The sequence below is a fragment of the Heterocephalus glaber genome, unplaced genomic scaffold, assembly GCF_053883595.1.
Source record: "Heterocephalus glaber isolate CG9 unplaced genomic scaffold, H.glaber_assembly_v1.0 deba00001707, whole genome shotgun sequence".
In the NCBI taxonomy this organism is placed as follows: Eukaryota; Metazoa; Chordata; class Mammalia; order Rodentia; family Bathyergidae; genus Heterocephalus; species Heterocephalus glaber.
This window is the reverse complement of record NW_028258427.1, coordinates 130,837-275,015: the sequence shown is the minus strand read 5'-3', so window position 1 is coordinate 275,015 and position 144,179 is coordinate 130,837. Positions and strand designations below refer to the sequence as shown.

General features: G+C 46.1%; 1 protein-coding gene and 1 long non-coding RNA gene across 6 annotated transcripts in view; both read right to left on the bottom strand.

Moving 5' to 3' along the window:
* Window positions 1–40,727: 40,727 nt before the first annotated feature.
* N4bp1 (NEDD4 binding protein 1) lies at window positions 40,728–90,018 on the bottom strand. Of its 3 annotated transcripts, none has more exons than XM_004873903.3 (8): window positions 89,638–90,018; window positions 65,320–67,007; window positions 53,559–53,689; window positions 51,980–52,076; window positions 48,933–49,040; window positions 46,719–46,826; window positions 46,542–46,608; window positions 40,728–44,712 (listed from the first exon to the last, which is right to left on the bottom strand). In XM_004873903.3, exons 1-7 carry the CDS (start codon window positions 89,833–89,835, stop codon window positions 46,554–46,556), a joined length of 2,385 nt encoding a protein of 794 aa, XP_004873960.1. In that variant the 5' UTR covers window positions 89,836–90,018; the 3' UTR covers window positions 40,728–44,712; window positions 46,542–46,553. The 3 variants fall into 3 exon arrangements, with proteins under 3 accessions (XP_004873960.1, XP_004873959.1, XP_021107130.1); XM_021251471.2 differs by having other exon boundaries at window positions 44,520–46,346; XM_004873902.3 differs by lacking the exon at window positions 46,542–46,608 and having other exon boundaries at window positions 89,638–90,017.
* A 42,192-nt stretch (window positions 90,019–132,210) lies between these two features.
* The window catches only part of LOC101703860 (uncharacterized), a 12,348-nt gene continuing 379 nt past the window's right edge, over window positions 132,211–144,179 (bottom strand). Inside the window, exons 1-4 of one of the 3 annotated variants that reach the window (XR_015446583.1) lie at window positions 144,167–144,179; window positions 137,529–137,607; window positions 133,352–133,445; window positions 132,211–132,717 (exon numbers count right to left, since the gene is read on the bottom strand). The exon at window positions 144,167–144,179 is cut by the window's right edge and continues 111 nt beyond it. This is a non-coding gene — a long non-coding RNA (uncharacterized LOC101703860). Of the gene's footprint in view, window positions 132,718–133,351; window positions 133,446–137,528; window positions 137,608–144,025 lie in introns of all 3 variants that reach the window. The other 2 variants (XR_015446585.1, XR_015446584.1) reach the window with 2 other exon arrangements.

The window sequence follows — 144,179 nt, the reverse complement described above, 5'->3', positions numbered from 1 at the left end:
GAAGCGTTTCTCTCGGGCCTGTCTTTTAACTCCACATGTACTTTAAAACACCAAGAAACATCATTATCATTGCATCCAGTCCACTTTCATTATGTTTAATCACACTCTCCCTTCCTGCTTCCCATCATCCCTTCTGGCATTATTGTACCTCCGTCTTCAATAAATTTTCTTCTCTTGAAGAGTCTCTTTTTACTTCTCTTACTCTTATGTTCTAGAAAAGAATTTTCTCTGTTTTTATTTGACTGAAAATATTTTCATTTTGGAAAAACATTTTCATGGAGAACAGAATTCTTAGCCAGGCATGTGTCAAGAGGATTATGAGTTCGAGGGCAGCCTGGGCAACATGGTGAGACCTGAATATATTCTGAGCTTGGGTTGGTTAAAAACCAAGTTTCAGTCTTTAGAAAAATCAGATTATTTCCATTTCACCTTTACTCCTAGTATGTATTCGCCTAGGATTCTAACTGGAGACCTGGGGTCTTTTGTACACCTTAGTGAACCTTAACCTCCAACTTTTGCCTCCTAGCAGCGGGGTCCTGACTCACCAGGCCCTGTGACTCACCCGCGCCCCTTGGCACCTAGCACACATGAACCAGCTGCTGGCTCAGGGCAGCCAGGCACATTTCATCACATCTTTCTTTTCCCAGGGATTTTGACCTTCAGTCCCTATTCCCTTCAAGAGGTGCAAGTGATCTGTTTGATTTTGGAATCCTATTTTAATCTGAAAAGTTGCAAAATAGAATAGAGTTCTTAAATGTTCTCCACCCAGCTCTGCTTTTCAGACCTTTCCTAACCCTTGCTACATTTGTCAGAACCAGTAAGTTAGCACAGGCATGGTGCTATTAACTTGACTACAGGCTTACTCTTTTTGGATTTCACCAAGTCTTTAATGATGCCCTTTTTCTGTTCCAGCCACTACCTTGTTTACTTGCCGGGTCTGATTCGGACCTTATTGTCTGCAGCAATTCTACCAGTTTTGTTTTTGGTTTGTTTTTTGTTTTTCAAGATAAAGACTCACTATGTAGTTCAGGCTGGGCTTGAACTTACTATGCAACCCAGGCTGGCCTCGAATTCATGCTGATCCTCCTGCTTTGGCCTCCCAAGTACTGGGATCACAGGTGTGTGCCACCAGGCCCAGCTAATTCTACCCGTTTTGAAGAGTATTGGTGTGACATTTTGTAGAGTGTCCCTCAGTCTAGGTTTGTCTGATATGTTCGCATGATGGGAAAGGATCGTGGACTTCGGAAGAAATTCATAGATACAAAGCATCCTGCCCATCACTCCAGAGCAGTACAGGATGTAAACGTGACTGACTAGACTACTAGTAGCTTTTTGGTTATTTTTCTTGCAATGCTGGGGATCAAATGCAGGCCCTTGTGAATATTATTTGGGATTTTGGGATTTCAATCCCTTCCAGTAGTATTTGTGAGTTTTTCCTCTGGAAGTTAATATCTTCTCCTCTCTATGCTGTACTCTTTGACGTTCGTCTTTAAGAGCAGCTCACAATCAAAAAGTATTACACTCCACCTACTGGAGATGTAAGTATTTGCTTATCCAGTCTGGAATTTTGTTGGGAAGATTTGTCCTTCAGAGAATTGTTGTTTTATTTTGTTTCTTAGTTTTGAGACAGCATCTTGCAGGTAGCCCAGTCTGGCCTCCACTGCAGGCCCAGCTCCTCTGGTTTTATCTTGTTATTGGTGGTGGGACCCAGGGCCTCACACCTGCTAGGACCCATACCTCATAACTGCACCACACCCTCGGCCCAACTTTTGGTGTTTTAAACCAGTGTTTCCAGTTGCTCAGTGCAAGCTTACTCTATGTAAGCTAAGGTATTATGCTGGTAACTGAAGTCTGCTACATTAATTTTTAAGAAATATTTGAATGTTGAATAAAAATGATAGGTGGCTATTGTTTTGGAGTAAGCTGTCATACAAGGCCCCAACAGAGTAGGACAAAATCAAAATAGAGTTGATCATATTAAAGTTCTAGTCACCAAACGGAAAGGAAACTGAACTTCCAAGAAATCAGGAGAGATACGAGCTGCATGTCTGAGCAGGTCAGTCTCAGTGGGTATGATAATGAGTTTCCCTCTGCTTAATCCCTCCAGAAAAGCCACCCAGACCAAGCTGAGGCCAACCAGTCATTTTTCCACAGTCCTGTGTCCCTGTCTTCACCTAACAAAGAAAGTCACTTCGAAAAGACCAATCTGCTTTTTGTTCTCCATTTCTCCTTTCTTCAGCTCTTCTTGTTTATTGAACCAAGCTCATCCACTCAGCCCATCCAAACACTCAATCCATTTTATGGGATGAAGTTTTACCCAATTCTAGAATAGCAGATAAAGATAATTAAGATCCTTAAACTACATGGATGTAATTTTGTCTTTGGCATGTGTTTAGAGAAAATTATTAATAGTGATTATCTCTGGCACCACGAGACAAGTGGAATTATGCATATTTATGGGTATGAGAGGTTCGCTTTCTACAGTTCTATACATTTGCATATTTTATAGTAAACGTGTATATTAAAAACAATCAGCAAAAAGACACCCTATTCATTGTGCAAGAGTAAAGAACAAAAGAGGCATCTTCTTGGGCACTCTCTAGGGGATGAAGAAAGCCTTTTTCTTCGGCATCTTAGGCCCTGCAGCTGGGCCCTGAAAATGAGGACAGAGGGCAGGTGAACAGGGAAACCAGCAGAAGCATATTAATATGTCACCACACATGCTCACGGGAGTCCAGTGGCTGGGAACACCAATGCTGATGAGAACCTGGGTTTACACAGCATCTTAACAAAACACAATACATTTTTAGAAAAATGACTAGACAAAAGGAAAGAACTTGGAACTCCTAGATTATCATGGGCAGGTGAACGTATGGAGAAACTAATGGAAGACAAATGCCGGTTGTTAAGATTTGTCTTGTGGATTCCTGGGAGGTATCTCAGACTAATAAGGGTCTAGGCTGTTTCTGGTGATTCAATTTTATTCTTCCTGGTAGAGGGAGGGAAAACTTTTATAAACTTATATCCTGCTTTTAGACAAACAGGGGAAGGACAGAGAGCTGGTCTTGTATCTGCTTCTTCCCAGTTGCTTTCAGCTCAAAATAATCAATATGCAAAGGTGGCACATTTGTGGTAACTATTCTGCAGCCCTTGAGCTCCAGTGATCTATGTGTACCTCAGTGAAGGAAAAATAATTGAGGTCACCATCTAGGTTATTTAGTGCCAAATCTCATCTTTCCCGATAAACTGCATTATTTGGATGTTTCAGTCACAAGGCTCAGTAGAAATAAAACCAGAAAACCTTTGGTCTGGAGTTCAAACTGCAGACCCACCACTTCTTACGGGCTGAGTGATCTTGACCTTAGCCTCGCTATGCCTGTTTCCTTGTGAGGCAATGGAAGTGATTATTCTATTTACCTCTGGGGCGATGTGAGCAATGAATGAGATGATGAATACACAGCATCTGCACAGGGTCTCTCCCACATGAACTATGATTCTCATTAGGGAGTCAACCCTGAACTTCATTCTACACCCTTCACTTTACCATATATTTCTCCAGAGAACTGCTTCTATCATGGGTCATTCACACACAGTTTTCTCAATAAATCTGCTTGCAAAGCGATAGTGTGATTTGCGTATTGATGAAGCCTTTGAAAATATGAAAGTAAAATCATGAATACAGGAACAAGTCCAGGCCTAGGAGTGGTTGTCTCTCTCTCTCTTTCTCTCTCTCTCTCTCACTCTCTTTCTTTCTTTCTTTCTTGCTAAATCAAGCCAGCCAGGCAACACTCTTCAGCCTCACAGTGATCTGTCTTATTCTGAAATCAGGTCTGATCTCCCAAGGGCCAGGCACTGGGCCCAGTGCCTGGAGGGCATCAGGCTGTGAGGACCAAGGATGCTGACGCATCTGAGATCAGCAGGTGCTGGCACAGATGACGCCCACATGCGCATTAGCCCAGGCATCAGGGGATCCAGCTCACACTGCATTTGTTATGGAAAAGCACAGAGTGCCCTTTCTCTGCAAAGCGATGAGCTGATTAGCTCACGGGGAGCTTGTTTGGTTTCCATTAGGGACACTAATCATGTGCTGTTTGGATGTGAGATGTCCCAGCTCCAATAAAGACATCAGTGACCAGGAATACATGAATTGTGTTTGCATATCCAAGCAGTGGGTTGGAGTTTTACAATTTTCTTCTTCTCCTGTAGCGTTCCTTTGTCATGAAGCATCTCCCACCCTGTTTGCTGGCTTCTGTGCACCATGTTTCATTCAAATGCATGGGTCTTCAGACTGCAAGGTGAAAACTGAGTGTTCATGCTGTCACACACCCTGGGCTCACATCCCTTGAGCCCATGATCCTGTGGGTGTCATCCCCAGCTCTGGGCTAGAAGCTTTAGATGCCTGTGACCCCATTTCCTTGGCCCCAACTCTTCTCTACATGTCCTTGATGTGGCAGTATGGTGATTGGATCCAGCCTGAACAGTTGCCCGATTCTTTTTCCTCTTATGAGTTTCTAGAAAGTAAAAATAGTAATCATCAATATGTGCTCTTTAAATATGGCATTTACGGTTTCTAAGCTTGCTGGCCAATGGGCTCCTCCCCTCCAGTCCTCAGGGGTTGGTGAGCTCTTTCTTTTCTCTTTCTTTCTTTCTAACTTCCTTCCTTCCTTCCTTCCTTCCGAACTGAGGATTGAACTCAGGGCCTTTGTGCTGAGCTACACCCCTGGCGCCTGATTTTTTGGTTTGTTTTTCCAGACCTGAGGCTTGAGTCCAGAGCCTCCTCACAGGCCAGGCAATCCCTTTCCCACAGGTCACACCCCAGCCCACGTGACTTGTTCTTAGTCTCTGACACCAAAAGCATGGTGTCTCCTCCAGCAATGCTTGCCCAGTCCTCTGCCACAGGTTGGGTTTGGAACAGTTCACTTCTTCCTAATGCTACCTACCTGCCTGGAATTAGTGCCAGATCCCCCAGCTAAACCTCAGCCCCACAGACTGCTCCCTCTTCAGATACCACTCAATATCCTAGGCCATCACACCTCTGAGCAGAGACTGTAATGGGAGGGGGTCCCATGACCACTCTTGGGATTGATGATTCCCTGGAACAACTCAGAACTTGGGAAGACACTTTTCTTGCAATCACTTGTTTATCAGAAAAGATGGAACTGAGGAACACCACAATAGAAGAGAGGAGGTGGGCAGGGATGCCATCCTGAAGCTATCTGCAGCTCCCAGCTGCCAGTCACCTCGTTAGCATGCAGAAGCACTCGTCACCCCGAGATTCCACAGGCTTTAGGAACTGTGTGCCAGGAACCTGAGACAAAGATCCAATATTTATTTTTTATTGTAGCACAGTTGAATCCTCTCCATGAGCTGGAAAAAGGAGCAAGAAGGGACCCTGAAGAAGGTGCAGCCTTGCTGCTTCATACTTCTTTATTTGTGTCACATTTCTAGTTTCTCCAGAAATGTTACCATCTGCTTATTGGTCAGCCCAAATGTGAGGAGATTTTTCTTCAGTTGCAGCAAACACCAAGCGATGATGGCAAAGCCCATTTTGGTGGGAGGCAGTGGCCGAAAGGATCCAAGACTAGACCTTGCTTCTGCAACTTGCACTGGAAACTGGAAGTTCCAATTAACATTTCTAACAAGCTCAAGAGGGCCAGGGGAACCCTGTCCCCATTCTTCACTTTTTGGTAAAGATGAAGATGGTAAATCCCATCTTTTGGTATTTCACGTTCATTTGTTTGTTTGGTGCTGGAGATTGGACCCAGGGAGGGCTGTGCCACATTCCCAGCTCTTTTTACTTTTTGAGACTAAATTTCTCAAGTGGCCTCAAACTTGGTCAAACATGTACAAATTAAAATTAAAATGAAAGCATATATGGTGGTGCAGGCCTGTAAACTCATGAGGCTCAGACAGGAGGATAGTCTCAAGATCAAGGTCAGCCTGGGCTACATAGTGAGAATTTGTCACAAAAAAACCAGGCCTCCCGCCAAAATTGAAAGGTGAATGGAGAGAAGAAGAGCTCAGTGTGAATGAGGAGGAGGCTAATAACTTCATCTCAGAAAGAAAGGACTAACAGATGCTGTAGTTAAGAGAATTGAAAATAAAGGTATTAGCATATAAGAGAATTTGAAATAAGAGTATCCACATATGATAGAAATCACTGGAACATGCACGATACCTCACCAATATGCACCCCTCCCCTCCTGTGACAGACCTTTCTTGTTCAGGGCATTGATGTGCCTGGTTACCTGTCCTGGGGTGCTTGCTGAACTGGTGATTCTTGACACAGCCTGCACAGGGCCACCTATGGGAGATTATTATTTAACCAGCTTGTGGTGAGATTTCTCAATTTTGCCATTATTGACAGTGTGTTTAGGGCTGTTCTGTACATTGTAGGATGTTTGGCAGCACCCCACCCACTTGATGCTGGCAACATCCCACGCCAATTATGGCCACCAGAAATGTATCACCAGGTGTGGTGGTACACACCTCTAATCTCAGCACTCCGGGAGGTTGTTGAAGAAGGATTGTGAGTTCAATCCTAGCCTGGCCAACTTAGTGACTTAGTGTAGGGGACTGCTGTGAGATGTGTCAAAGCCCGGGTGTCTGAGGGTGTTTGAGGGCACTGGAGGACACAATCCCATCATCTAGTGCTGGCACAGGGTGGGGCTTCATTATATAATAATGAATCAGCATAGACAACCACATATGTGCCACATAGTCTGCAAAGTTGCCCAGAATGTTTTGTCTTACTATGTCTCAGTAAGCCAATAAAAAAACTACTATAAGTGTTGTGCTGGAAAATAAAGTTTGATTCCTGTTTTTTTGAGATGTCTGCCCCATGCGTGTTCTTTTCTTTGGGAACCTTGCCTGACTGGGCCTCCCTTCAGCCTCTGACCCCAACAATTGGCACAGTCGACTATAGGATGGTCAGGTGAGTGTCCCCACCATGGTGTCTGTGGAAGCAGCACTGGACAGTGGGGAGGAACCTTGGGGAGTTACTGCAATGCATCCCCGGTCTCATTCTGGCTGCTGGTAGCAACTTTCTTGGCAGCTTGAAAATCTCCCCAAAACTGGGATGTGGTCCACCTGATACCCAGAGATGTTTTCCGGGTCTTGAAAACACTGGAGACATGAATCCCTCTCCCCCACTGTGAATCAGCAGGGAAGATGGCTTGGTTGTTTTTTAGTCTCTTCTGCTCTGTGAGACAGGAGGCAGAAGACCTTGTCTGGTAGGTGAACCAATTGCAGTGACTGGAAGAGAGCTTGGAGCAACATGTGGCAGCTGCAGAAGCCATGCTGAAGGAAGTAAGGAGTGCTACCTCCTCTCAGAGTGTAAGTCCCATGTACCAGGGGAGCCTGTTGGTGTTCCAGGCATGACCCACTATCCAGGAAAGGGTGGAAGACCCAAGAGATGGGGACCAGGGTGTCCACCTAATTCTACCTGGCACAAAATGTACATGATCTACACAGCTATGGAGCTGTGGGATTTGGCAAAATGAAGCAAAGAGTGGGTAAGACAGTGCCTACATGGCTGTTACAACTCTGGGATGAAGAAGCTGACGACACAGAGGTAAACCCACGGAAAATAGTCCAATTAGCCAGTAGAGCTGGTACCCCCTCCTTGCGCTGGATTTTGCAGGATGCACAGATGCTGGCCCATGGAGTGGGAGACCATACTATGATAAATTGGCTCATGGCAGCAGCCCGCATACTTTAGCCAAACCCTGGTGTCTTGCCAGAGCAAGTCATGAAATGGATAACCTATCTGGACTTGGTAGGTGTGCTTCGTGAAATGAGCATGCAAGAGATGATATTTGGTGCTTGCTATAGTAGCCCTGATGGAGAATTGGTCACAGCACACATGAAAGATCCGGCATTGGCCAGCAGCCCAGCCAGTACATTTGGCACAGTGGCAGCCTAATCACATCTTTTGTAGATTGCCCAATTCATGATGCAGTGGACAACTTGGTGCACCTGGGCGACATAGAGGTGAAGCGCCAAGGCAAGGCAAGGCATGACCAATAAAAACCCAGCTGCCAAAGGAGAAAAAATGAGCAGCCTCAAAAAAACAACAACGAGCAGCCTCAGGATGAGCAAGACCTCAGGGGCAGATGCTTGGTCCCTTGAAGGTAAACCAATGCCAAATCTGGGCAGATCTGATAGCAGCTGGCATAGATGCAGGGAAGCTGGATGGGCAGCCCTTAGATGTGTTGCTGCCTTTGTGGAAGCAGTTGCACCCTGACCAGCAATACCAGCTTATGGGGCCCAAGGTAAAGGCAGCCCCTGTGAAGCAGGATCAGCTGACGCTGGCAGTCTTTTACCCAGCCTAGGAGACAGGCTGAGGTAACTGTTTGCTGGGGATCCTGGAAGACCAGAAACCACAGTGGAATTAACCATTTATTGGTTCCCAAAACATGTACAGCGTGTACTGGCATTGGTGAATGCTGGAGCCATGTCAATGCTGATCCATGGCAAGCCAGACCATTTCACAGGACCCACTGCATGCATAGAAGGGTGTGGAGGTCACTACATTACGATCTGGAAGGCCAAGGTGACTTTGGACATGATGTTTATGTTTATGTTTCCCCAGATGATGAATACATACTGGGGGTGGACATACTGACTGGTGTCAGGTTAGACACCACACAGGGAGAACTCCATTTGCAGATTCATGTGATAAAAACTATTGTCTGAAGGTATCCCCATCATGCACCTTAGACTCTTCCACAGGCAATTCGGGGTGTGCGTGTGAAGCATTACCAGCTAAACAGGACTGACTATTTTGAGGTTGGAAGAAGCAGGGGTGATATGCTCTGCACAAATTCCTTTCAATTCCCATGTTTGGCCTGTGTGAAAGTCCAAGGGGACTTGGAGAATGACTGTGAACTACCAGGAACTGAATAAAGTGACTCCTCCATTCCACATAAAAGTATTGGTTACTTGATGGACCAGCTCACCCTGACATTGGGTCAATATCACTACATAGTAGACCTGGCCAAAGTGTTCTCCATCACTGTCATGGCTGAGAGTCAGGACCAGTTTGCCTTCACCTGAGAGGACAGACAACAGATTTTTAAGTGTTGTCACGAGGGTATTTGCATAGCCCTACTTTGTGCCATGCCCTGGTGGCCCAGGATTTGGCCACAAGGACCAAGCTACACTCTGTGTCTTTGTTCCATTATATTGATGATGTCATGTTAACCTCTGGTGGCCTACAGATTTGGAAGCTGCCCCACAGAGTCTAAAAGAAGCTTTGCTGGCCTGGGGGTGGGCCATCAATGAAGACAAGGCCCAGGGCCCTGGGTTATCTGTCAAATTCTTGGGTGTTATCTGGTCAGGTAAGGCAAAAGTAATCTCCTATGCAATAATTGATAAGATCCAGCCATACCCCAGACTTACAACTGTATGCCGGTTACAAGCATATGTGGGCTTGCTAGGTTTCTGGCAGATGTTCTCCCATGCACGACATGGTCTGCAAGGTCACCCAGAATGTTTTGTCTTACTGTGTCTCAGTAAGCTGATAAAAAACTATATTGGATAGAGCCTGATCAATCTCCAACTACCTAGAAAGGGGGATGGTGAGGGTTAAAGAAAAAAAAAAGACAATAGAGATTTGCATAATTTCAAAGTATATGGGGGCCGGGAGGTCAGTGCCTCAGAGTGGGCAAAGACAAGGACTCTTTGAGCTAGCCATCATTTATTGGGTGCACACAATAATTGGAGGGAGCATCGGGTGACTTAGGGGGTGGTAGTGTGTAGGGAACAGGGGAAGGGGACGTTACCAGAACCTCTGCAGTGAGTCCTGGTCTCCTGCGAGCCACGGCAGCACACGGCGAATTACAGGAAAGGTAGGAAAATGAGACCGAGAAGAAGCTGAGCTTTGGGTCTGATCAGTGCCGCTCTGGGCAGCAAAGACAAAAGCCCCCAGCTCACCACACCTTTTATTCAGTAACAAATGACTTGCAGAGAATTCAGTAGTTCACATTGGGATGAACAAGGTGTAACAAAAGGCTTGCAGAGAGTTCAGTACATCTCGGGTAAACAAGATGTTAACAGTCCAAGAACAACGAGGAATTGAGCAGATGTTTGTTCTCCCAGGATGTTTCTTGTCCTGGAGAATCACAGCATCACTGGATCACTGAAGTCTCAGTTGTGACCGGAGGCCAAACTGGAGTTACTCTGTAGCTGGGCTGTAGGCAAGAGAACTAGGCCTACTCAAATGATTTTTCCCTAGAATTATGTAGCATTGCTCCCAACAGTAGTGATCCTATGTTGATGCAAATCTCATGCTGATGAGGGTCGAAAGGGAGCATTCCCACAACAGTAAGTGGGATGAGGTAAACTGATAAGGAGTGTGTCCCTTCCCAAGTGAAAGCTTTCTTTTTTTGCATTACTACTCAGTTCCCAAAGAGCCAGGATGTCTTCCAGGTGATGTAATCTTGCCCTTGAGCACCACAGCATCATAGACCATTGAGGCCTCAGCTGTGACTGGAGGCAAACAGAGTTATGTTTCCATATGCCATAGCCAGCTCTCGGGCAAGGCAACATTGGGCCTTAGACAGCTATAATCATACTTTAATTACAAAATGATTTTTCTCTAAAATTTATATAAAATGGCTCTCAACAAAACTACTATAAATGCTGTGCTATAACATAAAGTTTGGTTCCTGCTTTTTTGTGATGTCTGCTCCACACATGTTCTTTTCTTGGGGAACTTCGCCTGACCGGGCCTCCCTTCAGCCCACTGACCCTGACACTTAATGTGACCTTGTTTCAAAATAAAAAATAGAAATGATGGGGCCGGGGATTTAGCTCAGTGGTTTCGCGGCCTGCTGCACAAGCACAAGGACCTGAGTTCGATCTCCGGTACCAAAAAAAAAAAAAAAAAAAAAAAATAGAAATGAGGCTGATAGAAATGAGGCTGGTGATATCACTCAGGACAAGGGCCCTGGGTTCAATCCCCACTGTTGCCAAAAAAATAAAAATAAAAGTGCCCCGAAATTGCCAAGTCACCCTTGGTTGAAAACACTAGAGTAGGATAAGACCATATATAGGTCAATATGTTTAAAAATATCTCTACAGCTGAATGTGATGGCAAACATCTGTAATCCCAGATTTGGAAGGCTGAGGCAGGAGGATCATGTCCCCAGGCTACATATAGAGACCATGTCTCACAAAAGAAGAATAAATAAACAATATCTCGAGATGATTCTAATATGGAACCAGGGTTGAGAAACAGCTTAAACCAATTATGCCAATACTATTCTTATATTTTGCTAGCTTCCTGGCAGCTCTGTGTGTTCACGTGACTTTGTTCTGACCAATGAGCTTTAAGTGGAAGTTTGCTAAGGAGCTGGGGCTGATGGGAGGTCAAAGAAAGCTTATACTTTCCTGATAAAAGGCAGCAGCAGAGCTCCTACTTCTTTCCCATTCTTATTTTTTCCCCCTCTCATGTATAGATGTAACTTGTAGAGCTGCAGCAACCATTTTTGGAATCAAAAAAAGACTAGCATGAATACAAAAGCCAGTCTGATAAAAAAAAAAAACAGCAGAAAGAGGGCCAGGGATTTAGCTCAGTGTCCCACACCTGCCTCGAAAGCACAAAGTCCAGAGTTCGATCCCTGGTACCAAAAAAAAATAAAATAAAATAGCAGAAAGGAAAGATAGAGTATTGGCTGTCCTGGCAGTTATTGGCAGTAGAGATAATCATAAACTGGATTTATTAAGTGACAAACATATCCCCTTGTGCTTTTAAGCCTCTGTGGTCAAGTTTCTGTTATTTGAATGAAAATGAATCACAGCTACTGAAGTAACAAATGTAAGGAGAGGAAGTAAGACTAAACGCTGCACTGGCGAGAAGAGCCAGGGGAAGAGAGGGGTGCAAGCAAGCTAGATACTCACCTCTCACAGTGGAAGTCTGAGGGAATAAACTCAAGACAGCTCTGTATACCCAGGAGAACTGGAAGCCTGTGTGCATACCAACACACGTCCGTGACTGTTCACAGCAGTGTCACTCATGGCAGTCGGAGGGAGACACCTGCCACACCCATCACCTGACTTGGAGAAGCGCAATGTGGTCTGGCGCACAAGGGCACCTTGTGTGGCACAGATGGGAGGGAAGCCCTTGCATGGTTCCAGTGTGGGGAGCCTGGAAAGCACACTCAGGGCAAGAAGGCTACATGGGGGCCGGGGATTTAGTTCAGTGGTTCCTCCGCCTGCCTCGAAAGTGCAAGGTCCCAAGTTCGATCCCCGGTACCAAAACAAAAACAAAAACAAAAAAAGCCTACACAGAAGAACACTTACTGTGTGAGCCCATCCATGTGAAGCGTCCATAAAGAAAACCACAGGGACACAGAGCTGATCAGTGAGGGGCCGGGGAGAGTAAGGGGAACAGTGGCTAATGCCAGTGGGCTTTCCTTCTGGGGTGAATTAGAGGTTGTACTACTTTGTGAATATACAAAGGCCCTCTGAACTATACTCTTCGGATAGATGAGTTTTGTGGCATGTGGATTAAACCTGGCTAAACAACAACAGGAAGAGCACACAAGCTGAGCCTGGCGAACAGGAAGGAGCCACTGAAAGCCAAAGGTGACAGGGATTCCTTCTCACATGGAGGACCAGGCTTAGGCAGGGCACGAACTCACTTTTCATCATTACACCATCTGTGTCCCTTGGTTTTATAAAAAATCTGTTTGAGGGGCTGGGGATTTAGCTCAGTGGTTCTGCCGCCTGCCGCAAAAGCACAAAGACCCGAGCTCAAACCCCAGTTCGCAAAAAAAAAAAGAAAAAAATCTGTTTGCATTACTTTCAAAGAAAAAAAAACCTGTAAATGACACGAGGATATTTCTTTCCTCATCGCCTCAGATAAACTAGCAACCCTAATAAGGAAGAACTTCTCCCTCTTCTTCCAGGAAGGTTGCCAACTTCAATCCCCATCTTTTCCTGCCAGTTCTGCCAATGTGATGTCAGAGCCTGAAAACCAGCTTCTAAGTAAACAGGAAAAATGAAAAAGCACGTTTTAAACTGAAGTCACACATTTACAATTCAAGCGCATGCCTAGCACAATATTTTTCCTAACCTTGAAAAAGTGAGGAGCATTGTAACTCCAGAATAGCTTCTAAACCTCTTTAAGAGCTTTTCAAAAACAACAAAAGAGCAAGGAGCAGGTTAAGCAGAAAAAACCTGTCACATCAATACAGATCTAAATTCAAAGCAGTACCCAGGCGTGATGGTGCATACCTATAGTCCCAGAACTCAGGAGGCTGAGGCAGGAGGATTGCTGTGAGTTTGAGGCCAGCCTGGGCTACAGAGTGAGTTCAAGGCCAATCTGAACTACAGAATGAGAGCCTGTCTCAAAAAAAACAAAAAAAGATCCAAAGCAGAGGGACAGATGTACAAGGTCACAAAAGTTAGTGCCTGCAGTTATTGGAACATAAGTTTATGCTCCCAGAGGGGCAGTCAGTCTTCCTGGGAAAGCACTTCTGCCCTGTAAGCAACTACAGAACCCCAGTCCCAGACTGGCACTGACTGATCCTTTATATATCTTGAGGTGCTGAATGCCAAACCCAAGGCATCCCCAACCCAACCAACTGATCCTTCACAGATTCATAGTCTCCAATCTTACAAGATGTACATCCACAATTTCAAAAGAAAAATAAAATGTAGACATCTTTTCATTAGGTGTCCTATGATCTCAGCACCTGGTTAAACATTCAGTGCTGAAGATGAGCCTGGATTTCAGGTGGGAATCTGTGTGTCTCCCTCCCTGCAATTCCCACCAGATCCATACATAGCACATAGAACAAACAGGTTTGGAATACATTTGGCCTCCTATGGCTACTTTTGGTGCAAGTCCAGTCCAAAAATAAAGTTTTTAAACAATATCCTGTTATTTTGCACAAACTCTTTCTTGCCTAAAGAGCAAAACCTCTGACTTCTAAACCTGCTGAAGACCCTACCACCGAAATCAGCCCCATAAAGGTCTTATCTCATGCAATTTGTGTTTTCTTTCTACACTCGTAAAGTGTTCTTGTCCTCCTGCACCCTGGCTGCCTCCTGCCCACCCATGGGAGCTTCCTGACACACTCTGGAGTTACAGGGGACCACCAGGAGATGAACGCTGGCCAAAGCCATCAGCTCCTGCTCTCCTACCAAGAGCAAGAAGGCTGACCCTTGTGTACCAGGACTTCCTCCCGCCAATCCTCACTGGACTTTGGTTCCCACCTCTGTGTTGGGGCCAGATAGGAGCCCCCCTGGCATGCTTGCTAAGCAGTACAGTGCTTCCCGGCCACCAGGGACACTTTGCACCTGGAGGCCCGGGCGACATGAAGGGGCCATGGCGGTAAAACTGCAGACACTGTGGCTGTGCATCAGGAGAGTTTCAGCTCACTCTTCACACATCAACCTCCAGAATGAGGAACGGAGCATCCCTGCTGGAGCTGGGTGGTGGGTTGGCTTCCAACAGCGACAGGCTCATCTCCTGCCAGCTCTGTAACACCTGTGAAAGACACTTTCTCCTTCCCAACAGTTCCGAGAAGGTCGCAGAACTGAGTCCCACTGGCTTGGTTTTAGCCTTGGGCTCAAAAACGTACCAATTCCTGCAGCCAGGTGAGAGGGTTCTGCTGGGCCATGCCCAAGTCACATGCCCACCTCAGCCAAATACCTGGGCTGACTGTAGGCATGACCGAAAGAAGATGAAGATCAGAGGCAAGAATAGCTTCCTCTATATTTGTCTATTTTAAATCAAAACAAAACAAGCAATAAAAACAAAAGACAAGAAGGAAAGAGGAAGACAAACACTGAGAATGTAGAGTCTCTGGGATTGCTCCACACCATTTTGCAACTTGCCCTTTTAACCAATTTTGAGGGCATTTGGTGTATCCAGGCTCTAAGCTTTGCACAGAGGTTACATGGTAAGACTGGGTTAAACAGTAAGTGTGTTTGAAAAGCTCTGGGTAAAAATAACCAAGCCATTCCCAGATATCACCCATTATGCCACCACTCATTGCCGTAGGTGGAGATGCTATCCCTGGAGCCCAAAAACCCATGTAGGCCAAGAGTCTTCTGGCTGCCTGCTTTTGTGTCGGGGTGACAATCAGTTCAGTGTGGAACCTGAGAGGCTGGCAGGCAGGCAAGTGTGCAGGGGGCCAGGCTGAGTTGCTGGGGAGCGCTGGGCCCCACTTCCCTTCCCAGGATGGTTGGGAGGGACAAGAGGCTGGGTCATCAGGGCTGAGTCTCCAGCAACTCTATCACCGTGGAAAAGGGGCCCCTCCTATGGGGTGCTGGCTGACAGCCAGCCCTGGCTTTCGATGTTCCACACCTAAATTGGATCCAGATGTTGCCTAGGAATCTGGTATCAGAAATGTGATCTGGGGCCAGCTGGTCCTGGCTACTTGGGGAGAGCAAAGCCCAGGTAGAGGTTTTGAGGGGCCTGGGGCTGATGGGTCCTAGGTCATTTCCTCAGGGAAGTGGGGGTGTCCTCAGGTTAGTGTAATCCATGCCAGGATCACTGTGTTCAAGAAGCGTCAAGGGCCGGGGATTTGGCTCAGTGGTTTTGCCACCTGTTGTGCAAGCGCAAGGACCGGAGTTCGATCCCTGGTACCAAAAAAAAAAAAGAAGAAGTGTCGGGACCAGGTGATGGGCTGAGTCTCACAGGTCCTTGGATCCTGCCCTCCATCCCAAAAGGGCTGCCAACCAGCCTGGTTTCCCGTGTCCCTCAGTGGCTGCCCTTAAGTAAGCTGACACCACATGGAGAGAAAGGCAGAAGAGGTGTGCCAGAGCGAGGCCAGAGGTGATGCCACTGGAGCCCATGTGAGCCCAGGGCAAGGAGGTGTAGCTGCCGAGGAGACAGGTGGTGACCGAAGCTGGGACAGGCTCCTGCTGAAGGTAGACAGCCCTCGAGGGTGGCAGCTATCTGATGGAAGCAGGACTGGCAGCTCAGTGCAATCTATGATCGCAACCTGGCTCTGGCATCCACTGGGGGAAGAAAAGGTACAAAGGCAGGGTCCAAGGAAGTCCCCATGGCAGAGTTGGGGAGCTCGGCTCACCCCACCCGCCGGACAGGCTCACTGACTTCCATCACAGAAAACAAATTTTCAGGATAAGTCGGTAAGAGTCAGGAAGGGATTTATTAGGCAAAACTTTGAAAGCACACACTCAGAGAAAGAGAGCTGGGGACGTGCTCATGGCTGGGCATAGTTATGGGAGACTCTGGAGTGAAAATCAGCAGAACTTGTGAGTCTCTGGAAGGAAGATCAGATTTGCAGGTGAAAGGTGACCACTCTCGACAGGGGAAAGGAATGACTCATTCCTAGGTGACAGCCACACAGGTGATGGCACTGTGGCCCTTCCAGGTGGAAGGTGATGGCCCCTCACAGGTGTGAAAGGCCATTCACAGGTAAAGGCAAACAGCCAGGCCTTATTGTGTCTTTTAGGGACTTAGGGATTTTTGGACTGGATTTTTGTCCTGAACCTGCAGTTTTTTTCAAATTAAAGTACAATTTTAAAAGTATGGTTTTTCTTGTCTCCTTTCTACCTATCTTTATTTTTCGTGTCCTGCTTGGGGGGAACCCGGCAGAGAACAAGAGATAATGAAAGGTCCTCCAGTTCTGTGGAGCCCAGGGCATTGAACTAAAACCAAAAGAGGATGTCTGGGCTCATGAGAAAGAAACCTGTGTGCCAAGGGGTGGTGTCACTGCCCAGGGTCCCCAAATTGAGATAAGAAACCTCACTCAAATGGGCTTGGTAGCATACTCCTGTAATCCCAGTACTTGAGAGGCTGAGGCAGGAGGATTGCTGCAAGTTCAAGGCCAGCCTGAGCTACATAGTGAATTCAAGGTCAGCCTGGACTACATAGGGAGACCCTGTCTCAAAAAAGCAAACAAATGAAAACATATGGAACAGCCAGTTGCACTAACCAGTAAGTTTGTCCACCTTGGAATTAAAAGAAGTCATTTTACCCAGGTGTAGTGGTGCACACCTATAATCTCATCACTCAGGAGGCTGAGGCAGGAGGATCACTGTGAGTTTGAGGCCAACCTGACTCAATTCTCCCTCTGCCAAAAAAACCCACTACAAACAATTTTCTTTGTCTTCTTTCTACCTATCTTTTGTTTCTTCTCTCCTACTTGGGGGATGGGGAGCAGAAGGAAGCTGCTCTGGAGTCTGCAGTGAGGTCTCCTCCCTGGGAGAAGAGCGACATTGGTGGCTTCAGCCGCTCCTTTCACCTCGCCTGGGCACCTGCCCCAGGCAGAAGCCACCGTGGCCAGAAGTTCAGTCTGACAGTGTCCAGTGAAGAACATCCTGGTCCCGTCCTGCTGTTGGCCAGGCTGGGTACACTGGGCACACCGGGAAGGCCTGGGGAGCTGAGAAACCACCAGCCTATGGGAGCCCAGAGCTCGGCCAAGACTGTGCCACACCTCCTAGGAGGGTGCTCCCGGGTGGACCCCAACACGGAACTGTCCCCAGGCTGGCTCCACAGGTCAGGGCGCCTGGGCTTTGGTCTGGGTTCCATCAGTAACGAGGGGCTGGGCTGCTCATGGGGACCAAGGTGGCATTTCTCCTCCGAAGCCTCAGTTTCCTTCTCCACCCCTGTTGGCTGTGAATTAATGAGCAGCAGGCAGCAGTATAATAGAGAAAAGGTGGAATGAGCAGGAACAAGTCTGAGTTTGAATCTGCTTTCTCACTTCCTGGCAGTGTGACCAGGCAAGCCAGCCTCGATCAGCCTGCCTCTCATCTGTGAAATGGGAGTAACGCTGGCTCCTCCAGCAGTACTGACAGTAGTGCTCACCTCAACACTCAGCACTGGAGCCGCTCGGCCCTGTCTTGAACTCTGAAGAGCTGCACACGTGTGAATCGCTGTAATTAACAATCTGTCACAGTAGCCCATGACCTTGAATCACTCAGGAAAGAGCTGAGGGTGGACACTATCCCCAGGACCCCAGTCTGGCCAAGGGCCGAGAGACCCCTGCCTAAGAAAGCACCAGCTCTTCCTTTTCTCCATTGACGTGATTCTGCCTCTTCCAACCCCAGCCCTAAGTCCTGTCTAGTCATGAAACAAGCCGCAATTGACAGACATTGTACTATATTTATGACCTGTTCTCAAAAGGGGGAAGGTAGCACTGGCGTTGTGGCATTATCTGTAATCCAACCTCCTCAGGAGACTGAGGCAGGAGGATCAAAGATCTGAAGCCAGTTTGGGCAACTTAGTGAAATACTGGCTGAAAACAAAATAAAAAGGGCTGGAGATGTAGCTCCATGGTAGAGCACTTGCCTGACATGTATGAGGCCCTGGGGTCAATCCCCAGCACTGAAAGAAAAAAAGTCATCAAGAGCAAGACAGAACACTCTGGGAGGCTGAGGCAGAAGGATTGAAAACCTGAGCCAGCCTGAGCAACTTAGCAAGACCATGTCTCAAAACAGGCTGAGGATGTAGCTCAGTGTGATCATCAGGCCCTGATGTGGCCTGCCTCTCCCTTCTTCACTCTGCACTCCTCTACTGCCACCGCAGTGCCATGCCCCCTCCGCACTCTGCTGCTGCGGGTGCCCCTGAGCCCGGCTCCCATAGTCAGCACCTGAACCTCTCTCGGTGCACGGCAGAGAGTGGCTGGCTGCCTGCTTAACACACACCTGTGCGTGGTTTCTGCTAGGTGTGGCAGAGCTGGGCCACGCTGTTCCCAGTCTTCCAAAGTGGCGGTGACAATTTATACTCCAGCCATTGGCAGTGGCAGAGGGTTTCAGTTGCTCCATATCTTCCTCAAAATCGGATGTTGTCTGTCTTTTCTTTTAGCTTTCTGTCAGGGACATTGTGGTTGTAAACAGCGAAATGCATCTTGTTAACAATAATGACAGCAATCGTAGAGAAAATGCCTATCATTAAGATCCAGGCTCCAGGGCTGGGGATTTAGCTCAGTGGCACCACACCTGCCTCACAAGCCCAAGGTCCTAAGTTCGATCCCTGGTACCAAAAAGCAAACAAACAAAGAACCCCAAAAAACAAAAGATCCAGGCTCCATACCCAGCACTTCGCACAAATTATTGTCAATGTCACTGATTTACGTGTTTGCAGTGCTGAAGGTGGGCTAGGGCTTGATGCTGTCAGGCAAGCGCTCTACCCGTGCAGGTAAACACTCGCACACCCTCTGTGGCCTGGCCCCTGCTTTGCCTGGCACCTGTCCCCTTTGCAGTCCGTCGTCTCTTCCCACAGCTTCCGGAGCTTCTGACGGCCCCTCTGTCCCATTGTTCCTCCTGCTGCAGGGCAATCCCTTCCTCAGAAAGAGGCACCCTCCCCTCTCCATCTTTCCCTTCCTTCCAACCCCGATATTGTTCCCGAATCAGACATGTTTTGCCTGCCACACCAATGCCAATTACAAAAACAAGAAGTTTTGCAAAAGAGTAAGAGTTTACTTTCAAGGCAGCCCAAATGTGTTAGTGAACCAGCTTGGACACTCAAGTCTCTAATCCCCCAGGTTTGGAGACATTCATGGGATAAAAAAGCAGGGCAGTTTAAAGCATGGGGAAAGGTAATGGGTGACGGTGTGAGCACACAATCAAACTCAAAGGCGCCTAAAGGGACACACACTGAGAGACCCATGGAGGTGTGAATGCGATCTCAGGGTGGAATTTTGGGCCCTCTCTTCTCACGTTAAAAGGTCACCCATGCATGGGACACCTGTGGGGGCCCGAGTGAAAAGTCAGTGGTTTCAACAAAAGTGGCCTTCAAGCTCCCGAACAGTAGTCCTGCTAACCCTGGTCCTCAGGACGCACGCGGCAGAGGCCTCGTCTCCCACCAAGCCAGGGGAGATGAGTACGTGTCACTTGGCTTCGCGACCTCCACAATTAGTGATTTTCAAAGACAACTGAAAACAAGTAACTAAAAGCAAGCAAAACAACAGAGTTTATTCAGGTTTTCCCTTGGCTCAGGGTTCAAATTCCAGGTAAGCGTGTCTTCTCCAGGAACCTGCTGTGCCCAGATGAAGCCGAGTCCCGGTGTCATCTGCCCTCATGGCACAAGTCACACTTACGATCGTTCACGTCTCCCCAGGCATTTCTGATGGTCTCTTGCTGCTACTAGACGGGAGCTCGGATGGAAGGGCTGCCTGAATTTCTCTCCTTCTGATCCCCTGTGCGGAGCCAGAACCTGGCACAAAAGTGGCCCTGTGTCCACTAGCACTGGGATAGCAGTAAGAGACAGAAACTCGAGGGACTGGTAGCTTTAAAAAAGCACATTTATTTTTGGCTCCTGTAAATGAAGTCCAGAGGCCAGGAGTCCCATGGCTGACCTTGTATTTATGGGATGGGGACCCATGACTGTCGGGCACCCAGGCTGGCTCCACTGCCTCCCTGCCTTTCTGTAACCTTGGTGACCGTTCAAGCCATCACTCCCAGATCCCAGCCAGCAAGGAGGTGGAGCAAGGAGCCTGCTTCCCAGAGTGTGAGATGCTTTCTGGAGGCTGCCTGGGCCACCTCCACTTATAGCACCAAAGTGTCAGAACCCCCTATGCAAGGGAAACAGGGGACATGTGGCCTAGAGCAGCCACCCACAGCTGGCCTTTATGTTTCCGGAGGGGAGAGTGCCTGGCAGCTGCTCCCACAGCCCTCAATCAGTAAGTGTTGACCATTGAACCATCACTGAGTCCCCCAAACCACCCCTGAGCGAGGCGTTCTTATTCCCATTTTATAGATGTTATGGCTTGTATCTAGATGTCCCCCAGGGCCTCGTGTGCTCATAGGCAGGGCTTTGGGAAGGTGTTTGGATTGTGGGGATTTGGAGGTGACTCACTGTCGAGGTGGGGCCTGGTTGGAGGAGCCCGGTCACTGGGGACATGGCCTGAGACGTTCCTCTCCCTCTCCTCCCCTCCCTCACTCTCTCTGCTTCCTGCTGCTGTGAGGTGAGCCCCTTTCCTCCACCAGACCGTTCCACTATGCCTTTCTGCCTCGGAGCCAACTGAGTATACACTAAAACATGGGCCAAAATGAACCTTTAAGTGGCAGGTGTTGTGTGTTGTACTGCAGCGATGATAAAGTGATTAAGATCATAGACAAGCACCCTGTGGCTCCAGGAGGCTAGAGTAACAGGGGCAGCCCTGGCACCCCGGTGCATCCGGCCCAGATTCAGGTGAGCTATTGGCTTTCTGTGGCGCCCTGGATGTTGTCTTCCCGTCCAGCCAGTTTTCCCACCTACCATAGCCTATAAGTCCTTTCAGCAGTGATCCGGATTGGAAGAACCAGCACCTCCTAGCGCCCAGCCCAGGCTGCATCCCAGGAATGCTAAACTCCATGAGGCCCTGACTGTGTCCCGCCTCACTGAGGGCTCTGGGCACCGAGGGGCACCGACCTAGCACCTGATCCTCCCCTGAGAGCATCCATCCTCACCTCCAATGCAGGCCCCAGGTGGCAGGGGAGGCTACCCCTATGCAGGAGTCAGCAGCGGGGGGAACACTGCCTGGAGTCTGTGGGTCCAGCCCCACAACCCCTCCTCCCCATCGGGCCTCAGCCTAGCTTGCCCCAGCTGCCTTGGACACAAATTGCAGACTGGGGGTGGGGGCAGGGGGCCTTCTTTCCTGAACCTCACTGCACCCCACCAAAATCCCCAGGCCCTTGCATCATCCATAAGGAATGCGGCTGGCCATCTCCCTGGAGCACTTTGAGGTCCCCTCCTAGAGCAGAGCTTTCTGGCCACTGCCACCACTTATGTGGGGGACTCAGGAGAGGAGGGGGAGAGGAAGTGGTGGGAGAGAGCACTGCATGTGAGAGCCAGAAGGAGCAGGGAGCGCCTCAGCTTCCTAAAGGAGTTTGGACTCCATCCTCAGTAAATGGGGCCACTGAAGGGCCTAAGCAGAGGGGAGAGATGGCACATCCGGGAGCACGGTAACCATGGAGATAGCTGGACGGGGCCAGGATCCGGGCCAAGACCAGCTCCTTCCTGCATTTACTGCCTGTCTCCAAACCGAACTGAAAAGTCAGTCAAGTGTGAGGCCCTCAGTTCCTTGGCAGAAAGTAGAAATAAACATTTCTTGGCTGATGCCATTCGCTCTCAAGTCAATGATCCCCACCAGTGTCCCCGGGAAAGGAGGAAGGACATACAGATTGAGGATCTCTTTCCCTTGTCTTGGGACTGAAAGTGTTGCAATTTTATATCTGGAATATTTGCCCATCCGTAGTAAGAGATCTCGGGGATGGGAACCAGGTCTAAACACAAGAGATTCGCTTATGGTTCCCACACAGCCTAGGGTCACTTTACACACAAGTATAATTTTGTGCGTGGTACAGTTTCATGGTGCGGGTTTCTCCACTGGTGGAGTCTGGTCAGTGTTCAAACACTTGCAGACTGGTCCCCCACAGCCGTGCAGGCCGGCAGGCTTCTGCCAGACCTGGTGCTCCAGCCCTGGTTCCTGGCTCCCAGGTCCCAGGCAGTTCAGTGCACCTCCAGAAAATGGCTCAACCTGCAGGAATACCAGAGCAAGAAACTGATGTCTGACAATGGAGTGAGAGTTCAAAGATTCTTCGTAGCAAACACTGCAAATGAAGCTCTGGAGGGTGCTAAGAGACTAAATGTAAAAGAGATTGTTTTAAAAGCCCAGATCTTAGCTGGAGGAAGAGGAAAAGGTGTCTTCAATAGTGGTCTGAAAGGAGGTGTTCATTTAACAAAAGATCTCAAAGTTGTGGGACAGCTGGCTAAACAGATGATTGGGTGTAATCTAGCAACAAAACAAACACTTGCAGACTTTGGAGCATCCCAGGTTCCACACTGCAGAGTGAGGGTGCTCCAGCCATGCCGTGGAAGTTGGAGGAGGCCCTGGGCCTCCACTTTCCTCCTCACTGGGTCTGATCTCCAGAGATCCCACTCAGATGACACGGGAGGAATTAGAGTAAGGACAGTGGTAGGGGGAGGGCTGTGTCCTGCAGCCAACTTGCCAGACACCCGCTGGCTCTGCCTCAGAGCTGCAGGGTTCCTGGGGCCCTGGATGAGAGATTCCCCAGAGAGGGAGCCTATCTGGGGGATGGAAGTCACATGAGAGAGGTGCTGGGAGTGCCTGGGCCTACAGCGAGTAAGGCAGCGGCCCATTGCCCATCACTTCCTCACCCAGGCGGGAGGGCACAGCCTTCAGAGGGAAGCAGACCAGACCAAGGAAAGCACCTGGAGAAGCTGGGGTGGTTGGAGGCCAGGGAGCCTCTCCTACCCTGAAGGTGCACCGTTTCCCCGAAGGAGGCACCTAGAATAGCCAAGCTGGGGCAGGTAGGGGTATGAATCAGCTGAGGCTTAGGGAAAGGTTGCCAGGAAAGGGGCAGACAGGCCTGAGTCAAACCCTGACTGTTTCTGGGTAAAACCTTTACCTCCCTGGTGAGGTGAGGATGTACGTGGACATCACCTTGTGCGCCGCAGGCACACAGTGGACACTTGTTAAGTTGATCCCTGGCCAGAGGCTGAGGATGCTGGTGCGGCCCTGAAAACCCAACCTTTCCAGGGCCCCCAGCGGAAGGACCCTGGCACCAGGCAGCAGCACTAGGGAGAGATCATGACTCCGGGGGAAGCTGGAGTGGTGACATGCAGAGGTGCGGGCCGTCCACAAGACCGGGTAATGCAGATGGCTGAGTGGTTGAGGGGAGGGAGCCTTGGGCTCTAAACATGGAGGCCACTCAACCTGGGCAGCTGGGCGTGGTGGTGCACACCTCTAATGCCAGCACTGGTGAACCTGAGGCAGGGGGCTGCAGCAAGTTTTAGGTCAGCTTGGGCTGCATAGGGAGTTCAAGACCAGCCTGCTCTGCATAGCAAGAACCTTTCTCAAAAAAATAGAAGTACAGGACAAACGCAGAGCCCCACCAAGTCAGTCCCATTGACGAACGTGGCCAGAAGTCCAGGGTGGAATTCCAGCTGAAAACTCAGAGCACTAAAGACAGGCTCTGCCAGGGACAGTGAAGCCCAGGACCTCAGTTCTAAGCTGAGCCTCCTTGTCTCTGACCATGCAAGAGCCAGGTGGCCACAGTCACCAACTTCCTCCAGCTGACTCCAACCAGGTCAGGGCCTGGGAGTGAGTGAGGCAGCATCCCCTCGGGCTGGGGAGAGCTTGGTGATAGGGTGCTTGTCTAGATATGTGGAGCCCTGGGTTTGATCCCCAGTACTGCAAAAACCCAGCCCCTGCTTCCATGTTCCAGAACAGCCCTTGGTTCAGCCAGCAGGGTGCCCTAAGATCCCCAGGGAAGTTGCTCTCTCTTAGCATCCACACCGCCAACTTTCAAGGGCAGCCAGGGGGCTGTGAAGAGGCTGTTTGGTTTGGTTTTGGAAGTGTGAGCAGGAGGATGAGAAAAGCAGCCTTTATCAGGGCCAACCCAGAAGGCAAGGCTGTCTGTCCCTGGGCGCCCAGTAGGGCTGTATGTTAGGCACCCCGCAAGTCCAGGTAATTGCTCCCTGCCTGCTGAAATGGTCGCTGCCACACTGGGCTTGTGAGAGCAGGGCTGCAGGGGCCCCTGAGACAGAGAAGTGAGACCCACCCTTCCCTTCACTGTTGGGGAAACTGAGGCCTCACCACACTGTCACTTGGCTGTGGCGTGTGACGAGACGATTTATTCAAACACATAACTGCAGGAATGTGAATACCGCCCAGGATATGCAGGTCAAGCTGGTGGCCCTCCTTAAACCTTAGAGGAAATGAGGAGCTGTGTGCTGTCCACGCAGAAATCCTCTGTCTGATGAGAACAGAGGCCTTTGGCACTGCATAGGACACAAGTGTGGACTCAGGAAGCCAGCAGTTTTCCATGGCAGAGACCTGGGATCTGGGATGGCAGTAGTGTGGGGATGTCCCTTCTTTGGAAGCCTCAGCAACATGGACTGTGAGGCATTGCCCTCACATAGGCCTCTCCAGCCTGAGCAGAGCCCCGCAGTGGGACACCCAGTCGGGAATTGGGCCTTGCCCTGTGGGACCCAGGTGGCAAAGTGCTGGCAGCTGTGCACAATCTCAGGTGGAAGAAGCCAGTAAAGGTCTGTGTCCCTTGGACAAACAGGGGTTCCAAACAGATCTGACTTTGCAGGAAGTCAGAAATGGGATCTGGAGGTGCCAAGATACATGACAGTTCTCTTCCCATGAGTGGAGGTGGGCCTGGCAGAAGCTTTACCAGGCTCCTTGTGGCCAGACCTTTGCTCACCCATGACTTGGCCAACTCCAGCTCCGCAGCCCCAGCTCAGCCATATAGACGATTCCAACACTGAGCTTTGAGCCTCTGCCTGAGTCCCCAGATGAGACAGAAATGGGCCAGCCCCACTGTACCCTTTCTGACCCACAGAAGCTATAAGGTTTGTTGTTTAAGCCACTATGTTTAGGATTCTTTGTCATACTTCAGTAGATACAGGGACAGAAGCACCCACTCAGTCCCGTAGTATGTGCCCACACTGTGCTGCACATGCCTGTGCCCCATCATCAGTCACCCTGCCTTTCAGTGTGTTTATGGAGCGTGTCTTGGTCCCCCTTAGGACCTAAGGCCTGGGAGGGTAAGAGCCTCATCCATGGTGCCCGTGTTCCGTCCCTCGCCTGGCTCTGTGCTCATTGAGAAAGCCTCGAGTGGATGGAGCAGGGGAAGGCAGGGGTCTGGCTGGTGTCCTCATGGTGGGGAAACCTTTCCTGGAGCCTCCTGTTTGCTCCTGCAGGGTGAGGATGCCACCAGGTGCACAGCTCAGCACTGACAGGTGATGCAAGTGAGCCAGTGCCCTAGGACATCAGGGGGTCAAGTTAGGTGGCAGGGACTGCAGATCCTGATGGCCACAGGGACACAGTGAGCTTCAGATGCTGGTGCTCCACGTGCCTCTGGGGCTCTGGGGCTCTTTCCCCTGTCTTCCTCCTGGCTGGTGATGCTTCAGTCTCCTCCCATTGTCTCTATGCCCACCTGGACCCAACCCAGGGCTGGAGGGTAGAGGAGCCCTCTGTCCCTCTGCCCCACCTCTCTCTGTGGTCTTGCATCCTTGCAACCCCCATTTCCACCACATGTTCCTTCTCCAGGAAGCCTTGTCACCTGTCACATTAGGGTATGGACATCCACTGGTTACACCCTCATCAACAATGAGGGCCCAAGAATGTGGCATCCTCAAGTCACCCCAAGTGAATGTAAGTTGGTAGAAGCTTGTGCAGTAAACAATAAAACAAGAAAATCCCCCCCCCCAAGCCTTTCCTCTGAAACATTTCCGTGATCTCCCCCAGCCAGACCTCCCTTCACTCAGCACCTTAGCAAACACCATGTCTTCATGGGCAGAGGCATCTCATAAGACACAAGCAATGCCTTCACCACCATCTCAGGGCCCTGTCACCTTGCCTCCATGGTGCTGTCTAGGTCCAGGTGCCTCCTTCCCGTGTTCCATGTGGATTGTCTGGATTCCGTGGCACAGCACCTGCTAGGAGTGAAGGAAATCCCAGCCTCTCCTGCCACTTCATGTGCTAATTTTTTACTCTGATTTGCCAGCTTAATGAAAATGTTGGCACTGTTTATTGGCACATAGAACAAAATGAATTGAGATTCATCTTTTTATTAGTATATCTTTGCAGTTCATAATGATTCATGGTGGGGAACTGGTGCATGTACTTAACATGTCCTTTCTTTTTTGGGGGGGGGCGGGGATCGAACTCAGGTCCTTGTGCTTGTGCAGCAGGTGGCGAAACCACTGAGCTAAATCCCTAGCCCCTACTTAACATATCTTAATTCTTTTTATTCTCCTTTCCTTCCCATTCTCCCCCCCTCCCTCTGTCCCTGCATCCCTTTCCCATTTGCAGAAAATCCATCTCCCTGCTTCCTCTCATTTATCTTTTTGTTTTTGGTATTGGGGATTGAACTCAGGACCTTGAAGTTGTGAGGCAGGCGCTGTGCCACTGAGCTAAATCCCCGGCCCATCCTCTCATCTATCTTTTTTTTTTTTTTTTTTTTTTTTTTGGTACTGGGGATCGAACTCGGGACCTTGTGCTTGCTTGCGAGGCAAGCACCGGAACCACTGAGCTAAATCCCCAGTCCCCTCTCATCTATCTTTAAAAAAATTATTTATGCTTTGAGTTTCACGTATAAGTTATGTGATATTTAAACTTGTGTATCTGATTTTTTTCATTTAACATTATGGTCTCCAGGTGCATCCATTCTACAAATGACTCAAATTCACCCTTCTTCATGGCAGAGGGATACTCCATTATCTAGATCTCTGACACTGGGAATCACAGTCCTCCCCACAGGGAAAGTGTCAGGTCCTATCCTATGTGTGAGGATGATGAAGGCCATGCTTGCCTGATGTTACAAAGCCCTGCCCATCAAACTTAGGAAGAGGAAGGAAAGTGTTCTAAAAGCCAGGGAGCAGGCAGGTCCCCAACGGCTCTGCCCACAGGTGGAAAAATGCACATGGGGTTGTTAGAGAATTGTGTCAGGGACTGAACCGGGCATCAGCCTGACAATGCCTCCTACTTCGTCTGAGACCCCATACCTTCCACAGAAGGATCCTTTGCATCCTCCTCACAAGTGCTGCTTGGGGATAGCAGAGTAGTGAACAGCAGAGAAACAGCATCTCTGAGATGTGGTGTCCACACACTAGAATATAGCAATGAGATGAAGAGAAAAGGAGGCAAGTGGGTCTCCAGGAACTAGCAAGAATCTGAAATGAGAATTGAAGCCCATGGGGAGAGCAAAGAGAGAAACTTCAATGAAGAAGAAGGTGGCAAGTGGCACTTTCTCCCTGAGCCCTGACTCACTTTGTGGGAAGGGAACTTGAACCTGCAGATGCACAGTGACTACTGGCCACTCCAGAGGCCTCCACAAACACACCAGTGGAACGGAGCAGTGGTTGCAGTAGACTTCAGTGGGTGGGGAGTTATTTGGGTTCAGATGCCCCCCCAGGAGAGGGAAATTGGCCAGTAACCATCTTGGAGAGGAAACACCTGAGCTTGGAACTCAGTGCAGCTGCAGACCAGTTCCATCAGGGTAAGCCAGAACTGAATTCAACTTGGCAGCAGGTCAAAGAGCCAAGTTCAAGCCGGCAGTGGGCACATAGGGTGTTGCAGCCTAAACAAAACAGGTTCCAGCCTCACAGCCAGAAACCAGCCTGAGCTTCAAAACTAAAGGTGGAGGCTTGCTGGGATTATCCACTACCCCACTGTAAATCTATGGCTGGCTTGTTGGGATTAATTAACACAGATCTTGGCTCTGTCTGCCTACTCTGTCTACCAGTGACAGCAGAGACATGCCTTGAAATGGACTTTTCATTTCTCTTATTTTCTTCTCTTTTTTCCTTTCTCCTGATTGTTTGTTCCTGTTTTTATATAAGTATGAACATTGTTTCTAGTTATTTGTCATTGTTGTTGTTCTATTCTTATTTTTATTCCTTCCTTCTCTCTTTCCCACCTGTCTTCTTCACCAGTTTCCCAAAGTTTGCATAATTTTCCTTTGTTCTCCAGCCTTGCTTTTAATTTCTTCCTCTTCTTCTATTTCTCTATTTTCCCCCTCTACTCTCTTTTAAATTTTCTCCCCTGAGGGTAAAACTGCCATACTGAGGGCATATTTACTATATACAATTTTCTGGTTTGGTTTAGATTTTGTTATATAACCACAAATCTAGTTTATACAGTTAAAGGTGACACATTAATAGTTACCACAGTTTGTCCTTTCTAGGCTGTATTTCATGCTATCGTTGTTGCTGATTATACTACTTTAGCCAAAGTGGCAAAGTTGTTCTAATTGGTTTTTCTTCCTGGTGTTCTAAGACTGAGATTATCTAAGAGTCATAAACAATACTGTAGCCCAGTGCCAAAGAACCAAGGGCTAGGCCGAGTAGGCAGCAACTTCTCGTCCCCAATAAATTGAAGAGGTAGGATCTTGCAACAGACTCAAAACCCAAAAGCCAGCTATACCTGGAAGACATCTCTGAGAAGTAGTCATTTCCTAAGGGTTCTAACTACTAGAAATAAAGCTACTTACCATTAGCAATTTACAAGCATCAACCCAGGAATTAAATTTTAAAGAAAAGAAAGTGAGAAGACACTTAAATAAGATGCAACCCCAGACTTATAGCTCACTAAAGGCAAAACTAGGGGGCAATGAGGTAGAATAATTCAAAAATCCACTCACTGGGACTCTCTGAAATGGTAATAGTGGAAGTAACAAAAGAGATGAACAAGGCTCTAGGAAAAAATCAAAGCAGATGGGCCAGGGATTTAGCTCAGTGGTTCCACTGCCTGCCTTGCAAGCACAAGGACCCAAGTTCAATTCCTGGTACAAGCAGAAATAGTTTCTCAGATAACTACAGAGATGGTGACCATAATGAAAGACATGCTTAGTGACTTGAGAGGAGATACAGATTAAAAAAAATAGAGGAACTTAGGAAAATGGTGGAAATCATGAATTTCCAAAATAGGAAAGAAATGGAATCCATGAAATGGATTCAAACAGATATCCAGGAGATTAAAAATTCCATTGAAAGCATACACAGCAGAATGAGCCAATGTGAGGACAGATTATCAGATATAGAAGGTAAGATTGTGGTTAGCATCCCTGAAAAGAAAGATTTCTTAAAAATAGCAAGGGCCCACAAAAAATCAATCCAACAGCTACTAGATGATGCAAAAAAGAATAATATAAGATTGATTGGAGTGAATGAAAAAGCAGGAGATAGTGCAAATGACATTAAAAACCTGTTCACAGAAGTAATGGCAGAAAACTTCCCAAGCAGGGAAAGAGAATTTGATGTACAGATAAGTGATGCATAGAGAACTCCAATTATCCATGATAAAAAAAAATCTATACCAAGACACTCAATAGTCAAGATTCTAGAAATTCAATACAAGAACAGAATATTAAAAGCTGTTAAAGAAAAAAATCACCTATAAAGGTCAGCCCATCAGAATCATAGCAGAGTTCTCAACACAAATCCTGAAGTGAACGAGAGCTTGGAGTGAAGTATTTCAAGCCCTAAAAGAAAACAACCTCCAACCCAGATTGATGTACCCTGCAAAACTATCTTTCAAAATTGATGATGAAATAAGATACTTCTGTAATAAAGAACAGCTGAAGAAATTCATGATCACCAAACCAGCACTCAAAAATGTTCTGAAAGATATTCTAGCAAGAGATAATGAGGCCTACAACTCCATTAATCCCAACACAATGAATCCACCAGGCAAGACAAGCAATTAAACAGAGGCAGGGGAAAAAAAGGAACCAATAGGGAAATAATATGACAAAATAAGTCAATACACATCAGTTATAACCATCAACGTAAATGGTCTCAATTCACTAACCAAAAGAAACAGACAGCAAAGTGGATCACGAAGCAAGATCCAATGATATTCTGCACACAAGAAACACATTTAATTAAAAAAGAAATTCATAGACTAAAAGTCAGAGGATAGAAAACAATACTCCATGTGACAGGAAACCAGAAAAAACCAAGAGTAGCTATTCTATTTGCAGACAAAGTGGATTTCAAGCCAAGTGAGACAAAGAAGGTCACTACATTCTTGTAAAGGGGACAATCCAAGAGAAAGAGATAAAAATCATAAATATATATGCACCAAATACCAGCACACCTAACTATATAAAAAATACTAACAGACATGAAAAATCAAATAAGCACTAATACAATTGTAATGAGGGACCTCAATGCCCCACTGTCACAGACAGATCAACCAGACAAAAAATCAACAAAGAAATCTCAGAATCGAGGCAAACTTTTAAACAAATGGACTTAATAGATGTCTACAGAGTGTTCCTCCTCACAACATCAAAATACACATTCTTCTCAGGTGCATGTGGGATGCTCTTCAAGACAGATCACATACTAGCTCATAAAATATACTTAAGTAAATGCAAAGGAATTGAAATTATCCCATGCATATTATGAGACCATAGTGCAATGAAATTGGAAATCAATGGTAAAAGAAACCACAAGAACTTCATAAACACATGGAAATTAAACAAGTGCTGCTCAGGGCCCTGGGCCTACCATTCTAACTGCTTCCTGGAAAGTGCTACCTCCTGCTTCCTGCCCCTGTTTGGCAAACATGAGTGTTCGAGGATTTGCTCCACCTGGAGGCCGAAGGCCCAGGTTGTCAGCATGACTCAGCCTGAGCTGCCACTTTCCCTGGAGGCTCTTCTCGGAAAGGGCTGCGCCACTGGCAGCACAGTTAGAGTCACTTTCCAGTCTTCTCAGTCAGGGCGTCCTGGTGGCTGCAGCGTGCTGAGGCTTGTAGCCCAGCAGTCTGGCCAAAATTAACCTGGGGGCCAAGGATTCCCAGCTGGTGTCTCTGCATGGAACCTCCAAATGTGGGCATGAAAGTGACTCAGCCCCTTGCTGGGAAGCAGGGGCACACAGAGGAGTCCTTTCTGATGAATCTGTCACCAAACCTCTCTTGTCTAGTGCCCATTCCAGAGCCCTGATTAGGAGGCAGCTTTTGTTTTTCCACTTTTGAGGACTGATCCCAAGGCCCTGTGCATGCTAGGCAAGTATTCCACCACTGAGCCCTAGCCCCAGCCCAGGCAGCAACAACTTGACTGGCTGTGCAGAGGGTAGAAACTGACCAGGACTGGGCACTGATCCAGGAGAGGACTCTGACAAATAGGACAGAGCTAACTAAGCCAATTAATGTGGACCAGACTGGAGAATAGGGAATAGGAGACCAGAGGGGACTAGAGATGCCACCACAAGTCCTGAAGCCAGGGCTGCTGCCACCCCACCTCAAAGCACAGAACAATCTGGCTGGAGGGCCATAGGCCCCCACAGGGCTCTCCCTCCAGACCACCAGTACCAGACTCTAGTCAGCTGCCACCTGTCCAGCTCCATCTCTGTTCAGTGTCTTCGTCCTTGTCTTCTATAAGTTTTAGTTTTCCACATGGAGCTTTGATCCACTTTGAGTTAATTTTTGGATGTTATGAAATATGGGTGTTCTATTTTTGGCTTATAGATTGTATTAATTTGCATAATCAATGACCACAAATTTAGTGGCTTGAACGACATCCATTTATGTCTTCCAGTCCGTGTGTGCCCTGAGCTTCGCCCTCTTCATGGCCTCTCCCAGAATGAAATCACCATTACCAGACCTGCTCACATCTGGGGGCTTCACTGCAAAGAATCCGCTTCCAAGCTCACGTGGGTTGTTGGTGGATTGGTTTCCTCAAAGCTGTAGGACTGAAAGCCTGGCTTTTTGCTGGCCATCCTCAGCTCCTAGACGTTTCTTCTTCTTTTTTTTTGGTACCAGGGATCGAACTCGGAACCTTGCGTTTGCGAGGCAGGCAATGGAACCACTGAGCTAAATCCATGGTGATGAATGCACCTTGAGAACATACTCTTTTTTTTTTTGGTACTGGGGATCAAACTTGGGTCCTTGTGCTTGCGCAGCAGGCGGTGAAACCACTGAGCTAAATCCCTGGCCCCACATACTCTTTTGTTGTTGTTGTTGTTGGGTTTGTTTTTTTTTTCGGTACCGGGGATTGAACTCAGGACCTTGTGCTTGCAAGGCAGGCAGTCCTAGAAGTTTCTGACTGCTCCATACATGGGTTTTCCAAATGTGACAGCCTGCTCATCAAGCCTGCGGGGACAGTCTGGAGACAGGGTCTTGGTCATGTGATGCAATCATGGCAATGACCCTTCCAGTCCACATCCCACAGAGGAGAAACAAGCCCTGGGCCTGCTCACACTCAAGTGTGAACCCCAGAGGCAAAGGTCACAGGGCCATCCAGGTATGCACATGTGTCTTTCTAGACACCTCTTCTATCCTATTGATCTGTGCATTCATCCTTCTGTCTTAACTTGATACCCTGACTAAATTTATACCAAGTTTGGAAGCCAAGGCAAAGGAGTACTCCAACTTGACTGGTGTTTTCCAAAATTCTTTTTCTTTTCTTTTTTTTAAATTCTAGATTCTCTGCTGTCCCATATACATTTTAGAATCAATTTGAACATTTCTACCAAAAAATCTTGCTGAAACTGTTGGGGGGGTTGTTATTTTTTGTTTTGATTTGGTTTGGTTTATTTTCTTTGAGTCAGGGTCTCACTATATAGTTCAGGCTGGCCTTGAACTTACTATGTATCCTGGGCTGGCTTTGAAATCATGATGATCCTCCTGCCTCAGCCTCCCATATGCTGTGATTATAGGTGTGTGCCACTACATCTGGCATCGGAGTGCTTTGAATGTATAGAAGTGATTTTAAAAATTGAGTTGAGGCTGGGGAGTGTAGCTCTGTGGTAGAGCTTGTGCTCAGCGTGCTCGAGGTCCCAGCACCACACGTGTATACACAAATAATGATATATAGAAACTAATTTGAGTTTACACTTTTAAAACTCCAGATTTATAGGTTTTCTTGAATGCTGGAGAGATGGGGCAACACATCAGGCTCACAGGACAACAGTGAGTGGCCCTCTTCCTCTCAAGGCAGCCTCTTCCCCACACCCCAGTGGCCACCTGTCAGGCAGAGTGTGGTTCCCTCCGCTGTCACTCCCGCTTTTCACCTGGCTGCAATGTCTGAGGCCTGAGGGCTTCCCAGACTCTTTCAAGGAGAGGTCCCAGGACTGCGATCTCTGAGCTCCTGAGCTCCCCAAGCTCCTCCGCTCCCTCTGACCACCACCTCTCAGGGCTTGGTATGAGTCATTGTTCGATGTCTGTCTCTCCCAGTGAGCTCCATAAGGCCAGGTGTCTTTCAGTCCCTGCTCGGTCTCCAGTGCCTGCCACAGCCCCTGGCACATAGCAGACAAAATGTTTGAAGAATAACAGGCTGCAGCTGATGAACTTCTCCATTCAGCAGCTCCTCACGTCCTCTGCTGCTGGCCACTTGCACCCCTTTGGTGTCCTTGCTTAACAATGTGCCTGTGAAAACAGCTCAATAGTCTCTGGCCTGGCAACGGCTAATATCTGAGAAGTCAGATAAGCTTCCTAGAGCCTGGGGTAGGTCCACTTAGAAACCCAGGACATGCATAGCCTTCATGTGTGGCCTTGAGGGCTCTGGCTTTTCTTTTTATTTTTTTGGTACCAGGGATCGAACTCAGATCCTTGAGCTTGAGAAGCAGGCAGTGGAATCACTGAGCTAAATCCCTGGCCCCTTTTAGTTTTATTTTTATTTGTACACATTAAAATGCACAGATCCTCTCTGTTCAGTGTTTGGACAACTGTATACACCTACACAACCACTGCTCAGAACAAAATATGGAACGTGTCCATTGTTCCAGAAAGTTCTTCACGCCCTCCACTATGTTCTGATTGATGATCCCATAGAGTGGCATAGCCTGTTCTGCAACCGCATACTGATGGTCTCATATGGTATGTATGCACTGTCTGGTTTCTTCTGTGTTGTGTGTTTTGCAGTCCTGGGGATGGAACCCAGGACCTCATGCCCGCCCTTGGAGCACTCTCACTGAGCCACAATACCCTTAGGCCCGTGTCTAACACTTCTCACCCCACATAAAGTCTGGGTGACCCTGTTGTGCTTGCTGTATGGCTTGAGTCCCTGAAGCATAGGATGCCACTATACGATGACCCACAGTTAACTTAGCCTCAACAGCCTGTGGGACACTGACGTTGCTTCCAGCTTCGCTGTTAGGAAGAAGAATGGTGGAAATTCATACAAGTCTGCTGTGTGGACTTAGGTTTTCATTCTCCTAGGTAAATACCCAGTGGCTGGGTCAGAGGGCAGGTATGGGTTCACCTGGTTCTGAGGAAGACTTGGCTTCTTGTTCTGGCTCTTAGCCTCCTCTGCCCCAGTGAGAAGCGATTCTCTGAGTCAAGAAAGGAGGGAGCGATGTAAGTTTCCCGAGGTCAGCCCCATCCTGCATTCTGGGAAGGACCCAGGCCAGGACAGGGTCCATGCACATGAACTCGGGTGGGGCTGGCAGGGCAAGAGCTGTAGCTGGGTGCTATTTGCTGGCCCCACAGAGCCAGCAGCCAGGGCGAGAGGGTGTCTGTCCTTGCCGTGAGCATTCTCCACAGAGACACAGTTGACACACAGGGTATGGCCCGCTTCCTGCTCCACACTCTTCACGGTGGGTACCGGGAGATGGTGGCCAGGTACATAGGTGACCAAAGCCACCACTCTATGAGGTCGGGCCCAATGTGCTACTCACAGCTCTGTGCTCACTGTGTTTGTGTGGAGAACCTGCCCCCAAACGATGACCGAACCAAGGGACCTGTCAGCCACCAAGGCCATTGTTCCCACCCACAGGAGGCCTCCTGGAAGGGGGGCCGTGGAGCTGAGCTCTCTGCCGAATGTCACAGCACTCAGGTCCGTGGGCTCAGGGCCGTCGATCCAGCAGCCATGTTGGTGTAGGTATTCTCATGTGCACTTCATGTCCTGGAACACTGACGAGACAGCCCGGGGAATCCACACCAGTGCTGCGACCTTGCCTGTGTGTCCACGACCTGACAGGAGATGGCTTGTGGGCACGGGGGAGGGACTTCTATCCTTGGTGACCTACAACTGCCCTCTGGAGAGCAGTGGGAGTGCCAGGACCTGGAACCACGAGTTTCCACTCTGGACAGATGGATGCAATTACCTCACAGGGGCCAGCGTGGGGAGCACAGCTCAGGGAGGGCACCACAGGGGCCCAGGACTCCCGCTGCTGGGCTCCACGCTGCCAACGTTCAGCCTCTTTTTGCTGCCTTTCTCTGGTCGACCCACTGGACATCTGGTTCTAAACATGTCACACAAGTTTTAAAAACAAGAAAAAAAGTGCCCTTTTCCTTGCAGAACTGTGCCCATTTGGCTTTCTGTATATTGCTCTGGGGAGGTCCCCTAGGTCCCTGGGGTGGGGAGGTCAAAGCCAGGGGTGCTGGTGCCGTCCTAGCCATGCCCAGGGGTTCTGAGCACGGCAAAGGCTGTGGACAGGACTTCTCTCTCTTTGGCCAGGCCAGGGAACAGGCATCTGGCATGGGGGCTGCAGGCCTTGGCCTCTCTTCACATCCGTCTACCTTTAAAAATGCATCCTAGTCTGCCCTGCATGGAGCAAGGTGAAGGAAGCCTCTTGAGGCCTGTCCGATGTCATGGCTATGCTTTCCCTTGGTGAAGGTGAGGGCTGAGGATAGGAGGGAAACTCCACAATGCTGTGTGGGTGACAGAATGTTGGGCTTGTGAACACTCAGCACACTGTATTTGTGAACTTTTTTTTTTTCTTTTGCAGTACTAGGGATTGAGCCCAAGGGTCTTCACACTGAGCTACATCCTCAGCCCTTTTAAAACATCTATTTATTTTCGAGACAGAGTCCAGGCTGACTTCAAACTCAGCCTCCAGAGTGCTGGAATTATAGGTGTGCACCACCATACCTGGTTTTGTGTATTCTTCAATTACATTTCAAAAACTGACAGAAGAAAAAGGGAAATAACCCCACTTGATTATGTAGGATTTACCAGATATAAGCTCATCTTGCCAAGCAGGGTGACCAAGAGTACAGACGGGGAAACTGAAGCCGTTGTTAAGGGACACTCTAAAGTAGACATTGTATATTAAGTCATGATTAGGAACAAAAAAGCCTACAAAAAAGCTTACTTTTTTTCCCAGAGAGGAACCAGATGCATTTTCCTGCTGCCAGGCTGGGCTGTGACCACGGTGGAGAGCCAGGTGGAGCCCAGAGGTGCAGGCAGCCTGTAGTTTGTGTTTCAGAGGGCTTCGGTCACCACAGATTAGTGATAGGCACCTCAGAGGACTGGTACCTGTCTTGGCACCCCCTCAGTACAACACAGGCATAGAGCAGGGCTGGCTGGACACCAGGCTGCCCTCCTGAACTCTTGCACAGCTCTGCAAGTGCAGAAACACAGGCTCTGGGGAGGGCTCATACCCCACTGGCCTTGCCCCCATGCTGAGGAAGCAGGCAGACACATTTTTGCGGGAAAGCCAAGTTCTATCCCTACCCTGTCCAGCCTCAGGACTCGAGTTCCTCACAGGCTCCCCAGCGTGGCCTCTTTCCCCATCACCCTTCCTCTCTGACCTCCTTCCTGTCTCCCACGGGGCGCATCCCACGAGACACTTGGTCTGCAGAGAGATGGACAGAGACCTGCTGACTTGAGTGAATAAAGGGACGCTTGCTGGGGATTTCCTGAGCCAGGCAATGGAGGGGCAGAGCTGCTGATCAGGGTGAGGACTTGGATTCAGGCCTTGGATCTGCCTCAGCTTTCCTAAGGGGTTTAACCATTCCTGCCTGGCCCCCTGGGCTCCTATGGAGGCTAATTCAAATGAGAAAAACAGCAGCTCTGGCTGAGACGGGGCTCCACGTGGGGGCCACCCAGGTGGGGCCTGGATCTTCAGTCTGGAAAGCAGCCGTGGGAGAGAACAGGGTCCAGACTCATGTCCTCCAACCATTCATGTTGGGCTGGTCCCCAGGCCCATTGTGTAGACTCTCATGGTAGTCACTGGTAACAGAAGCATGGGGCTGCCAAGCCTCACAGGGTGGACCTGTGGGGATATTCATTTTGATAACCCTGAGGGCAGCAAATAGATCCAAGCCTGGGGACAGGGATGTGTGGGACAGCCAGTCACTTCTGGAGGCCATTTTGGTGGTCAAGGGTGTCTGCCTCTCCCAAGTCGAGATGCTCTGGCTGGTCCTGGCCTGGGGGATCAATCTGGTGGCAGTGGACACCTGGAAAACACCCCGAGGAGAAGGAATGGCCACGACTTCCGGGGAGGCAGAGGACAAAAGAGATGTGGGAATGAGATCAATGTGACTCCTCCCTCACCTACTGATGGTCACGAACTCCCAGGCCAGCAGGGCCTCTGTGCACGGGAAGCCACCCGTGTTCAACAGCCTCCACCACCCTTCTCGCCTGCCCCACCCCGAGCTCCCAGCCCTTGGTGCCTGTGGGTCAGTGCTTGAGTCTGTGGTGGGCATGGTGGGCAGTGCGAGGGTGCCAGTTTGGTGTGGAGAAGCTCTTATGCTCAGTGGGTACTAGCTGCTCCCCTCCCTCTTTAGAATTGTCCCTCGATGTCACTATGCCCACTTCCGCCAAGCAGTGAGGACAAACAGCTGGGCTAGGGGTTGGGGAGAAACAGAAGTGCCCAGCCCAGCCCAGACTGGTGCTGAGGAAAGGAGCAGCAGGGTTCTTCACTGTGTCCACCACAGGTCAGACGAGGCCTGGCGACCCCTGTGGAGCTCCGTGTCCAAGGAATGCCAGGCCTAGGCCCGTGGTGCCCTCCTGGTGATGGAATGCAGTGTGGGGAAACGTTCCTGGGGCCCGGCCTTTGCTGAGGGTTTAGTTCTAGCTGCTTAGTGGGATGGTGGGCCTCAACCTCAAGGACAAGAGGGGGTCAGTGGGAACTGATGGGAAACAGACATCAGAGGCTTGGGCTGGACCCCACGGGATGGCATGTGGCCAGGTTCTGATATTGGAAAAGCCCTCCTCTGGGTGACCACCTGACTGCCCCTGTGAGCTGCACAGTTCCCTCAGCAGATGACACTGCAGCCTCCAGAAGCCCCACAGCACCAGAGGTCAGAGCAGGACCCAGTTACCCAGGGGTCCCAAGAAAGAGGGCCGCTCTGGATGCCTCCTTTCCCAGCACGGCATTCAAGGATGGCTTCTGAACAGGTGGTGAAGGAAGCAGAAGCACCCAGGGAACTGGATGCTCAGTGCTCCCACCCTCCCTCCACTTATAGCCGGGCCTCAGTTTCCCCAGTCACACACAAGGAATAGGCACTGGTGCTCAGCCTTCTCAGGGGTGCACAGCCCTTGTGGGGCTGAAGGACCCGCTGGTACCGGGAAGTCCCTGAGCAAAGCAGGCCCGGCTCCTCAGGGCCAGCCCATTAGGCCTCTCCTTCCTGCTGCCTTTTTTGGTGGCTGAAACCTTAGACTGATCAGGAGCCAGACAGGCGGCAGACAGCACATTCTTTTCACAGGCGTCCTCCTCCGCTGCTGGGCATAGGAGGGGGAGGGCAGGGCCTGCCCAGGCCTGACCCCAGACTGGGTTTCAGGCTGTGTGGCCAAGCAGCATTCCCTGGGGACCTGGGGCAGGGCTGGGGTGGTAGGGAAAGCCCCACATCTGCAGTCTGCATTTTGCAGTCCTGTGACTCTTGGGGCTGCAGGAGGTGGGAGGAGCTGGCTCAGTGCCCCTCAGGCTTTCGCCAGCACTGGCTATGGGCCTTTTGTCCTGTCCCCAGGCAGAGTCCTGCCTGCCCAGCCTCTGCTTCCCCAGCCCCGGCATCATAGGGGTCAAGAGGACTGGACTCGGGCTGAGGGATAAAAGGCTGCTTTCAGCTTTCAGAGCCCAGCAGAGGCCACAGTAAGGGCCCCCTGAGCGCAGCAGAGGCAGCTGTGGTGCCTGCACAGGCTCCCTCCAGACAGGGGCTCTGCGGGAACCTGCCTCAAGAACAGGGACAGCCCAGGGCCCCTGTCCAGGAAGGTTGAGCCGGTTCTTCCCACTGCCTCCCTCTCCCAGCTGTCCATCCGTCTGCTTCTCCATTCTAGCAGGGTGGAGCAGGGGCGGTATCCTAAGGCACCATCCTGGCTGTCCAAGTCACCTACGGGGGTAGAGGGGCATGCTGGGAATTCAAGCCACGGGCATGGTGGCCTTGAGAACGCCAAGCTCCTGAGCCCCTCTGCACCTATTTCCTCCCTGACAGAAAGGAGATGACAGCCCCACTCCAGGGCCTAGTGGAGAGGACTGAACAAGCTGGAGCTATGCCAGCATCCTGCCACCGCACCCATGGCCCTTTGTTCTGGACTGAGAGGTCTCCGTGGCCTCTCAGGCACCACCCAGCCCTCCCGCTCCCCTGTGGAAGCTCTGACAAAGATGCAGATACTAATCCAGGTGCCCTGATCCCAGTGTCCTGGGGGCCAGCAAAGACAGAGGACAACACACTGACAGGCTCGATCGGGCTTGATTAGAGGTGTCTTGGGGGTACCAACACGCTTGGTCCTTACAGCACCTCAGAAGAATTTTATCATGCCCATTTTACAGGAAGGAAAACTGAAACACAAAGGAAGGTCAAACTCTAGCTGGGCTCGGCTGGTCTCTGCCCAGCTGGGAAAGTGAACGTACAACTTCACAGAAGAGAATTTAAGGCATAGTCTGAAGAGGAAGTGGATGCCCAGCCAGGGCACTTAGAAATGGCTGCCTCTCATGCCAGCTGCACAAGCTTTGAGACCTGTCTAAACATCAGCCCAACTTCAGCCTCAACCTGCAGGTCCTTGCTGAGGACAGTGACATGTGTTTTACTCAGAGGAAGTAGGTCCAGCTTGAACTAGCTTTAGCCAAAAGGGGAACATGCAGGGCTGGGAGCACAGGTACATGCCTGTAATCCTAGCACTCAGGAGACTGAGGCTGGGGGATTTCAATTCAGTCAGTTCTGAGATGTGGTGAGACCTTGTCTCCAAAATATAAACAGAGGATGCACACTAGAATACCGGACACAGTGACATCTGAGAAAGGGCATTCCTGACACTGGGACCCGGGAACTCACACGGCCAGGTTTGCTCTACCAAAGCCCAGCTTTCCTCATGGCAGAAAATGACCTCTAGCAAATTTGGCAGGTACCCCAAAGCTCCCCACCGAAGGGCAAACCCAAGGGATGACTGGCTGGAGTAGCTGGCCCAGCTGCCCAGGATGACCGGTCTGCCCAGGATGGTGCGTGCTGGAACCCAGAAGAGATGAGAGTGAACAGGAAGCCAGCCCTTGCCACACCAGGTCTGCCCCAGCAGGCAGTGGGCTCTGGGCCTTGGCAGACTAGGTTTCTGAAGGTTGTCCCAGTCCTGCTGATGCTACCGTCAAGAACGAATGGCGCTAAGGAGGCACCATGCTCCAGTTCACTTGAGCAAACATTTATTGAGCACCTGTCAAGTGCAAGGCACTGTGCTAGGTGCATGGGAAATAGAGTGACACAGACGGTCCCTGCCCGAGAGGAGCTCACAGTCTAGAGGGAGGTAAAACAACACAGATTAGCTGCAGTGACACTGCCACGCAGCAAGCGCAGGAAGCGAGACAAAGTGCCACGGGGCCACACAATACCACGAAGCTGCTTCTGGTCAGCACTAGGTAGGGGCACAGAGGGGACTGGGCTGGGGCTCTGAGAAGGGAAGAGGAGGTGACAGAGGAAAGCTGTGTGGCTCAGTGGGCATCTGGGGAGGGGGTACACAGTGGTACTCAAGGAGGTGGACAGCCAGGGACACAAGGCTAGAGTGTGAACAGGAGCCAGTGAAGATCATGGGAGAAGTGGGGTTTCTGGAAGACCCACCTGAGCGCTGTGGGAGAGTGCAGGGGTGGGCCGGTGCTCGAACACAGGGTGACAGGATGTGGGGTGCATGGAGTGGGGAGGGAGGGGTGCAGAGCTGGCCAAGGGACTGGGGAATTCATGGGTTCCACTGGGCTATGACTGGACAAGAGGACACTGCAAATAAAAGACAGCAGTTGGTCAGGGAAGAGTGGTGGCCACCATTTCTCAAAGTGTGGTCCAGGGCCACCAGGATGGGTATGTGCTAAAGGGCTTCCCCCCAAGCTTCTGAGTCCACACCTCTGTGGAGAACCCAATAATCTGCATCTTCAACAAGAGTTGCCATCTCCATCCTGATTTCCACAGGTGGCCCATAGTTTGAGAACCAACTACTGAGAAAGAGAGGGTGTTAAGGACTGGCCTTTAGGTAAAAAGAGGAAAAGGAGTGAAGAAATTCTAGAAGGGGAAAAAAATGGGGAAAATAAGGTCAATGGAGTCCAATGCTGTCATTGCCTACTGTGTACACTAATATTAAGGACTGAGAAAAGTTAGTAATCAAGTAATCCCTGGTGACTTTTCCTAGGCATATCTGTAATCCTAGCACTCTGGGAAGCTGAAGCAGTAGGAGCTCACATTTGAGCCTAGCTTGGGTAACTTGGCAACTTAGTGAGAATTTGTCTCAAAATTATTTTAAAAAATTTTTTTAAAGGGTTGGGGATGTAGCTCAGTGTGTAGGCCCTAGGTTCAACCCCCTGTACTGTTAAAAAAAAAATCAGAAATAAGTAGGGGGTAATGGAGAGGTAGATCATGCAGAAATGGAGGTGGGCAGTTACTGATAAATAAATAAATTACAATTAGGAGATGTAAGGAGAGGGGCTCAGGCACCCTGGAAGGAGGACCGGAAGCACTGATGAGAGGCGGAGTCGGGCAGCTGAGGTCTACAGGGAGCCACCGCCTGTGTGGCAGGAAGGGCCGAGGGCAGTGTGGAGAGTCTGGCTCTCCATGCACACAGCAAGCCCACGTATCTGACTCCATCCCGGGCAACACAGAAAGGCTGCCTGACCATGCCAACCATCGGCCAGGAGGGCAACAATGCCCGCTGCTCTGCTCTCCTGGCTGCTGGCCTACTGGGTCTCTAACAGGGACTCCAACAGACCAAATAGGTCCTTTTTACTCCTGGAGATGGCGGCCTGGGGCCTCAGGACAAAGAAACCTTCTGCCCCTAAAGCCCCTCACACAAATGTGTCAACACAGGAGGCAGAGCCACGTGGCACAGAGGAGGCAGGAGGCGGCAGGGGCTACATAGGCCAGGAGCATGGGGGATTGGAGGTAGGACCATCTCCAATGCTTACCAGCAGCAGCATGGCTGAGAACAGGTTGTGAGTCATCTTCAATGGTTTGATAACTGGGTTTTTAAATATTAAAGTAAACATGATGGATTTCAGAAAGAACTGTGAATTATGCTTCACACTGTAATTTATAAAGTAATTAATGCTTCTCTGTACTCTTCCCACTTACTCTTCCTCCCATGTCCAAAAAGGGGGAGCGACAGGCAGATCTCAGAACAATACTAAGAACACAAAGCTCACAGAACTCAGGTCAAGTTCAAACTGCTTCCAGAGCCTAGAAGACCTACGAGCCCTCTGCCTGGTGGCTCCAGCTGGCACTGGAGAAGGTACAACCTGGGCAATCTGGTGGGTCTGTCTCCTGGGCTGAGCCCTGAGCCAGGAAGTCAGACACATCCTAAGACAGCAGCTGTGACTCAAGTCACTTCCCTGGCCTCCAATCTCTGCCTTGACTTCCACAGCCAGCCATGCTGGTAGCCTAGCCAGAAGCAACAGCAGATAACTACTTCCACTTTAGGATGTACACCGAGGCACCTGAAGAAAACATGACTGAAACACAAGTCTGGCCACACGGAGGGCTCTGATTCATCTTCCTAGGGATGCAGGGGTCAAACAGAACCAACAGGACATGCCCTGGGAGCACTCTGGAATGCCACCCAGGCCCTACACCACGAAGGACATACCAGCACCAAGCTCTCATCTGCTACTCCTCAGGGCCAGGAGAGACATGATCCACAGGGCAGACACCAGATCACTGTGAGCAGCCCTGGGAGAGCATAGGTATAGAAGCAGAAAGCCCTTTGAAGGCCCAGGTGAGAGTATGGATGTCAGGAATCACCAGGAAAAAAACCTCACTGACACAACTGGAGTAACACCGCAAACAGATACCACTAACAGAATTAGTTGTGCAAAAAACTCGGGAAGAGCTGCTTATGACACTGACGGGACAAACACGAGAAAATAAAAAGAGGTCACTGGGGCCCCCATGGAAGCTGCTAATGCTATTTATTGGCTTGGGTCATCTTGGGAATAGAAAAGTTTTTTGGCAAAGCTGTACAAACTCTACCTTGAGGCATTTCCCCATGGTCGGGGATTTATGCTAAATTCCTCACACCATGCTTCAGTCTTCTGAGGCAAAGATGGGACTTTTAGGCAGGTGTGTGGAGGCCCCAACCTGTGAGAAGCACTGAGCAAGAAGTACAGCCCTGCCTGGCTGGCTGCTCGCGCTGCAGCCCTGGGCACACCTAGGCAGGGGCATACGGGGCCTCAGCTCCTCTCCCGTGGGGTGGAAAGGGAAGGAGAGGGACTACATGAGCTGGGAGACTTCTAGCCCTGATAATCTAACTTGGCCCTGGTCATTAACAATGGCTAGGCACAAAGTGCCACCTAGTGGCACTACTTGTCCACTCTCACAAATGGCTCCAACAAAAGATCCCACAGGAGCAAACCAACCCCAATCCAGGGGAACTAGGCAGGGGAGCACACTTCATGTTAGTGGACAGGATATATTCACCTCAAGAAAATATACTTTAAGAGCTACTGCTTTCCTTAAGAAAGCAACTCTTTTATTTAGAAAGGCTAACCATATCCATTTTTCAATATCCACTTCAAGGAAAATAGTTTTAAAAAACATAAAAATGTAAATACGCTAAAGAATAACTGCTATTAAACAGTTTTGAACAGGCAGAAAATGTATACTATTCTCTTACAGAAAATGTTAAATCTGTAATAGCAGCATAATTTATATATAGAAAAAAGCTGGTTTTGAAAATTCAGGGTTTTTTTTTATACATATCTTTCTTTTCTCTATACAAAGATGTCTACACGGGGAAATTCCTTCCTATCAGAACTTTCCATCGTGTACAACCCCTCAGCTCTGCGATAAGTCGGCCGGAGCTCAGCAGCCTCAATCCAACACCATGGCGGAGAGCGCGTTCAGGTCTTTCATGTATGGATGGGCCACCAAGATCTGATCAATTTTCAGCCTCTGCTCGGAGTCAGGGAAGATCTTCAGCAGGGCCTCCCTGAGCTCGCTGGTTTCTGAAGGAGACCTCTGTGCAGGCAGGGGCAGGAGCGGGAAGCGGGGCTGCTGAGGGAGCCAATGGCCTGGGGGCGCTCCTTGGGTCCGGGCTGGAGGCTGGTGGCTGGTGCTGGCTGGCTGGGTGGCAGGGACCCTGGAGCCGGGGTCAAACATGCCCACATTTGGCAGGGCACCAAGCAGGGGCTGCATGTCTCTGTGGATGAAGTAAGTCCTGGTGAGTTGTGTGTAAGATAAACAGAGACCCTTCTAAAGTATGTGCTGCTGGCTCTGAGGTTCCAGAGGCTGCTCCCTGGCTTCCAAAACCAAGAGGCCAGACTGCTGTGCGGCAGGGACACAGGCTCCTACAGAGGAGCCTGGGAGACCAGTGACAACACCTCTGGCCTGGCAGAGTAGGGACCAAGCTCCTCACAAGCTGACCTTACCCTCAGTCTGACCGCACCTCTCCACCTGTTTTGGTGCTAACCCAGGGATGCACGAGAGATTTTAGAATACACCAACCACGGTGTCCTACTGTCCTGGAGATTCTCATTTCAAGTAGGGCCTGGCTGAAGGGAATTAGGAAAGGGACCCACTCATCCTTTGGGCAGAGAGGCAGCCCTCACAGACCTCTGGATCCCCACAGCCCAGCAAGCATGGCTGAGACGCTGGTGCCCACAACTTGTTCGAACATGGGTGTGGGCAGATGTACGCACAGCAAAGGCATCTGAACTGTGTTCTTTTTAAATTCCCAATGACTCTGGCATTCAGCTGAGAAATGGAGCTAAGTGAGCCACTTTCCCAACTTCAAAAGCCTGGCTAACTCAAGTGTGGTCTCTCTGCGGAGGAAGTGAGTACCAGTTTCCTAATCAGCAAACACCTCTATAAAGAGCCATGGGGTGAGAGGAAGGGGCAGGTGGGGCAGGATCACCCCCGGGGCCAAGAGCCCAAAGAAAGATTTTCTAGGTAAGGAAAAACGGGATGGACTGACATTCTAAGAGTATTGCAGGAAATTAAGTACTGATCCTTGCACTAAAACTCAAAAGCTCCAAGAGAAATGATTCCCCAGATTAGAGACCTCAAATTATGTGGTCTCTGTAGAAGACACCTCTGTGTGGGGAAAAAAAAAAAAGAAAAGAAAAATCACCACCCAATCCAAACCGAAAGCCCCAAAGGCTTGTGATGCAAAGGGCAAAGAGCAATTGCAACGTTTCACTGACTTGAAAGCTGGGAAAGGGGTGGGCTGCAGCTCAGTGGTAAAGCACTCGCCTAGCATGTGTGAGGTCCTGGGTGTATTCTACAGGCAGCACACCAAAAAAACACCACCAAAACAGAACAAAATAAAATACAACCTGGCACAGCAACGTGCCTTTCTCTTCCTAGACCCTCAGAGCACCCCCATGCAAATACTGCTGGAGATACACAGAACTAGATTACAGCCATCACAACAGGTTATATGATCTGCCAGCAAGGCACATAAAAAAATGATTAATAATGTTTGTTACCAGAGAATTCTGAAAACAGAAGTAACTACTGGCACTCGACAATCACTGTTTTCCTTAAAAAACCAACAAACCTGCCAGGTGTGATGGCACATGCCTCTTAATTCCAGCATTCTGAGAGACTGAGGCAGGAGGATTTCAAGTTCAAGCCCAGGCTGGGCTAGTGAGACCCTGTATCAAAAAGGTCAAAAAACAGAAAACCCTCAAAATAACCTAAACTTCAACAAAGAAAACCTAAAGTTTAGATTTAGGTCCTAAACTATCAAATAGATTTCAGAAAAATAGGTAATACTGGCTTCTCCATTCAGTGATGGTAGAAAGTAGCTGTCAGATCTCCAGGCAGTGATTCCTGAATAGAAAATAAATTAATGTAAGCACAACGTACATACAACAAATGACACAGTGAATGAAGACATTCACCCACACAAACCAAACCTAAATAGCATTCACTAGGAAATGACCACCAGTTCAGAAAACCTTGGGCTCAAAGAAAGTTTAAGTCCCTACCTCTCCTAGGATTAAAACAAAAAGGATGAAAACTCACTATTTGGTCTTTTCAGTTCCTTGCTTGATTGGCTTCCATATATGCCATACTCTCACTAAATCTAAGGCTTTAAAAGAATTAAAATGCAATTTTTAATTTGCAGAGGTAACACTTGTACAAAGCACAAAGCATTAGACTGAAATAAACTTTTAGATACATGGTAATCTGAAGAAATACCTAAGAGAGACTTCCTTCTGAAGAAATTCTTCTAATCGAGGTCCACTTCTTCCCAGAGGGTCATCAGGAACCATAAATATGTCCCCCACAAAGGTGTACTGAAGCAATCTGCAACACAGAAAAATTACAAAGCTGAAGAAACCCAGCTCTTCATGGCTGCAGGAACCAAAATACAGCTCAAAGTAGTCACCCAATCTCAAAGCCATGGTCAGCCTATAAATTCTAAGACCGCTTAATTGCCTTAAGGGGAGAAAAGTCCACATTCATATTAAACCATTTTAATTTCTGTTTTGGACACAAAAGAATTAGTCCAAGAAACTTTTAGCAGCTGTCCCCACATTTTTTATCAGACCTTCAGATTTTTTTTCCCTTGGCCCGGGAAGCAGCTTTTTCTAATATGAATATGGCAAGCAAGATTTAAAGACTTTCTGCTTAGGATATAACAGGTGCTATATATGAAAGCTTAATTCTTTAATAAAACTGGAATGTGTCCACAGGCAAACCCACTGCAAATAACCTTTTTTTTTTAAATTTTTAAAATAACTATTATCAAACACACAAAAAATTAAAATCATTCAAAGAAGAACAATGCAAGGGGAAAAAAACTACAATAATATTCAAATACAGTAGAACTCAACCAAAACAAAACTGAAAAGCACTTAAACATTTGCAAATAACCTTTTCAAAAAGAAAAACAAGGGCATGGTGGTGGCATGCCTATAATCTCAGGAATGGGAGGCTGAGGCAGGAGGATTGAGCTGGAGGTCAGCCTGGACTACACAGTGAGGCCGTCTCAAAAAAAACACAAAAATTAAATATATAAAAGAAAACAATATGATATATGAAAGAGAGAAAGATCTCATCAGTAGAGCAGTAGTTATCAAATACGGGGCAGGGCTGGGGTGCAATAGCAGAGCTTGTGCCTAGCATAAGTGAAACCCTGGGTTCAATCCCCGGGTGGGGGGAGGGCGCTAGTGCTTGTGTTTGTTGTTTCATCTTGGTTTCTGCTTTACTTATGCAAATTCTGGATGAATGGATTAGTTTGCATCTCACTACATCTGAAGCCTCCACAGAAGCACAGATGAGGGCCTAATGAACACTGACTGGGAGCCCAGCAGGAACGTGTGGTGAAGACAAATTGTTCATCAACTGTGGCCATGGGTCAAAGACCAACCCTTGGTTCAGCCGCCACCCACAGCTTTTTTTTTTTTGGTGCCACAGCTTTATTTTTAACCCAAAGCTTTCTAACTGCATATGGGTCGAATGCCTGTACCAGTTAACCCTCATCTGGGCAGTTATAGCAAAGCTTTTTGAAAATCCTCTAATGATTTAGCAAAATTTAAATACCAGGGCCAGGGATTTAGCTCAGTGGTTTCGCCGCCTGCTGCACAAGCGCAAGGACCAGAGTTCGATCCCTGGTACCAAAAAAAAAAAAATAAAATTAAATAACAGACAAGGAGCAAGTGAAACCCCACGTCTCATCATGCTAGTTGACATCTAGCGGTATTTGGCTTGTGCGTTTTCATTTCATGTTTTAAGACTGTGGCATGAATGACATGCCTGGCACTAGAGCGGATCGTGCTTTCATTCTGCATAACTGGTCAGGCGACACTTGTTAACGGGAAGTCCTACAAGCTAGTGCTCACTGATGTAAAGGCAGTTTCCAGCAGTCGGACGTGTTCAGTGTCACCGTGCATGAAAAACTTAATGTAGCACAGCGACTCTTCACGTTTGCAATACAGGTGATTATGCTAGACTATCAAAAGCTCGTGACAAACATCAGACACTAAAGGCAGAAATGATCTCTCCTATCCTCTAAGAAGTGGAACCCCATGAGTACACTGCTTTCAGTCCTGTCCTCTTGCTGGAACCGTGTACGTCAGAAGTGAAATCTCAGCTGTCGTGTGGTCCAACCTTTCACTTCACAGCCGAGAAAGTAGGGAGGCACAAGGTCTGCCGACATCTTGCACAACACGGCAGGCCCGTTGGGGCTGCACTTGCCTGCCACTGGTCTCTTGGAAGACACGTGTGGCTCACACAGCAGGTCACACATGGACTCCCTGCGTGTGTCTCAGCTCCTGGCGGGGCCAGCCACAGGCAGGTTGGGGACAGCATTGTCCTTGGCAGGGCCCAGGGCCCAACAGACAGGCAAAGCACAAACAAAACCAACAGGAACAAAAGCTTTCTAACCAAAGACAAGGTAGAAAATATTACCTTTTTGTAATAATTTCTCGCCAAGAGACTGACTCAGTCACAAATTCTCTGAAGTTGTCATTTGTTACAATTATGCCACCAGTTTTGTCTGCTAAATGTAGCAGAAACCTATAGTAATACAAGAGAGTTTAAAATGAGCAAACACACATCCGTGGCTTTGAGAAGCTGTTATAAACAAATAAAAGGTCATCCTCTACTGAGGAAAATCATCAAAGAATTTAACCAAACCTGGAGAGTAGAAAAGTTAAAGTCTCTGTCAACTGAAGAACAACTGGAATGATGAATATTTATGAAATTAGGGTCTATAAACAACTTTTTTTATACAGCTTAATTTTTTAAATGACTTCGATTATAATGTTTACATGTTTCTAGAAAAGTTACATTACCAATAAGCAGTGATAAGAATGCATGAGGACTGGAGCAGCACATGAATCAGGAGGCCAGATAGTGAAATTGCCACTGAGTTTCCTGTTGCTAGGCTACAGGATTTTGGTTCTAGATTAGCTGCTTGGCACAGTCAGCCTTGCAATTTTTAAAGTTCATACACTCATTTTCTGCTTTCATTTAAGAAGAGATGACAAGAACTATCATTCTGTATTTTGTTCAGCCTGAATGGCAGATTTACGCAAAAGCAAGTTATGAAAGGGCACATGGAGATGAAAAAAAAATAAGGAAGCATTCTGTTTAACTGCCAGAGATTATTCCAGCTCACACTGTCCTAGTAAGAGATTTGTGAGGATAATACAGATTTTATATCTTAAATTAAGATGACTTCATACGTCTGAGGCAACGCAGACAAAGACAATGACACAAACTAAATCATGAAGGTGCAAACAACTGCCCATAGTAGCAATGAGTTCTTAAAGGACATTAAAAAATAAAATTCAGCACGTGTGGTGCTGTAAGCCTGTAATCCCAGCACTTGGGAGGCTGAGACAGGAGGACCACAGCAAGTTCAAGACCAGCCTGGGCTACACACTGAGTTCAAATCCAGCCTGGCCCACACAGCAAGATCCTGTTTCAAAAAACTAAGCAACAAACAAAACAACAAACCAAAACAAAAAACAAAAAAACAAAAAAACCCCATGTTTTACTTGCTTCAGAAGTCTTAGGAAACCTTGGAAAGTAGACATGGTTAGTTCTGAGAAGCATTTTATTTACAAATTATTTGTAATGGGCATGAGTGAAGTGGCAATGATTCTCAGGCAGTAAGGCTTCCAAGTCTGTCCATGTACTATGAACTAGTCCTCCAAACCCAGACAGCCAAGCAAAAACCGCCACTGTGTATCTGCACCTGCGTATGAATCCTGCAGTCTGAGGACGAGGCTGTAGTGTTAGAAGACTTGAAGGCTGTCTGAGCCCAGTGCCCAGCCTGCCTTTCTCTGTGAATACTCCAGGGCCCTGCCCTTGTCCCAGGTTAGCAAGAACACAGCCTTCTCACCATGTGCCCCACATGCTTGCTGTCCCCTGGCTCTTCACACGCCTCTCCTCCACATCACCTGGTCCTCCACAGGCAAAAGGCTGTGCCAAGGGTCAGATACAAAATGTCCCCCAAGGCCTCCAGTGTGGGGAAGGGGACTGGATCACGGGGCGAGATGCTCGTCGGCGGATGCATCTATTGATGAGTGTGGCATCCAAATGTGCTGTCAGCGAGGCCCAGCCAGGGGGGTCACGGCAGGACCTGGAAGGTGTGTTCCTGTCCCACTCGTCCCTCTCTGCTTCCTGGCTATGCACCTTTACTCCCACATGGCCTTACTCCCTCATACTGTTCCTGCCTTGCAGCCAGCCAGCCAGCCATGGATCAAAACTGAGCCAAAATGAACCTCTTCCTTGAAATCAGGGATTTTGTCCTGACGATTCGAAAGAGCCTAGACAGGCTATAGGTGAGAGGGCCCACATAGTAAGCAAATGTCTGCGGTTGTCCCAAGTCACCTTCTCCTGGCACAGCTCTTTTCATACCAATTGAGCACTCACTAGCTTGAGTCACAAGCTAATACTAACTTCAACAGGTCTGGGGAGAATGCAGGAGAGGAAAGTTATTCTGAGGCACCTGCCTCTTAAGCTTCCCAACACGTTCTCTATTTGCTATTACTTATTTCACATGAGAGGAGCATTTTAAGAACTATGTGCCACTGGTAAGTTGGAATGTTCTCACTGGGTGTGATGGCACATGCCTGTAATCCTAGCTACTTGGGAGGCTCAGGCAGGAGGATCATGAATTTGAGGCCAGTGTAGGGAATAGTAAGACACTGTCTCAAAATATATCAGGATGGGGAAGGAGCTAAGTGTTGAAGTGCACCACGGTGAACTGCATTACTTATCTGTTGTCCCTTCTCTCCTAGACACACCCTTGGAGAAGGAGGTATAGCAGAACTGTGTCCCCAGAACCTAAGAGTGTGGTTAATGCTCAGGAAAGTTTTTAGAGAAGAAATTTTAAAAATGTGTACTCAATTTTAATGTCTCAGATGCACTGGCACCTGCTGAGTGATCTACCAATGGAGGAACTGGCTTCCTTCTCTCAGAAGGTCAGTAGAGACGGCTTCCGCCGTGTGGAAAAAATCCCACAGCCCAGGCATCCTGGCACAATAGACCGAGGGCTGGGAGATGATACTGAAAGTCATTTTTCTTTCCCGCCCTTCCTTTCTTCTTCTTTGGCCTTGTGCTAAAAGACAGTCTTGCCCTGACTGTTGTCACATTCCAGGGCTCAGCCTCCCGAACAGCCGGGATGTCAGGTGTGTACCAGTGGACCCAGGTGAAAGCCACTCCAAGGTTCCAAGTGAAGGCAAGACAAGCACAACTTTCAACATGCACCAAAAAGGTTACAACTAAATACCTATCTCAGATAAACAAAAAACCTCTAAGTCAACAGCTTCTTTTGTGATGTTCCTAAACCCACAGAGCAAAGACTGTTAAGCACATAACCTTAATAACAGGGAATTGTGAAAATTCTCAAGCCCTGAGTTGGCGAGCCTTTTGACAGCCTGCACCTCCCAGGGGAAGGACCCCTTCCCACCTACCCCAACTTTAGAAAGGAAAACCTTTCATACCTGTCATCATGAGAAGCAATTCTTTCTCCAAAGACCATCCGGGCAGGAGTTAGAGATAATATTCCAAGCTCCTGGAGCTGGGTTAGGAAGTGCTGTTCTGTTCATGGAATAAGTTGAATACACACATTCAGAAAAAGGCTCTCTGCAAGTACACCTGAATATCTGCCTTGGGGAGTTGTAAACTTTTGTTCTACTGACTCAATTTTACTAACTCACTGGGAAGGGAAAAAAATCCAGTAAGACCGATACTAAGGCAAATGCAATGTACGAACTGACTTTTGTCTTGTTTTGTTTTGAGACAGGGTCTCCCTATGCAGTCCAGACTGGCCTAAAACTCACAGTGATAATCCTGCTTCAGCCTCTTGAGTGCAGTGATTACAGGCATGCGACACCACACCTGGCTTTACATTGGCAATCTTTTTAAACAAAAAAGGCTCAGCTCAATTGCTTCTTAAAACCTATGTTTAATGAATCCTGTCATCGAGAACTTTTCCAAAGCCATAGTACAAGCAGTAGTGGACAAAGAGAGGGTGACAGAGTTGTGGAGAGAGGGCAGGCGAGGGACAGGAGAGAGCACCCACAGATGCAGTGAAAGGAAAGCCACTCTGCCAGTCCCAAGAGAGGTCGAGTGCTCACAGCCCAGAAGCCCGTCACCGTCTCCCTCCAGCTGCCAGCCCGACTTTCCTACTCCTTCATACAAATCTTTACTATTTTTACAGGGTTGGTGGTGACACAGGGGCATGGAGGGTCACAGGCACATCTCAGAAACCCACTAACAAGCAAGAGCACTACAGCGGCACCGCTACTGGCCCAAACTGAAACGTCTGCAGAAGTTAAATCCCAGACCACACAGTATGCACCATAAGCAGACTCGTGCAGGGATCCAGCTGCAAAATCAGCTACAGAAATGAGCAGATCTGCTCCACTCCTGTGCTTTCTGTTAGGACAAATACGCTCTCCAAAATGAAGGCGCTGGCAAGACTTTGGGAACCTTGGTAGTGATTGAGTTTGCCCCCTACCATCTACCTTTTCTCTCTGGGCACTGAGGTGTGAGCTGCCCGCACAGTCTTCACCTGTCTTCCTGCATGACATGTAACACACTCAGCCCAGTGCGTCTGGACTATTTCAGGACTGACAGTAAGTTCACATCTTTTGTGCGTGGCCTGCAGGTCAGCCACAAAGCTCTCTATGACCAACAGAAACAGTTTATGCTATTAATTAGGCTGCTGAAAAGACAGTATATTTGAAGGGGCCAAACTTAACATGTGAACTTTCAAAAATACTACTTCAAAAGCAGAAGCCCAGCCTGAGGGAAGGCAACATTTTAATTTTTAGAAAGTCAGAAAAAATTTTGTGATGTCTAATAAATTCTAACACAACTTTCTAACAACTGTCACCTATCTAACTTTGGTACTGTGACACCCTCTTCAGCTGTTTCTACAGAATTCAGAACAGATTTACCACTATTAACCACTCCGTAGTTAATGCCGCTGACCATGGTACATGCCTCTATTCCGAGCACCACGTTTTGCAATTTTAAGCCAATTATTAAACATCTGGAGAAAGCAGCCAGGCTCACCTGTGACATTGGGGTCACGTCTTGTTCTCCACTGAGGGACAAATACAGTGATGTTTCTGTTGCCAAGCTTCCAAAAATACTCAACTGCAATTGCAATTCCACGACAAGAAAAGAACTTTTTCAGGCCATGGCTAGAAAAAAAGAAATAAAATTTCAGTTCAAAGCATGTTTAGAGTTTAAGTTTCTTTTTTAAAAATATTTTTAAAGAAATAACTTTATTATCAAACACACATATATACAAAAAATTAAAGCCATTCAAAGAAGAACAACGCAAGGGGAAAAAAACTACAATAATATTCTAATACAGTAGAACTCAACCAAAACAAAACTGAAAAGCACTTAAACATTTTTCCATATAACTTAAAAAAGCATCTCAAGCACCAACAAGACCCCAGAGGATGTGATTTGTTTCAGAAAGCTCCTCAAAACCAACAATGAACAAATACAGTCATATGACATGCAATGGAAACACAATCCGAGAAATATGTTATTAGGCCATATTCATCCGTGTGTATCATTAATTACACTTTCAGTTTCTCACAATAGAGAAACGATTCGGTATTTACACATGTGTCCTATTTATTTCACTTAAGAGGATGGCCTAAATATGCATCCATTTAGCTATAAATGTCTCTAGTTTTTCATTCTTTATGGCTGAGTAATACTCCATTTTATTAAAAAACCACATCTTCTTTATCCAGTCTCCAGTTGATGGGCATTTGGGCTGTTTCCAAGCTTTCACTATTACGAACTGTGCAGCTATAAACATGGGTGCACATATATTGCTGTGGTAAGATTCTTTTAATTCTTTTGGGAAGATACCCAGAAGGGGCATAGCTGGGGCAAATGGGACCTCTAAGCCTAGTTCTTTGAGATATCTCCATACTGATTTCCACAGTGGTTGCACCAATCTGTGCTCCCACCAACAATGGAGAAGGGTTCCTTTCTCCCCAGAACCCTGCCAGCATTTGTTATTGGTTGATTTCATGATAGCAGCCATTCTTTCTGGGGTGAGGTGAAATCGTAGTGTTGTTTTCATCTGCATCTCTCGAATGACCAGTGATGTTAAACATTTTTTCATATGTTTATTTGCTGCTTTTACTTCTTTGTCTGAAAAATGTCTGTTCATTTCAGATGCCCATTTTTGAATTGGGTCTTTGAATTGGGGGGGGGGGTCTGATTTTTTTCAGTTCTTTATATAGTCTAGATAGTAGTCCTTTGTCTAAGGTACAGTTGCTGAAAATTTTTTCCCACATTGTAGGTTGTCTCTCACCTCTGTTGGTGGTTTCTCTTGCAGTGCAGAAGCTTTTTAAATAAGATGAGATCCCAGTTGTTGATTCTTTGTGCAAGTTCCCGTGCCACTGAGGTTTTGTTCATAAAATCTTTTCCTATACCAATATCTTCAAGAGTTCTATCTAACTTATCTTCCAGCAAATTTAGTGTTTCTGTCCTAATATTTAAATCTTTAATCCACTTCGATCTTAATTTAGTGCATAGTGATAGGTGATAGGTCTCCTACCACCTCAGCAGCTATTATGTATAGTAGCTGCCCTCTTCCTCTTGTGCCTTGCCCCCTCCCCTGTGTGACATCATGCCAAGATGGTTGCTCCCACCAAAGAATAAACCCTTCTTCCCAGCATGCCCCTGTTCCCGCCTAGAAAGTAACCTAATACACGCTCACCTCCTACCACCTAGTGACATCACCGGCTCCTGCATTCCCTAGTCACTACCTCACTCAACCCCACCTCAGTCCCTACAAACCCCACCCCAGTCTCTATAAAAGACTCTCCCTGCCCCGGCCATATTGCTTTTGTCTCTCCTTTGTTCAGAGACGCCCGGCAGATCTATTCCCCTAATAAAGGCTTGTTGTGGCCTGGTCTGGTCTTGGTCTTCAGCCTTTTACCTGACAATAGGCATGGGTCAAGTTTTAACCTTTGGCAGGTTGAAATCCAGTTTTTCCAACACCATTTATTAAATAGGCTATCTTTCCTTCGTTGGCTCTTTTGTCTAGAGTTTAAGTTTCAAAGGAAACCACCAACAGAGTGAAAAGACAGCCTACACAATGGGGAAAAAAATTTTGCCAGCTACTCATCAGGCAAAGGACTAATATTTAGAATACTCAAAAAATGAGAAACCCCCCAAATAAAGACCCAATCCAAAAATGGGCATCTGAAATGAATAGATACCTCTCAGATGAAGAAGTATAAACAGCCAATAAATACTTGAAAAAATGTTCAGCATCACTGGTCATTTGAGAGATACAAATTAAAACAATGCTGAGATTCTACTTCACTCCAGAAAGAATGGCTACCATCAAAAAATCAACTAAGAACAAATGCTAGGGAGGCTATAGGAAGTAGTGGGGGGGGGGACCCTTTTTCATTGTTGGTGGGAGTGTAAACTGGTACAACCACTATCACTATGGAAATCAGTAGAAATCCCATTTGATCCAGCTATTCTCCTACTAGGTATCTTCCTGAAAGAGTTGAAGACTAAGAGCGATACATGTACACCCATGTTTATAGCAGCACAATTCATAATAGTTAGATCTTGGGAACAGCCTAAATGCCCATCAACAGATGAATGGATAAAGAAAATGTTGCATTAGCTCGCCCGGTGGGGGAGGGACTGGCTAGGCAGCTGCGGTGGCAGTCAGAGGAGCCGGGCTGGCGGCAATGGTGGCCAGGCGTTCGGTCTGTTCAGTGTAGGGCCCCTCTGTGCTCCGGAGAAAATGCTGTATTTATACACAATGGAGTATTACTCTGCCATAAAGAAGGATAAACTTCAGCCATTTGTAGTAAAATGGATGTACCTTGAGACCGTAATGTTAAGTGTAACAAATCAGACACACAAGCTTAAATATCACATGGCTTATCTTATATGAGAAACCCTATTATATAAATAAAGTGCAAAATAAAGAACAGAGAGTAGGAAATAGCAAGATTGATCTTTGGCATAAGGGAAGGGAACTGAAAGATGGACAGAGGGGGAAGGGAGAGGAGATTAATATAAAAAGGGAAGGACTGAGGTGCTGTCATGCACCAAGTCCCTACAAGGAGTGTGATCATCATGTACTACAAACATATATTCAAAACATATATGGGGCAGGGATTTAGCTCAGTGGATCCGGCGCCTGCTTTACAAGCACAAGGTCCTGAGTTTGATCCCCAGTACAAAAAAACCCCCAGATATGTGTGTGATCTATCTATCTATCTATCTATCTATCTATCTGTCTGTCTGTCTATCCAGAAGGGGACCAAGAGGTGCAGGGATGGGGAGAGAGGCAAGGGGGTTAAATACAAAAAGGAAATGAGAAGACTTGTGTGTATGTGCCAATTTCCCACGATGAATGTAATCATAATGCAGTACAAACATGTGGCAAGAAAATTAAAATAGGAAAAAAATAAAGCATGTTTTACCACAAAAAGGTAAAATTCACATACAATAAAAACACTTAAGAACAAAATTTCCTTTAGTATCCCTACATTTTGTTGACATGTAGTTGTATAGCCTGCTACTTTGCAAAGCCAAGAAAAGACCAACTTGAGGAACTGTATCTTTTAATAGTTCTATGGTTTTTCTTATATTTTGTTTGGTCAGTTTAACTGGATGTGCTGTTCTGGTAGAAGGCAATGGGTTTCACAGTAATACTCATTTATTACTGCATGTTGAAGAGTTTTGTTTTGTTGTGGTGATACTGGAACCCAAGGCCTTCGCACCGAGCTACTTCCCCAGCCCTTTTTTATTTTTTATTTTAAGATAGGATCTTGCTTAAGTCTTTAAACTGTACAGGCTGGGATCAAACATGGAATCCTCCTGCCTCACCCTCCCAGAGTGCTGGGATTATGGGCATATACTACTATGTCCAGCTTAAAGAGTTGACTCTTCTGGGGAAAACATACTACTTCTAAATTCTGCATGATCACTGGCTTCTTAAAATCTCCCGTGACTTTTATTAAGAATATGCTGCTGAAGTAGAAACAGCACAGCAGCCGTGATGGTACCTGTGCCCCCCACCAGCTGATGGTGGAGGGAAGGGATAAAGGCATGACTTGGTTGTCACCACCACCAGGGCCAAGGCTGCCACTGCCTTAGCACGGAGACAGGGCTCCATCCCCCAGCTTACAGCCTACAGGAAAGGATGTGAGGCTGAAATTCAAACCAAACTAGCGGATTGAGGGCAGGTGATCTACTGAAGAAAGCAGAAAGCAAAGGGAAAAGGTAACAAAGAACTAGGTTAGAATAGAGCACTTTTCCTGAAGGGGTCAATGTGGTCTCCGGCCACCACTCAGGTCCACAGTGACAGCGCGGATGCAGCCACTGTAACTGTGTACAGGTGTGCACTGTCCCACACTCACAAACCAGTGAGGAGCCCCAGGGTAGAGGAGTTTTTAAAAGCATCTCCTCAAATAAATCTCTTAAGTATTTCAAAAGAAAAAGAGGAAGGATACTTTCACAGAGATGGAGCGAGCTCGATTCCTCTGCTGAGGAAGAGACTGAGAGTCCCTGCAGCTTCCTGCTCCAGCCAGTGCCCTGCCCACTCCACCTCCGTGGGTGTCGGCTGATTGTGTCCCCATCCTCATCCTCATTTCTGAGAGTAGGATGCACAACATACAGCCAAGGGGACAGCAGATTCAGAAGAACTGCTACAAGCTCCTCTTACAGAGGCTCACATCTACCCTCTCAGGGAACTGCATAAGTGGCCACTCTGGCAAACACTGGAAGTAAAAACGCCCATTCTGGATAAAATGATTCTGGAGTCCTCTGTTCGTCTAAAAGCATCCAAACATGGCATGAGTGTAACATGACATCTGCTACAAAGGGACTAGAGGGGTACTTTTTAATGTTTAAAAAAGGATAAATTATATATTACTCTAATTACATAATAACGTCACCAGCCCCAGCATGCTGACCTAAAAGCCTGTGGGCTCCTGGGAAAACCAAAGGGTCCATGTGTTTAGTCCTGCAAAGGATAAACCCTTGAAGGAAATCCACAAAAAGGCTTGTCAAACGCCCCGTGCTATTCAACAGACACAAATGTGTACCCGCTTGCTTCTGCTCTTTTCCTGAATACTTCTGCTGACTTCCACTTTAGAAACTGGATAGATGGCCAGGCGTGGGGGCACACACCAGTCATCCCAGCACTTGGAAGGCTGAGGCAGGAGGGTCGAAATGCGTTCAAGGCCAGCCTGGACTATACAGCAAGACCCAGTCTCAAAACAAAAACAAAAAAACTCCTTAAAAACAAACAAAAAACCAGAAGCTGGCTTGATAAGAGCTCACCCAGTTCCTTTCCACTGGGTCACTGAGCAAAGTGCCAGCACCAACCAGGGGAATTCTGCTGCCCCGGGTCCCTCACACCTTAGAGGAAACTGGAGTTTCTGAAACGTCAGCTCCAAACTAATTCTTAAAGTACCGCTCTCTCTCTGATTGAGTGTATCATCTGCAATACCCGCCCCTTCACAATCAGACCAGAGCAGCCTGCTGACAGATAAATCAAGACTGATAGCTGCCCTGCCTATCACGGCACGCAGTGGGTAGCGACACTGCTCCACTTTGGGCCCAGCTCCAAAGGTAGAACCCACAGCTCTTCGGCCTGGGGGCCGTGGGTATAGACTCTCAATGGAGGCCTGAACTCCCGCTTGGCCCTGGAAACAAGTTACACCACTGGGTGTTTTCCATATCATCACAGACACACAACTAAAGCAGAGGAGAGACAGGTGACAGCTGACAAACTCGAGGCACACCTAGAATCCTGCCACTCTGGGAGGCCAATGCAGGAGGATCAAAAGTCTGAGCCCAGCCTGGATACCTGAGCGACTTAGCAAGACACTGTCTCAAAATTTAAAAAATAAATAAAAGAGGCCCTGGGATGCAGCTCAGTGCAAAGGCCCTGGGTTCACAGCAGACACCGATCTAGACAAGGCAGTGTGGGGAAATAGCAAAATGCCCTTTTTGAGTAACCTGGAACAGAGTAATGTCCTCCTATAACCTCCCTCCCTAATACAAACAGCCACAGAGCCTGCTAGAGGAAGACTAGAGTGAGACACAACAAAGCACAACCCAGCGAGTGAGCAGCACACCTCATCTGCATGGAAAACCATCAGCCCAGAAGAGTCAGGTGCTCTTTTGCTGAAGTTTCAGGCTGACAGAGCCAAATGTTACTTTGCCGCCACTACAATGTTGAGCCATCCACCACAAACAATTTCCATGACTCATCGCTTGACTCACTCATGGTGACAAGGGGAAAAGCCAAGTGAAGACACACATACCAGGCAGCACGGGCAGAGGTGCTGCAGAATTTCTCACAGGTAGAGTCAGCTGCACACATCAGATCAAGTGGGATAGCCACCAACTTGATAGCTTCCCACAGACCCGGGGAAGGGTGAACCTGAGGTGTGGCAGGGTGTGGTTCACACCACCCTCAGGACTAATTGGTTAAGGACTCAAATTTCTTTTAACTACTTCCCCAACTAGTTGGGTCAAGTGGGTGAGGTTTACTCAGCAGAGCTTATGCAATCCAGCACTGAGTGTCCAATGATGCCCAGTCCTGAAAATCTGACCTCCAAATCCGTGGGAGGGGAGCCCCCAGACCTCTACAAAAATGCCTGGACAAGTCTTCAACCTGTGTCATGTGATCCAAGTTACAGGAACTGCTGCCTCAGAACTGCCTCAGAACTCAGAAGGTGTGAGATTACTTTCTTAAAAATAAAACACAATACCTGATACATGATAGGTACACTTCAAGATTTAAACTACTCGGGCCAGGGATTTAGCTCAGTGGTTTCACCACCTGCTACGTAAGCACAAGGACCAGAGTTCGAGCCCCGGTACCAAAAAAAAAAAAAAAAGATTTAAACTACTTAATTAAATGATATCCTCAGTTAAAATTTAAGTTGATCATTAGAATGGCAACCATGAATTGTGCAAATGAGTGGTGAAAAGTCTCTTTAAAAATCCTAACCTACTGGAGCCAGGTGTGGTGGTGCATGCCTGTTATCCTAGCACTCAGGAGGCTGAGGCAGGATAATTAGTTTTAGGCCAGCCTGGACTACAAAATGAGTTCAAGGTCAGCCTAAACTACACATGGCAAGACCTCGTCTCAAGAAAACCAAAAAATTCTAATCTACTGGGTGGGTGGGTCCCTTTGCTGGGCCTGCAGGTCCCACCCATGCCATAACAATACTTTCTGGGAGCAGGGCAGCTGACCTGGAACCCTGACCTCGGACCTTGCACACTGTGTGTTGGGGGGAGGTCACTCACTGTACCCAGGTCCAGGCCTGGGTGCAGGGGGCCCTGCAGACCTCCGTAAATGGTACATGTCACTGAGTGCCTTCAACACAGCTGTCTCTTGCCTGCCACTGCGTGAAGCCTTGGCCCCTCCTCCACCTGTCTCCAGCAGCCCACTCAGTGGGTTAGGGCCCTGCTTTCTAAGGGCCCAAGTAAATATGTACATTTCTCGGGCCAGGGCCAGCAGGGGCTGCCTGAAGCTCATTTTTCATGCCATGACTTGTATAATAATCTTTTCAAAGGTTCTTGGGTAACAAGAAATAAAACAAGTTTTTGAACTTGAAAAAAATCCTAATCTATAGCTAGTTGGCATGTTGCACACCTGTAATCAAACACTTGGGAGGTTGAGGCAGGTGGATCTGAGGACAGCCTGGGCTACATAGCAAGACCCTATCTCAAAAATACAAAAACTGTGGCACATGCCTGTCACCCTAGCATTCAGGAGGCTAAGGCAGGAGGATCAATTCAAATTCAAGGCCAATCTCAGCTACATAGTGAGTTCAAGTCCAGCCTACACAGTGAGACCTTGTCTCAAAAAATAAAGAAAGCAGCAGCAAACAAAAAACAAAACAAAACAAGCAAACATCCTAATCTCTAAATTTTCCATTCACAAGTCTGTATTTATTTATTTTTCTTTTGTTTTGTTTTTGAGGCAGGGTCTCACTTTGTAGCTCAGGCTGGCCTCAAACTCGAGGTGATCCTCCTGCCTCAGCTTCCTGAGTGCTGGGATTACAGGCATGCACCATCATGGATTGAACTTAGGACCTTGTGCTTGCAAGGAAGGCGAGGTACCACTGAGCTAAATCCTTGGCCCTGGAAGCATCTGTTTCAAAATAAGCCAATTTTCAGTGTGCTGAGGTGAAATTCACATAAAATAATCATAAGCAAGAGGCCAATTCAATAGCATTTAGTACATTCACAATGCTGTGCAACCACCACTTATATCTAGTTCCAAAATATTTCCATCACCCCAAAATTAAACCCTATATGTATTAATAAACAGTTTCTTTCAGTAATTTTAATTACTGACATTTTCAGGTCAATCTATATCCAATTAAGTAACTTGTCTAGGCAACACATCCTTTAGTGAAAGTTCTGCTTTTAAACTGAAACATCTGAATTCAAAGAAAATTCAAATCCCCCCTCAAATAATCAGTTTTCAAGAAACATCAGGAAAAGTTTGCAGGTTTGCCTTAGTGTACACATCAGTGGTGTTCAAAAGAGAAAGCACTGTACTCAAGGGTGTTAGGAAACAGGCAGTCATATTCTTGGGTCCCAGTCTTGGGATTGGCACAGATGGGAGGAGCCAGACTGCAAAACACCTTGGCTCAGGTAGCCAGCAGCGCTAAATCCCACTGACACAGAGGTGATGCTAGCCACCACTCCTAAAGGAACTTTACAAAGCATCCCATCATGGCTCTGTAGATGTCTATTTGCATTCTTATTCTCTGAACATCGGTGTGGGGCATTTTTCCACATATATCAAGTTTCTATGGGAAGGGATGGAGAAAGGAACAGGATCAAGAAGCAGTATGTATGAAAACCCTATAATGAACATATTCATTATGTATCACAAACATATACAAACAAAAAGAATTTTTTTTACAGTTTCTGAACCACGCTGGTGGCTCACAACTGCAATCCTAGCACTTGGGAGGCTGAGGCAGGAGGATTGCTGCAAGTTCCAGGCCAGCCTGAACTGTACAGTGAGACACTGTCTCAAAAGATAGACAGGCAGACAGACAGACAGAAAGAGGAGGAGGAGGACAGAGTTAGTTTCTGGGGAAAGAGTAGTGTTACAGTTGTAGCCTAAGTTTCTTAGCACTCGGCTCAAGAAGTCTTAACCCTGAGGAAGTGGAGCTGGCTCGGACTCCAGCTGACTGAAACTACACTGTATACCTTTACTTAGGTAATGCTATGGTGCTGGGGGTAATCTGCTGGGTTTTCCCAGCACAGCTGCCAAAAACCAAAGTGAAATGATAATAAAAAGCGATTTTTGGAACCAAAGACAAGTATACTATATATTTTTACAGCTTGTCTTCAAACTTTACATCTGAAATGTTGGCATTTTCTTTCTTTGTGGACAACAAAATAGCACCAAGTTCATTCTCGAAATAAAAGGCAAAATAATCCTTCTCTTTTTAAAACTGCACATTACATGGCTCAGTGCCACCCGTGCCTGCCTCTCAAGTGCAAGGTCCTGAGTTTGATCCCCGGTACCAAAAAAAACACAACACATTACAGCCATGGGGCTGAGCCTGCCAGCATGGTGACCAGGCCCTGGGAAGCAGGGGCTGCATCCTGGGGAGGTGGGGACCAGGCCAGACACCACCTCACCCTTCCACAGCACTGTGGCTCTGCTCCCAAAGGCCCTGGCCTCCATAGGACCACAAAGTGACCAACAACATGCCAAGCAGGCAGTGGCACCTCGCCAAGCACAGTAAGTTCATGTGGGACACTGGCCAAGGGGTGCACCACAGTGCTACGCCAGGTGTGCCAAGTGCCCCGGGACAAGTGGCCTGTGCCCATCAAGAAGGGTCCACACTGAGAGGAAGCCAGAGGAGCTGAGCAACTTCCCTGGGCCTGAGGTAAGCAGCTGAGGCCTGAGCCTTGCTCGCCTCTGTGTGCAGTGAAACTTTACACCAACAGCAGAAGCAGCAGCATCAAATACACGACACTCTTTCTGGATAAAATAGTATATAGTATTTAAAACTTCCTTACAAATAATATGTGGCCTGGGAATGCAGCTCTGTGGGAGAATGCTTCCCTAAAATGTGTGGCGCCCTGGGTTCACTCCTAGAGCTGAAAAAAACATAAATCCAGGTGTGGTGGCACACACCTATAATCTCAGCATTCTGGGAGGAACCCAAATTGGGGCCCACCCTGGGCAACTTAGTGAGACCCTGTGTCAAAATAAAAAATAGCAGTAGGGCTAGCAGTGTAGTTCAATGTGAAGGCCTTGGGTTCCAACCTTGACCTCCAGTACTACAAAATAAATAATCTTAATGGGTATTCTAAAAATTCAGGACATCAACTAATCTTTTCCAGGGAAAAGGTCACACAAACAATTCAGAAAAGTTTTTAATATTTGGCAACTTCTCCCTCAATACCACATGCAGGCACCCTATTTCTTAAATTGTGGCTGAAGCAGAAGGATCACAAGTTCAAGACCAGCCTGGTAATTTATTGAGAACCTATCTCAAAATAAAAAGGGCTGAGTATGTAGCGCAGTGGTGGAGCACTTGTCTAGCATGCCCAAGGCCCTGTGCTCAGTCCCCAATACCAACAAAGGGTGGTGGTGCTAAATTAAAGCTGCCCTGCAGCTGCCTCTGGGATGAAGTTGTTTGTAGTGAACTGCAACCTAGTATTACAGCACCTTCTTGGGACAGCTGAGTCTTAGCCAATCACATAGGGCAAATCCCTTGCCATACCATGACCAAATAAGGTGAATGCTGAATTTGACCAATCAAGCTGTTTCTGTACCCACTTCCTTTTTCTGTCTATAAATATTGCCCATCTACTCTCTTAGGGAGACTTCTGGTTCTGAATGCTGCCTCATTTATGAATCAGTCTTTGCTTAAGTTAATTCTGCCAAGTTTAATTTGTCAAGTTTTTCATAACAGGGTGACTGATTCTGAAAACTAGCAGTTGTGGAAACCCATGATAAAGATGTCCTTAAGGACAGTGGAAAAGGCAAGATACTGCAGCAAATTCAACTGAGGGGTGGAGGGCCCTCCCCACAATCAAACAGCTGGTGCACAGTGGGGTGGGGACGCAGACCCTCACTCACTTTGGCCTCTATGCTTAACCACATCTTAAGAGAAGAAACCCAATCCCTCACCATAGCTATAAATTGAGTAAATTGAGAATCCTAAGTGGAACTCCAAGACAGGCTAAGCAGAAACGATGGTACCATTCTTTCTACCAAAAGCAAACAGAAACTTTTAGTAAGAATGCAGGCCCACAATGAAAGCTCAAACTGACTAATTTCCTTAGAAAGGAAATTGCTATCATTCCCTCAACTAAAGTAGAGCAGAAATCTATCACCCTTATTACCTCTGCACACTCTGGGTTACACACTGAGCACATTCCAGCATAAAAAGACAGAAAAATCTTTTTTGTCATAAGCTCCACCCCTGTGTTTAGAACCCAGCAGTACCCATTGTACTGAGAACCTGTAACTTAAAACTCTTTATAGTGCATATCACTGGACAATGTGACGTGAAAAGGTCAAATTCTCTACTATCTCTGGTCCACAGGGACAGAAGTTCAGGAGAGGAAAGCAAAGTTCACAACTCTGGAACATGCAATGCCAAAAACTCCTTTTCAACCATCTGACCTCCCTCTCCCCAGGCAGGGTCCAGATCAGCAGACAGATGATAAACAGTCCTCACATGGGTGTGCTTCTGAGACCCCTGAGAGAAGAAAGCAAGACAGGATGACACTGTGAAACTCTGCAGAGTGTACTTACGTAATGGCAACATTGCTCCCGTCTATAACAATATGCTTCAAATCCGCTCTTCCTGGCTCGTTTTTTAATTCCAGCTTGTAGGGTACTTTTAGAGTATCTCGAAACCTTTGCACCCCGGTAACTGAGGAATCAATATGATCGGAAGGTCCTGACAACTTTGCCTCAGTAACTGAAGGGGGCAGGGAGGGTAGCGGCTTTGCTGGTGAAAGGGGTGGACAGTTCGGCTTAGACTGAGGAGGGCCACAACATCCCAAAGGTTTTTCACATGCAGCTTTCATATTATTTGGAAGCAAGGTTTCTGCTTGCTGCTGTAAACCATTTTCATGAAAAACTGGGATTCTAGGCTGGTGACTTGAAGCTCCCCTTGAAACAAAATTGGTATCTTTGGGACTTGGTGGGGCAACAGAGGGTGAAAGGCCATCAGTTTCAAGGTCTGCATTACAAACATAGCTCTGGTTCGAACCCCGGATTTCATGTTTCTGTTCCGTTGGCACTGTTCTGAAAGTACTAATTTTGCAATTTGAGGTACATGGTTTAGCTTCTACTCTGAATGGTAACTGAGAAAACTTCCCTATTGTATTTTGCTGTGTGTAGACCTGTGTTTTCTTTGGAGTAGAATCTGTTGTAAGTTCATTTTTGCTGCCACAAATACTTTTACTTTTGGTTTTACTGCTGTCTGCATACATAGTACCGGGTGAAAATTCTTTGTCTTCTTGCAATCTTTTATTTTCCTTTTCAATTTCTTCCAAGAGCAATAATGGCTCAGTAGTAGGTCCATACTCCCTAATGACCTTTTCGACAATTTCTTGGGAATAGCCCATGGTTTTAAAAAAGTTTACAAGGATGTTGTATTCCATCTCCTCGGTAGTGTCTTTCACATCCAGACTTAAATTTTCAGAATCAGCAGAAGGGTCAGAGAGGTCAATGATTACATTTCCAGCTGTCTTATCATCATGTAAAAGCTCTTCCTCTTGAACATTTTCTAAAGAAAATTGCTTCTTGGTATGCCTTTCCTCCGAATCAGAAAATCTCCTTTTGTAACAAACTCTCTCTTTGGAAAGGGTCTCGTCAGGGTTTAGACCATTTACTGGCTGCACAAAAACCACATTTGGTGAACTAGAAAAGACCGCGTCCATTTGTTTTGTAAGCTCAGAAACAGGAGTCCCGGCTTTATTTCTCGCATCTTCCTGCAACACAGTTTCATCTCTAGAAATACCCGGTCCTGCAGCAGCATTCTGTGCAAACTCTGTTTGCAGGGCATCTCTGATTTCAACAATCTCATCCTCTCCAGTTTCAAAGGGATTCTTCTCACCTTGGGTGAGAGTCAAAAGCTCTTTTTTCAAGGAAGTGGGCAAAATCAACAAATCCATTGTGTAACTGTCTGCTCGAGCTTCAACAAACTGCTTGAATTCCCTTTTCACCTCAGAATCTTTCTGACTGCTGGGCAGGTTCTCGTTGCTCTCAAAGAGCTTCACAAACTGCTGGATGTGACTTCTGGCCATGACCACAGCCTCTGCGCTTCCTCTGATGCCGAGAAGACCGATATCCAGGATGCAGAGGTCTGCACAAGTGTCCTGGATCAAGCTCTTCAGAAACAGGCTCTGAGCCCCAACAAAAATGCAGTGCATGGCCTTAGGGTAACACTCTCTTTCCTCCAGTTCTGGTTCACAGATACCTTTGATGTACTCCTGTAAAGACAAGGTAAGAAATTAGCTCCATTTTCAAAAGCTCCTTAACTGCAAAAGTGAAGTTACACATGTACTTACAAACATCAAGGTGATTTCACAAAAGGTCTTAAGCATGTTTATAATTTTGGGGAAAATGCCCTGGTTTCAATAAAAGTTGGATATAAGACATAAGCTGTTTATCTTTAGAGGTATTGTAAACTTTGCATCTGTATCTAAAAGACGGATATTTACAACATTTTAATTGTGTATTTTGCAGTGTGATCTTAGATGTCTTCCTAGCTACACAGTATATGAATCCTGAGAGGTTTATTTTCATCCAAAGAATAAATATCTATGCTTGCTACCAGTCATTTATCACTACCAGGACATAATCTAGAGATAAGATAGTCTAATTAGAGAACAAACCTTGCCTTTTGCTTTGCTACCATTATTCTGGTTTTCAGGTATAACAAAACACAGTCCCCCTTGTTTCCAGATTTCTTGAAATCATTTAGAAAGAACAAGATTACTTCACAAAAATTTTTTCCAGCTGCTTGGAACAACCTATACCCTATATAATTTCATAGAGGGAAGACCAGATTGTTTAAAATAAACACAGACCTAAGTATGAAAAACTGGAGAATGCTAAAAAGTACAGTAACTCTCAGATACTGTATTTGAGAAGGCCTAAATAGAGGAATAAAGGGAATTGGGCTCTCCACATCAAAGCTGCTAAGGGAGATAGAAGAATTGGGCAAGTGATCATGCACACACAAGTGGACAGTGAGACTATCCGTTAACACAACTTTGGTTAGTGTTTTGGTCTCAAATTCTAGCAACAATTTACATTGGTGTGACCTGTGCAAGTTACCTAAGTCTTCTACAACCAGTTTCTTCAACTGTAAAAGAGGTAAAAATAGGGCCAGGGATTTAGCTCAGTGGTGCCTTGCCTGCCTCGGAAGTGTGAGGTCCTTAGTTCGATTCCTGGTACCACAAAAAAAAAAAAAAAAGTAAAAAGTAAAAATAGTGCAATCATAGAAAGTTGGAGAGAATTAAAACATAATGAACATGAAGTCCTGACAGCAGTGACTCGCACATAGTAAATGTTTACTAAATACTAACATCGTTACTTAACTCATCAGTGAAAACCTTCTGGATAGACACTTGTAAGAAATGAGCCTGAGGTGATACCAGATCCATACTCTCAACTAAAATCAGAATGGCACTGCCAAAAATAATGCTGTTTAAAAGTCCACCCTGCACACCACCAGCCAGGACAGGCTCTGTTGCATTCACCGCATTTCTGGTAGGAAACTCGTCTTCAGTTAGAACTTACATTCACCCATGCATGCGCATTCCCTGTGCATCTACAGCTCTGAGCCACAGAATCCCCATGAGATGAAATGCCAGAAATTTGAGGAAGACATCAAGGAGAAGCCAGACCCAAATCACAGGATGTTCGGCTGTGCATCTGCTGAGTGCACCAGGTGTTTGCAGTCCTGGTGGGGAAGCACAGAAGCCTCTGGTGCTGGTCAGAGGTGTTTTGCAGGATGATTTGGCCTTGTTGGTAACATGACAACTTCATTCATTGAACCAAAGTGTAATAACCGATTGTCCTTTCTTCCTGCGCGGGCAAGCGAAGTGTTAAACACTGATGTCAGCATGCTTGATGCTGAAACATTTTGAAACATTTGGTAAAATCTCCAGCTAAACACAAAGGCCTGGAGATTTCTTTTATAGAAGTTTAAAATTAACTCAATTTCCTCAATAGCTTAAGGCTATTCATATTACCTATTTCATACTGGGGAATCACAGTAGTTTGTACTTTTTGAAGAATTACCTCAGTTCACTGAAATTGCTAAACTTACACAGAGTACACTATTCTTTATATTTAAATGTCTGAAGATTACAGTGGTATCCTGTTTCATTCCTGCTGTCAGGAATTGTCTTGTCATGTTGCTAAAAAGTTTATCAATTTTTAAATTCAAAGAATGGATTTCTGTTTAATTGATTTTCTGCTTCTATTTTAAGTTTAACATGTTCCTTTTTTATATTTCCTTCTTTCTGCTTTAGTGTATTTTACTCTTATTATTTTAGGTCCTTGAAGTAGAAGCTTAGATTGAGTCTTCTTTTCTAATGTATGCATTTATGTGTTACAAACTTCCCTTTGAGCATGATGTGGTGACACATACCTGTAGTCCCAGCACCCAGGAGGCTGAGGCAGGAGGATCACTGAGAGTTTGAGGTCAGCCTGGGATACCTAGTGAGTTCAACCATCCTAAAACTACATAGTGAGGCCCTGTCTCAAAAAACCCAAAACCAAAACAAAACAAGAAACTTCCACACACACCCCACCCCCAGTAGTGGGGATCAAACTCAGGACCTTGCACTTATGAGGCAGGCGTGGCACCACTGAGCTAAATCCCCGGCCCAAGAAACTTCCCTTTGAGTAATGTTTTGCCAGTATTCCAATATTCTGATACGTTATATTTTCATTTAGCTCAATGCAATTTTTAAAACTTCCCTTGAGAGGTAGCTCAATGGAGGAACACTTGTTTAGTATGCCTGAGATCTTGGGTTTCATCGTAAACACAACGAAAAAACTTGGTATCTCTAAAAGAGCCATGTTCTGGGAAAAAAAAAAAGTGTTTTATTTAGTTTTTAAGTATTCTCTAGGCTCCAGTTATCTTTGTATTACTGGTTTCTAGTTTGATTACTTTGTGGTCACAACATCCTACCTGATTTCAATTCTTTTAAATTTGTTGTTTTATGGCTCAGATAGGATTTGACCTTGATAGTTCTGTGGGTGCTTGAAAAGGTTATGTATTCTCCTACTCTTGGGTAAACTGTTCTATAAACATCTCTTACAAGCCATCTTTTATAAACTGGTTGAGTGGTAGTGGTGGCAAGTTCTGTGTCTTTGTTGATTTTCTGATGGTCTATCTACTATTCAGAAAAGAGTGTTAAAGTCTCCAACTACAAGTGCGGATTGTACAATTATACAATTTCTCCTTTCAGTTCTGGTAGTTTTTGCTTCATGTATTTTGCAGCTCCACTGCTAGGAATACACACATTTGGCATTGTTACATAACCTCTCCTTCTTGAAATGACCCTCATCATTATGTACTACAATCATCTGTGGGGATTTCCTTAGCTCTGAAAGTTACTTTGTCTGATAATAGTATTGATGATAGTTTACATGGTGTATTTTTCTTCCATTTATTTTTTGAATAGTTATACTCTGAGTGTATACCTATATTATTTTTGAAATGAATTCCTTAAAAAAACTATAGTTTGGTTATGTGTTTTTAATCCATCCTGACAATTTGTCTTTTGATTGGTATATCTAGATTTAAATCTACCAATTTACTTGTCTTTGTTTTCTACCTGTCCCCTATATTTTGTTCCTGTTTTCCCTACCCAGCTTTTTTTTTTTGCACTATACATCTACTTTTAGTATTATAATTTGCTTATTGCCTTTTAACTGTATCTCTTTATATTGTTTAAGTGGTCACAATAGTGATTACAATATACATATGTAATTTTCCCAATCCACTTAGACTCAACAATCTATCATTTTGAGAGGCATGTATTAAACCTTACTACCATCCATATAAATTACGTTTTTTTATTTTCTGTATCTCATCAAGTTTTGACATTGTGGGGACACTTTCAGAACCATGGAGGGGCAAGGGCAACTAATTCCTTGGGATGGATGACCAGCTTGCCTGGAGCACACATTCCATCTGCAGAATGCCCCATACGGTGTCATGCGCCTACTCTCCCACCACTCTTTTTTTTTGAGACAAGAGTTTCACCATGTAGTTCAGGCTGGCTTGAACTCACTATGTAGCCCAGGCTGGCTCCTGCCTCAGCCTTCCGAGTGCTGGGATTATAGGTATGTGCCATCACACCCAGCTCTCTTCTTAATTAATGCTCAAATATTTCCCTTCCCCTGTATCACCCCAGAGAAGGATGCTACCCAGGCTTTCTCTCCACTTGATCCTGCTTCTGCCTGCTGACCAAAACCTGATTCTCCCCTTCTCTCAGGAAATGTTAGGGAGTAAGTTCTCCTTTCAATGACATTGACCTTCGTGCCATCACTCGGTCACCTCCACAAATTCATATCCTTTGAGTATAAATTTTAGGACACCAGCATACTGGTTTCTTTATCTGGGTTCCTTTCCTTCTCTCCCCACTTTATGTTACAGCTATCTATGTGTTCCACGTACATACATGTGAAAACCCATCAGATGTTTTAATTTTTCTTTTCATGGTCAAACTCATATTAAAGAACTTAGGAGAAAGTGGCCTATTAATAGTACCTAGATATTTACCATTTCTGTTTGGAGAATTCCCTCTAGAAATTCTTGGAAGTGGCTGCTGGCAATGATTCCCTCTAGTTTTCCTCAACTGAGAATATTTTATTTCATTTTCATTCTTTTTTTTTTTGGTACCGGGGATCGAACTCGGGTCCTTGTGCTTGCGCAGCAGGCGGCGAAACCACTGAGCTAAATCCCCGGCCCTTATTTTCATTCTTTAAGAATAATTCCCCTGGATGGGGAGTTCTGAGCTAAAATTTATTTTCTTTCATTGTTTACAAAATATTGTGCCACTTTCTTCTGGCCTCCCTGGTTTCTGATGAGAAATCCAGTCATTTTAGATGTTGTTCCCCAACCATACTGTGCTTTTCTCTGAATTATTTCATGATTTTTAATTTATCTTCAGTTTTTAGCAGTGTCTTTCCAATGTGTCTGGATGTGGAATTCTTTGGTTTTATTGTTTGTGTTCACTGAGCTTCTTGAATCATTATGAGATTCTCTGCTAAATTTGGGGAAGTCTTCAAAGCTCATTTTGTTAAATACTTTTTTAGCATCACACTCTTATCACCCTCTTCATGTGCAGATTAGGTTAACTCTTCTTGTTCTCTCTTCAAGTTTAATAACTCTTGTCTCTGCCATGTCCATTTCAAAATCAAGCTCACCCAGTGAGTTTTTATTTAGGTTACTGTATTTTTCAGTTCTAACCTTCCCATTTGGTTCCTCTTATATCTTCTATTTCTTTGTTGAAACTTTATACTTTTTTACTGCCAGTAGTTCCAAGAATATTTGTGATTGCCTGTTGAAGAATTTTTGTAACAGCTGTTTTAGTCTTTGTCAATGGATTCCAACATCTTTATCACCTCAGCACTGTGTCAGTCCTTTCCTGTAAGAGTTTTTCCTAGTTTTTCATATGTTGAGTAATTCTGCACTGTATCATGGTATGAGGCACCAGGCCTTGATTAAGCCCAATGAATGCTGACACTTTTGTCTTAACAGATAATTGACCCCATGATATTCAGGCTGCAAGCTGCAACCTATCTTCTGTGAGCCATGATTCCAATGTCAGGCCTATTCACATCTGTCCCACGTGTGTAGCGCAGTGTTTGTGTTGCTCTTTACAGTTCTCAGGCTCATAGGAACGCATTCTGCCTGTGGAGCAGGACCAGAGCTTTGGGCCATCACTCTTCCCTCCTGGCACTTTTCCTGGGCTTTCCCTTTGATCCTCTAGCCAGGAAGTGCAGGTTTTGGTGACATCACTCTGGCTGCACTCTGGCCACTGAGCCTGGGTCCCATTGGAGGGCAAGGAGAAGAAACTCACAGAGAGGCTGGTCCACAACCCACTCATCAGAGGAAGAGGTTCTTCTCCCTCAGAATTCGGCTCCTACAAACTCCACTGCCACCACCACAGCGCTGGGAGTGGGCTGAGGTACATGAAGTACATGAGGATGGAGAAAAGGAAAAACAGGCTTTAGCATTCTAAGTGATAGGAGTTCTCTTTTCTGTTCCTTGAGCCAAAACCAGAGGGCTCCTCTTTGGGTCCCAGTGCTATTTCCACTTCAGGCTGAGATGTGTTATGCTCAGGATAGAGGACACCAGAGGGAACTTGGTAAACCCACTGCTCGTTTGTTGGTACTATGAATTCAGGCACTCTTTCCCATCTGTCTGCTACTATTACTTTTCAGACTCTTCAAACAGCTGCTCCATGTATTTGGTGCAGGTTTTACCACTATGTTCAGCAAGACTAACAGGGTGGTTCCTCTGTTTTAGCTGGACTGGGAACATGGTCAAATCCATGAGTCAAATACTGTTTGAGACAACTGTGCAGCTGCTAGGATAAAGCAAAGCTGATCAAATCTTTTCAGTGGGCCACTGAGAACAATTAGCCAAACTAGAGGGGAGAGACTGTAAATTGAAGACCTTCACATACTCTCAAGATAAGGGCTGATTCTCTAAGTGACCAAAGGTAAAGCCCACCTGATTTGCCCCAGTACCAGAGCTATCAAATGGCTTTTCAGATTTAGTATGAAACATAAAAACACCCATGCTAGAGGAAAGACTCAGATATGAAAGACAAATACATTAAATATGAACACAGTAAAAAATGCAAAACAAAAATGGAAAGAAACTAGGTAATATAGGGGTTCATAAGAAAACTCACAAAAAAATTTTTTTTTTTTGGTACCGGGGATCGAATTCGGGACCTTGTGCTTGCAAGGCAGGCGCCGGAACCACTGAGCTAAATCCCCGGCCCAAAACACACAAAATTTTAATTAGTGCAGTCTAACAGATGCAAAATGATACTAAACACATAAAGCTGGTGTGAGAATACTAGAAGAAAGAAGAGAAAGCAAAGAAATCAGAATAAGAGTGCTTGTACATTAAGAATATGATTTAGCTCAGTGGTACCACGCCTGCCTCACAAGCACAAGGTCCTGAGTTCAATCCCTAGTACCAAAAAAAAAAAAAAAAAAAAAAAATATATATATATATATATATATATATATATATATATATATATATATATATATGATGGCCAAAATAAGTCAACAGAAGAAGTGAGAGTGGAAGAAATCTTTCCAAAGTACCATAAAAACAAAAAACAACCCTTAACAAATGAAAAAAGGGAGGGAGGAAAAAAGGGAAGATGGGCTTTAAGGGATCATTTAGATTCAGGATATTCCAAATCCAAATAGCTGGTATTCCAAAAGAAAAAAAGAATGGCAATTAATAGAGAACTAACAAGCTGGGCGTGGTGGCAGACACCTGTAATCCCACCACTCGGAGGCTGAGGCAGGACGATCACTGTGAGTTCAAGGCCAGCCTGGGCTACACAGAGAGACCTTGTCTCAAAAATAAATAAATTTCCCTTTTTCCTAAAAAAACCAAAAAAACAAAAAATAGAGTCAAGGTCTCTAACAGTCAAGGTCCTGAGTACGATCCCCAGTACCAAAAAAGAGAGAGAGAAGTAACACAAAATTATTTTCTGAAACTGAAACACATAAGACCCATATATAATTATTTTAAAAATCATATACGTTATATACACACATTTCTTGTCACAAAAGGACAGGTCCTTCTTGAAAGAACATGCAAAACACCTGAAACATGATTACTTAAAAAAGGCTGGCAAGAAACATCCTGGGTAGAGAGGGAACAGGATACAACAAAAGGAGAACAACCAGGATGTCACAGATTCTCAACAGCAATCCTGGATGAGCAGAAGACATGAGCAGTGATGCATTCAAAGTTGCAAGGAGGATCTTCTACCCCCAACTACTTTACATACCAAACATACAGGAGAATAAAGAGATTTCTAGACATGGTAAAGCCCCAGAAATTACTCCCACCGATACTTTTCTTAGGAAACCACGTGACAATGAAATACACCAAAATATGAAAGCTGAAGTCACTGATAACCACAAACCAAGAGCAGCAAATGGAAGCCCAAAGATCTTCACTAAGGCAGACAAGCAGGGGGACCCACTGCTAGAGGTGTTCACCTGAAAGAAAGGCTCAGTAAAAAGACAAGGAATCATCTGCAAAATATTAGGGATGTGTATACAGCAAATTTCACAAGTGGATGAAAAAAAGAGCAGATAAAAATTCCAGGATGTCAGGCGTGGTAGAGGATGCCTGAAATCCCAGCACTCCCAGGCCGAGCCAGGAGGATCTCCGAGAGTTCAAGGCTAGCTTCAGCTTGATAGCAAATTGATGCTAGACAACAAGTTCACCAGCCTGGAATACATATTGAGATCCTGTCTCAAAAAAAGTAGGAAAAATTTTAAAGCCATTATCAGAAAGAAAACATTCTGGAGAATAGTACTAATATTTATGTAAGTCATGATTATATCAACTGTTTTACTACAAAGCAAGGCTCTGACTTCAGTTAGCACCAAACAACTAAAACCAACAACAACAACAACAACAAAATGGAAACAGCATCACAGTATTTCTAACTATTTAGGTAACTACCAGAACAAACAGTTAAAAATGGTAAAAGGCTGGGCATGCTAGCACACGAGGCCAGCTTAGGCTCCTTAAGGGAGACTGTCTCAAAAAAGAAAACTGGTAGCAAGTAATAGTTGAGAAAGGTTAGAAGCAAAGTACTGCTACTCTCCACTTAAACCTCTATTACTTGATTTTCTATTTTACCCATGTTCATGGACTATTTCGGCACAAGCCTCAGTTTCTAATTTTAATTTTAAAATTTAAAAAGTGGATATATAGCAAGCTTTGATAGTGGACTGCTGGTAACTTTGGTCCTCATTTTAAGTTTTGCTTGACTCTTGCCTGAAATCTGAGATAAAGAATGTAAGCAATTATGAAATAGCATGAATGATTCATCCTTAAAACAAACATTTCTATTACTTCTCTGTTACTTTTCTGGATTAGCTTAATTGAAGAACATTATGCAAGAACTGCTCAAACACTATGACACAGGCAACTTAATCACCTTTGTGATTTCTGTGTTCTCAATTCCATGCAACCAGTAGGAACACATAAAATACACTGGTCACTGACACAGATAACAAATTGCAAGACCAGTGAATTACTTCAATTTTTTAATAATCACCCAAGTCCTGATTTTTTAAACAACTTGTCAATTTTACACATTTGAGCCTATAGGTAGTTCAATTTTAACATGATCTATCATTTACGCACTTGTCAATTTACCTTTCCTAGTATATACAATCTTTTCACACAAAAGTGGTACTCTAGGGGATATATCCAAACACTATTTCCATGACAGTACTAGCTTTTGAGGGAAAAGAAAATCGAGTAAAATTCAGATCCTCTGTGAGTACAGACAGCCTGTGCCTCCCGATGTTAAGAGCTGGGAAGACTGGGACAGAGGGCCCAATATACACAGGTGTCCAACTTCGTCCCCCAATCACTAGAACTATTACCACAGGTTGCTTGTTGTTTCAAATGCACTAAATCCATTTCTTGTTTTATAACAGAAATTAGCTCTTGCAATTCAGATTCAATCCCCCCCCCCAACCCCACACACACACTAGGGATTGCACCCAGGACCTTCACAATGATCCACATCCCCAGCCCTTTTTTAATGCTTTATTTTTGAAACAGGGTCTTGGCTAAGCCGCTAAACTGCCCAGGCTGGGTTTGAGCTTCTGATCCCCCTGCCTTGCTCCCAGAGCGCTGGGGTTACAGGTGTGTACCACCATGCTTGGTTTCAACTTTTTCATTAATGATTGACTCTTACAAATTACTGAGTAGTAACAATGTTATACTCATGTTCAGAAGTGAACAATAAAATATATAGCATTATTACATTTTAGGAGCTTTGTAGCAATCAGTTGCCCTGATTGCTGTAGATCTACACATCCATCACTTGCATTTGGCTATATTTGGTATCTGAACATTTTACTTCCAGTAAAAACTTGTCTCGCCCACCCTGAAATGATCAATCTCCCTTTCACTCAATGAAAGGAATTTCTATTATTCTACCTTCAACAAACTCAGCTCTTCTCAACTCTATCAGCATTTCACAAAGCCAGGCAGATCGACTGGCAACGAGAGCAGCTCCCAAGAGCCTGCAGGTCACCCTGGTGTATGTCCCTTCACACCACTGTTCACCGTTACCATCTTAAAACAGGTACACACCTGAGGGGGTTCTGCTAGTCTCACTGCCAGTTCCATACTCAGAAGCAGCTGACCAGAGGGAACAACTTCAGGTGCTACTGCAGACTGTGCAGGATCAAGTGACAATAGCACATGTGCAAACATTCATTTAAGGTAGACAATGGCTAAAAACCACCATGACTGGAGACCGCTATCCTGGCTGTAGATAGCGGCAGCCTAGCTGCCAGGTACCACTGTATCACGGTACAACAAAGATGCTCAGAGAATCTGCAAATCATCGGGGAAGGAGAAACTCTACAGGGCCAGAGGCTCTCAAGGTGGTGGAGTTCTACAGTGGTTCAGATCAGCCCTGGCAGCATACTTTGGGATTCTAAAGATACTTTTCTATTTAGAAAACACTTCCATAAGAGTTCTTACGTTACCTTAAGAGAAAAGAGAATTCCTATGACATTGAGGTATTAACAAGTCCTACAACATACAAAAAATCAGAAACACCATGTAGGGGCTGGGATGTAACTCAGGGATAGAGCACTTACCTAGCTCCACAGCCAGCAAGACAAAGGGGAAAAAAGGCACAGAAAATTTTAGTGTATGTGTTGCCAAAGCAAGCACAAAGGCACAGAAAATAAGCCTCAGAAAATACAAACTCTTAACATCAGTAATCTACTTATCTATAGTCCACAGCAGGTCCACTTCATATCTCTATCTGCCTATGTTAATAACATGCTACCACTACTAACCATTTTTCCAACACATTCTCAGCATCTGCTTTCTCAGCATCTGCTGCACCTTTCTCCTGCTGCCTCTCAAGTTCTTTCCTGAGGAGCTTTCACTGCCCTCCAGGGAAGGGCCCTCTTGCACAGTCACAGGGGGTACTCCCAGTCACACTCAAGAGTCCACCAGTCTTTATCCCCATGTAAACTGTATCTGTAAAGCTCTAAAGCTTGACTGCTTTCAAAACAGTCGACTTTCCTGGTCAGTTTATCCTTTACTCTTACACAAAGAACCTTGGCAAGCTACCAATGCTGTTTACTGTCACTCAGGAAAAGGCACAGATATATATATATGCCTGAAGGCAGGTGTGGTGGCACACAGCTGTAATCCCAGCATTCTGGGAGACTGAGGCAGGAGGGCTGCAAGTCAGAGTCCCGCCTAGGCAACATAGGAAGACCCTGTCTCCCTAAATGAATTAATTACTCAATTAATTAATGTATGTATGTCTCCCTAAATTTAATAGATATAGATAGATAGATAGATAGATAAGAGGCGTGGATGTAGCTCAGTGCTAAAGCCCTGGGTTCAATCCCCAGTACTCCACCCCCAAATAAAAAGTCACACATATTTTATCAGAGTCTATGGGCCAATATGTGTGAACCCCTTTGACTTCGTCTCTGTTTATCTTGTGCCTATAGTCCCAGCTACTCAGGAGGTTGACGCAGGAGAACAGCAAGTGCAAGGTCAGCCTGGGTAGTTTAGCAAGATGCTGTCTCAAAAATTAAAAATAAACAAAAATTTAAAATGTAAAAAAAGAATTCCTTTTCCCTCCTTTTGTTTCAGTGTGCCTTCACACGCTGCCTTCCCCAGAGCCACTCTTCGTACCCAATCTGGCTCCTGTGCCTGCAAACACGCTGGGGTGGTCTTTAGCTCTACCTCACACCTCTTCCGCCCTGAAGCCATCCAGGGACCACTCCACTGTCATCCTTTCATCACCACACTTGGCTAGCAAAGGCGCCTCTACCCACTGTACATCTGCCCCTTGAAATCATCATCCTGTGCTATGCAAACCAAACCTATCGGGATGCCAACAACAGTAGATATCGCCAAAACAAAGGCCCCTACCTAACTGCACTTTCCTCTTTAGGCTCTCAGCACAAGACTGTCAGAATACCTGTGCTTGATAAGTTCTTTCCTCTTCACATATGTGCGGTACCTGCATAGAGACAGCGTGACAGGACTGCAGCCATCCTGAGCCGGAGGGGCTGTGATTGCCGGAGGAACCCTAGGCAGGTTTTCCTGCAGTTTCCCCAGCAAATCATGAACAGATAAAACCATCTGGCTCAAACCACACAATCAGATCTGGGCTCCTGGGATGCACCTGACTCTCCCAGATTATCTTAAGCTAAACCAATCACATTCCTCCTAAGATGAAGTCACTTTTATCTGAACCCATAAACACGGTCCTCTTTCTGACCCAACTGTGGGACTAACTGCTTCTGCTGCCTCAGAGCCAAGTGTCTGTCAGTGTGTTCCCCGATAATTACTCTGTGCACTCTAAACATGCCTGCCTCTCCCCATCTCACACCTGCTGAGGCCAGCGCACACCATCAGGGCTGTGTTGTTCCAGCACACACCACTGACTCTCTTTACTTCTGACTCCTTCTCTCAGTTTTCTGATGTCATTTCCTGCTGCTCCTAAATGTAGATGTTTCTCAAAACTCTCTCCGATCCTTTCCATCAACTACACTCTCAGAGACCTCAGGCTCCAATCAGAGCTCTCTGTTCTTGTGTAACTGAGGCTCCAAGCCCAACCTTTAAAGGCATCTGCACCTGGCCAGCCCTAAGCTCGAAAGTGGCCACCTCTCTGTCCATGCTCCAAGCTCCCTGCAGTGCCTGTCGTTCCAGTCAAGTGAACACTGCAAGCAACTCTTATTCTTCTTTCCACTGCCAGTCTTATCAGCCTCCACTCCCTTGTTACTGTAACAATGATGTTACTTCTGAAAGTGCAGTTTCACTTTCTTGCTTAAAAGCTTCTTAAACTGCTTACTGTGCAAGATTAATGCTGAAGACCCTTAGAGCCACATTCAAAGCCCCCTATGCTTTCTAATAATATGTCTGCTTATTGTTTGCAACTTGATTTAACCTTTCCTTCCTTCTGCTCTTATGGAAAAACACCTTCAGAGAAATCTGGAGTGTGTGTATTAATTATTTTAGTTATAATGTGCATCACAACTCTACTGGACTGTAAATTTATAAAAAATGTTCCAACTGGGGCTGGGGTTTTAGCTCAGTGGTTCTGTCGTCTGCCTCACAAGCGCAAGGACCCGAGTTCAAAAAACGTTCCAACTGAGCATGATAGCTCTGTAATCCCAATATTCTGGATGGCTGAGATAGGAAGGTCATAAGTTTCAACCTGACATGGGCAACTTATGGAGACTTGACTCAAAATAAAAAATAAGTCTGGTGCTGGGTGGGGTGGCACACACCTGTAGTCCCAGCACTCCAGAGGCTGAGGAAGGAGGATCTCAAATTTGAGCCCAGCCTGGGTAATTTAGTGACTTACAGAGACCTATCTCAAATGGGGGGGGGGGGGGACGGGACGGGACGGGACCCTGTGTGAAGGCCCTGATGCCAATCCCCAATACTGAAAAGAGAAAAAGGTAGGAGGGCTGTGGATTTAGCTCAGTGGCACTGAGCCTGCCTTGAGAGTACAAGGTCCTGAGTTCGATCGATGCCAGTACCAAAAAAAAAAAAAAAGGTAGGAATTGAGAGTATAGCATTACTGAGGGCTGATCAGACCCTCAGCTACATTTTAGGGGGAATGATGAGGAATAAAAAAAGAGACAGAGACATTTTTCAAGATATAAAGGAGGAATGGGGAGGAGACCTGTCCCTGGCAGACAGAGTTGAATAAAAAACTCTGGTTGGTCTGCTTTTATTAGGCAATGAGAAGCACAGGGAGAGGGGTAGCAAGCATTTCACAGAACAGCAACTACAGAGAATAGATGGATGAGGATTAAGTTAATGAGGAACCAGATTTTCTCTACACCCAAATGTCTATACACTGACAACTGTCCTCAGCAGATGCTGCCTTGTCTCAGGACTGCTGGGTTGTCGGCATTCGGCCCATAGCCAGGGACCCTGCCATCTTCCACATACTTCCCTGTTCCTGAGGCAAGATAACACTGACCTCCAGAACGAAGCCTAGTCCCCAACACAGTACACGCTAAAAAGTAGATTAATACGCTGTGGCAGTCCTACGTATTGTCTACCAATACAGTATCCATTTCTTTACTTCTTTAATAATAGGATTCAGATTTTATTCAGGGGAATAATGTACCTACATTAAAACTAAAAACTTCCTACAGGATTATAGGCATGTGTCATCATGCCCTACATTTGTTTCTTTCTGTTGTACTGTCTTTTTTTAAAAAACCATTTTCCCTATACTCCTTTTGTTACTAACAAACGCTGTGTGCAAGCTGCTAGAGTTTTCTGGAAAGGTGTGACTTCCTCTTCCATCATTCTGTCTTAAGACAGAAAAGCTCAATGGCTGAGACTGCAGCAGCCATTGTGTGACCAGAGCCATTACCCAGCCTTGGACTATTGCTTACATTTAGACTTCTTAAGTGAAAGAAAACTAAATCCCTATTTGTATAGACTTTTATTACTGCAGGAAATTCATTTTCCAACTAATAGAGACATACCAAGGTGCATTAATTAATCTAAAAAACAACTTTATTACCTTCATTTAAAAATACCAGGGGCAGTTGGGGATTTAGCTCAGGGGTGCCACTGCCTGCCTCGCAAGCACAAGGTCCCAAGTTTGATCACCGGTACAAAAAAATACTGGGTCAATGTGAACTAAATATGTTGCCTGCAGAATGGATGAAGACCTCAACGGAGTGGTGGACAGGTGGTGTCAATCAGAAGACACCATAATCACAACTGCCTTCCAGGCAGAAAATTCTGAATTTTGATGTGAATTTATTCACACAGCTCTTATTCATCAACTGTCAACTATTATTCTATCAGCACTAAAAGACTGAACAAAAACCCTCCAAATAGGAAGAAAGCTCTTAAAATTCAGCACAAGAATTTTCTTTGTTACATCGATTGAAAAAATAGTTCTTTATTGCAAGGATTTTCCACCTATAATTCTGTTTTGAAATTTAAGACTGCCAACCTTATACAATTATGCCAGTTGAGTAAAACCCAGGAAAAAATGTGGTCTTGGTTTAATTACAATCCTACAACACTATCTGGAAAATGAAAAGGAAGAGCAATCACCTCTGACCTGAGCACTACACTGTGAGTATCCCGGATTTCAACATTCTGGTATAACCCCAAAATGTTAGGCATAATAACAGACCAGCCAACCACTGTTTCTTAAGAAGATGATTTTCACAACAATAGTGAGTTTCAAAAAAAAAAAAAAAAAGCATTCTTGGAAATGCAAAAAGGCCACCACCCGCCTTTCCGGTAAATTCAAAACAAGCTCAATGACAATACCTGTATTACATTCTCTGAATTATTTCCTTCATGAACAAATCTACTGTTCATTCATGAACCAAGCACCAAGCTCTTCCAACCAAAAAGGAAATGAAATAATACAGGGTCAACTGTAACCCTCTGAAGTCTGTGCAGTAATAAGCCACTTCAACTTGTATTACATTTTTCTCATTCTTATCTCTTTTCTATTTTACTCCACAAATACATAAAAACTCCACTGCCAGCTAGGTATGGTAGTGCATGAATAGAGTACCATAGTGTACCCCTAACACTCTTGTAGGCTGAGGGAGAGGATCTCAAATTCAAGTCCAGCCTGTCTATAAGAGGAATAGGGATTTAGTTCAGTGAGAAAGCCCTGGGTTCCATCCCCAGCGCCACAAAACAGAACACCCATTCGGTTGGGAGAAAGTTAATTAACACTTAATTTTTTAAATTTTTGAGACAGGGTCTTGCTATGTAGTTCAGGGTGGCCTTGAACTCATGGAGATCCTCTTGCCTCACCCTCCTGAGTGCTGATGGTATATACAGGCATGTGCCACCACGCATTACCACCTCATCTGGAGACCCCATCCTTTATTCTTTTCCTCACAAATTAAACATGGACTGAGTGTTCTTTTGCCTTGGCAAGGTTTCTAGGCTGCCCTGTAATTTCAGTGTTTGAAGACTGAAGAGGCCCCCTCAGTTCCTGTCCTTATGAAAGGTCCTCTGGGCTTGGGCACAGCAGGTCACTGGCCTTTGCTCTCGGTGGCTATCATGCCATGAGGTAATTAACGCCTTCACTAACTGCAGGGCAGCCCTGGTTAGCAAGTCAGCGCCTCAAGGGCTCATGAGGGCACCTCGCTACACCCAGCAGGTTACTTACCTCCAGGGCTGCCTCTCTGTGTGACCCTCAGGGACAGGTTCCTGCTTACTGGTCACTCTGATGCCCATTTCCTACAATGGGCTTTGGGATCTCAGACGGCATTATCTGCAGGAGTCCCATACTTCCACCTCACCCAGAACCACCAGGGCAAGCCCAGGCCTCAGAACCCCTTCACATCCAAGCCTGATCTCTGCATTCCTCTCGGGGATAGCTCAGAGCTCTCCCCTGTTCCTCAATGTGTGACTGTGCAGACGGGAACAGCTACACTCACAGCTTACCTGCCCTAGGATCACTCACACACAGTCCCCAAGTCCCATTCTGCCTGGATCAATGGCACTCAGACCCTAACCTCCAGTCCCTGTCACCAGCCTACGTGCTAGGTCCCAAGACACCGCCAGTTCACACCATCACCTCTCTCTGGCCATAACCTGGTCCCCGTGGCTCCTTCTCTCCCGCTGCACTTAACAGTTCTGCTGAGACCAACACACTCCTGTCCCCAGGCTCTTGCCTCCCTCTCAGGGATGAACCAGTGTCCCACTGCAATGAGACAGCGTGGGAGCCATGAGGGTTTCCACTGCCTAATTCTCCAATGGAGGAAAGTGTAATCTTACTACTCCCTTGTTACTTACAGAAGAGATCCTGAAAAGGAACCTTGCGAGTTGAAACTACTTCACTGACATATTTAGCAGGCATGGCTAGTTTTTGTTTTGTTTTCTTAAAATATGTACTTTTAAAAGAATAATGCCAAGCCAGGCGAGGTGGCTCAGACCTGTAATCCTAGTGCCTGGGTAGCCGAGGCAGGATGATGCCCCTGAGGGCAAGGCCAGCCTGGGCTACATAGTGAGTTGAAGGCTGGCTTGGACTATAGCACAACCCTATCTCAAAAGAAAAAAAAAAAAAAGAATAATGCAAAATTTTACTGATATAATTCATAGCATGCATAGTTTCTGAAACATCAATTAGTTGCCACTTAAAGAAAACCACACAATAGGCCTCACATAATGAGAGGCAGCCACATGGGCCTCTTGGTGAATGCACCACACCCCCACGGTAAGCGGCTAATGCTATGCGTAGGCACCTGCCCTCATGCAGGGCAGCAGAGCACCCCTGCACAGTCCCATCCAGCCACCTCCCAGTCCTCCAGCTGCCAGGCTCCAGGAAGCCCTGGCTCTGTGGCCATCTAAAAGAAGAGTTCATTTTCTTTTTTCTTTTGGTTTTTTGAGACAGGATCTCACTTTGCAGTTCAGGCTGGCCTTGAGCTCACTGTGTAGCCCAGGCTGACCCTGAACTCACAGAGATCCTCCTGCCTTAGTTCCTCTCTATGGCACCCTGTGAACACTGCCCTCTTCTGGGCTTTCCCTGGCTCTCAAAAACTCAGCCTGAGTAGTGCGAGGCTGCTGTAAAGGTTGCCTAACACACTTTCTGTACTTCTAGCAGGGCAGAGCAGCAGGGGAGCACAAGCCGTGTAGGAGCATGACCGGACTGCACTGCACTCCGCTGCCCCCCTCCCCCGCACCCCGCTGCAGGTAAAACCTGTACCCAGCAGCCATGGGCTCAGGGACAGCCCCTTTCCACCTCCAATCACCCATGCCCCCCGACACACACTCGCTTGCCCTACACCTGAGGAATCTAATAAGATGGATCTTTCCTGTCCCTGTGACTTCCGAGTGCCCCCTCACCACCAGAAAGTCACCGTCCTCTGCATGACTCTCCTGGGCCCTCAGAAGCCAGCTGAGCAAGGCAAGCCTTCCTTTTTACACTAGACACTGTAGCACCTTGCACACACCTCAACTGCTACTCCAGTCCTGTTTGGTTCTGATGCAGTTAGAGATCACTTGAGAGCAAGCACACTCCTGGGCCCTTAACCTGTTTCTCATTAAAGTACAATGTGACAGCATGGAGTGCATGCCTGCAGTCCCAACACTCCGGCAGGCTGAGGCATGGGGATCACAAGCTCAAGGCCAGCCTGGGAAACTAAGTGAGACCTGACTCAAAATAATTTAAAAAGGGGGGTGGGGGTGGGGATATAGCCCAGTATGAATGCCCTGGGTTCAATCCCCAATACTACAGTGCAATTACAAAAAAAAAAAAAAAAAAAAAGGAAAAATGCTTGATTTGTGTTTTCTCGTGAGGTAGTCAGGGACTGAGAGTCAGGGACTACAGATGCCCAGCTAAAAGCAGGATGAAGCCTCACATCTCTGGCCTCATTTGTTGTCTCTTTTATTACCTGGGCTAGTCACTCGGGAAGTCTGTTTCACAAGGTTTATAACTCAAAATTCACCTAGTCTGTCTCCTCCTTCGACTGAGGACATCAAGATAAGCCTAGCTCTGAAGGATTTCAGGGATATCCAGTTACCAGCTTTTACAAAGTTCCAGTCCCAGAGGCCCCTGAAGCAATGCTGAAAAGCCTCTAGACACTGTCGTAGACCTGTGATCCCCTCAGAGTCCCCAAGAGAAGGCCACCCCAAGAGGAGATTGTACTCCCAATCAAGGACAAGCATCTCAAGGAAACCAAACTGCCCTTGAGCCACAGGATTCCAAACCAGGACTGAGGCAATGATCAACCAAACCCCAGCCACCACAGGACCCTGGAAGACTGGTGCCCACAGTGTGCTGGGTGCCTGGTCCTATCCTCCTCTTCACACCCATGCCTCTTCAGTCCCTCACCCGGAAGCCCTTTCCCCGTCTGCTCTTAACTTTCTTTTCTAAGGTGGCCAGCTTGATCGCCATCATTTTCTCTTCCTTTCCAATGAAAACTTTTTCCTGTAAATTTGTACTGAACTTTCATGCCTCAGTTTTAATTTCCATCATCACTAAAGCAAGGACGCATGTTCTCCACTGTTCTCTACCAGGCTGACGGATCCTTGAGGTCAAGGGCCAACAGAAAGGGCATTTTCCAGCACATGAGAAATGTTCCTTCAATGGCAACTCCCTGGTAGCTCCCAACCAACAAGCCAAGCAACATAGCAACCAATCTCCTGCCACCAGGGTTTAAAGCCCTCCTCTAAATCCCTACAACCACTCAGTTCCAAGTCCCTGTCAGTCTTGCCATTGCCATGCATCATGGTGCACCCCTGTACTCCCACCACTTGGGAGACTGAGGTAGAAGAATCACTGTGAGTTTGAAGCCAATCTGGGGTACATAGTTGAGACCTGGTCTCTAAAACAAACAAAATCTTGCCAGTCCTCCCCACCCACCTCCAACGTGAACATGGAACAACGTTCCTTCCACTGCTGGGTCTTCTGGCCTCCAACCTATACTATCCAAGGTTTCAGGCAACTTGTTTCCCTCTCAGAAGCCTCGCCTTACCCTGCTCATCACTTCCGGCCAGCAGCTCCCAACCTACCTCTCTCCAGTACAGGGAGCCCCCAACAGGCAGGCTTTTCTTCTTAATACAGTGAATTTCAGAAGACAGTGGATTAACATCTTAAAAGAAAACAAAGTAGCAGGGATGTGGGTGATGGGTTAGAGCCTCAGCACCACACTCATAAAAAAAAGACAACAAAGTAATCTACTTAATGGGGCACAGAACAGCTGACCTCATCCTACTCTGATCAGAGATAATACCAGCCAGTTTAAAAACTCCTCTTGGGCCCCACAGGGACAGTGGTGCATGCCTATAATCCCAGTCAGTATGCAGGAGGCTGAGGCAGGAGGAATGCCACTAGTTCTAGGCCAGCATGAGCCACATAGTGACTTCAAGGACACCCTGAATTATGGAGTGAGACCCTGCCCCATAAAACCAAAAATAAATAAACAAATATTTCCCCCCAAACCTGCTTCTCCACAGCTTTACTTAAAATACTTTCGATTTTGAAATGTTTGCTCTCCTTAATTTTTTTTTTTTTTTGGTACCGGGGATCAAACTCAGGACCTTGCACTTTTAAGGCAGGCTGCGCTGTGGAACCACTGAGCTAAATCCCTGGCCCTTCCTTAATTTTTTAAAAGCAAGTTCATGGTTTCTTCTTCCTCCCAAAAAATAAAACAAACTCCCAAATGAATCAAGAACAAAAAAGCCCTTGGGCGTGGCATTCAACCCTTACTCCTGAGTCTCAAAGCAAAAGAGGGGAAAAAGGATTTCTTGTAAGTGGGAGGGTTGGATTATGAGTAATATACCTTGAGAAGATAACATAACCCAGCAGGTGTCAGACTATCAAACTAGTCTAAGACACACCTCTTCCAATCAGCTTGGGTTACACTGTTCAGCAGGGAACAGGAGAGGGCAGAACGGGAAGGGAAAGGCAGGATGGGTGGGGCTTTCTGTGAAGCAAAGGAAGCACTTTCCATTCTTGGGGTGTCCTGAGTAAAAAACCAGTGGCAGGCAGAACACCCTGCAAGGGCATAGTCTAGACTACTGGGCAGGCTAAGGCTGACAGCTGCCACAGCGAAAATTAGGACCATAAGATGGGGTCGTGCCAGCCAGTGTTCTGTAGGTAGAGGAGTTTAGACTGGGTGAGAGAGGTGACAGGAGGCCCTAGGTCTCAGGAAGGCAGGGAGCAACAGAGTAAAGAGAAGTCAGGTGTGGTATCCCACGCTTAGAACCTTGGGAGATTGAGGCAGAAAGATCACCTGAACTACACAGAAAAAGTCTGTCTCAAAAAGAAAAATAAAAACAAAACTAAACTAATTAAGACATAGCTCAGTGATGTGTGAAGTCCTGAGTTCAATCCCCAGCACCACAAAAAAAAAAAAAAGAAAGAAAAAGAAAAATCCAGGGCCAGGGATTTAGCTCAGTGGTTCCGGCGCCTGCATCAAAAGCGCGATGTCCCAAGTTCAATCCCTGGTACCAAAAAAAAGAAAAAAGAAAAAGAAAAATCCAGGCCAAGCCAGGCCTGTAGTCCCAGCACTGAAGCTGAGATGGGGGGAATGAGTGTTGGAGGCCAGCATGGGCTACATAGTGACTGTCTAAAAACCAAACCAAACTGAAAGAAATAAAGTCAGTGAAAGCAGTACAGAACAAGAATGAAGATCTTAGAGCAAAATCAATGGAGAAGTGAGGAATGAATGTACAATAAGAGAATTTCTGGTGAAATAACAAAACAGTAATATAAACTTTTTAGCCCTGGGTAGTAAAAGAAATTGGACAGCTGAGGAAGAAGAAAGGGGAAGAATGGAAAGAAGCTAAATTTCATTTTTTAAATTAGACAACTAGGGCAGGCATCCAGCCATGGAGGTGCACACATGCAATCAATCCCAGCACTCAGGAGGCTGAGGCAGGAGGATCACCTCAAGTTCAAGTTCAGAGTGGGCCACATAGTGAGTTCAAGGCCAGCCTGAACTACATAGCAAGACTATGTCTCAAAAAACAACAACCAAAAATTTCATACAACCAATCAAAGAAATTAAGCAGAGGAAAGCAAATCTGATTCAACATCCACAATGTTTTAAGCTAAGCTTCGAGAAAATCATACAGCTAAGGATCCTATTTGCTCTACACAAAGTAGCAGCAAGGTTTTTTGGTTAAATCGAAAATCGTCAGGAGTTACAACTACTTAGCTCCTTCAAATTCTGTGCAATTTGTGAAATAGGATACAGGGTGGGGGGGGTTCTCTCATCACCTGAACAACAACTTGGACTCTAGAAACAACTCCCTGCCTCTGAATCCAGCGAAGGAAACAGGAAACCCGGAGAAACCCGGGTCCTGGAGGAGGGGTAAAGGGGATCAGGAAACATCACTCTGAAACGAGCCTCTAGGCTGCTCACTGGTTACTTCGGACTGAGCACTTCAGGAACGAAAATGCAGCCAGGGGTTTTCTCAAAAGTTCCCTGATCTGACTAAAGGCAGGAAGGAAAACCATCACCTAAAGCCACGCAAGTGTTCCCCCAGTACTCAGGGTGAGCAGGCTTCTTCCAGCCTTCTCTGTGCGACTCCCTTGCATGTACTCGTGATTAAAATGGGTTTTCTCCTGTTGTCTGTCTACAGTTTATTTAATAGACTCAATGACCGACTGATTTTGCAGACTAAATTACAGAACCTTCGGGGGAGACAGCCTTCCCTCCCCGACAAGGGACACCCTTTGTTGCTGTTTCCTGGCTGGGGAGAGGAAGGAGTGGATGGAAGTGTTGAGGAGGTAAAAGGCTGAAATGCTGATTAGACACAAGGTGAGTCACCACTTTGAGTTTCAGTCTCCCCAGCTGTTAATTTAATTTTAAAAAGACACACTGGACAATAAAAGCTACCTTATTGGACTTTAAGGGCTGCATCAGTCCAAGAATATAGCGGACGTCTAATGTTGTTATAAGCACTATTTAAATGTCGCTTGTTCATACATCAATATGAGGAATAATGTTATTTTAAACACTTTCTTTCTTCTGGCTTTTTGAATCAGGGTCTTGCTATGTACTCTAGGTTGGCCTTAAACCCATTACGTAGCTCAGGCTGGCCTGGAACTCGAAATCCTCCTCCTGCCTCAGCCTCTCGAGTGCACCACCAGGCCCAGCTTTAAACACTCCTGTTAGCCATCCCACCCCTCCTAGACCTTCGCATGGCGTTGTTACTCCCCATTGTGATTTCTTCTGGTTCTCAGTGTGGGCTGAGACCCCACGCCACAGAGACCCACCACTGTGGAGGAGGCGGGCGGGCCTGAGCGCTCTCAGGGCAGCGACTCGGCTGGCCCGGGGCCCCAGACTTACCTTGGCGCTGTGCACCGCCCCCCGTGAGCCCCGCAGCTGCAGCCAGATGCGCGCGGGCAGCGGCTCCTCGGCGCCCAGCGCGCCCAGCACAGCCAGGCTCACCCCGAAAAGGCCCTCGATCCGGCCGCGGCTCCGCTCCAGCAGCGCTGCCTTCGCAGCCGGAGCGGTGAACTCGTCCAGCACCCCGCGAGACGCCATGGCGGCCTCAGGGACCCCCGGCGGGCGGCGACGCCCCCTCACTTTGAGGCCACAGCGACTGAGCTCTGCCGCGGGCGTGAGTCCACCCCTCCCGCAGCTGGGCTACACCATCCCGCGGCCAGGGCCGCCACAGCCTGGCAACTGCGGGAAGCGGGCCTGACGCCCCTTCGCTCTGCTGCGCATGCGCACCTCACGCTGCCCATCCGCGAGGGGAGGGCGGGGGAGGGCGACTGAAGTTCCCCTGTGGCCGCCATATTGATTGAGGGCAGAGCCAGGGTTTCAAAGGCCTGCGCGTCCTTCTTTGATGAGGGCACCGGGCTTTGAGGTAATGTGGCGTATACACATTTCTGATTTGGGTCAAGATGGATCGAAGATCTAAATGTTAAACAGAAGCACTAAGTCTGCTGGAACATAAAGTAGGTAGAACTCTTGAAGACATTGGTGTAGACAAAGACTATGAACAAAACCCGGAACACACAAGAACTATCGCAAAGAATCAACAACTGGGATCTCATTAAAAAAACTTTTGCACAGCAAAAGAAGCCACCAACATAGTGAAGAAGAGACAGCCCACAACGTGGGCAATTTTTTTTGCCAGCTGTTACTCTACAAAGGACTAAACTAGAATATAGAAAGAACTAAAAAAAAAAAAATCAGACCCCCCCCTAAATTTAAAGACCCAATCCAATAATGGACATCTGAAATGAATAAAGACGTCTCAGATGAAGTAGAAATAGCAAATAAATATATGAAAAAAAGTTCAAAATCACCGACCATTCAGCGATGCAAATTAAAACACAGATTTCATCTCACTCCAGAAAGAATGGCTATCATCAAGAAATTAATCAATAACAAATACTGGCTGGGCTGTGGGGAAAAAGGAACACTTTTCCGATGTTGGTGGAAATGTAGACTGATGCAACGACTGTGGAAATTAGTGCGGAGATTCCTCAAAAATCTAAAATTAAAGGTTCCATTCAACCCAGCTATTCCCCTTCTTAGTATCTTCCCAAAAGAATTAAAAGCATCAGACCACAGTGATACAGCACACCCATGTTTATAGCAGCACAGTTTGTAATAGCTAAATCTTTGAAACAGCCCAAATGCCTGTCAACTGATGAATGGATATAGATATAGAAGATGTGGGGGGTTTTTATACAATGGAGTACTACTGTGCCATAAAGAAGCTTGAGACATTTCCAGGTAAATGGATGCACCTTGAGACCATACTCTTAAGTGAGATAAATTGGACACAATGTTTAAATACCGTATTGTTTCTCTGGTGAAGAAACTGAAAGTGGAAGTAAGGACCAAAACATATAATAGATATTGGGAAATGGAAAGAAAATGTCCAAATGAGAAGGGAAACACAGGAGGGGGGAGAGGGGAAGGAAAGAAGAGACAAGGAAGAAAAAGAGAATGAAGGAAAAATGAAAACAAAGCTTTTGTAAATAAGGAGGGGAAGAGGGGTTGAAGGGGGGTGGGAAAAAACAAGCAAAATATATCATGTACAGGTACAAAGAATGTTACCATTATCTATATCTAAAATGTACCAAGAAGTGTTTTGCTTTAAAAAAAAGATTTCTGATTCTGGACACATTTTTGATTTGGGACTGATTTCTGATTTTGAAGGGCATTTTTCTTTCCTCTTTATTTCTATTATTTTCTCTTCTTTTCCTGGTAGATTTTTGGTTTTGGTTTTGTTTTGTTTGAGACAGGGTCTTGCTATGCAGTTCAAACTGGTCTTCAGCTAACTGTGTAGCCCAGGCCAGTCTTGAACTCCTGGTAATCCTCCTGCGTGTGCTACTGTGCCAGTGAGATTTTCTCTTCTTTTCTCTTTTCCTCCACTCTTCTCCCCTGTTTTTCTTGCCTCTCTTCCTTTCTTTTCTTCTTTCCCTCCCTTCCCTCACCTTCTCTTATCCTCTTTTTTTTTTTTTTTTCTGGTACCGGGAATCAAACTCGGGTCCTTGTGCTTGTGCAGCAGGCGGCAAAACCACTGAGCTAAATCCCCGGCCCCTCTTATCCTCTTTATTTCTTCCCAAGAAAAGAGTAACAGGGAAAGAAGGGGTGGAACACTTTTTTGCATTGTTTGGGAAAGAAGAAAGTAAATCTATGGAGAATTGAAAAGCAAAAAAGTGAGAAAATTTCAGAAAAAGGTTTTTTTTTTAATTCTTTAAATTTTATGGTACTGTGGATTGAACCGAGGGAGCACTAAGCTAAATCTTCAACTCTTTATTTTGAGACATCTCAATAAGCAGCCTCAAACTTTAGATCCTCCTGCCTCAGCTTCCCTAATAGCTGGGATTATAGGCATGCATCACCATGACCCACTTGAAAATGACTTTTTTTCTGGGAGAAAGAAAAGGGTTTGTGTCGAAAGGCACAAAAGTAGTGTGGGTTTGGGGGCTCTCATGATCTTTTTTTTTTTTTTTTTTTTTGGTACCGGGGATTGAACTCGGTTCCTTGTGCTTGCGCAGCAGGGAGTGAAACCACTGAGCTAAATCCCTGGCCCGGCTCTCATGATCTTACTGTGGAATGAGGGCTCTCTGGGATAGTCTGCTCATTTATAAAATCAAATGTTACATTGGGTTATCTTTTCCAAATCTTAGATTTTCATTTATTCATTTATTTTCGAGTACTAGGAATTGAACCACGGCCTTCACACTGGGCTACGCTCCCAGCCCTTTTATGTTTTTTCTTTAGAATCTTGCTAAATTGCCCAGATTGGGCTGGAACTTGTACAAATCTTAGATTTTCTGAGTCCACGAAAACAAGTTGTGAAATGTGGGTTTCCTTCCACTGAGCCTGACACTGTACAAACTGTAGATGGTGAAGGACCATGGAATCTGAATGCTGGCTCCCCATCTGTAAATTGCAGATAACTATAGTAACTACTTCCTGTTGTGAATATCACCATAATACCTGACATAGTAAGTGGTCACTAACTATGAGCTGTTGCAATTGCTAAATTAGCATGTTCAAGGTCCACTGTCATTGAGAATTGTAGACAGGCAAGCTGAGCTGATGGGCTGGGAGGCTGCTCCTGGGGGTGGATCCTGCATGGAGAAGAGGATCTGAAGATGTTTGGGGTGGAAATGCCAAAGGGGAATGTGATGGTGAGAGGGGTTACCCCAGGTAGAGCCTGTCAGGGATCCTGGCTGCTGGGGTTTTCCAGGGCTTTCAAAAACTCCAGCAGGTATTCCCATGCCCAGTGAGAAGTGACTCAGCAGGGAAGCGAACCTCTGGGCTCCCAGAACCACCACTTCCTCTTCCTGGGCTTTTCCCTGCATATCCACACTCTTGGCAGCCTTGCTTCAGCAGGGATGAGTTAAGGCAGGTCAGGTGGGAAGCTGGGCCCCACTTGTGTGTTTCACCCAAAGCTGCAGGGATTGAAGGCTGCTGTCAACACACCCATCCTGAACTTCCTGTCTTCTCAGTGCACCCAAAGGAATTGTTATTGTTCAGTGATTGTCCAGGGCTTTCCCCAGGGTTGGTTCCTCTTTGTTTCCAGTGACTTCCAGGCCAGCTAGTCCTCAGTTGCTTTATGTGAATGGCTGAGGAGGGAGACTGCTATAAAAAGCACACAATAGCCCAGTCTTCTCCCCACCTCCTAAAAACCACCAACCATAAAACAACAGAAGTACTGCAAGTACACACTCATAAAGAAAGCTGGGAGATTGGGTGTGGTCATGCACATCTGTAATCCCAGCTGTGGTACTTGGGAGGCTGAGGCAGGAGGATCACAAATTCAGGCCAGCCTGGGCAATTTTGCTAGGCCCTGCCTCAAAATAAATAAAAAGGGCTGGGGATGTAGTAGATAGAGTATACTTACCTAGCTTGCACCAGACCCTAGTGCAATCCCCACCCCCGCCAAAAAAAGAAAAGGCTGGGGCATTCAAATTTTCAGAAGTCCCTCAGTTGGTAGCAAAGATAAACAGCTTTGGGGTTTTTTTTCCTCCTTTAGAAGTCTTGCCAATTCATGTCTGGTCAACACTTCTCTTTTTCTTTTTGGTATCGGGGATCAAACTCAGGACCTTGCGCTTGCATGGCAGGCACCCAAACCACTGAGCTAAATCCCCAGCCCTATCAACACTTCTCTTTAAGGAACTTTCAAGGTTTTCTGAGTGTAGGAAACAAGGAGAGCGAGGGAGGGGGAGAGAGAAAGAGAAGTATCTCCCTTGCAGCTAGGCCTAGTGGCACAAGCCTGTAATCCCAGCACTCTGAGAGGCTGAGGCAGAAAGATCCCAAATTCAAGCAATTTAGTTATTTATCAAGACCTTATCTCAAAATAAAAAATAAAAAATGGGTTGGGGATGCAGTTCAGTGTGAAGATCCTGGATTTAATCCCAAGTACTGAAAAAAATTTTTTTTTAAATTTGGTACTGGGGATCAAACTTGGATCCTTGCACTTTCAAGACAGGCGGTGGAACCACTGAGCTAAATCCCCAGACCCTGAAAAAAATCTTTAAAAAGATAAAGTTCCTTGCCCCATGTGGTCTCCAAACTTTGGCCTCCTTGAATGACCAGCCTGGGCTGTCTGACTGGTCTTCCTGATACAGGAGATGAAAAATGAAAATATATCTCCCAACCTGTTAGAAGTCTGATACATCGAGTTTGTGTTCTTTAAAAATTGAAGAATGAATTCTAGGAACAAGGGAGGTTAAGAGTAGGAAAATATTGAGAAGATAGCTCCTGGGAGGCAGGAGGGGACCCCACTTTACACAAAGTTTTATAGAGCAAAACTCACATGGGTACAACGTGAGTTACAGCTATGATTAACCAATAAGGTCCCAAGTATAGTTGCTTACGTAACAGTGAGCCAATAGGGAAAGAAGTCACCTAACAAGGGTGCATGGAAAGAACAAAGACTTCTTCTAGGAAATGATGGGTCCAGAGGTCTTGGTCACCCACTGGGGTGACTGATGTCTATCTAGACTTCATTAGGCCCAGTGTTTGTCTTTTGAGGAAGTATGCAGGCCTGGTCATTTCATCTTTATCTTGAAGGATTTCTTTTCTTTTCTTTTCTTTTTGTTTTTGAAACAGGGTCTCACTATATAGTTCAGACTGGCCTTGAACTCACTATGTAGCCCAGACTGGCTTCAAACTCACAGTGATCCTCCTGCCTCTGCCTCCCGAGTTCTGAGATCATAGGCGTGCGCCACCACACCCAGCTCATCTTTATTTTGAGACTGGTCTCCAGCAGATGTGTCTTTAGTCACAGTCGTGATGTGGTTTTACCTTTGTCCTGACTTTCTCAAGGGCCCAGCCCTATCTGAATGCCTGTAATATTTCTTTCTTTTTTTTTTTTTACCTGTAATATTTCTTAGCTGTCTATATTCCCAGCTCAGGACACTGCTGCAGGGATCTGTTCTTGGAGTCTACTATGTTCCAGGCACTGTACTTCTCTCTAGTTTCCATAAGAGCTCCCTGAGATGGTATTGAGAAAAATCACGTCTCCTCCCTCCCATGCGGTCAAAGGGGCAGGTAGGGTCCCCTCTACTCTCAGCAGACCCACCTTACTTCACACACCAGTCATCTTCACTTTCCAGAGTTGTGATCTGCTGTCCACGTGTGCCACAGTGACATATAGCTGTTCTCCGTAACAAAGATGACATTTTGACCTCCACCTGTCAATGCCGGGACCACAGGCATGTGCCACCATGTCTGGCCAGGAATAGGCATTTGAATCCCAACCTTCTGACTGCTGAGTGCTCTGGCTTGCCATGCCATGACAAGTTTAGGATTTTTTTTTTTTAATGATAGTGGGGACCAAACCTAGGGGCTGTACCACTTAGCTATTCCCCTCCAACCCTATATATTTATTTACTATTTTTGTGGTACTGTTATTGGGTAGCTTTTTTCTAAAAAGTGACTTGCCAGCCAAATGTTACCAGGTTTGGGGTTGTTTCACCTCTTCTTCTGGAGTTGGATTCCAGGTTCTTTGTTCTCATCTCCAACAAAGAATTGAATGAAGTGAGCAAAAAGCAGTGGCAGAGTTTATTCAAGAAAGTAAGAGTGGCCGGGGATTTAGCTCAGTGGTTCCGCCTCCTGCCTTGCAAGCACAAGGTCCCAAGTTCAATAGCTGGTACCAAAAAGAAAGTAAGAGTGTAGAGTAGGAGAGAAACTGGCTCTGCAGAGTGAGTTTGGGCCAAGTAAATAGAAAAAGAGAGTGAGAGCAAAGATAAAAGTACAGGCTGCATTGGGCGTTGTGGTGCACACTTGGGAAGCTGAGGCAAGAGGATTGCTACAAATTCAAGGCCAACCTGAGCTACACAGCTGGCCTTGAACTACACAGCTGGCCTTGAACTACACAGCAAGACCCTGTCTCAAAACAAGCAAACAAACAAACAAAAGTACATGCTGCATCTGGGAATCAGTGTGGGCTATCATGGAAAGTTATGATAGCAAAGCCTTCATGACATCAATGTGTTGTTCTATGCTGTCTAAATCTCAGGGAAACCCTTGAGAACTTCTACATCCAGGTCCTGAGAGGCGGTGCTTTGATCCCAGGCCTCAGCCTGACATCAGGTCTAGGCCATCCTATTGAAAACCTGGCTCAAGTTCTGGCAAGAAATCCACGTGCAGGGCTTTGGGAAGTGTTCTGCACATGTGTCCAGGATCTTGTAGTTAACAGGTCACACCCACTTTCCCAACCAGTTCTACCATGCCCCAATCCCATGTCTCAGTACTGAGGTTAAACCCAGGGCCTTGGCACTGATCCACATCCCCAGCCCTTTTTATTTTGAGACAGGGTCTCACTAAGGCACTAAGTTGCCCAAACTGGGCTGGAACTTGCAATCTTCCTGCCTCAGCTTCCTAAGTCATTAGGATTACAAGCTCATACCACCACTCCAGGTGACAAATTTTTACATGCAACCAGCCCCATTTTCTTTGAAAATAAGCAAGAGGAGACAGTGTGTTCTCATACCCAACTCCTGGAGCTTGCACCCTGCTGGCCTTGGGGTATTGTTGAAAAGAGACACACATGTGGAATGTTGCTGTGCACATCCAGTCTGAGAAACTGACTCTACTCATCACCCCAGCCAGCGAGGTTCTTGCTGTAATCTCATCTAGGGCTTTAGATAACAGATAGGAATTCAGTCTTGCCTTCACTATGGTCCAGTTTCGTTTTGTTTTTTTCTCTGTGTGTGTCACCAGGGATCGAAATCAGGACCTTGTTCTTTCAAGGTAAACATGGTGCCACTGAGCTAAATCCCCAGCCCTCGCTCCAGTTTTAATAAACTCGTCGTTGGTGCTCAGAAAATGATAGCCTGGAGAATAGTGCTTTGGGGTGCTGAGGTATTTTTGTTTATTTATTTTTGTTTTTTTGAGATAGGATCTCACCATATAATCCAGCCTGGCCTTGAACTCACTATGGAGCCCATGCTGGCTTTTTTTTTTTTTTCTTTGGTACTGGGGATCGAACTTGGGACCTTGTGCTTGCAAGGCAGGCATCAGAACCACTGAGCCAAATCCCCGGCCCCATGTTGGCTTTTAACTTGATGTGATCCTCCTGCCTGAGTCCACAGGGTGCTAGGATCACAGACATGCACCACCACTCCCAGCTTCCTCTATTTTTAAGCAGTGTCTTAGTCACTTAGTCTCTTAGTCTCACTGCAGTTCAGGCTGGCCCAGGCTGGCCTCAAACTTATAGCAGTCCTCCTGCCTTGGCCTCCCCAGTGCTGGGATTATAGGCATGCACCACTATGCCCAGCTCATATATAGGTTTTTAAAAATCTGTTTTACTTAGCATAACATTCTTAAGGTTCATCCATGTTGTAGCATAATATACTGTCATATCTTTGTTCTTGATTGGTTTGAAAATTATCACATTTGGTACTCATATCTTGATGCAAAAATTTTGTTTAGGTACTGGTCATTGGGTTGGTACTGGACTTGCAGGCAAGCTAGAACTTGTCCCTGTGGATGACCACCTATGGATTACTTCATGAGTTGCTATGCTTTCCAGTCACAAAGCTATGTTTGCTACTTGTCATTTTTAGTACTCTTCATGCTTCCTGGAACTGATTTATGTTGAATACCAAGGTAGCTCTGTACTTGTTCCTTTTGAAGGCCAAATGATATTCATTTGTGTGGCAATAACATGTCTATCCTTTCATCAGTTGATAGCTATTCTGGTGAGCTCCACTTTTGTGCTATTAGGAATATTGCTGCTATGTACCTCACATAAGGGTTTGTATGGACTTATATTTTCATTTGTTTTGGGTATACTCACTTTCTGGGGCTTAGGCTAACTCTTGTGTTTTTGTTTTGTTTTGTTTTGTTTGGTACTGGGGATCAAACTCAGGACCTTGTGCTTGCCAGGCTGGAGCGGTGCCACTGAGCTAAATCCCTGGCCTGGCTGACTCTGTTTAACTTTTTGGACAGCTCCTGTGTTCAAAGATGCTGTGCTACTTTGCATTTTCACCAGGAAAGTAGCAACGTATATATTCCCCCTTAATCCTCACAGTAACTCTAAGAATTGGGTTATTATCCTCATTTTATAAGTGAGGATTCTGATGCATAAGAAGGTTCAGTATTTTCCTCAAAAATCACAGAGCTAAGAAGTGACTGGATCAGGTTTTTTTTTTTTTTTTTTGATCAGGTTTTAAAACCAGAGAGTTTGGTCTCAGGGGCTGTTCTTCATGATAACACAGGGTGACTTCTACAAGAGGGTACCTCAGTGGATATCAGCAAAAATAGGTAACTGGTAAATCAGGCACAGCTTCAAAACCTCTCTTCTTCCTTCTATCTTGTGATATTTAACACACAAATCAATCATCTAAACCATGTATATGATCTTTCTCCTCTAGCCGGAAGGCAAAGAACAAAGAGAAGTAAAAGGGGAAGGGGGTGAAGCATGCCATGGTGATGTTGTTGGTGAGACTTCAAAACTATTCTAAAGGAAAAATTAGGTGTGGTCGAGACCCTGTTTGAAAGCTTTTTCTAGCTGGGAAATTCTTACATTTTCACGTCTGTCCTTAGGTGCTCAGATACCACATATAGTTGTGGGTTCCTTTGTTTGTTAGCCCAGTAGATGCCGCTGGTGCCCTTTCCTCATGATCGGAAAGGGTCCAGGGGAGAGGAAGCCTGGCTGTCCAGTTTCATATGCACCATGAGACTCCTTAGTGTCCAGAGATGGTGATCTGTAACTTTAAAGACCTGCTTAGATGAGTATTTTTTCACTAAGTGGATTTTACAAGTTATTTTCTTTGAACATGCATGCATTTTATTTTATTTTTTTTCATGCATGCATTTTAAATGTAGACTCAGGGATTTGTCTCTAAAGGAGCTATAGTCATAGTAAAAATAACCACTCTGCAAACTGTGAAATGAATGAAAATCCTAAACAGAGTAGAACATCAAGGCAGTCTACAAATGGTGGTTGGAACCAAACATAAGCAATTTTCCATTTAGCAGCAATACTTCAATGCCAATTTTGTCTCTTCAAACTGGACATGTTTCACTTTGAAACTTTGTCAGGAATCGCCTGGAAAGGGGGACAGCAAGGGCTAAAGAAAAAAAGACTATAGAGACTTTTGTAATTTCAAAGTATATGCTCAGAGTGGCCAAAGACAATGACTCTCTGAGCTAGCTGCTATTTACTGGGTACACACAATAGTTGGAGGGCATATCGGGTGACTTGTAGGGCAGCAGTGATCTTATGTCTGATCCTGTGCAGATGCGAATCTCATGCTGATGAGGGTGGAAAGGAGAGCATTCCCACCACTGTAGGTGGGATGGGCTGAGCTGATAAGGAGATCCTCCATTCCCAGGTGAAACCTTTTTCTTTTTGTATTACTACTTGGGTTCTCCAGGAACCAGGATGCCTTCAGCTGATGTAATCTTGCCGTTGAGCACCACAGCATCACAGACCATTGAGGCCTCAGCTGTGACAGGTGGAAAAACAGAGTTATGTTTCCTCCTTCCATAACCCACTCTCGGGCAAGGCAACATTGAGCCTTAGACAGCTATAGTCATACTTTAATTATGAAATGATTTTTCCCCAAAATTTATGTATAAATGCTCCCGACAAAACTTCATAAATTTTAGTTGCTTTAAAACTGCATAAAATAGGGAATGACATAAAACTAATAATGGTCTGGGAAATCTCCCATTACCTTATGAATAGTAAAGGAACAATTCTAAAACTGAGGCAAGGTCCTAGGATGTAGTGGGTGTTGGACCCCTTGCTTAGCATGCACAAGGCCTTGGGTTTGATCCTTAGTATTAAAAAAATAATTAAATTATGGAGACGATCTTGGGTGGATACATTAGTGTGGAATTGCTGTGTCAAAATAGATGAATATTTACTTGTTCAATTTTTCTAAAGTGGCTGTGCGACTTCACGCTCCCACCCAAAGAGAATGGATGTTCAGGTTGCCAAGAGTGGGTGGCTCTCTCAGTGTCCCCTCTCTGTGTGAACCCATTCCTGTTCTATGTGGAGCTTTCCCATGAGTAGTAGCTTTAGGTTCAGAGCTGGGGATTTAGCTCAGTGGTTCTGCCGCCTGCCTCACTAAGAGCAAGGACCCGAGTTTGATCCCCGGTACCAAAAAAAAGTGTACAGTTTGTTTTGGTACCAGGAATGGAACTCAGGGCTACATCCCTGGCCCTAGCTTTAGTGTTTTCTAAAGCTCAGATTATGTATTTATTTTTATGGTTTTTTCCTGATGTCTGCATCCTAAAAGATTTTGGTTTACCTAAAGGTCCCCCGGGGGGGCGGGGCCTGGAGCGGGGGGGGGGCTGGGTCGTCGTGGGCGTGGCGTTTGGGGGTAGGGGCGGGGTCTGGAGGCTGCCGGCTCCCAGGGAGCATGCTCTGTCCAGGCTGTGGAGGGGAGAGGAGGGGAGGGGAACGAGCCGGGCGGAGCGCAGGGCTACTGAGGAGCAGCAGGGCGGCTTTCTCTGGAGCAGACCTTGCCGGCTTGGTCTGCGGAGCCCCTCGCTCGAGGCCGCTCGTGTCCTGAAACCGTGAAGGCGGGGCCGCGGCGGTCCCCACGAGAGGCTGCGGACGCTCGGGCGGAGTGGGCCCCGGTCCCGCTCTGCTCTCCTGGCTGCGACCTCGCACGCGCGCAGAGCTGGCTTAGGCCGGAGTTCAGGGCTTGGCACGGATTCTCCGGGTCAGCGAGTCTTTAGCTCCCTGGACGGTCTTAGTTATGGCTGTCGCTTATCGTGGGTCCTTGCTTACTTATTCCCTCATCCACGGAATCAGGTTTTTCTTCTGTTGTGACTTCTAGAGTTTTACAACGTGGTCTTTCACATCGAGGCATTTAATTCGCTCGGAATCTAATGCTTTGCCTGGAAGGATGCTCCCAGATGCCCAGGACTGAACAGTTGTGTTGCTCCTCTGTCCAGCCCATCCTGCCTCTGCAGTGTCCGCTTTGTCGGAATCCGGTTCCTATCCATAGCTGCTTTGTTTCCGGCGTTTCTACAGCTTGGGTGGTTCTTTTTGCCAATTATTTTAATCTCCTATTATGTCATAATATCTAGTGGAAAGAGGACCTCTCTTCAGGAAGACCTGTGGACCATTCTACGTTACTCCTAATTTTACACCTTGCTTCCCAAGTTCTAAGCAAACTCATAGGGCTGAGAACTAATGTCTTTGCAATATTGAGTCTTCTCTGACAAGATGCACTGATTTCGGTCCTCTGTAGTCTTTAACAAAATTTTATACAGTAACTTTATATAATGCACATAGAATGTGTACATTTTTGCTACAAAATATTTATTCCTGAATCCTTCAAATTTTGGTACTGTTGTGAATTACATGTTTTAAAAATAAAATTTTAGAAATGTTGCTTTTGAATACCAATTTTGGATTCAGTAGTTTTGGTGAATTTTCTGATTAGTTTTATTTATTTAGTGGTACCAGGGATCGAACTCAGGACCTTGCACAGCTAAGTCCCTGGCCCTCTGATTAGTTTTTTTTTATTTTTTTGGTACCGGACATCGAACTCAGGACCCTGAGCTTGCAAGGCAGGCGTGGTGCCGCTGAGCTAAATCCTCGGCCCCCGCTGATTAGTTTTAAACAGGTGGTTTTCTTCATGTTTTCTACAGAAAGTCTTATTATCCGTAAATAATGACATCTTTGCTTCTCCCTTTTCACATCTTATGCCTTATGTTTCATGCCCTTGTACTTTCTAGAATCTCTAGAATGATGCAGAATAGGAGAAAGTTTGTGCATCCTGGTTCTGTTCCTGACTTGGAGGAAATCTTTTCAATTTCTCGTAGTGTTTGTTCAAGGGTTTAAAAAAAATGAATGGACATTGAATGCAAGTCAAGTAGTTATTTTTCTTTTCTCTGGAAGTGAACATCAGTTTGGTTTTGTTAAAGTGTTAATATGATAACTTAAATCAATTTTAAATAACTGAGGAGTCATGGGGTTTTTTTTATATACTTTGCAGGATTTGTTTTGCTAATATTTTGTATAGGAGTTCTGTATTTATGTTCATGAGTGAGCCTGCCCTAAATTTTTTTTTTATTGTGTTTTCATTTCAACTGTACCTCAGAGGTTTGGTATTAAGGTTATGCTAAGCTTGTAAGAGGAGTTGGGGTGTTGCCGGGGATTTAGCCCAGTGGTTCCGTCGCCTGCCTCGCAAGCGCAAGGACCCGAGTTTGATCCCCAGTACCAAAAAAAAAAGATGAATTGGGGTGTGTTTCTTTCTTGTTCTGTTGTTTGAAAGAGTTTGTGCAAGTTTGGAACAATCTGTTCCTTGAATGTTGGTAGAATTTATTTTTCTTGGCTTGGTTTTTGTTTTCTTTTTTTGGTACTGGGGATCAAACTCAGGACTTGCGCTAGTGAGGCAGGCGGCGGCACCACTGAGCTAAAAAATTCCCAGCCCTTCACTCAGTTTTCTATTCTTTTTTATTTTTGGTACCAGGGATCGAACTCGGGTCCTTGCGCATGCGTAGCAGGTGGCGAAACCCCTGAGCTAAATCCCCGGCCCTTACTCAGTTTTGATAAGGGGTATTTTGAAGATATATTTTCAGAGCTGGCAGGGGTGGTGCATATTTGTAATCCCAGCACTCTTGGAGGCTGAGGCAGAAGAATAGCAAATTCCAGCCTAGCCTGGGCTACATAGTGAGTTCAAGGTCATCCTGGCTGCCTGGCAAGACCCTTACATAAGATCTTTTGCACTCCAAATTTTTAATTATTATGTAAAGCCCTTGTTTAATTATCACAGCATCTATGGGTTAACCTTTTTATTTGCAAAATTGTTATTTATGCCTTCTTTTTATTTCTTGGTCATTTATTATAAACTCCAAAAGAAGCAAGTGCATGTGTAACAGGGGCAGAGCTCAGAAAGTTATCAGTCACCTTTTGGAGTCACTTTTGTCATGGTTTCTAAATTAATTGCATTGCATTAATTGTGATGAATATATGGTCTTTGTTATTCATTTTCTTATTTTTGAAGGCTAACTTTATAACTAACCATGGAGACAAGCTTTGTTGAAATGTTCCATATGCCTAAAAAGAATGTCATCCTTCATTATGTGTAGTAATCTTCGTCCTTTAGGAGGTGAGTATGTACCAGGGATCGAACTCAGGACCTTGCACTTGTGAGGCAGGCGCCCGGAACCACTGAGCTAAATCCCCAGTCCTGGATTAAGTGGTTTTTTAAAAAAATTCAATACTTTAGTTTCACTCCCCTTCCACAAAGCAGGCATTGCTGTTATATACATTTTTGTGTAACTTTATCTCCTTTTTTCAGTGTCTCTATTTACCATTGTTACAGTTGAATGGGCCAATAATAAATAGTCCAGGTTCTTGTGGAGAATGAGGAAAGAATTGCCAACAGGCCCCCAATGGTAAGCAGTAAGTAGCTACCTTTATTGAAGATAAAGGAAAGGTAGCAGCAGCAACAGGAAAAAGAGAAAAAAGGGCCAATAAATAACTCAGGCTTTCAGCATTTAAAGGCCAGATACATCTGGTTTTAGGTGCCTCCCACTGAATCTCCCTTGGAGCCAGAGCTCTGCTGCTTAGGACATGGGGAACTCCTAGGCTTTTGTTTCATTTTGTACTTCTCTTAGGGTACTGGAAGCAGGAATAACCTTTGGGTGCTTTTTAGGGTTGCGGGGAGAGTGACTGACTAAACTCCTTTGTTTCTATCTGTACTACCAGGTCTTCTAACCTTCCTTCTTAAGAATTTGTCTTTATCCTTATTTTAATGGGTGATGTGCCAGTGATAAATTGCCTCAGACTTTATGTGTGTGACAGTGTCTTTATCTTGCTTTAGTCCTGTCTCATTCTGGAGAGCCTTTTAGCTACTAGAGGACAGCTCTCCAGCTTGGCAGTTGTCGGCTCTGTGCCCATGGAGATCTTGTCTTCTGTCCTGGCTTCTTGGCCCCTGATGCCAGCACTGCTGAAGCACACTCCCCTGAGCTCGGAGCTGATCCAAGTGCTCTCGCTGGATTTCTTCTGTGCAGTTGTGCAGTTTCATGACAATGTGTCTGGGAGTGTGCACTTATGTGTCACACCTAGGACTCCCTAGGACTCCAAGATTTGTTGTCTGATGGATTCTCTGCCGTGATTGCTACTATTCTTTCTCAATCTATTGTTTCCTCTCTCTACTTCACTTGCCCAATGCAAAAGTCTTGTCTCCTGACCTCTATTTCATTATTTCTCGGTTGCCTCTGTGAGCTTCATGTTGGCCCATTTATGAAGCTATCTCCTAAGTCATTAATTCTCTCTGTTTCTAACTTGATGTTTAATCCAGCCAGTGAAGTTTTATTTATGTTTTTCATTCTTTAAAAGTTCTTATACTATTCTTCAAACTTCTGAGATCTGAATTTATACATCCAGCTTCTGTGTAGGCTTAAGTGTTTTCTCCAAACATATTATTCATAGTACTTAATGTTCTACATGTTGTTTTTTGTTTTGTTTTTTAGACAAAGTCTCACTCTGTAGTTCAGACTGGCCTGGAACTCACTATGTAACCTAGGCTGGCCTCAAACTCACAGTTCTACTCCTGCCTCAGCCTCCCAAGTGCTGAGATTATAGGCTTGCGCCACTACATCCAGCCTTACATGTTCTTAATATTTATTATTTTGTTGTTTCCCCTGGTTCTGACTAGTGGTGCCTTGATTCTTTATGTATTTTTAATTTTGAATATAAGCTGCTTATTTTCTTTGGATTTTTTTCCCCTAGGATTTACTTTAAGGCACTACCAGTCAAGACAAGGTTAAAGTCAGTTCTCACCTTGAAGTTTGGTTTTGTTTTGCTTTTTAATCAGAGGTGGTGTAATTTTGGGGCACTAGGTCATGTATAGCCAGCTAGCAGTTATGGCTCATGGGAGATCTTGTCTCTTTCCTTCCCACCCAGTGCCAAGTAAAGGACAGGATGTCTCGTTATTACCTCTTGCCTTTGTGCAGTCAGGCTTATTCCAGCCTGTGGTGACCCTGAAGGCATTGCCCTTTGCAATCATAGATTCCTGGCTTGGCCCAGGCTCCTCCCTCCAATTCCCTGCTCTCTCACCATAGCGGAAGCTCCAGGTCTCCAGGATTTGTGCCCCAGTTTCCTGTGACATGTGGCTTTGGTGGTCATTCACCCTAGGATTCCCACTTCCTTTTTGTTCAGTATCTACGGATTCCTCACTCTGTGTCAGGTGGTCCATGTGTGAAAATATTTATTTATTTTTTGGTACCAGGGATTGAACTCAGGTCCTTGTGCTTGCAAGGCAAGCGCAGGAACCACTGAGCTCAATCCCTGGCCTGATATTTTAAAACATTTTTGCAGTGGATTTGTTGCTTCAGTAAGATATGTGCTTCCTGATAGCAAGTCTAATCTAGGCTCTGCTGCTAGAAAGCAGCTCTGTTTATTTTTTTTCAATTCAAGAGGAGACCTTCCTACTTCTTTTGGGATTGTTGTGAAAATCTCAGGAAAGAAGAAAAAGAGGAGTCAGGGCATTCAGAGCTTATCTGTTGTGACACTCCAGAGTTCAGTGGCCTAAGAATGTGTACATTGTCCTCAGCTCAGGACCAGAGTTACTGTATTGCAGGGTGGGGTGGAGCTATAGAGGGAGAATAGAGGTGTCCTGAGACATAGAAGGAGACTGCTTTTTATTTACACCATTTGGCAAATAGATCCATAATTTTCTTTTCTTTCTTTCTTTTTTTTTTTTGGTACTGGGGATCAAACTCGGGTCTTACCGATTATGAGGCAGGTAGCAGAACCACTGAGTTAAATCCCCAGCCCTATAATTTTCTTATATCAAAGAGAAAACTGAGGTTCTGTAACATTGCAACTAGGTTAAGATGGGGAATAAGTTAGAAGTAATATTTATATTTGTGAGAAAATATTGGTACTGAATTGAGAAGTGTTAGTTCATACAGCATGAACTCTATAGCAAATTACTTATACTAAGAAGCAAATAATTTATTAGCTTTAGAAATGGAACAAAAATATAGGAGCAAAGATGGCTGGGAATTGGGGAAGGAGGTTTCAAGGGTTTTCTCTTTTTCTTTTTTTAAATTTAAATTTAAATTTTATTTTTTTTGGTACCAGGGATCGAACTTGGGAACTTGCGCTTGTGCGGCAGGCAGTGGAGCCACTGAGCTAAATCCCTGGCCCTTCTTTTTTTATCATTATTTATTTATTTTGGGTACCGGGGATTGAACTTGGGTCCTTGCACTTGCAAGGCAGGCAGGGCACTGAGCTAAATCCCCAGCCCGATGTTTTCTGTTTTTAAAGGAATCAGGGAAAGCGAATGAGTAAGGAATGGAGCCCTCCTCCAATAGGATGCTTTCGCCTTCTCTGGGGCGAAGGTTCTGAGGGCAATGGATGGGGACCCAGGCGTCTCCAGTCACTGAACCTGGACTCCTTTCCTCACTTAGAACATGGTGACGTTGGCTTTGGCTACTTGAGATGTAAGCAATTTCGATTCCTCTGCAAGCACCCAGATCCCGTTGGAAATCTCCACCATCCTCCATTGTTGTTGGAGGAACCCTCTGGATTGCTCTTCTTTGAGCTCTTTGAGGAGAAAGTGTATCTGCTGCCTTTGAAGTTTGGCTCTTTCCCTGGACACCTGCTCATAGGCCACCTCCCAACACTGTGCTTCCCTGGCCTCCTCCTCCAGGCGGGCCTCCTTGAGAGCTGCCTCCAAGGCTTCATGCTTTTTGAAGTTGGCTGACCTTGTCCAGGAGTTGGCATTTTTCTTGAATGAGTCCTTCCAGCTTAAGAGCGAGCTGTTTTTCTCTCCTCATTGCAAGCCGACGTCTAAGGGAGTGAAAAATCCTCCATAGAAGCAGGAGACCCACAATGGCTGGAGCCTCCATGGCCAAGGCTGCTTGGACAGTTGCCTCTGCCAGAGTACTGGCCTAGAATGCTTGGTGTTTGGTTCAGAACCTGGCAACAGGAGTGGACCACTGCTGAGACAGCTTGGGGGGTGTACACCTGAGGAAGAGACCCTGGAGGGTATCCCAGGCTCAGCTCCCCAGTGCTGGAGGATCCTTGGGGTCCCTTATTATGCTTTCCATCCTGGAGCAGCACTGGTCACACATCTTTTCCATGAGCCTGAAATGCACCCTCTCCAAGCCACCCCCCCCACACCCTTGGTTCCTGCTTGGCTAGATCTGAGAGGGGGGCAAAATCACCTTTCAGAGTCTGTAGAAGCGAAGCATCAATAAGAAATAAATCTTTCAGAGACATATAGCATGTACTACTGTCAGACCAAATATTTTATGCTATTTGTGAAATAATCTTGAAGAAAAGTTCTTTGCTTACAAAATGATGTGGTTGCTTCTTCCAGAATTAATATTTTCATCTGAAAGCTGCAAATATCAATGGCTCTGTCTAAGGATCTATCTGGTGTTGCTTGTTCACCTCAGAATGGTTTGCACCAGAACATGCTAGGGAATATTGGTAACTCCTTCCTTACATTATAAATACTCTGAAAAACTTGATCAAATATGCAGAAAAATTGCATGTCATTAGAAACTATTCCTCCAGAGAGCTAAGAATGATGACCAGTGAAAGTAAATAGCTTCCAGGTGGCCCAAATCCTGCTCCTGGCTGAGACTGGGAGGAAATGCTCACCTGGCTGCTGTTCTTTTTCTACTGCTCCCCGTCGTGGAATCTCAATTCTGAGCTTTTGGGTCAGGAGGAATTAGGGTTGGGCCTGGGTGGGCTTTCAAGTTCTGCAGGAGCCTTTTCCCACAGTGACCAGGCCCAACTCCCTTTCCCTAGCAGTAGCCGTTCACAGGCCTACCTCCCACATCATGAGTCAGCACTTAGGCTTCAGACCTGGGTGGTCTGGGCCTCTAGCAGCCCATGGGTGGGGTGGGACAGAGCTTCCCACAGAGTCACAGGGCTGAACCTCAGGATACTAGATACTTTGGTTTTTAACATCTGTTTCTGGGAGTTGACACTGATGGAAATTCCAGCTAGTGAGCACAGAAGTCAGTCTCACCTCTTATGAGCATACCCGGGTCTCTGATAAGTCTGAGAAGATTTCTCAAGGCCTCAGCTTTTAGGGCTGTGGAGCAGGAGAGCAGTTCTGTTTGGAGACTCTGCTCATCAGGTTTCCTTTGAGCATGGCCTGCAAAGTTCACCCCTGAGTTCACCACTCAGTAGGGAACACAACACCATTCAATAGGGTGACCAATTCCCAGGCTCACATGGAAGCAGCTGATTATTAGATGAGTTATATTCATCCAGTGTGTAGTGACGTGAATGAAAACAAAGACTGAATTCTGCATGCAGCAGTTCATCTGTTTATTTGGAAAGAAAATGATTGTGATAATAGTTAACATACTTTTTCTGCTTACCATGTGAGCGTGGTTCAGAGCTTTTATATTCACCTTCTCAGGTACCATAAGGAAGATATAATGACCAGCCTTGTTTTCCAGATAGGCATTGCAGATTAGGGATATTACACTACCTATAACACTCTTGGGCTGTAAAATCCCAAATTGTTTCAAAACAGAGACACAGTTAGGATTCCAACCTAGGTGTCCGAAGGTTATAATCACTGTTCTGTCCAGGGGCAGAACAAAGACTTGGCTCAAACACTTTCTGAGACAGCTGGGGCAACTGATTGTTCATCAGTAATACTTGCTCTCTTTTTTTCTCATGAAAGTCATAACAAATATGAGATCATTGCTGTGAACGAATTTAGTGGATAAAAGCTTAATATGAATCACAATGTCCATATTTTTGTCCACCCACTGTTCAAGTGTGTCATTTGCTCATTGAGATTGAAGTACTTCAAGGACAGTCAAGAAAGTCTCACTCTGGCTGGGGATGTGGCTCAATGGGAGAGAGCCTGCCTTGCAGGTGAAAGTCCCATGGCATTCCCAGCATCGGGGAGAATGTCACCCCAATCAAAATGGATGGTTTCTGGAATGCATATGATCAGGGCTTCTGAATAGCTAGTGTCCAGGCCATCCTCGTTTACATGAGGACTGACATTAATTCTAGATCCACCCAAAGCTGATGGATTAAGAATGCCTGTGTGAGTGGTGACTATTCTATAGGCAGGCATACTGGTAGGGTGTGGATGGATGGCTCTGGTGGGCACATCATGGTAGGGCCATTCACCCTGCCTGATCTATTGTGGAAATCCCTGATGTGCCACAAGGGAGATGTAAGGCAGGAATGGTCCACAGAGATCAGGATGACAAGTGGAAACCACACTCCTGCAGACCCCTGCCTCTTGTGCAGCGGGGCAGGAATCACCCTGAGAAAGGTCTGGAGGTGTTCCAGGTGAGCCACATTCCCCCTGCTTGTCACCATGGCAGCCCACTCTGCTGCACTCCGCACCAGCCCTGCCTTGGACCCAAACCCAAAGCTGAAAGCAATGAGTGCTAGAAAATCTCAGTACCATCAGCCCATGCTCCCCAGGTATCTATCCCACTCTTTCTGACTGAAAGTTTCTACAAGAGTTTATGGAACTCTGTTGTTTGTTTTTGTGGTACTAGGGATTGAGCTCAGGGCCTTCACACTGAGTTAGATTCCCAGCTCTTTATTTTTTATTTTGAGGCAGAGTCTCTCTAACTTTCCCAGGCTGGACTCAAACGTGGGTCCTCCTACCTCAGTCTCCCAGAGTACTGGTGAAGATCAGGAGCTGCACTCATAGGATGCTCCTTAGCACTGTGACCAGGCCCTTGGTGTTAAACATGGGATCTGTGTATGTGCCCACATGCATACATATACCTCTCCCAACAGTGGAGTCCTGGGTGCAGAGCACGTTCTCCTGTACCCACCACTGCTCATGCTCGCTCTTTCCCTCTGAGCCACCCCTACACCAAGGCTGCTCTCCATCTGCCACTGGGCTGGGGTCCAGGGATGGAGGCTCCCAGCAGCTCCTTCTGTGTACAGGCCCTCTGAACTGGCCTCGACCAGGATCAGACTCCCACACTGTCCTTGTTCTGGGGACATCTTGCCATCAGGGTACACCTGACCCCACAAGCTTACCCCTGACACACATGGAACCAGCTCCCCTCCCGGGGCTGTGAGTGGACTAGATGGTTGCTCCCTTGCACAGAACCTGGCCCGCAGAAGATTCACAATTGACACTAGTTGGGTGAGTGAAGTGAAGCAACTGCATTAAATCAGCAGGAAGCTAGGAGAGTCTGCTCTTCCTTCTCACCATACCTGCTATGTGTGACCTCAGGCAATCTCTTTGGCCTCAGTTTCCTCATCTATAAAATGGGAGCAGTGAAGAAACCTTGCTCTCCAGGGTGGGCACTCTCTGCTTGGCACAGTAGACACCCAACACCTTATCTCCATCCTGTTTAGGAAAGGGCTCTCAAACTGCCAGATGCTTCCCAACTGTGAATCACTGGTTGTCTGCCCAGGGATTGCATCTCAGAGAACAGCTTTATAACTGGAACAGTCCACACAGTGCACAAAGCCAACAGTAATTAGAATAATCATCTTATTGAGCATCTGTGAAATGCCAGAACCTAGGCCAGCTACATTAAATAGGACGTCATGGGCACTATGGGTCCTCATCACTTCCATTTTGTAGATGAGAAAACTGAGGCACAGGGAGGTTGGCTACTTCTGCGGTCATGCAGCCATGAAGCAGAGCAACCAGGATGTCTCAGCCCAGGATCCCAGGCTTCTCACTTCTGAAACCAGCACTCCTGTGGGCCGCAAACCCCAGGTGGCCTTGTAGCAAGAGCTCTTGGTGCCAGGGGATGGAGTCAGAAGAGGAATCTGGCAAACCGGGACTTTCCTCATACCCATCCGGTCCCTAGGACTTGGGACTCTGGTCCTGTGCAGCCTCTCGTGCACTGTCCCTCCCAGCTCCTGTCACACAACACTCAGTGTTCCCACCCAGTGAAGGTTTGTAAAGGCACTCAGTAAACAATGCAGCCTGTGGGCTTCTGGGAAGACTGAGCAGGGTACAGGCGAGGGCCTCTCCCATCCTCAGGCCCCATCTCATCTGCTGTTTTCCAGCATTGTCCTGCGTGTACCCGTGTGAGCTCACACCCATCTGTGTGCCCAGAGTCCAGCCTTGTGAAGGGCTCCACACACATGCCAGTGCATAGCCATCTCCACTGTCCTGATTTAACAGTAAGAAAACCCATCTAAGCTTCCCCTCTCAGGCTCCCTTTTGTTAGCAAGCCAGGATGCTGAGCTCCTGAGCTGCCCTCCTTTTTCCCCAGCCCTATCAGTCACTGTTTTATAGATTAGAGCTCTGCTAGTGCTCACTCTCCATTTGGCCAGGTGGGTTCCATGCTCCTCTGGAACCTACATCTGGTCACCTGGGGCTTCCTGTGCTGCCTACAGCTGTCCGAACAGCATTCTAAAGGCCACTGGCTCCCCCAGGCCCTGTGATCCTAGAGCAGATGTGCAGGTGCAAGTCAGCATAGGCTGCCCACGGGTCAGGCTCTGCCTGGGATCCTGGACTTTTGTCCACTGCTCGCCTTCACCCACAGCAAAGAGGAGATAGAGAAATCACTAAGATGTCTTCAATCATCCAAGCTCGGGTGTCTGCTTGGGGTGGCACCAGGGTAAGGGTATGAATGGCCCTCTCAGCTGCTCTCTGAGGACTCCCATTTCTGCTCTCACCCAGGCTGGCCACTTGGGGACAGAAGAGCCGTCCTGGCCTTGGCCTTGAGCATGAGGTTCTCCTTATTCAATGCTGCACTGAGGGAAGTTGGCACCGCAGGTGGCACAGGACTTGGGGATCAGGGTCTCACAATGGGAGGTTCCATGTCCAGCCAGACAACTGTGCTTGGACACCACAGTCTCAGGGGGAACAGCCCAGGTGCATCAGGAGGCCCCAGGCCACTCGTGTCCCCTTGTGGGAGAGGACACAGCTCTGAGGGGGATCTCAGGCTCCTTTTCACAATGCAACTCCATCAAGCCCCTCCCCACTGGCTCAGTTGAATGGTTATTTGTTTATTATCCTGCTGTGTTAACTTCACTGCTCTGTTTTCTGGACTCAATTCCCTGACCCCACACCTTCACAATGACAAGGCTCCTACTGCCCTGCAAGGAAGAGCTACTTTCCCTCTCTTGGTGTAGACCCCAGACCTGTCCCCACTGCACCCATGTGGCACCCACAGGGCCTCAATGTGTGGCCACCAGGGTGCAGACAAACCCACCCCCACACCCAATACTCACCCACGGGCACACATTGGGATCCACAGGAAGCCAGGCAGCTGTCCTTCTGTTCCAAAATTTTTCTTCAGATACAAACTCAGGAAAACAAAGTCCTCACCATGTCCCTCTTCCTGCACCCTGCCCACACCCTCATGATCACTCCCAAAGTGCCTCCCACAAATCCACACAAGTTTCTTTTAAGCGCCAAGCCCATTGCAACCCTGTGTTTTCATGCATGTGTGCAATGTCCCTGAGCAGGAGGGGGTGGGCTCGGTTCTCTCTGGAGGTTGTGCTCCTGCACAGAGACCTGGTCCATCTTGCCTTGGGGAGCTGCGGAGGCCACAGGAGGGCAACATTCAACCAGGCAGCATCATGGGTGCATCTGCTTCACCTGCATGGACTCAGGCAGTGTAGGGAACAGGGGAAGGGGACGTTACCAGAACCTCTGCAGTGAGTCCTGGTCTCCTGTGAGCCGCGGCAGCACATGGGGAATTACAGGAAAAGTAAAAAATGAGACTGAGAAGAAGCTGAGCCTTAGGCCTGATCAGAGCTGCTCTGAGCAGCAAAGACAAAAGCCCCCAGCCTACCACACCTTTTATTCAGTACTCAGTACATTGGGAGAAACAAAGTGTAACAAGTGACTTGCAGTGAGTTCAGTACATCCTGCGTAAATAGGATGTAACAGTCCAAGAACAAGGAGGAACTGAGTAGATGTTTGTTCCTCCCAGGATGTTTTCAGCTCCCAGGATGTTTCTTGTCCTGGAGAATCACAGACAGCATCACCGGATCATTGAGGTCTCAGTTGTGACCGAGGCCAAAATGCAATCATGTCTCGGAATTCCACAGCTGGGCTGTAGGCAGGAGAACTAGGCTAACCAAATGATTTTTCCCTAAAATTACGTAGCATTGCTCCCGACAAGGCAGGTATCTGTGTGGTCCAGCTTGCACTGCCCTATGAAGGCTGGGGCATGCATGATGGGTCCTCATGATTTTTGTCACCCATGTCAGAACCTGCAGGAGAACTGACCCCTGGCCTCACAGGGCCCATCTGAGATGGGGCATGGGCACCACACAGGGTGGCTTTGTAAGCAAGGCTGTCCTGAGGCTGCAGGGACATAATGCCCAGAGGAAGGGGCATTTCTGCTGAATACATCTTCTTTCTTTTGAGGAATTGGTCTTCCCAGTTCCAACTAGTTATGTGAAGCTGCCAATTACAGTTCCCCACTGCCAGGGACTGATCAGACCTTCAGATACTTGTAGAGGGGATGATGCAGAATAAAAGAAGACAGAGACAAAATTCAAGGTATAAGGGAAACATGAGGAACCTTCCTGTAGTGAACAAGCTTGATAATCTCTGAGACTGACCCACTTTTATTAGCCAGCAAAAAGTGCAGGGGGAAGGGTAGTGTACCTTTCTTGGAACAGCACTGCAGTAAGAATGAGGCAATAAAAAATGAGGATAAGTTAAGCCTCACAAAGGGAACAACTTAAGAAGTCCTTCCTCATACCTGGATTCCTGCATTTTTTTTTTTTTTTTGGTGCCACTTAGGTAATTTTTTTATTGTACCAGGGATTGAACTCAGGACCTTGTGCTTTTGAGGCAGGCATTGGAACCACTGAGCTAAATCCCTGAGTCCCCTGCATTTGTTCTGCATTGTCCTTGGCAGATGTTATCTTGCCTTAGGAGTGCTATGATTTCAAGCTTTTCCCACATAGCCAGGAAGCAAGCAGCCTTCTGCATACTTCCCTATTCCTAAAGCAGGTCACACTGGCCTCAAGGCTGTGGGACCTAACTCCCCAACATTTTCCTCACATAGGAAAACACCTCCTCCCCCCATACAAGTGGAGCAGATTGTGACAGGGCCACTCTCCTCCTTCAACTCTTTTCTCTTTCTCCTCCTCTCTCCCTTTTTTGTGGTCGTAGAAGTTGAACCCAGGGCCTTCACATGGACCTATGGCCCTGGGTCTTTTTCTGTTTTTCAGTTTTAGACAGAATCTTCCCAAGATGCTAAATAGCCCCAAGTGGTTGGAACTTATGATCGCCCTGCCTCAGCCTCCCACAGTGCTGAGATTACATGTACCACCATGTGTAGCTTGGGCCAGTCTCAGAACCTGTTTCTCTTGACCTTGATAACTCTCACAGGGATGGCCATGTTATTATAAGCTAAGTTAGCTAGAAATATTATAAGCAGTCAGACAGGGCTAGGCTCTTGAAGGAGAGGATGAGAACACATCACAACTGTGGCTGAAGGTTCATCTGTTAAGGGCCAGGCCTCCAGATAAAGATGGAATGGCCAAGCCTACATGCCTCCCCAAGGGTTAAGCAATAACTTGAAGATTATACTATAATTGGTATCACCCAGTCCAATAAAGTCTAGATAGACATCGGCCACCCAGGAGGGTAACCAGGACCCCTGATCCATCCCCTCCTAAATAGTTCTTTGTTCTTTCCATGTACACTTGTTATGTGATCTACTTCACTATCGGATCAATATTACCTAAGTGGGGCCGGGAATTTAGCTCAGTGGTTCTGCCGCCTGCCTCGCAAGCTCAAGGACCTGAGTTTGATCCCCAGTACAATAAAAAAATTACCTAAGGGGCTATACTTGTAAGCATATTGATTGATCATAGTTTTCACCCACATTGTACTCACCTTGTGATTTTGTATCCACCTCATGCTTTTGCTCTATAAAACTTTCTCTGTGAAGTGGGGTTGGTGGCAACTCATGTTCAGGTCCCCTCCTGCCTCTCAGGAACTATCTCTCTCAATAAATTTTTCTTACTCTTAACCTCCATTGTTCCTTAGAATTCAATCTTTGATTTGGGGGAACACAAACTTGGTGTATCTGACATCTAGCAGGTTGGGAGTTACATTTTTTGCCCTTATATCATTTGCAGGTCCCACTGAGATAATTGGAAGGAGGTAAGAGTTTCCTTTTGTTTCATGGATTCTGGATTGACTTGTTTAGGTAATCAGAAATTGTCTTCTTTGTTTGTCAATTGCTTATGCCTTGTCTTTTTACACCTTGTTTTTTTGTTAAAATGAAATTTAAATTGAGAACATCAGAAGATTATCATGTTTCTTTGATGGGACATTTTATTTTTGCAGCCAAAGTCTTGTATTCTAGTTTTTGTATAAGCTGCATCTGGATTTACTAAATTGATGAATTTATGGGTGTTTCTTGCTTGGTCTGTTTGATTTGTTTTGACAGTTGTGGTTTGTTGTCTTAAGAGTGGTAGGGAAAAGTAATGTTAGTGTCCCCAGGGGACTTTGATACTAACCAAAATATGAATTTATAAAATGCTATAAGATGGACCTTTTATGAAATCTAGTTATTAAACAGGAAATATACATGCCTATTAATAAGTCATGGGACTCCAACTGCCAGTTAAAGGGCAATAGGCTGGCAGTCATTCTTAAGACTTGGAGAACAGATTTCACTGGGATGGTCTGGCCTAGGCCCCACCCGCCCCCTAACCCTAGAGGGGAATGTCAAGCCTGTCATGCCTTGGATTCCTTTCAGGTATAATCTGCTGTTGAGGAGGCAACCGTGGCTCTTGAGAGTCCCATTCTCACCTTTCCGGCTGAGAATGATGACTCAAGGGCAAATTGTCTCAATAACTCACCATGAGTGTGAGAAGAGAAGACTTTCTTTTTCTGATCTCATTTTTTTCTGGTACCAGAGGTTGAACTTGGGTCCTTGCGTTTGCAAGGCAGTCTGATCTCATTTTTGATGTTCTCCTGTCGCTTTGTACTTTCCTTTTTTGAAGGCATGCTTCTGCTAAATATTAGAGGAAGGAACCCTGAACCATCTCAATTTTTCCTCCTAGCCAACAACTAAGTACCTTTAAATTGAGCCCATAGAAAATGAGCATTTGTTGATGCTAAAGACAGGGAAATCATCTCAAATGAGGAATGCATATCCTGTCTCTGGGTCAGATGAGACATCAGAATTTTGCCCACCCAGGATAACACACACGAAAGTGATGTCCCCACTTGGTGTTCTGGGTACAGTCTCCTGGGTCCAGGAAACTAAACCTGAGACCCCATGGGAAGAACCAACTTCTGAGTGAGACCAGATGGAGCTATTTCCTAAGCACAGTACTCAAAGGACCAAAACACATTCAGTTTAAGTGAAAATCCCTAACTTTGTGGCTCTCTCTCTCCTACTAGAGAGTGTAGGGGAGGGAAGCACTTTCATCAATGTGTAGGTTGTTGGACAACGGGTATGGTTTTAACCTGTGAGTTTCATAAGTGTGTTGCAGATATAGAGACATAGAAATCTTTAGAGTAGGTTTTGAGTAAAACTTATCCTTGTCTTGTGCTAAGGAAGATTGCCTATGTTATTAGGTAGACAGCACAAAAGTCTTAGAGACTTCTTTGGCCTAGGGCCCAGGGCAGGATTTTTCTGAGCCATTACTTGCCTCTCTCTGTCTCTGGAGGTGACATCTTTTGCAGGCTGGGAAGTGGCTTCAACCACTTCCAATCTGCCCTTTGATTTTTTCCCCTCTCACTCTCTTTCAAAGAGTTGGAAAGCAGTTGTTCAGATTTCTTGATCATTGGATTAATTTTACTAGCATGCTTCCTTCTTTAAACATGACTGTTATAGGGGGTAATCAATTGTAGCTTTTGCTTTTGGACACACATTGGTGTTAAGAGTATGAGTTTCCAGACAAGGTAGGGGCACAAGTCAGTAAGAGTGGCACATCTGGCTGATCTATTTCTCATCACTCTCCAGATAGCAGCCACCTGCTCTAGAGCAGGTCACCGTGGGGGATACCTTGAGAGGATACAGAAACCAAGTAGGGATGAAAGGGACACCTATTTTCCCCTTGTTTTGTAGATGGGAAACTCAATGTGAAATTCTGTTACTCCTTTGGAATATATCCTTAAGCACTGGAAATCGTTCAACCCTCACATACAGAGAAAAAGCTGTTTAGTAGTTTTCTGTACCTGTGCATGCCCTGCCTATCCCCAGAGGCAAAGTAGAATGCAAAGGGAAGTATTGATTGTGATACGATTTCACAACTAGAGTTGTACTGTGAGAGGAGAAATGATCAGAATTACCTTATGTTCAGACTTTCTTTGCATTAAAAGACACTCTTTACTTGTGTTCAAAGTATAAGCATAAGCCACAAGAAAACCAGAAACCTCTGTCCCTTAAGGCATAATGGGTTGCATCTGCTATTGCTGTAAATGGGTGAGTTCAAACAATAGAGGTGCACCACACTCTGTGCCAGATTCAAGCCCGTTTATTATAGCCGGTGGCCGAGGGGGCCTAGTGCCCAGAAAGTTTCCTTGGCAATGGGAAGCAATTTTATTTCTCCTTTCAAACCATGCGTTCAGCTGGGGAGGGCTCAGGGGAGAGCAAGCAGAATCTTACAGAAGCAGAATCATGCCAGGTTAGTGGGGGATACAAGGAAGTTTCACACATACTAGGTGAGCTACAAAACATCCTGAAACTGTACCAAGTTTATTGCCAAGCAGGATGTGGGGGAGTTTTGGGTGCTTTGTTCATGTGCAAGCACTGTGTTCAAGCACAAGTACAAAATGGCATTGAGGCACAAGATGGAGTCGGGTGGGCTATCACACTATTGCCAAGTCTGAGGTTTTCCTTCCTTGCCCTTTGAGTCCTAAGGACAAGGTTTCCAAGCCAACCTTAATCAAAGCCTCATCCACTATTACTAAGCCTGCAGGTCCCCTCCCCTGCCTTCTGTGTGTGTTTTTGTTTTTGTTTTTTTGGTACCGGAGATCGAACCGGGACCTTGCGCTTGTGAGGCAGGTGCTGGAACCACTGAGCTAAATCCCCGGCCCATGCCTTCTGGACTCTATGGGTGAAGTTTCCAAGCCAACCTTAATTGAAGCCTCTACTGGGCTTTATTCACCCTTATTTGATCTTGCTCAAGCTCAAGGACAATATTCCTTACAGGAGGTGGGTGGAGAATTTGGTCCTACATATGCCCATCTGTCCTTTTCTCCCAGTGACCTTGTAAGACTGCATAACTCTATAATCATAAAACTCCCCTAGCCCCACCTGGGATTGAATGTGAGTAAATAGATAAAGATGCTTCTTAGTTCCAGGACACTAGATAAGATCCCTATCAGTCATAGTTATCCAACCCTTTGTTCCAGGACATCACTATCCATAGAACAATCTACAAAGCATCTGCTGACTAACAGTACATGTCAGGCTAATTAACATACAAATGTAAGACCACTAAACCTTTGTTCCTTCTTCTGTAAATTTTGCCTGTTAACTCCCCTGCAAGCCCCTATAAAAAGAGCCTCGGACTCTGGACTATGCCTCTCTAAGCTACTTTGCTTTGGGAGTGCCGCCTGGCCAGACTAAGGTCTGTTTCACTTTCCAGCTTGTCTGGTGTGTTCCTTCCTGGGTGTTCTTCACTGCAGTCAGCTCCTTGGAGCATTTGGTAAGGCCTTTGGTCTTACATTCTGGAGGCACCGCTGGGATCCCCGGGTGTGCTCCACTCCAGCTCCTTGAAGCATTTGGTAAGGCCCTTGGTCTTACATTCTGGAGGCACTGCTGGGATCTCCGGGTGTGCTCCACTCCAGCTCCTTGGAGCATTTGGTAAGGCCTTTGGTCTTACATTCTGGAGGCACGGCTGGGATCCCTGGGTGTGCTTCACTATAGTCAGCTCCTCAGAGCTTTTGGTAAGGACAGCAGTCTTACAACCTCATGCAGATGAAACAAGATCTGGGAAAGTTTTCAGATGAACCTGACAAGTACATTGAGGTCTTTAGAGGACTTACTCAGACCTATGAACTAGACTGGAAAAATGTAATGCTGCTCTTAAATCAAACATTGACTTCTACTGAGAGACAAGCAGAAGTGCAAGCTGCTATTACATTTGGAGGTGAATATGATATTATTAATTTTAGAAGGCCAGAAAACAGGCAGCCAGGGGAACAGCCAGTTCCTACTGGGGGCCAAGCAGTCCCTACACAAGATCCCTACGGTCCTACCAACTAGATGGGGGATTGGAATAGGAAGTATTTTCAGACATGTATTCTTGAAGGTCTAAGAAAAACAAGAACTAAGGGCCAGGGATTTAGCTCAGTGACACCAACCCTGGCTCACAAGAACAAGGTCCTGAGTTCGATCCCCAGTACTGCAAAAGAAGGAGACGAAGAAGAACTAACCCCATCAATTATTTTAAATTGTCAACTATTCATCAGTAGAAAGACGAGAATTCCTCTGCCTTCTTAGATCATGTTGACAGCCATACTACATAAATATTTTTGGAAAAATAATTTCATAATTAAAGTATGCCTATAGCTGTCTAAGGCCCAATGTCACCTTGCCTGCAAGCCAGCTCTGGCATGCAGAAAAATAAGTCTGTTTTACCTCCAGTCACACATTGAGGCCTTAATGGTTCTGTGATACTGTGACGCTCAAGGGTAAAAGTACATCAGCTGTCACCCAGTAGTAATAATAAAAGAGAAAGATTTCACCTGGGGGAAGGACAACTTCTTTATTATCCTGCTATCTTGTCCCACCTACTATTATAAGAATGTTCTCCTTACCACTCTCATCAGCATAAGGTCCTCATCAACATAGGGTTACTGCTGCCCCCTAAGTCACCTGATGCTCCCTGCAATTATTGCATGTAGCCAATAGATAATGGCTAGCTTGAAGTGTCTTTGTCTTTGCGTACCCTGAGGCACTGACCTCCTTGCCCCCCATACACTATGAAATTATGCAAGTCTCATTGTCTTTCTTTAGCCTTCACTGTCCCCCTTTCCAGGCAGTTGGAGGATTGATTACCCTCCAACAGATCATTTACAAGAGGCTTTGATGAAGCATACATCCCTGGCTCCTGATTCAGTAGAAAAACAGATTATTCTTTTTTTTTTTGGTACCGGGGATCGAACTCGGGCCCTCGTGCTTGCACAGCAGGCGGCAAAACCACTGAGCTAAATCCCCGGCCCCAGATTATTCTTAAAGACAAGTTTACCACTCAGTGAGCCTCAGATATTAGGCAAAAGCTACAAAAGATGGCTTTTGCTCCAGATACCCCACTTGATACTTTAATGAGAATTGCTTCCTCAGTATTTTATGTTACATTATGTTATTTATTTATTTATTTACTTTTAGACAGGGTCTCACTATGTAGTTCAGGCTGGCCTTGAACTCACTATGTAGCCCAGCCTGGTCTGTCTCATGGATCCTCCTGCCTCAGCCTCCTGAGAGCTGGGATTACAGGCATGCACTACGGTGCTCAGCTCCACCTCAGTATTTTATAATCAAGATCAGGAAGAGATCAACAGGAGATAACAAAGAGGCCAAAAGAAAATTTCTGCCTTGGTTGCAGCCTTAAAAGGAATAGACTCTAAGTCTGATTCTTAGGGCTCCAAGAAGATCTTGATGACTAGACTCACCTGCATTTGCCGTGGAAAGCCAGGCCACCCTTGGAGGGACTGTGATAGGAACCATTACGACAAGAGGCCCCCTGAGCCATGCGCGAGTGCAAAGGTAACCACTGGAAGTTGGACTGTCCCCTGAGATGGAGGTCCCAGGTATCAGACCCATCTTACCAGCTTGTCCAGCAAGACTGAAAGGTCTTGGGTGGGCTCTCTGCCTTCTCATTCTGGCCAGGTGATCATCTCCATGGAGGAGCCCCAGGTAATCACGACTATAAAGGGGGAAAAATCCTGTTGCTGGACACTGTCACATGTCTTTTGGTCCTTCATTTTAACCCTGGCCTCCTTCTAGCCATCATATTCAGTGAAAAGAGTCTTTGGAGAGGAGGTAACTTACTGTTTCTCACAATCCTGAGGCTGTAACTGGGATGCCTTTCTCTTCCTATTCCTTTCTTTGTTCCCCAGTACAAGGGATAGAACTCAGGACCTTGCGCTTGCAAGGCAGATGTGGCACCACTGACCTAAATCCCTGGCCCTCTCATTCTTTTTTCTTTTTCTTTATCTTTTTTTTCCCTCAATACCAAGGATCGAACTCAGGACCTGGCCCTTGCCAGGCAGGTATGGTGCCACTGAGCAACATCCCCAGTCTGATTCCTTCTTGATTATGCCTGAAAATCCAGTTTCCCTCCTGGGGAGAGATATCTAATCTTGTTTGAATACTGTAATATTCATGCACCCAAGTCAGGTATGTTGCCTCCCTCTAGTGGAGACAGAAATAAATTCTGAAGTATGGGCCGCTAAAGGTAAAATAGGAAGAGCAGTAAGAGTTTCCCAGTGCAAATACATCTTAAGGATTCTGCTATTTTACCTCATCAGAGACAATACCCTCCAAGGCCTGAAGTTAAAAAAGGACCATTTCCTATAATTGACAACTTAAGGGCCCAAAGTTTACTTACACCCTGTAACAGCCCCAGCAACACTCCAATCTTGGGAGTTTAAAAACCAATGGAAAAAAACAAAACCAATGGAGAGTGGAGGTCAGTACAGGACCTTAGATTGGTAAATGAGGCAATGGTGCCAATTTACCCGATGGTTCCTAAGCTATGCACTCTCTTTTCTCAGATTCTGGAAGATACTGGTTGGTTTTCACTGTTAGATTTAACAAATGCCTTCTTTTGTGTTCCTTTACATACAGATTCCCAGTTTCTTTTTGCCTTTGAAAATTCTCATGACCAGACTTCTCAACAGACTTGGACTGTGGTTCCTCAAGGATTCAGACAGTCCTCATCTTTTTGGGTAAGTGCTTTCCATGACTTGGCAAATTTTGAATTTTCCTGAGTCACAGTCCTGCAATATGTAGATGATATATTGTTATGTGCCCCCTCAGAAGAACTCTCTAGCCAGGGCACCCGTGCCCTGCTAAATTTTCTAGCAGACAGAGTTTATAAGGTCTTTAGGTCTAAGGCACAACTTTGCAGACTTGAGGTAAAATACTTGGGCCTTATCATATCTAAGGGAACCCAACGACAGGGAGAAGAGAGAATTAAACCAATACTTCTCACAGCCCAAGGCCCTAAAACAGCTTAGAGGATTTTAGGCTTTTGACACCTTTGGATAGCAGGGTACGGTGAGATCACATGACCCCTTTATTGGCTCACGAAGCAAGCCCAAAAGGCAAATAGGTACCCATATTTTAAACTGGGAACTTGATCCCCAGACTGTATTCCAAAAGTTTAAGCAAGTGCTTCTAAATGCCCCAGCACTAAGCCTGCCAACAGGACACCATTTCAATCTATATGTTGATGAAAGACAGGGCATGGCTTTGGGAGTGCTTAGGCAGGATGAAGGACCTGCTCAATACCCTGTAGGTTATCCAAGTCATTTGACCTTCTTCTGTGATGGCAGTTCCTTCACAGAAAATGGGACCAAAAAAGCCAGTGTATGCAGTAGTGACTCTACATCAGATACTTGAAAGTTCCTCACTTGCCCCTGGGACTAGTGCCCAGGTAACAGAACTCATAGCTCTGACAAGGGCTTTACAATTCAGTGAAAGAAAGTAAGTGAATATTTGTACTGATTCAAAGTAGGCTTTCCTAGTGCTGCATGCTCATAACAGCCATATGGAAGGAAAGGAATTATCTAAAAGCCAATGGATCTCCCATAAAGTATCATAAAGAGAGAGATAAACTTTTATCATTTGTCTATATGTCCTCCAAAGTGGTGGTAACTCACTATAGAGGGCACCAAAAAGGAATTGACAAAGCATCTGAAGGTAACCGACTGGCTAATACAGCTGCAAAAGAAGCTGCTCGAGGGCCCTCCCTTCAGGCCCCCTCATCTGGGAAGGGTTCCTTGGTCCTACTCGACCCAAATATTCTCAGTCAGAAATTGAATGGGCTCTCTCCCATGGGTGTGAGTTCCTTCCATCAGGATGGGTACAATCAGATGATGGTAAATTGTTTCTTCCTGGTACTAGTCAATGGAAAATTATTAAGTCTTTACATCAAATCATTCACTTGGGGAGAGACAAGATCCGCCAGATGGCCTCAGAGTTATTCATAAAAAAGGGACTCAGATAGTACAGCAGATAGATAAGACATGTGAGCTTTGCCAGAAAAACAATCCTCTTAACCAGACCATAGACCCTGCAGGTATACAGAGACATGGTAAATACCCTAAAAAAGACTGACAGCTTGATTTTACTCATTTGCCAAGAAGTAAGGGGCTCTAAGACCTGTTGGTCTCGGTTGAAACTTTCACTAACTGGGGTGAGCCCTTTTCTTTTAAAACAGAAAAAATACAGGGGGGTACTGTGCAATTGTATTTTGGTGTTTGTTTTTTTTGTTTTTTTGTTTTTTGGTACCAGAGATCTGAATATTGTGTGTATATTCCCGATCCATCTGCTAATGTCTTGATAGCTGTTCAAGATATTAAATGACAGATTATGCCATGTTGGATTCTGAAATTTCCTGAACATTTCCTTACCCTCTTTGTGGGAAGCTATTACTGGCTTTTCCTGGTGGAAATATTTGTTGATTGTATTCATAATAGTCTTGTTGACTTGTTTCTTTGGCCTTGTCTCCTCCAGAATTAGTTATATGCCTGCCCAAGATGAGAACACCTAGCATCTGTCAAGAGCCTTTAGATAGACCCTCTAGAGAGTATCTCTGCTGAGCACACCTATGACCTCCCTTCAGCCTGAAGTAGCTGGAACAGTCATTGCCCCTTGTCCTCTTCACAGGAGTCAGGGGTACCTCTTCAGAGGGGGGAATATTCTAGACAGCTAAGTTAGGTAGAAATATTATAGGGCTAGGCCCTCAAAGGAGTCAGTGCAGAAGATGAGAATACATCACAACTGTGGCTGAAGGTGTATCTGTTAAAGGCCAAGCCTCAAGATAAAGATGGAGTGACCAAGCCTACAAGCCTCCCTGAGGGACAAGCAATAAATTGAAGATTATACTTTCCTGATCCAATAAGGTTTCCATAGATATCAGTCACCTGATCCATCCCTTCCTAAAATGGTCTTTGTTCTTTCCATGTACTATGGCTACATGACTTGCTTCCCCATTGGATCAGTATTACCTAAATGGCTATGTAGGGAACAGAGAAAGGAGACGTTACTAGAACCGCTGCAGTAAGTCCTAGCCTCCTGCGAGCTACGGCAGCCCAAAGTGAATTAACTTATTACACAGGAAAGGTAGAAAAAATGAGACTTGAAGAAGAAGCTGAGCTTTGGGCCTGATCAGTGCTGCTCTGAGCAGCAAAGATGAAAGCCCCTAGTTTACCTCAGCACATTCGGAGAAACAAATGTAACAAATGATTTGCACAGAGTTCAGTACATCCAGATAAACAAAGTGTAACAATTCAAGAACAATGAGGAACTGAATAGATGAAGATTTTGTTCCTCCCAGGATGTCTTCAGTTGGTATAATCTTGTCCTGGAGAATCACAGCATCACCAGATCACTGAGGTTTCAGTTGTGACCGGAGGCCAAAATGGAATTATGTCTCAAAATGCCATAGCTGGCCTGTAGGCAGGAGAACTAGGCCAAATCAAATGATTTTTCCCTAAAATTATGTAGCATTGCTCCTGACATGGCTATACTTGTAATCATGTTGATTGATCACGGTTTTAACTCACATTGTACCCACCTCAGGACTTGTTTTCTTTTCTTTTTTTCCTGGTACCGGAGATCAAACTCAGGACCTTGCACTTGTGAGTCAGACACGGTGCTGCACAGCCAAACCCCCAGCCCCTCCACCTTGTGATTTTGCTCTATAAAATTTTCTCTGTGAAGTGGGCTCATTGACAACCCACTTTTTTTCAGTATATGTGCTGCCGAAGCAAGCACAGCAACCCACTTTTGAGTCCCCTCCTATCTCCCAGGAACTATCGCTTTCAATAAATTTTTCCTACTCTTTTTAAAAATAAATTTTATGTTATTTTATCCCATCCCCCCCCTCAAGCCCAATTTTTCCTACTCTTAACCTCCATTTTTCCTTAGAATTCATTTTTTGATTTTGGGGAACATGAACTCAGTGTATCTGACATCTAAGCAGGTTGGGAGCTACATTTCCCCCTGTATCAGTGTGAGCTGTGATGGACTGTTAGCTGACTTCAGGATTTCCCCCACCCCGAACATTGGCCCTGGGTTTGGGACACTGCTGAGGTGAGGCAAGCAGAGTTCTGAAAATGCTGGCCCATTGGGACCAGGTGTGCTTACACTCACCTTAGGGACCCCACTGCCTTGTGAAGAAGCTTTTAAAAGGCCTAGGTCCTTTGCTCCAGCAATTCCACTTCCAGGAAGTTTTCCTTCTGCAATGTTTTTCAAACTGTGCTCCTTGTGGACCCCTGGGGTTCCATAGAGGCACTGTCTAGGTTCCTCAGTACTGAAGTGAAAGTCACAGATTAAAAACACAAACCACAGCTATCATCTGCAACCACTAAATGTGCTTCTAAGTTTGAAGATGGGTCTACTTCTATAAATGAGCAGTATAAACCTACTGTCATGAGAACAGGATAGTTCACACTAAAGGATTAGCTTCCAGGGAAACTCCCTTCACATACTCTGGGGTAGAGGTCCATCCCCTGTGGCTGTGGGTCCAGATCTGTTTGTGCCAACAAAGTTTCGCTGCAGCACAGCCAGGCTCATTCATCTCTGCACCTGTGGCTACATTTGTGCCACAGTGACCAAGTTAAAAAGTGTGACACGAGCTGGGGATTTAGCTCTGCATCACAGCACTGCCTGGCAAGCACGAGAGCTTGAGCTCGATCCCTGGTACCAAAAAAAAAAAGTGTGACAGACCTTTTGTGGCCTGCAAAGGCTAAAATAGGCACTAGAAAGCTTTCACAGAAAGAGGTGCTGCCTCTGGGTTCGTAATAACACGAAACCTGGACACCGCTTAATCCCCTAAGAGAGGATTGCTCAGTGACAGCGCATTTCTGGGGCAAAGGGCAGGCAAATCCCATGGGAAAATGCCACAGTAGCCAAGCAGGCTCAGGCTCAGCAGCACATAGCGACTGCCTGGGAACTTTCTTCCAAAACCCACCCCCGCTACACCCAAGATTGAGTGAATTTGACCCTGGGGATGGAACCTTGTGTGTAGAGGGCCTGATCCCTGAGGCAACAGTGTGCAGAGGAAGCCCCAGAGGTGACTGGATCCCAAGGGCTCTGCCTTCCTCAGTTGACTCATCCGTCGCCAAGATCCTAATCAGATAGGATCACCGCGGGGCATGAAACAGGATGTGGGGCTCATTGAAGGGAGAGGATTTGGGGGGCATGACCTTGGAGACCCCTCCTCTCATGGTCCAGCCCTTTCCCTTTCCCTTTCCTCTCTGCCTCCTGCTGCCATGAGGTAAGTGGCTGTCCTCCTTCATACCCTTCCACTGTGATGCTCCACCCCACTCCAGGCCACAGCAATGAACCAGCCGCCCTTGGACTGGGCCCCAGAAACCATTTCCTCCAAGAGTGTCCCTGTGCTCAATGACAGCATGTGCACTGGGGCAGCAAGAAGCAGGTCCTCCACAGTGCCCAAGGCCAGGCCTGCAGCTCTGGACTCTTGTCCCCATCCTGCCCACATCTCGACCAGGACCCTGGGCAGCACCTGGCCTAAGTTATTTCCCCTGCTGACCTCCAACCGGTGGCATAACCGCTGTCACTGCTCTCTTGTTCTTCAGAGATTGATTCTGATTTTTAGCCAAGCTTGCAGTCTTGTGCAAGGAGACAGATTTCCTATCTTCCCTTGCCACAGGACATAGGACTCACTTCTGGCCGACAGAATGTAAGTAAAGCAGTCTGCACAATCCTGCGAATGGCCCTACAGGAAGGAGAATGCTCTTCTCCTACCCCTACTGTGCCTGCAGTCTGGAATAGCCATGGGAAGGCTGAATTTCAGCAGCCACATTGTACCCCAAGGTGGAAGTCATGTCTGAGGATGGCAGACAACAAGACACAGGGCCTGTGTTCTCTCTGTCATCTTTGCACCATGGAGCACCCTGCTGCCTCTAGATCGATTCCCACAGGACGTCTCAACATGAGAGAGAGATGAAAGCTTAGTCAGGGATGAGTGGGGTTTCCATTCCTCTCAGTCCTGCACACAGGGCTCCTGACTTAGCCTTGGCCCCAAGGTCCTGCCTTGTCATCTGCCTGGTGTGAGGACCAGGGGCCTAGCTTCCTCCATCCTGTAATTGGGGTTTGGCCCCTGTCCCAGCTGGGTGGCTGAACCCTGCCACCTGCTGCCCCCTGTCCCCACTGCTGCTCCCCAGCTGGCTTCTATGTTGTGGGGATTGGCCCTGGCCAGGGTGGGGTGCAGGACCCCTCCAGCTCCTTCACTAGCGGAATTCCTGGGGCCATGGCCCCCAGCCCTGCCCACTTATCCCACAGCCCTGGCTCCTGCCCTGGGCCTGACAGTTGGCTGCTCCCTGGGTGCCCCTGAAGCAGCAGTATGCAGGGGAGGCCTCAGAGCTGACTGGATCCTAGGGCTCTGCCTTCCTTAGTGGACTCATCCATTGTGGAGATCCCAATGGGATGGCATCATGGGGTGTCCTCCAGAGCCTGGCTCCTCACATCCAGAAGAGTGGCACCATCTCTCATTCCTCTTTCCATGTGTACTCAGCAAGCATCTATTAGACGTGCTAGGGTCACAGGAGGAATGAGGCCAGGCCAAATGCAGGCCTAGCACAGGGCCATAGCACAGCTGCACAGAGAGAATGCCAGGTGGTCACCAGAGCCTGTGCTGACCACGGGGGATCAGGGAGCTTCCCTTAAGGAGGTGCCCAGAGCCTGGGCTCCTGAACAAACCTGTGTGTGTCCATGTGCCTCCAGGCCCCCAGCTACCCCATAAACAACAAGGCCATACAGGATGTTGTTTAAGATGCTTCATGGTCTGACCTGTTATGAAGAATAACAGGTCATGGACCCCAGGCCTGGCTCTGCCACCAGAGGACACTCCTTGATCATCTACAGCCTTAAACAACCACAACCACCTTTGATTCATGTATGATGGCACTGGGTTAGCTGGGGCCCAGCCAGGCAGTTCTGCTGGTGACAGTCCACTCTGGCCCTCCGACTTCAGTGTCCCCACATGGAGGCAGGGATACTCTATGTGCCCAGGATCCTCCAGCACTGAGGGACAATGCCCTGGGTGACCAAGTAGCAGAGGCAGGCAATTTCTCTTTATAGAAGGGATCCAGTAATCGATGCAGATGGAAAGTGGGAGGAAATGATAACCAATCACTGTTATAACCCCCGGGAAGCCAGGTATTGAGTATCAACAGCTGCTAATGTTACACAAGAGAGCCACCAGATGTTACCTGCCTTCCAGGGGGAGAACACACCTACCAGGAACTCACCTTACCCCAAATTCAAATCTGAATCTCATCACACCTCCGGACTCAGCTAGCAAGTTACAGAAAATGCAGAAGACAGAGCAATGTGTTACACTCAGTCATGGGCTTGCAATCATCAAATTCCAGACATGGTAATCTGCAGCAGACCTTTTTCTTCCCATCTATGAAAGGAAGCAAGAGGCCTCGGAAGCTGTGAGTCCCCATCTGGCCTCTTTTTAGTGTCCTGGGCACCTTCACTTGGTGCTGTGTCCACCCACCGTGTGTCCTCAGAGGGTAAAACAGGCAGGAGAGGACATGGAGGACACCAGAATCCAGAATAGGAGAGGCTACTTCCCTGGGGCATTTGGCCTGGAGGGTCAAACTGTGTGACCAGGTGGGTTGATCCCAGGCTGAGGGACAGGGGAGACATTGCTGGATGGCTGCACCCACCTGTGAGCCACTGGCAGGAGAGACCGACTCCCCAGGGTGGGTGACTGTGCTCTACCCCTGAGGACTTCTGATGCACTGGCCTGCACCCCAGCCTGCTCCCCTGCCAGGGATGCTAGGGGGCTTGGGCAGCCTTGGAGAGACACCTGTGAGCACAGATATGTCAGCTGACCCTTAGTTCCTTGTTACTGACCTTGGCCCACCTGCCCTCCAAGTAGCCTCACAGCTGAAGTGTCACTCTTCACAGGAACCCACGTGCTCCATGTGACGGGCATGGAGGGGATAAGGGGACCTCCTTCCTGGACTGTCATATGGGCCTCACGCTCTCCTGACAAATTACTGCTTTATCTCCAGAAGGCTAAACTGTAGTACTGCCGTCTGCTACCAGTGCCACCAGTCTAACTCATGAACTAAAGAACACACAAGCACAACCCCGTTGAAGTGCTGCATAGAGTGGTATCTGAGCCCGCAGATGGTGTCAGACCTGGATTCAAACCCTCCCACAGCCAGCTCTGCATCTTTGAGTGAACTGCTACCCCTCTGTGCAGTGGTCCCTGCACTGAGATGGAGAGGAAAAGCTCCTGGCACCTGGCACTTGCATCCCGCTCTGCCTGGCCAGGCTCAGTCAGCCTAGCAATGGCCCCCGCAGGGAGGCTCACACAGCAGCACCCCTGGGACCTGCACCTTTACCACCCATCCTTAGACCTCCCCTCCCTTCTCCCTTAGAAAGCAACTGTTCCAGTGTTGTGTTCTTTCTGCACCTGCTCACATGGTGAGCCCAGCCGGTGACATCACAACGTGTGATCCTGGACATTGCCCTGCTTCATAATCATGGGCAGAAGGCAAGGTGGGTGTCTTCCAAATGCACCCTGGGAATCAGCCCTCTGGTGCCATCTCCGGGGACTCCACATCATCCTGGTGCTCAGAGTTCTGAGCTGAAGGTGCTGGTAGGAGTCAGGGTCTGGTTGGAATGCACCATCACTATTGGTACAGCCCCGAGGCTGTGTCTCCAGCCTGGCTCCTTCCTCCTCTCTCTGCTGGTGCAGTTTGTGGTTCCTTCTGACACAGACAGGGACTTCAAAACAGTTTTTGCTAAAGCCCATGGCTGTTCCCTCAAGCCTGCAAATGCCCAGTTGCTATCTGAAAGGAGAACAAAGCTTGGCCTCCATTTTGTGAAAGTCAGGGTCAAACACTTCTCAGCTGTGCATGTGGTCAGTGAGGGAGTGTCTGGTCAAAGTCAGCAGAACAGAGCTTGTTAGCCCCAACTTACCTGTCTCACCTCCTTCAAGAAGGAGGACACCAGGACAAAAAGAAATAATTTTCAGGATTTACAGAAACACCTGATTATCAACTTTCACAAGTCGAATTACAGACCCCTTGCTGGAAGGGCACTTAGACACCTCCAGCCATCACCCTAAACCCATGACCACCTGGATTCAGGAACAGCAGAGCCTCTCAGGATGGGAACCACCACAAACAGAGAACCGTTTCATGGAATGGAACCAGAACTGCTCGTCAAGGCATGAGGACCCCTCTAGATCCAGGAAACCAGGACCCAGACCACGATCACCTCATGGTCAGCGGGACCCTGGCTGCCTTGGCTGACCCTAGGAGCTGGCCTTCTGCTTGCATGGGTGCATCACAGTGGGCCTCCAAACAGGGTGTGGTGGTGCATGCCTGTCATCCCAGCACTGGGGAGGCAGAGGCAGAAGGATCACCAGGAGTTCGAGGCCAGCCTGGGCTACATAGACCGTCTCAAAAAACCAAAAAACAAAACAAAGAGTGGACCTCCAGCTCCCCAAGCCGCATGCTGTCCTTACTGCTCTGACTTTCCTTGTCAGAGGACTGGCTTAACCTTTGTCATAGCTGTGTTCCCCTTTTTTCTTTTACTATTAATTAAAGTTTTTGTTTTTGCAAATTCATGCTTTAGTTTTAATTTTTATTATCACTATAGCAAGGATCCATGCTAGCTGGTAACAAACACATCTTTTTCTTTTTTAGGCGATGGCGTTTAGACCCAAGGCCTTTTGCATGTTAGCAGGCACTCTGTCACATGCTCTATCATGTGCTACTTGATAAAGTGTGCATACCTTTAATCCAGCTATTTAACTTCTAGGAGTTCTGAGTTTGTTATGACTGTATCTAGCTGTCCCTCCAAAGCCTCGCACGGTCACAGATGGGGCTTTTCAGAGGTGGCTGGATCTAGAGTGTGTGATGCTGGGTGTTTTTTTACTAAATTACTCCACTGACTGGTTTGGCACAGTTCTGAGTGTGGATAAGGGGAAGATCCACCATGGATGTGAGTGCTACCTGCCCTAAGGGTGTGTAGCCTGGATAGAATATAAGGGACAGAAAGAGGGTCACTGTTGTCACTTGCTGCTTCACTACTTCACTGCTTTGCCGCCGTCCATGAACCGTTTCTCTTCTGCCATGTCCCACTCTGCCTTAGAGCCAGCTAACTGTGGACTGAAACCTCTACAAACTGTGAGCTACCATAAACCTTTCCTCCTTTAACCTTTGGTGTCAGGTATTTTGTCTCAGCAATGAGAAAAAAGTTGTAAGAGACATTATTGAAAACCCTGGCCACGGGTCTCGATCTTCTGCGAGCCAGTACAATGCCTGAGAGAGAGGAAAGTGGGAATAAAGTCACGGAGACTGAGTCTTGAAACAAACTGAGTCTTTGGTTGATCCAAGCTGCTCTGGGCAGCAAAAACAAAGGACTCCAAGGCCATCCAGTGTTTATTTATTACGAGTGTGGGAAGGAGGGAAGTTGGACAGGCCTCGGGACACATGCTGATAGCAAGTATCATAAGCAGGAGGGCTCTAGCATATGTTTTGCAGAAGAGAACAAATGGTTAATTCAGAGGGGAATAATTTAGTTGAAGTCAGTTGAGCTTGGCTGGAAGTGAACTCAGCCGAGCCCTGCTACTTCAGCACTAGGATTTAAGTCTCAGTAGCAGACATTAGCAAAGGAGCAATACTAGCCCAATTCTGCTATCCGACATGTCCATTTGAGTCACATAAAGCTTCGCTCAGACTCCTAAGACAATACAGCCAAATTATAGAGGGGCAAAAAGCTTGTGCCACTATCACCTGCTAATACTGGGCAGAGGTGTCTGCTACAAAAAGTAACGAAGACAGAGTCCAATTCCATAAATGTACAAAGATATATTTCTTTTTCTCATTTTATTAATTTTTTCAAGATGGGATCCTACTATGTTACCCAAGTTGGTTTTGAACTCCTGCACTTAAGCAATCCTCCTGTCTCAGCATCCACAACAGTTGGGAGTATAGGTATGTGCCATTGTGCCCATCTTACATAGGGTTATTTATTGTAATATTGCTTTCAATAGAAAAGAACTAGAAACAATATAATGAAGTAGAATAATATGCAGCTATTACAGAGAATGAAGTTGATTTGATGTGGAAATTTCACTAACATATATTGTGTTTTCTGTTAATGAGGTAACAGTAGTGTACAGGGCACAGTTCCTTTCAGTAAATACAATTATATTTATATTCATGTTTTCATTAGTGCAATGGCCGATACCCTTGTCATACAGGACACCAGGGTTCAGGGTGGAGAGGTTGCTGCTTCCAGACCAGCAGAGTAGAGACTGGCAGCAAAACACAGCCTCCCTGGACCTGGAATCCAGACACCAGGAAAACAGCGACCCTGCAAAGAGAGAAAAAGAAGTGGACCTCTGAGAACTGGCAGGGAGCCGACAGGAGAGTGAGCTTCAACTCCTTACAGTAAACACACCAAGGAGTGGTAACACTGGTAACCCTGGAGCTCTAGCTTCAGTGTCCTGAGGTGCAGGTTGGAAGGGTCCTCCAGCCTGGGCCACAGCTTAGGGGGACCTCCTTCCCACACCACACTGGCCACCTGCCATGCCCCTTCCTGGTCCCCTCAAGCCTGGAGGGGTGACCTTCCCAAGTGCCTCAGGTGCCCTGGTCCTTCCCTTAGCCCTGCCAGTCCCTTTGTGAAAGGAGTGCCACTTTGGTCATCATTTCTTGTCTTCCAGGAGCCAGATGACACAGGCACATACATCTGCCTCCATCTACCCCAAATCAGATCCAGCATGGAGCCTCTGACCCCGTCTGCACCCTGCCAGGGACACTTGGCATCAGACTGGATGGCCTAGATGGAGGTCAGAAGATGATTCCCAAGGCGCCAGCAGGGCTTGTGTCCTGACCACGCTCCTGACGGTCACTGTGAGCTAGGCAAGACGCTTAAACTTCACAAGCCTCAATTTCCTGTCCTGTAAGATGGGATAAGTGGCTATCCCATAGGAGTTTTTGGTGCTTACCTGAAAGTAACTCAAATTCATCTAGTACCGTGGCAGATAGTTCTGATGCCTGGCAATGGTGCCTCCTCCTCCCTCCCTGGTTGCTACAGCACATCTGTAACACATTGCAGCAGGTTCACCAGTACTGCCCTGGGCTGGACGCTAAGGATTACAGGTGTACTGACTTAGAATTTCATAAATAGTTTATAGGAAGCTTTAAGGGGTGAAATATATTTTAAAATGCTCTTGGCCACAGTGCTGAACACTGGAGGAGATTAATTCTCATCTGATTTTACAGTAATCTTCAGGCGTCACCAAAGGCCAGTTAAACTCTGTACTAAGTTATTCAGAATTAAGTATTATTGAGAAAATCACTCTGCCATATAACCCTCCTTCTCTAAGTATATAGAAAATTAGGGTTATGAAAGGAGAGGAGCAGATTATAGCACCTACCACGAGTGTTTGGGGGTTCATGTCAGGCCATGAGTTATGTGATAAATATGAAATAAGCAGAGCTTGTGGAATGATTCAGGGGGCTGACAAACAATTTCTATCCCCCTGTGAGGCTCCCTTCTCTGTGATCTTGTGACCCAAAGTGGCCAGGAAAAGAACAGCCCTCTTCAAAGGTCACACGGATGGTCACCAGCCTAGAGCATTGGGCCTGAGTTAAGGATTGGGGTTCTCACCCGTCCACACTGGGGGACCCAGCACTGCCCACAAGGAGGAACAAGAGTCACCTCTGGCTCTCAGTATCTCCAAGAGCCGGCCACTGCCCAGCTCCCCAGAGCAAGGGACACAGGCAGGTGCTCTCCACAGAGGCCTCCTCGCTGTCCCCCCCAGACAACGGATGGGATGGCACTGAAGGAACAAGGGCTCCCAGCCAATTAGCTGATTTGGGGGGGTACCGGGGATCGAACTCAGGACCTGGTGTTTTCGAGGCAGGCAGTGGCACCACTGAGCTAAATCCCCCGCACCCAATTAGCTGATTTTAAAAAGCTTCAGGATCCCTGATCATTAGAAAAATACAAATTAAAACAACACAGAGATTCCGGGTTTTTTGTTTTTTTGGTACCAGGGATCAAACTCGGGACCTTGCGCTTGCGCAGCAGGCGGTGGAACCACTGAGCTAAATACCCGGCCCTTGTTTTGTTTTCTTATTGTTTGGTTTATTGCTGTTCTTAAAAGAAAGTTTTATAAATTATTTAAAACTTAATTTCTAAATATAACATAGTTGTATAGAAATATTAAAATGTATTTTGGTCTTTGATTTTAAACTGTATCTCCTTTATTTTCCTCTTTTGTTTGAGACCCAATGTTGATTTTTGCTTTTAATTCTCAAAGTGAGCTGGGAAGCCACGGATTCCGGCGGTTGTGTGGCGCCACCTGCTGGACAAATGGAGCAACGCGTCCGAACCAGAAGGACGATGGCGGGCTCGGTGCTGCCCCAGGCCCTGCGCGGGTGCAGAGCTCGCGGAGTGACAGATCTCCCCAGGCAGGTGTTAGTCGCACTGGAATCCGTACAGGAGGCAGTTGAGTAGCCCTGGGCACGGCGTCAGGCCTCTGCTGTGCCTCTGGCTCTGGGGTTCGTCCGGGGGGCCGGGCTATCCTGAGACCTTGGACAGCTGTGGCCCTCCTGAGCTTGACTTTTGCAGTCTAAAGACAAGCAGAACAGCGCCGCTGGCTCCTGCGCACCCAGGGAACACATTTGCACACTGCGCAGGCCGAGCGCGCTTCCATCCCGTTCCCTTTGACCTCCTGGGGAGGGCGCCTCAGCCGGCAGCGATCGCTCTCTGCACAGACCGGGCTGGGCGGACCGAGGTGAGGCCAGGACAGGACAGTGTCCCCACGCCGGCGAGGACCACGAAGAGGTGTGCACGCAGCCCTCTGCTGCTCAGCTCCTCCTATCCCGAGCTCCTGCTTTCATAAACTGAACCAGAACAAAATTGATTTACACACAGACCACCCAGCAAGTGTAAGCTAACAAACGTTGCTTTAAAACGTGGTCTGTCATTTCAAAACGATACTGTTTTATTCTTGGAAAATAGAGGTCAATATATTAAAAAACAATAACGAGATATTGTAGAATCACATCTCTTGAGTAGATTCCAAATCACTAAGATAAAAAGCAAAGAAACTATTTCAAATTAACAAAAGAAAAAAATAAAAATAGCAGGAAAGTATAAGAATGAGAGGGGAAAAATACTCTGATACAAATTTGGAAAAAGCATGACACGTGAATAAGTTAAACAGTTACTAGATTGCGAAGTTTTAAATAATCGTTTAAAAAATAAAAATGTCTCCTGAATTATTATTAGAAACCCACACAAAATAAAGCTAAAAATAAAAAAGAGAAAAATATATCAGGGGCAAAATATTTTTTAAAAGATGTGTGGTGAACTAATAGTCAACTTGGAAGCAGCCGAACTGAGTCAGTGTGCCTCTGGGTTGGAAGACCCACCTGAGGATTGTTGCCAGTGCGTAGAAGGAGAACTGGAGGGGAATACTGTATACTGTTGATTTTTCTGGAGAAGCTTTCCGTGGCTGGTTTTCCTGATACGAACTCAGCTGTTATCATCTGAGGAGCTCGGGTCCTCACCCTGAGCATCACGTCAGGGCTCCAGTGCAGATCCCTCAGCCTGGTCGCATAGACCCTTCACCTCACGGTGCAGACTTTCTGGCTTCCACGACTGGCCGTTGGGCCTTCCTGATGCAGATCCTCGATACGGACTTGCATGAGACACTGCCGTGGACTCTAGAGCTCTGGCTGGACTCGAGGGGGACACTGCTGTGGGATCCAGGCCCTCAGCTGTATTCTTTAGGTCTCTAGTGTGTGGACAGATCTTTTGCGCTCCTCCGTATTTGACTTTTTGGGGGAATATTATAAAATAATCCTATAAATTATGTGTCCTGTATAAAATCTATTTCTTTGCAAACCCTGACTGCAAGGTGGTAAGTGGTATTAAAACTATCTGACAAAGTGATATAGGCTGTATGCTACGTGGACCTCCAAATAACGGAAATATTATAACTCCCAACCTGCTAGACATCTGCTGAAATGCCAAGTTTGTGTTCTCCAAAATCAAAGAATGAATTCTAGAAACAACAGAGGTTAAGAGTAGGGACTATTCATTGGGAGAAAGACAGCTCCTGCCTGAGAGGGTCAGGAGAGGACACCCCAAAAGTGGGTTGCCCACTGACCCTGCTTCTCAAGAGTGTTTTGAGCAAAGCCATAAGGGGAGGCAGGTTCAAGGTGGGACAAAACTGTAGTCAACTAATAAGATGAAAAGTATAGTCGCTTAGGTAATATTGATCCAATGGGAAAACACAAGGTGGAATGAGGTGGGGCAAAATGAGGGTCAATCAATATGATTATAAGTATAGTCACTAGATCATATTGACTAAAGGGGGATCAAATGGGGAAGCAAGTCATGTAGCAAGCATACTCGGGCCAAACAAGGATTTTGGGGAAGGAATGTGCTAAGGGAGGTTTTGGTCCCCACCCAAGGTGATTGATGCCTACTTAGAATATCAATCACTGCTGTTCATGACTAGGAAAAGTATTAAAGTATAGTAGCTCCTCTTTTTTGAATCCTGGCCTTCAGTAAATGTGCCTCATTTCTTCTGTATTGACTCCCTCAAGGGCCAGCCCTGTCTAACTGCTATCTACAACAAAAGCAGGTGATTATTGTGATAAAAAGATTATTTTAGATGGATAAGCGATATCATTCACAATGATTTAATTATCACACAATCTTATGTACAGTATTGGATAACAGAACATCAAAATACACAAAGCAGTACCTGCCCATAGTGTCAGAAATCTAAAGTTGCCAAAAGAGAAAGCTTTTGCAGTGCCAATATGATGCATGAAACTTTCTCTTATGCACAAAATTATTTAAAGTATTGTATAAAGTTACCTTTGGGCTGTTTGCACAAAATGTACAGGAAACATCAATGAATTTCATATTTAGACTTGTGTCCCATCCCCAAGATTTTCTATCTCTTTGTCTACCTATCTCTGTTTATCTATAAAAATTCAATATCCGAATCAGTTCTGATCCCAGTTATTGTAGATATAGGACTTACTCTGTACTGTACAAAGAAGGCTTACTCACATTTTTTCTCATGTTTCTGTGCAACATTTACAGAACTTGTTAATATGCCAGATCACAAAGGGAACATTAGTGGTGGCACATACCTGTGACCCCAGCACTTGGGAGGCTGAGACAGGAGAATCACCGGAAGGTCAAGGTCATCCTAGACTACAAAGCGAGGCCCTGTCTCAAAAAAAAAAAAAAATCAGATAACAACAAATGCTGGTGAAAAATGTAGTTTCAGTGAAGGGTCTGTGACATCAGCTTAGTACTACCTCTCCACCCTTGGATCGGATCTCCCCTCACGTTCCATCAGGTCCCCCAGTGAAGCCTGGTCACTCTGGCCTGCCAACAGGAAGAGGCTTGTCACAGGTTACAGAATCTCCAAAGTGACTTTCCATCCGCTGACCCCACCTGCTCTTGGCTGTGAATCCCCTGTGCCCAGGCTGCACTCAGAGTTGAGCCTCGGCTGTCCCCACAGTAAGACCCTGCATCAGTGGTCCCTATGCCTGTCTCGAAGGTCCTGGGTAAAGTCTTACTGTACTTTAACTAATATTATTAAATAATCTTTTCTTAACAGATGGGATCAGATACATTGACAGGAAGGAAATATCATATGGCTTTTGTTTTTGAGTCTTAAGCATTTGATGAGATTAAAGTACTCAATATTTACAGGGAGTGGCAGCTTGAAGACCTGAAGACCACACAGTGAACCATGAATCTGCTGTCTAAAGGTTTTGAGGTTTAGCTCACTCCTGCTTCAGGCCTCAGAGAGGCCTCTTCAGAGAAGTCTTCCCTACAGGGAACCCTCTTCCCCAATCATATTCTTTCATCTCACTCTTTATACTTGAGGACATGGCTTCAATCTGCTTACAATTAATTATGCTGCTAAACAGTCATATGAATGAGAAATAAGCTATTCAAGAAAAAGATGATGAAGATTTAGGCAGGGAAAAGTGAGGTATGAAAGAGGACAGGTTCCAGGGATGCTAAGGAGATGGAATGCTACCATCTGAGAGGAGACATCTCCGATGTTGCCAGGGTTTTGGGTGAAGCGTCCATGCAGGTGATGTTGATCTTTAAGCTGACAGAGAATGTGACTGAAACATCCTTGGGCAGGAGGGATGATGAGACAGAGTTGGGGCTGTTGGGGATGACATGCCCCGAGGGATCCCAGTGGGAAGTCCAGTGGAAGTTGGCACAAGTGTGTAGCTCTGGAGAGAGGTATGGAGCTTGGAGAGGGGCATAGGGTCAGCACACACCAGGACCAGTCACAGCTTGAAGAGGAGGCTAAAGCCCGGACCAAGGGGAACACCCTGTCCACACACATGTCCAGAAGAAGGAAACAGAAAGTGGAGAGGACCTGGAGGAACACAGACAGGCAGTTACAGAGGCCAGACAGGGAAGTTTCTAGAATGCTAAGTGTGTGGGACCACATGCCACAAGGCTGAAAAAAGCCCACAGAATTTGGCTGTGAAGGGATGCCCAGGATCTTGGAAGCCAGAGTGCAGAATCCATCAAAGAAGTTTTTAAAATCCTCCCAGGCTAGTTTTTAGGTCAGTGGTGGAACATGAGTGTGAGCAAGGCCCTGGGTTCAATCTCCAGCATTACCAGAATAATAATATCCTATCACTGGTAATCACAATAATTAAATGAAAAATAAAAAGGTTGAAAACAAAGACTAAGAGACCCAACAGAAGCTCCTGGGGTATTATGAAGGCCCCCTGTAACACCTGGGTGGCAGATAGACAGTGTGTGCACATTGTGAGTACACATCAAGCTGGCTACTTGGGCTTGCTGCACATGTTTTGTATGTGCATTACACTTTGCTTCGCTCTTGTTAGTTTTGTTTGTACCTCCCCTCCCCCCTACCACCTCTACTGGAGATTGAAGCCACGTTCTTCACACTGATCTACTTTTCCCGTCTTTTTTAAATGTTTAATTTAGATACACGGTCTCACTAACTTGCCCATGTTGCACTAAAAAAAAGGAAATATACCCAGAAAATCATGAGAAGATGCTCCACTGTGTGGATGCCTGGCATGAATCATCACCAACAACTGCCCAAATCAGAAGCTTGCACGACATCCCAGAGAAATCTCCAAAGAGATGAAACTGGATGTACGTTGCGATAGAGGGGAGGGACAAGCAAGGACACCAGGTCTGTCCATGGTGAAATCCATTTTGGATGAAAAATCCAAAGGTTGAGCCATCACCTATTTCACAGATATGTGAAGTACTCAGCCTTGATTTACTGCCTTATGGAATATATACTCATTGGTTCTTGCTAGGCCCATGTAAGAGCCTAAATTCAACACTGCAAAAGCCAGACACATGGGAGGGAGTCTTTATGCAGAATTTAAGGAAAATTAAACAGACAGGGACAGCCATCCATCCATTGATGCCCAACACTTGTACCTTACTTATCACCTTGTCCTAAGATGATAGTGGTGGACCCAAAGATGCAACTTTTTTTTTGTATTTCCTTGGGCCCTGACTTCCAGAACATGTTTGTTTTTGAATGGGAAGATTCCTTGACCAGAGTGAAATAATAATATTGTTGGACTGTCCTCCTTCAGAAACACTATTATTCTTGGCAAAATTTAAGAGATTGGAGAGATCTTCAGTTGAAAGAGAAAGCTCTTCTCCAATAAATATGTGGTCAGAATCCTAATTGCTACAAAGACCAAAAAAGCACACATTTCTCAAGGTTTTGTGTGGTATCTGGGCTTTTAGTTGCCTTAGGGGTGAAAGAGTATGCTCTCTGACAAGAAAAACATCTGATGGGGTAGCTCTGCCCACTACCAAGTTACAGTGCTTGGATTCTGGGCATGGCAAGACTCTCTTGCAAAGAATCCTCAACTTTGAGTGCACAGGAGGTGAGCCACTCCCAGCGCCCAGGAAGAGGCTTCCGGACTGCCGTACCACTCCTTCCCCCAACACACAGGAGGTGAACTGCTCCCAGTGCCCAGGAGGAGGCTTCTGGGCTGCCATACCACCCCCCTCAGCACACAGGAGGTGAACCGTACAGGCACCATCAACACCCCCACCCCTGTCAAAATGAGAAGACACATAAACAAGTCTCAAAACCAGACTCCCAGAGCACCTAAAGCAACCCCAAACAGAAATGGGATGGAACACTCTGATAGGCAACCACCTGGACTCCCTGAAGTGGCAACAAAAGAGGATCTGGAAAAAATAAAATTAGAAATAATTTCTCAGATAACAGCAGAGATTGTGCCCATAGTGCAAGACATGATTAATAAATCTAGAGAAGACACAGATAAAAAAATAGAGGAACTGAGGACATGATGGAATCCCAACATAGGAAACAAATGGAATCCATGAAACAGATACAAACAGATTTCCAGGAGATTAAAAACTCCATTGAAAGCTTATGCAGTAGAATGAGCCAATGTGAGGACAGAATTTCAGATATAGAAGATAAGATTGCAATTAGTGACCAGGAAAAGAAATATTGCTCTAAAATAGTAAGGGACCATGAGAAATCAATCCAGCAGCTGCTAGACGATGCAAAGAAGAATAACATATGACTGATCGGAGTCAGTGAAGAAACAGGAGAGAGTGCAGATGACATAAAAAAAACTGTCCATAGAAGTGATGGCAGAAAACTTCCCAAGGAGGGGAAAAGAACTTGACATACAGATAAGTGAGGAATATAGGACTCCAGCTAGCCTTAATCAAAAAAATCTACACATAGGCATATAATTTTTCTAATTATAATTAGATATTTGATTGCTAAATTATAACAAGGCAAAAAAAACCCCTGATTATTTCCTAAATTTAGATCTCAGAACTTCAATTCAGTCTTAAAATACGAAGCATAACGATGTGGATTTTTAATAGGTACTGTATGATTTACTTGAAATAACCAAATTCAAAGAACTGAAAAAGAAAGCCAGGTGTGGTGGCACATGCCACTGTGATAGGAGGAGCCAGAGAATTCAAGGCTAACCAAGGCTACATAGTGAGTTCAAGGCCAGCCTGGACTACATAGCAAGACCTTGTCTCAAAAATACAAACAAAAAAAGAATTTCAAGAGTCATCAGAACTTAGAGACAAAGACAAATTCAAAGAACAAAATGAAAAACTTCATTACAATCCAAGAAAAAGTATAAACAAGATAAGATGCCATGTTTACCTACCAATATGAGAAAAAGTTTTATTTTCAATTGTAATAATTTAGTTTCCAAGCTGGTGGAATGCTCCAAGTTGAGAAACTGATACCTTAAGCCTTAAAAAGTTGATAGAATTACATACTATTATTCTTTTAGGAATTAATCCTGAAGAAACAAATAAGTAGACTAAGACTTAATAACAAAGTTGCTCCTCATAAAATCAGTTATAAAAGCCAAAATTAGATTCAACATGTTACATGCATCCTATGAAATTCTGCAACGTCATCAAGCATATTTAAGGATAAGAAAACATTTGAGTTTTCTAAATCCAAAATAAAAGACTATGTGCAATACGATCTTATTTTGATAAAGACAGAAAAAGACATACTGGAAAGAGGAAAATGCTAACGCTGCTTACTATTGGGAATCTCTACTTTAATTGTCCAAATTTTCTAGAATGAAAATATTTCTTTTAAAACCAGGAAATATTATCAAAGCCTTCTGTTACATTTATGTAAAATATATTAGAAAAAAACTGCAGTGTCAATGAAACATGCAGCCTTCATCACTGATCTCAATAATTTCACTTCAAAAAATGAGTGATAGAAACACTAAAGGAATAGATTCAAAGGTGAGAGTTAGGAAAAGCTGAGACTGGAGGTACTAAAATCAGGATTAAAGTAAGTCAATTACTTCACACTAGCAAAGTTCCAAATACAAAATTATCTTTGAGAAACAGTTTGCACAAATGTTACCTATTCTGAATTCTAAAAAATAGGTAATTTTTTTTTCAAGAAAATTATCCCCAAATTCCCCACTCTCACATTCCTTTCATGACTCCTTCCCAAGCCCTCCTTCCGTAACCTAGTAACCTATATAACCTTATCAACACCCATTCAAAGAAAGTTTTGAAAAAGAGGAACAGCATGATCAATGTAAGAAAACTGTTAAAATGATGACTTTTGGGGGTGGATCTTCCAATGCTGAACCAACACTGCCATCCCTATAATAAAACCACTTTCTACATACTGCCAGATCTGACTTCTAATAGTTTGTTTTGTTAAACAAATTTCTATGTTCCTACTTTTTTCTTCTATTATCTTTATCCAGTTTTAGGATTAGCACAATGTTGATTTCCTAAAATGAGGGGAGAAGTGTTCCTTTTTTTTTCCTGCTTTAAATGTTTGATATAATTTAATCAGTTAAAATGTATACGAGCCTGTTGTCATATAGGTAGGTTTTCAAGCTAGGAATATACTTTAATAGGTGCTATTCAAATTTTATATTTCTTCTAGAGTTTCATTAATTTGTCTTCCAAAGTACTTCTTAGAAGTTATCAATTTCAAAACACATTTTTGAAACATGCTTTCTATATCCTTTTAAATTCTGTAAAATCTGCGGTAATGTCTCCTAGGTCTTGATACTTTAATTTTAAAAATGTCTAACTGAGGGCCGGTGATTTAGCTCAGTGGTTCTGGCGCCTGCCTCATAAGCGCAAGGTCCCGAGTTTGATCCCCGGGACCAAAAAAAATGTGTAATTGATATTGTGTAACAGGAAGTAAAGGTTGAGGGGGGAGGAGAAAGAGGGTAAAAAAAATATGAGAAAGGGAAAAAACGGAAACGGGATCTTTGCAAGTGGGGAGGGGTGGAGGGGGTGAGGGGAGGGCAGGGGAAGGGGGGAAAAAAATAAGAACCAAGATACTCTTGTAATGGTACAAGATCCCAACGATGAATGTAAATGTATTTTATACCTAAAATGTACCAATAAACTTAATGGTGGAAAAAAAAAGAAAAGAAAAAGAAAAATCATCAGCCGCAACGTTGTTCTCCTAACCCTTCTCTCACCTGGACATAAAAAGCCAAGTTTCTAAGAAGCATCACTGCCATCTCCCACTGCCACTACAACGTCTGAAGTTATGAGGCTGCAAACAAAACGACTCTCCCCCATCTCGTTACCAGAGTTTTACCTTCCTGAAGGAACCCTAGCACAGGGAAGATTCCGGTACTACAGGGACCACGCCTTACAATACCTCTTTGTTTATGCATCCCACTTCCCACCTAGCCCAGTCAATATAAGTCTGACGAATAAATGGAAAATGAAGATACGCATTCTTATTAAAGAAATGTATGAGTGTGTCTGTACACAGAGTACTTTAAGAATACCTAATGTACGATAACCTTTCCTTTGCTGTCAAAACACAGCAGTACCCTATATGAAAAAAATAAATTATAAGCCTGCTTAACGCCACTCTGCAAATTAAATACTATCTTTGCAGTATATATTCCAGCGACTCTAAGACATCCCTCAACTGACCCTTTCTGAATCCCGGTCTCTGCCATCCGGCTGTTATTTCTGCTCCTTCGCCCAAACCCCTAATCGATGGTCGGGAGAGACCCAGGTCTAGCTTCTCCCAACAAACCGTCCCGAACCCAACCAGCCCCTCCCGCTAACTCCCACTTGCCAGATCCGGAGCGGCCGGCCAGGGGAGGCCTGGGGTTTCCGCCCGGACGGAAAAGTAAAAGTGGGCGTCTGCTCAGTTCGGGGTTACTTTTCCCCCTGGACCCTGACACGGCCCGAGTTCTGGAGCCCCAGCACGGCTCACCCTCGGGTAACTC

Excerpts from the sequence above, each read along its gene's own strand:
- N4bp1 (XM_004873902.3), bottom strand. The coding sequence starts at position 89,835 with ATGGCGTCTCGCGGGGTGCTGGACGAGTTCACCGCTCCGGCTGCGAAG. Across the intron at positions 67,008-89,637 it reads GGGCGGTGCACAGCGCCAAG|GAGTACATCAAAGGTATCTG; the intron begins GTAAGTCTGGGG and ends TTGTCTTTACAG. Across the intron at positions 53,690-65,319 it reads GGGAGCAATGTTGCCATTAC|CCATGGCCTGAAAAAGTTCT; the intron begins GTAAGTACACTC and ends CTTTTTTTCTAG.